Source organism: Caretta caretta, chromosome 10, assembly GCF_965140235.1.
Source record: "Caretta caretta isolate rCarCar2 chromosome 10, rCarCar1.hap1, whole genome shotgun sequence".
In the NCBI taxonomy this organism is placed as follows: domain Eukaryota; kingdom Metazoa; phylum Chordata; order Testudines; family Cheloniidae; genus Caretta; species Caretta caretta.
Window position 1 is genome coordinate 47,237,782 of NC_134215.1, and position 114,001 is coordinate 47,351,782.

Here is a 114,001-nt window from a genome sequence, read left to right on the forward strand (position 1 = left end):
ATGCAGCCTTGGTGGCAGAATACCAGAGCAAAGATCAGGTTTCAGAGTAGCAGCGGTGTTAGTCTGTATCCGCAAAAAGAAAAGGAGGACTTGTGGCACCTTAGAGACTGCAATTCTCAACTTAACTTCAGGTGGCACTGCTATCCCATTTCCTTCTGAGGAAGAGCTGATTTCTAAGCACCCATTAGCTATCCAGAGGTCTTTATCAATCATGTAATAACCAGCTAGAGATGCTGCAGAGACACCCTGGAAAGTCCAGCCTTTAGCTGGTCAGGTGATGACTGGTGCATGTGGGTGAATGTGTTCTTAAGTCTAAAATGATCCAGATGGTTCTTTTCATTGTACATTGTTGACAGAGCTGGAGGTAAAGGAACTGATTTCTGATTGCTTGTCCAAACCCAGTGCCCAGAACAACGGACATCCTGCAAGTATTTTTACTGAGCCTGCAAAAAATGTTTCCAGGCCTCATGAGCTGCAACATATTTGTGTTTGCAGCATGGTTCTTGCCCAGTTCCTTTTCAGGATTCCTGCTTCTTTTTAAATCTATAACTGCCATTGTGGAATTCCCCCCCTCCCCCCAAGTGCAGGGCATTTCTCAAGTCAGCATATAGACAATCTAAGGGTTCTATGCTGTTCTCTGGTGTAGGGGCATGATGAGGTTCTGCCCAAGAGAAGGAAGGAGGGTGGATCTTGCTAGGGCAGGGTGTAGGCATGCAGGGCTCAAAATTTCAGCCATCCTGGGCAGGTGAAATAATCCATAAAGGGTCAGTCAAAGTTAGTGTAAATTAGAGCAGCCACTGGGCATCTCGACACCTTGTAATCTCATTTGCAAACACACATTCAGCTATTATATCCATGCTGACAACTCCCAGATCTACTTCTTTACTCCAGACCTGCCTTCTTTGGTCCCAACAAAAACCTCAACCTGTCTGTCTGACTTCTCATGGAGGTTGAGCCATCAGCTTAGCTCAAACACAACCAAAACAGAACTCCGAATCTTTCCCCCCAACTTCTCCCCTCTTCCTTCTTTCTCAATCACTAATGCAGACAACATCACCACCCTGCCTGCCACTTACCTCCATAAGCTGGGTGTCATCCTCAACTTGGCCCTTTCTCTCAATCCTCACAACCAGGAGGTGCCTGCATCTTGTCGATTTTTTCTGCATAGCATCTCTAAGATACGACCTTGTGGTCTTCCCATCAGTACAGCTAAAACTCCCATCCAGGTGCTTATCATCGCATGTCTCAGTTCCTGCAACATCCTGTTCTCTGGCCTTGACAAAAGCAGTCAGCATGCTGCTGCAAGGATCATTTCCCTAGCTTGCCACTTTGTGTGTGTCTCCCCTCTCTTGGCATCCCTCCCCCAGCCCCTCCATCTCTATCACTTTCTCTCCTGCTGCCCGTCATGCATTGTCTTCCTCCAAATCCCTCCTTTGCCATAACGCCAGTGCCTACAAGAAACTTGACAGTGGTTAAGCTGCTGATGTGCTGAGACTACTGCCTATCATACTGTCTCATTGTTTCCTTGTACTCCCCCATCTGTCTGCCTGTCTCCATCTGTTGCTTGTCTTATAGTTAGGTTGTAAGTTCTTTGGGGCAGGGACTGTCTGTTTGTTCTGTATACTGCCTGGCACAATGGGGTACTGGTCCGTGACTGGGGCTCTGAGGTTCTACCACAATACAAATAATAAATCGTAATGATAATAATAATTGACAGCTCAGAATCTGGACCATGAAACTTCAATCATGCCACAGAATGCAACATCAGTTACAGATTCTCACCCCCACTTTCTCAGTTTATCTTCCCTGGGCCATTGTGGTTCCATTTGAAAGTGATCAGCAACAAAACTTGGAATGCAAATGGCCTTTCCTGTCTCATCTGGTGTCTAGAATGGCACTGTTCCCAGTTGCCCCGCTAGGATTGATCAAGCACAAGCTGCAAAGGAGCCAGAGCATCCAGGCCGGCCATCACATTCCCTGCAAATGTGGCAGGCCCTATGGGGAGTCACATCTAGCCCATGTTCCCACCCTATTGGCCTCTATAACGCCTGGGGGCCATAATGTCTATTTGCACCTGTCCATGTTTTGGGCTTGTTCCATCACCGGTTTTGAATGGATCCACCCTGCATGAGGAGGCATGAAGGCTGCAGGAGGGTGGGGATCACGCTGTGCTATGCCCTCACCCTCATGTTGAAAATGTTGTGATGTGGGGGTGACTGTCCTGTTCTGCAGCCACTGCCAGGTCAACTCTGGGCTGGTAGTCTGTGACATATGCTAGCTCAGGGAGGGAAGACGCTGGTGTGCTTTTGACTGCGCTGCTTTTGACGACTGAATATCTTGTTGCCTGGTTGTTTCCTTTGTGCTTTTCACCTAACAGGTTTCTTCTCTTGCTCTCTTTTTGTTCCTGAGATGGAACCGGGACTGGCCTGGTTCCTTAAGGGAAGCTGCGGGGCGGGGAGAAGATCCAGCTGGACCCTTGTCAGTTCCACCACATTGTTCCTGTCCCAGTTCATAGTGTGTACAGATCAAGGGGGAGGGGAGAAGCACTGGGTCCTGGAGAGGCCCAGGGAGGAAAGGAGAAAGCTGAAGATCCTCGTCAGTAGTGTCTCCTGTTTTGCTTTCTCTTTCAAATCTCAGGAGTCTGGTAGGTGGAAGGTTGGCAGCAGGGACCCTTTGCCCTGGGAAGAATCAAGAGTCTCCTCCCCACCCAGTGAGGCAGGTGTGGTAGTGGCCAGGTGAGAGGGGATGGAGTAGGAAAGACCCAGTACTTACTCTAGCAATTGGGCTCTCTCTGCTTAGACGATTGGACCTGCTGCGCTCCTCAGCTCCTGCCACAGAGTCCTCTGATGGGGGGGCTGTTGGTGGGGCCCCCAGCAGTTAATATGGGAGGTAACAGCCTACTGAGATGCACAGGACAGCTCACCCTTCTAAGAGCTATTGTTTGAGGCTGTCTGAATACTCAGGTGTTTTTGGGCTTTTCTTCAAAACCATGATGGCTAGACACGTCCTCTTATTTGGAATGAAAGCTAAAATTCTGACTATCACATGATTCCAGGAGCTGGTGCCCTAGATACCAGGTTATAGAGCTTATGTCTTTATACAGCCCTGCCTTGGACCAAGACTGCTGTTGAGCTATGGTCCAGGATTTAATACAACAATCCCTAAACCTCGGATCAGTGCCATTTTCAATCCCTGTAATGCTTAACTGCACCTGCTGTTCTACAGTGCCTGTCCTGTGTAAGACTTTGTCCCCGCTGGAGATGTGGAAGTCCCATTGTCTTGTCTATTAAATGATCTTGGTGCACTTTTGCTTTGTGATCTGCCTCCAAATCACATTGTCACAACCCACACAATGCAGGGGTCATTCAAATGGAGAATGGGGCCTTTGGGGGAGTGTCAGGGAGTGGACAATTTATACACATTTTGTTCAGTGACAGCGGAGACAGCATTTTTGGCTGTTTCCTTCTGTGAAGGGCGTGAACACCTGCCACAGAGGAAGCCAATGGTTACACAGTGAAAACCAGAAGCTTGTAGTTTTCATTTCCGCTGGAGTTATTTCAGCTTCCCTTTGCTCTAGCACTGACGAAAGCCTGACTAACTGATCACCCAATCACCAAATCACAATTCCGCCCATGTATGCGCATGCATGTGTAAGCATATATATAGACTCATGTACTGGTTTTACTTCTTCTTTTGGCTGCTGTGTGCTGTTGCCAGTTGCAGGAAGAGCAGCAGTTGCTGATATTTCTATTGCCCTTCGCCACTCCCTGATAATACATCTTGGGAGACAGAGTCAACTGACTGGTGCCTCAATGTGTCCTAATTATGCCACATCCAGGAAGTCTGGAATGTGTTTGCCTATTTAATCAGGGCCTGATCTGACTCCCACTGTCTTTAATGGGAGCCGGCGCAGGCCTTGGATTGGATTGTTAGTGACTCATCAATATCCCTTGTTCGCTTATTTAAAAGAATCAAACCAATGAAGCTTCTAGTTAAACGCTTAGTTCCAGCTTATGGAGTCTGTACTCACACTGGCGAGCACTTACTTATGTGAGTAATCATCTGACTTCAGTGGGCTTGCTTGAGTGAGCAACTGCTCAGCAGGATGAATCAGGGCTTTACAATTTGTCCCTTAGCTTATAGCATATGCAACCAACAATGGTTCCATTTTGTTACCTTTGTTGTCATCCCTTGCATTCTACACCACCCTGTTGTACCTTGTCTCTATACTGACCACTCTTTGCAGCAGGGATTGTATGATTGTATGTTGGTAGGGCACCTAGCACAGTGATTTGATCCTAATTGGGGTCTCCAGGAGCTACTGTAATGCACACTAGAGATATAATAATAATAATTAATAATAATTAATAATAAATACTATAATAATAATAGCTAGAAACTAACTGCTATAGGATGAGGGTCTCCACCTCCTGTCTGGAGCCATCAGAACCTCTCACTGTCAAACAGCCCCACAAAACAAGTCATCATCACCTCCATCCTCCTATATGTGATGGGTCAGATAGAACTTCCTCAGAGTCCATTAATGGAACGTCTTCATTGGCCAGGGGAGGTCACTATTGAGTGGCAGGAGGTGTTCCCTTCCCCAGCCCTTGGACTTTGCAGCACCTCTCCCTCCTCTCCTGCTTGCCCAAGGAGCAAGAAGCCCCAATGACGCCAGCGTGGATTAGCTGAAATGCTAGTTCTGTTGAGTGGGTCTGAGTTGATGCGGGGAAGTCCAGAAACAATTTGTTTCCAGACAGTTGTATAGCTCAGAGACTCTGAGGCCAGAAGGGACCATTACAATCATCTAGCCTGAACTGCATAACGCAGGCCAGGGAACCTCACCCAGTAATTTCTGCGTCAGGCAGAAAGGAGAAGCCGTCAAATTGTTTCATAGTGTCGCCCTGAACCGAACACCTCCCTTCCCATTCACTAGCACACAGATCACACACCTGCTCATCCCCAATTGGACGAACCCCCATCCCCCCACCCCCTTCCCAGTTGCACAGACCACTTCCTTTCCTACTCACGGTTACATAATGGTGGCCACTACAGTGATGAACATGTAACATTAAGAAGGTAGTTAATGTACAAGTCCTCCTGGTAATGCAACACAGCAGCTGGAAACAAAGAGGTGAAGCCAGCATCAAGTGATTAGCCAGCTGTTCGTGGACCTTCCAGCAAGTGGTCTATGGTGAGACCCCAAACAGTGAGTTCTTGTACTGCTTTGAGGGGCTGCAGCCCCAATCCTGTCTTCTGATATACCCAAGACAAACCTGTGTCACTCCCTTGGAAGACCGTGTGTTCATATCCGAGCCCAGGACTGGGCTAGTTGGGCCAGATTCTCACTGAACTGTAATGTACTTCCACTTTAGATTCTTTATTCTGCCAGTATTATTATTATTATTGTGGTAGCACGTAGGAGCCCCAGTCTTGGTCCAGGACTCCACAGTGCTTGCACTGTACAAACATAAATCAAAAGCAGAGTGTAAAGGGTCCTCAGTGTAAATCGTAGAATTGTAGGACTGGAAGGGACCTCGAGAGGTCATCTAGACCAGTCCCTGGCACTCATGGCAGGACTAAGTATTATCTAGAGTAGACCATTGGTTCTCAAGCAGGGATCCGAGGCCCCAAGGGGGTCTGTGAGGAGGTTTCAGGGGTCCACAAAAATAAACCAGAGAGCAGGGCTGGTGTTAGAGTTGCTGGGGTTCAGGGCAGAAAGCCCAAGCCCAACCCCTGCCACATGGGGCTGAAGCCAAAGCCTGAGCATCTTCGTTTCGTGGGGGCCGGGGATTCCTGTGGCCTTGTGCTTGGGCAGTTGCCCTGCTTGCTACCCACTAACGCCAGCCCTGGCTTTTAATCTACTGACTATGCAGAACAATTGTTGTGGCACAGGTGGGCCGTGGAGTTTTTATAGCACGTTGGGGGAAGGGGGCTCAGAACCCCTGATCTAGACCATCCCCAACAGGTGTTTGTCTAACCTGCTCTTAAAATCTGGTCACAATTTCCCTAGGCAATTTATTCCAGTGCTCGGTTCATCATTTTTAACCTGACCTTATGACAAATCTAGGTTATTTTCTTTAACCATTTCATCTAAACTCCCAGGCTGCAGCCACACCATGTTTATTTCTGATCACATCAGCACAACAATTCTGTACATAATAATCATTTGATACATATACAATGCCTTTAACCCAGCATGTGTCCAAAGCAATTTAAAAACCAATCTGCAAACAATGCACATGTTATTTCATGTTCCATAGCACACAGCAACAGTATGTTGCAATTTAGGACAAGAAGCGACAGATCCCTTTACTTTCCTGCATTGAATCTGTAGATGATTTAGGGTGTCACAATGTACTTATCTGAGGCGCAGCTTGGCCAGGACAAATGGGATAACAGGTCTAATTTTTGAAAGGGCTGTGTGGGACCTTACTGATTACATGGGGTCCAAAGCGCAGCTTTACATCTCATCAGAACATGAAGCCTCTCATAGCACAATGCCCGTTAGCACCAGGCTGGGGCTTTGGTTCAGTACTGAATCAAAGGGATGGGTTCCCCATGACTGAATTGCCAGCACCGCTGTGTGCAGCACCTTGGCTTTTTATTGGGAGTTTCACATCCCAAATGCTGAGCTGGCCTGATCCGATGTTGCTCATGAGAACATGCAGCACAAGATGGGACAGCTTCAGGCTTTGCTCTTTTCAGAATCAACTGACTCTCTGGGAAATTGGATTAAATGTGTATGTATCTCTTTGGATTTTGTGGCTTCTTATGGAGGGTCTCTGGGGTTGAGAGCCAAGGTTGTCTGTTGGACTGTCCTGATGTTGAGGGGATTCTCCTGATTTTGAGGTGGCCGTCCCATGACCTTGAAGTTGGGCTTAGAAACCTTTTAAAGTGCCCTGAAATGTATTGTAGGCTGGTGCAATGCATTGAGACACTTTATCACGACATGATGTGGCAACCCCAGGGATCATGCATGAGTCCATGCTAGTACAGTGCTTTGAAGGTGAAAGGTGCTATGGAAATGCCAATAGGCTCCTCTGCCAACCATACACGGATGACATCCATCCCTGTAGCATGTGCATCAGCTGCAGACAGTGATGTTTCTCAGACATCACAGTGCCTGAGTGAGGGAAGTTTGTGGGTGAGAAGTGGAGCTGGCTCAGGCTCAGTGCAGGGAAAACAGAAATGATACTGGTAGGAAGGGAGAAGTTCTTTGAGGAAATAGAAGCAGCTATGACATCTGATGTGGAGGTAGGTATTTACTCTCTGACTGACCTGATTGCCAAGGTGGTGCACAATAATATCCTATTATTATTTATTTGTATTTACAGTAGCACTTAGAATCCCCAGTCAAGAACATTGGCCCCATTGTGGTACAAACACTGATAGCTAAGGTACTCATAGATTACTAGTACCCTCCCCTTCCCTCCCTGGTCTGTTTATTAAGCTCTTTGGAGCTGGGACTCTGTTTTGCTATTTTTGGAGAGAGCTTAGCACAATGCGGCTCCCATTCCGGCGGCTACAGTAATAATAAATAATAATAAAATTATAATAATAATAAAGAATCCTTGACGCTCAAATAGCAGGTGTAGCCAGAAATGCCTGTTTCCACCTTCGGTTAGCTAAAAGGCTGCATTTCTTCCTCCCAGTCTCAGACCTAGCCACTCTGATCCATGTCTTTGTCACCATCCAGGCTGGGCAGAAGCAACCGTGGTCGGCTTTGCAGGACCACACTAGATTGAGGAAAGCACATCACACCAGCGCTCCGAACTCCGTATTGGCTCCCTTGCCAGTTCCCGGTATTGGCCTCTAGGACGTAGTATTATTCTTCAAAGCCCTAAAAAAGTTATGGGGAGCCTGTCTCTTGCTGCTCCCATGTGACAGCTGTGGTCAGCAGAGGTGCTGCAGTTGAAGGAGTCCAGAATGAAGGCCTTGGAGTTGGACTGTGGCATTCCCAACCACCAAAGATCAGTGTGAGCCACCATTAGGACACGCCCTCTGGGCAAGACGCCTGTCGCTGACAAGGGCTGTAGAATAGCTGATCTCCCACGTGGAGACAAAAGGAGAACACCACACTTCAAGAAGCAGCATCACCCACGAAGAATACAGTCCTTTCAGATGGACCCAATGTGGTTTAAAACGTGTGTATAAGGTGCCTACATACCACAGCGACGGGCACATTCAGACGCTCCGAGATGGATTTGGATGTACCTGGGGAAATATTAAACGGGTCCAGAGTCAATGTGGGGTCGTGTAAGCCCGGTGCAAACGTGACTTAGCATCATGTCATCATACCCCGCACAAGCATCAGGCCACTGAGCAAGTTTTTCGCAGCCTGCAGGACAAAACATGACCACTCCATCCACCACCAGTTAGGAGTCTCAAACCTGTTGCCCACCCCTATTTGCTAACTCAGTTATCTCCCGCCTCTCCCTCCCGCCCGGTCCCAGTCCCGATCCCCTTCCCCCCCCCCCACACCACCCCGAATCAATGCGCCGGGATGCCCAGCAGGCGGCGCACCGTCCTTGCCCACGCCTCGCCGAGGAGCGGGGCGAGCCCCGGCGGCGCAGGCGCGGTGCTCGAGGCGGACGGATCCGGGACCGGGCTCCGTTTCCTTTCACCAGGCCCTGCGAGCTCCCGTCCAACTGAGTCCGAGAGGGAGCGGGGTGGGGGAGAGAGCGAGCCCCGCACCGACCGCTCCGCCTCCCTCCCCCGGGATCGCGCAGGGCCTCCCCGCTCCCTCCAGGCCGGTAGTGGGCTGAACCGCCTCCTTCCCGTGCCCCTCTGCGCTGCTCCCGGCGCTCTCCGAATCCCCAGAGCTGCGGCGTTCCGGGATCGAACGCTCGACGCGTTCCAAGGAAGCCGGCAGCGTTCGAAATTGGAATCCTCCTGTCGGCCGCTGCTACATTGTTTCCTCTTCCCCACCCCCTCTCCCCGATCCCTCTTTCCCCCGGCCCCACTGCGATCCGAACACCCACCCTGACCCCACCCCTTTGTACCTCTCCCGCTTCCCCTCACCTCCGTCCCCGGCCCAGCAGCGCCCGGGGAGCCCCCCCGCCGCATGGAATATCCGGCAGCTGGCTGAGCCCCACGCTGAGAAGCCGGCTTCCCGACGGGGAAGCGGAGCCGGAGGCAGCTCGGAGCCTGCAGAGAGGTGAGTACCCGAGACCCCCACCACTCTCACACTTTGGGGAGGGATGGGAGTGGTTACTACAGGGACCGAGGCTGCACCCTCCCCCTCTCTGTTCCACAGCCCCCCAGGCTGCACCTAGGTGGATGTACCCCAGGATCATAGTTTCCCCCAGCTTCCATTCCTCTGGTGGGTCTGAATAATCCTGGGAACTCTTGTCACTCAGGGTGCACCCCATGCTCAGATGTGATTGTAGTCCTGTCGTCTGACTCCAGCCCAGCCATATAGTGAGCCATCAGGGACTTTGCAGGAGGCCTGTAACCCCTGTGCAGGCACAGATGGACGATTTCCTTGCCATGCCTCCTGGAGTGATCTGCCTGGGGCAGTATCCACTGTGGCACCTAGACCCAGTTTGTCACCGGTTGCGGAATGGGGAGGTAGGGAGAGAAATGACTTTTCAGATTGAATGTGGATCTTTGGAGGGCTTCAGTCACTCTCCCATTTGGACTAGGCCTGTGATCTCTTCCCCTCCTTCCCAAAATAAAATCTCCTTTCTTCCCATAATCAGACCAAGGTGTGTTTGCATAGGTGATTTCTGCATGAATAAGATGTATCCATTTGTTACCCCAGTACATTGGGTTTGGAAATCTGTTGTGGCTGGCAGCTTGTGGCTGAAGTGGATTTGAATGGTTGGATTATCAGTTTACTCCTCCCTCCCAAACAAATGGAGGGTCAAACTGCAAGTTTCCTCTGCAGCCCTAGGAGGCTTCTAACTGCACGGGTGGGAAGGGAGAGATTCGCTGGATAAAACCTTGACCCTTCCACGGCGGCCCATCCCTGTCTGTAGCTGCTCAGGGCGACAATCCTGCGCTCGGTTCTCACAGCCATTCTGGCAGTGCCCGAGATGACAGCAGCTGAGACAATGGGGACTCTCTCCTCCCCACACTGACCGTTTCTTCTTTCCTATGGTGAGCCTGGGAGCCCAGAGAATGGGGTTGCATATGCAGAGCTCATTCTAACCCAAGATTCATGTGCACAGGGCTGTGGTTGGGGATCCGGGGCCCCTAGGCTGGTTTGATTCCATTCACTGAGGTTTCTCTAAGCCCAAGGATCAAGGGCCCTAGAACTCCTGGCTCTGTTGAAATACATGTTGACTCAGTATGAATGGTAGGCTGCTGCTGTCACCTAATGTCCGTTTCCTTGTAGACAGCACTGCTACAGTGCTCACCAGTCTTAGCCTTTCGGAGCCACATGGTGGAAACCAACAAAGGTATTGAATGCGGAGAGTTTGGGGTTTTTCTCGCCCCCCTCTCTGCCCCCAGAACAATAAGCGAGTCATATTGTTGCAAACTGAGCGGTCTGTCTGTAGGACAAGCAGCGGGTCTGTGTTATTGCTCTCTCCCATTGCAGAGCAATCCCCTAACAGCCATTATTGTATGTCACCCTGATGGGCGAGCACAGCAGTGCTGCCTTTGCTGATGCTCTGAGCATAGGTTTCATGGGACTCGAGGTATGATGAGATTTCTTCAAATATCTAGTGTTATTTAACTTGCATTGGTGGTGAGTGGAAGGCAGACTTGATTGAGGTATTTAAGGTTATGAAGGGGCCGGTGAAAACTTTAATATCACATTACAAAATGGGTACAAGGGGCGCTGAGAGCGATGGCCGAGTGAATTGAGAATACATAAAAGGAACTGTTTCCTCGCACAGTGGAGTCGGCCAATGGAATTTGAGGCTGTCAGTGGGAGATCAAAAAGCCAAATGGCGTGGTTGGGATTCAAACCAGTCTGGATAGTTGTCTGGCCATTTATCATTGGGAGTTCTGCCTGGTAATAGAACAGGAATCAAATCTCATGCTCCAGGGCATAAACTGGTTACTTCAGGGGTCAGGAAGGAATTTTTCCTTGCTCCACACATATACACAGTTGCACTTGTAGCTGTGTTCCTCAAGAGGGGCTCCCCAGAAGCATGTTGTATGCTGCAGGCAGGATACCAGACTCAGTGGAACCGGTGTTTAGATTCAGCATGTTCCTCTTGTCACATTTTTCCATCATTAACTCTGTTTGTGGAAGGCTTATCTCTTGGCTCATTCAAATTATATTGGGATGGAGCTTTGGTATATGGATTTTTGACCCCAGTGCAGGGTTACTTGTTTTGATTCAATAGTCTCTTTGTTGTCTCTTAGGCATCTTGCGATGGTCCCAGGCCTGCAGTTGGATCCACGTGAGTGGATCCTTCCACCTGTGCAGACCCCACTCAGGACAGGAATCAGGGACCCTACAGAAGTCAGCAGGACCCCACTCAGATGCATGTGTGTGTCCATGCAGCTCCGACTGCAGGATCACAACCACAGGCCTCCTGTGGTTGTATAGTACATCTGTGGCCCACCTGTTCAGAGCCTTTGAGTGCTATAGAACCTTTCTGCAAGTGTTCATTGCTCTCAAGTGTGTAACGGGATAGGATGCTGAAGGAACTAATTGAATATAATTAAGATCGGTTTTGCCATTGGCTGTTCTTTTCCCTGAATTTAAAAAAGAAGACACTTGATCTGTAAAATTGTTGAGCAGCTGAAAGAGAGAGAAAGGACTAGATGGCGTGAGTCCAATTCCGAGGGGCAGGTGCAAAATCGCTCACTGCTGCCCCCATTGTTGGGTTAAACACCGAGCAGCTGTACTTGAACGGCGGGGGGAGGGTGTTGCTTCTCTTTCCTGGATGTTGATTGGCCAGTCTTGGGATAGAAAGGACAAAGGACACTGTCCCATGCGATTGTGGGATAGTGTTGGCGGGTTCTCAGGACCTGAGTCTGGGGTGCGGGGGCTGGGCTTGAGCTGCGTTCACACTGCAAAACGATGGAGTATGAACCCAAGCTGCCCCAGGACTCAAGCTCAAACCCTCCACCCCTTCAAGGTGCTGAGACCCAGGCCTGAATCAGACAGAAATGCCTGTAGACAGAAGGGGGGTTTGAGCTTGAGCCTGAATGTGAGCAGGGGCTTATATTGCAGAGTAGATGGACCCTAAACAGTGAAAGATCAAATGGGCCACAGAGCCGGATCACGCCCCTAAAGAAGCAGCGGGAAGGCATGTTGGTGGGGTTGCACAGGGGAAGCTTGCATTGCTGCCTATTCTGCAGATGAATAGAGGCCTTTGGTGGCTGCTAATTCAGTGTCTGACTTGGACAGAGCGGCACCCGCTTACCCCAGGGCTGAATTGGAGTCTGCGTATGAATCCTATTCATTTCATGGGGCGTGCTTCCCTGTGCAATCACTGCACAAGAATGCTTTGTGTATGGTCGGAGGCAGTGTCTATTCTGGCCTTTCCCTCAGAAGTTTCCCACTGGTTCAGCTCCCCCAACCTATAGCAGTGCTGGGAGCACTAGCAGAGACCTGGCTGCAACTGGCCACCATTGTCTAATTACAGGAGCATTTTGCCTGGAACTAGTCATAGCAGGTGTAGGTGGGTAAAACTCCAGCGGATGCCTTGTCTATGCTAGCGCTTCTACAGTTACTGACTCTTGGGCAGTTCTGCTGATGGTAGGAAGCTTCGCTGGAAAAATGTAGTTTAAACAGTGGGAGATGGTGGATGCTTTTCTAACCTGTGTCAACTGTCAGGCATACTGTGCTCCCGCTTTGAGAGGTTGACTTGCTGGCCTAGCACACAAGAGTCCTGGTTACTGTTAAGCTGGAAATAAAGGAAAATTAAACAAAAAACCTGTTCGGAACTTGATGGGTTACCTAACTGTATAAAACAGAGCCACTCCTGCTGCGATCTGCCTCTGTTGTATTGCGGATCGGGATAGTGTTTGGCAGAGCTAGAGATCATGTATGAGCTGCAATTCCCAGGGTGAGTTAAAGGTGCAGTTTCAGTTCTGTGTCCTGGCTTTTGTAGCTTTGTGTTTGTTTGTTTTTTTTAAGTTCTAAACCTCAAGGTTGGTCTGTGTCCTACCGTTTGCGCTTTCACTTAACTAAATAATGAATTTATGCTAAACCATTGACACTTCAGCTTTTAAACTGATTTAAGAGTGCGCACACTAAGGGTTAATCCAAGTTGTTAAACTAGCACGCAAACTGTGTGTAAACCAGTCCTAAAGAACTGGGGACATGACGACCACCTACAAATATCCGAGGTGGAGGAATTGGAGTGGTACATGGAGGGAAGCGTAGGGCATTATGCCCTGGGTTTGTGTGGTTAAACTGGTGCTAAGCCCTAATGTAGAGACAGAGTGAAAAATGTGGCTGTGCAGGTGCAATTTATTCCAGTGTGCTTCTAGATTAAGGTGGAGGGGCATCCACACTGGTCATGTTACTCTGGTGCAAACATCCGAACAGTACAAGGAGGACCTAAAACCAAATTTCAGATGTTTCAGGTCCTCCACCTGTCCCTGAGTGCAGATTTTTGTGGTTTTACAATAACATTTTTAAAAATGTTTCTTCTCACACTAGTTGGTTTGTGAAAGGCCCTCCCAAGCTGATTAAATAGGAGAGAAGCATTGAAACTGGCTATATACCCAAAGTGCTGTTAAGTGCACACAGCCAATCCATTGACGAGATCAAGGGAAAACATATTTTTCACTCTGATCTTTCAGTTATGGTAATTGTAGGCGGTTTCTGTAACAGAGGTAGATAAAATCTTTCAGAGCGGATGTGATTCCTTGGTTGGTTTTTATTTTTATTAAGAGTTAAGTCTCTCTTTAAGAAAGGGGAAATTTAGGTTGACTGTTAGGAAGAGTTTCTGATGCTGAAGTCTGTTGATTCCAGGGTGGACAAACTCAATGGATGGACAAACTCAGGGTGGACAAACTCAAACTTATGTAGGATGCATTATCTAGATGTGGGGGGAGAGGGGGCTAGCCATCACTTCCTACGGCAATTTAAATGTTCATTGAAAGAAAAAAGTTTTTCTCTTAGGAAGGATCTTCCAAATGTGAGACAATACGATGTTGTCTGTCTGTAGACTCAGGAAGACAGCTCTCCTGCATCTGCTGCTGCTACTAGCTTTGCCCAGTGGCAGTCTGAAATGGACAAGACTCTGGTCAGTTTTACCCCTTGCTATTCAGGGCCTTGTGAGAGGTGGTGAAAGCAAGAGTCGACAGGTCAATTTCACATTGCTGATTCATGGGGAAGGCCTGTGTGCAGCAGCAGAGGCAGGCGCGGAAGCGATTTATGACGGGGGAGGACTCAGAATTGGGTACTGGAAGATGAGCAGAGGAGCGAACCACTCCCCTCGCAGCAGCCAAGGGATAGAGCAGCAGATAACCCTCCATTCAAAGTGCCAGGAGGCTGTAGCCTAAGGGGGAGAGAGAGCTCCTTAATTCCAGGAGCCCTGGGCAGGGGGAACATCAAATGTATCCGACTCCCATTAGCCAGAGGCTGATACAATAGATGGGTTCCTGTGTAATGGGTTAAGTAAATGGGAGAGAGCATAGCTCCGCCTCCTCTGTTCAAAGCATCCGCTGTTCTCTCCCCCTGGCTTGGGTAAGCGTCACTCCCTTCTCCTTGGCGCCCTCTCCTGTTTTATCCACTGCTGAACAGGGTCCATGGACCGCACCTGAGTAAGAATCCCAGCACTTTCCCTCTTCCGAGCAGTTGGGAGTGACTGATGGTGCTGGAGGACTGGATTTATCACCCTAGGACTTCTTGGCAGTGCTGCCCTTCATGTTCTTCACTGGCCTGTGGGTTTTTTGGCTAACAGATCTCTACTGGCTGTTCCAAGGCATGTATCTGGCTGTGGAATAGTCTCCCAGTGGAGCTGGGAGGAAGCTCCTGTTAAATGGGACACTTAGAAGTAGACTCTCTTTTAAGGTAGCACAGATTGCTGGACAAAAGATTGTAGGGTATAACCTTGTTTCAGCCAAAGGGGGTAGATTGTAGATAATTCCCCAGGATTCATCTAGCTGTAATTTCAGTGATTGGACAGAGTTCTGCGAGAAGCAATGCCACCTTTCCCCATCCATCCTGACATGGAAGAAGCTGGCACTTTGTCCTCCGCTGGAATCAGGGGATCAGCTTGAATGGAGGTCTCTACAAACGGGGAGCCGTGAATTCGGTAAAGGCTGCACCGTTTGTGGTTGGAGCAAATTCCCTTCTGTGTGCAGCGAAGTTGCTAATTGGGTTTGAAATCTGAATGCGCCGTTCTCCTCCCCCCCCCCTTTCCCCTCCGTGCTCACTGCCCTTGCGGTGGGGCTTGGAATTGATAGCCTCCGACTGCCAAGCGCACAAGCTGATGTACTGAGGAGAACGCGATTGCTGTCTCCTCTGCTGCAGCCTTGGCTGCTGTTGCAGGATTTCCCCTGTGCTCCTCTTCACCTTTTGGGTCACCTCCCCCATCTGGCTGGAAGAACCGCATGAGATGAGATGAGAGGATAAGCGAGAAGGGGCTGGGCGGGGGTGTCTGTTAGCAAAGCCCCAGCCACCGTTTCACTGATTCTTTGCTCCTCTTTTGTTATGTAAGGAAAGATCCTTCTCTGCTTCTGCTCTGGTCTTGTGGGTCCCCTCCCCCACCCCGACTCTCTCTCTCTCCCTCCCTTTCTCACCTTTAAAATTCATAAATAATTGACGCTTGCTGAGCTGCTGGCTGGGCCCCATGCTGCAGAGACTCAGCACTGAATGGAGACCAAACGCTCCTGGCCTTATAGCCTCAGCTCTATCCCTTCACCTGGCAACAGGGCGATGCGTTAAGGAGCCGCTGATGGTGTTTCACCAGGGCAGCCCACTTGCTCGGGAGGCCCCATAAATTCTACCAGCCACACCGTTCTCAAGGTGTAAGCCTGGCGAGGCTGCGATTGTAATGCCTACCTAGCAGACTGCCACCCGAGGGAGATCCCTTGGTGCTGGGGCAAGTAGCTCAGAACTGGGGAGGTGGGGAAGAGGCTGCGTATGCTGGAGAAAGGGCAGCACTAGGCTTGAGGGATGGGGTGGATTGAGGATCCACTCTTGGAATGTCCTGCCAGCTTGGCGCTCTGGCTCAGTCTGTTGCACTCTGACGCATGGCATGTGGAGAGAGGAGATCTCACAGGTGCCAAATTGTTCGGAGGTTTATAGCTTAGTGCCACTGCCTTGAGTTCCACATGGATGTCCGGTGGCAGGCAGTGCGGCTCCCGGAGCACTGCGGTAACGTGGTCCTGACATGCAGCGTCTCTCGAGAGGGCTGCAGTGGCATCGTGCGCTTGCCACAGAGTTAGGGTGGCCTCAGCATGCAGGCCCATGTAGCGTACCTAGCGGCAATCGAATCTTGAGGTGGCATAGACGTAGGTCATGGTGGCAAGGTCCCTGCATTGGAGAGAAGAGGTTGCACCTTGATGCAAGTGGGAAATGTGCTCTTGGCCGCAGCTGCTACCTGGGCACCTAGGAATAGCCAAGGATCTAGAAATACCTGTGTTGCAAATGACTGTCTCGGGCTGTGATCTAAATTCAGTTAACTCTTCCCTCTGCTTCTCCCAACCCCCCAATGTGATCTCCAAGTTGTCCAGATGTGTGTATGGCGGGGCTGATTTGGGGCCATGCCCCAACCTTGGCATGCTGCTACAGTGGCATATGAGGGCATGCCAGGGCAGAATTCCCTTAGCATTGGAGCAGCGTAGACCTGATGTAAGCAGCTCTCTGCTGCCCCAGCATAGGGGATGTCCCACTGCACTAAGTGCTCTGGGGACTCTGGGCTGAAATGCAATCCATAGGCAACTATGGGGAGGCTGGGGCTAGCTGCGCCCGCACAGCAGCCCAGAATCGAGATGGCAGAAAGGTGGCTTAAAGCCACCTTTACCGCTCCAAAGGAGGCTTGTGTTGTCTGCATGAATGTCACATAATTATAAATAGTGACTGTGCAGTGAGAACTCTGAAAAGTCTGGAAATGTAAACAAAGCTGCTGCTAATGTTTGAGATAAAATTGAAGGTGGAGATGTGCAGATCCCAGTCGTGGGTGTGCTATAAGAACCTTGATAAGGTGTAGGGGAGGGCAAAGGATGGCCTGGGATGTGCACAATAAATTCCTGATGCAGCTGGTGTGACTGGTCTATGGAGCGTCCTGGTGTCAGCGGTGTGCTGGTCTTACACCATGGGCCTCGTCCTCCTCTGTTACACCCCTGCAATTGACTGACCTCAGTGGTGCCTTTTCTGCTTTATACCGGTGTAAGTGGGAAGAGAATCAGGACCCAAGACGTTACAGAGCACTGTCTGCTGAGTTTAGGCTTTAGAACGGTTTGGTTTAAAGTGGGGGAGAGGAGAGTAGTAAAATCTACCCTGGCAGGAAGTCTTCATGCCTCTCCAAATATTAATAAAAATAATAGAAATAACCATATTTCCTGTGTTATTGAAGGCTCTTGAGACTATTAAAACGGCAAACACTTTTAGAACTCAGTGAGTGTTGCACTCTGTGCAGTTTGTTTGCATTTCCCAACGGTTGGACAACACATAATAATGCCTTGCTCTGATACAGCACTTTTAATCAGCCACTTTCAAAGCACTTTGCAAAGGAGGTCAGTATCATTATTTTACAGGTGGGGAAACTGAGGAATGGAAAGGGACAGTGGGCAACCTTGAGAAAGCCAATCAGTGCCATCAGTTTCACCCTTGTTTATAGTCAGGTTCTCAGCTCGGCACTGTTTGCGGTGCAAACTCTGCAGAGGACAAAGATCAAAGCTTTAGGCCAGATTTGAGTAGACGGTGTTGAGCCAATGCGTGAGAACCCGGCAGTGAAATAGGCACGGCCCTACTCTGTCTCCAAGCCACCGCAAGCAGTAAACCAATAACGCCAAAGGTGAAAAGTTAAAGCTGAAATATTCCCAGAGTGGATAAAAATCAATGATTTTAAAAAATTGATTTTTTTTATTTAAATTGGATTTTTTTGATTAAAATGCTTTTTGAGGAAAAAACCTATCTAAAGATAGATACATTATCGCTCAAAGATATCTCATTATGGAATAGGGATTATAAATTCTAATTCTGTAGTATGAGACCATATATTCATGTAACGTTTAAGAAAAGTTTTGTAAATTAGGTCCAATAGTTCATGGATTAGGGACCCAATCTTACGGGGTTCCAGGGGCTTCTGTATAGATTATTTAGGTTACTCTTTCTATCTACCCAATGGGACGCAGTGCTCAGCCTAGAAGATACCATCAGAGATGCTTAGTTTTGCAGTTCTCAAACTGTGGATTTGTGTCTCCAGAGATAACATGCTGGTTAACAGCAAAAATGCTGTTAAATAAATAAATAAATACATAATATAGAGAGGTGAGAAATAACAGACCTCAACCCTATTGTCCCTCTGAAAATTCGTGTACACAAAGTCAATCCCTTACCTCTCTCTAAAAGTGCAAAGTTTCAAAAAGTTCAATGGCTAGAAGATTGTTGGGGGTGGAATAGATCTGGACAAGGAGAAGAAGTCTGGAGATGAGTGTGAGAAGGGAGTGACAGGTCGTAGAAACAAAAGTGAAACTGTTTGAGCAGCATATTTCAGAAGTCTTGAGGTCTTTCTGAGTGTAGCCTTCATTCATTTGAGATCTACCATACCATTTTCTCACTAGAAGGGAAAATCTATAATGGCAGCAGGCCATAAAAGAGACCCAGTTTGGGAATAAGAACCATTCACAAAATATATGTTTGCTGATGATGTTTTAAAGAAAGTCACACCAGTGAACTGGTGGAAGTCACTTAAGCACTTGGATTCAGAGACTGTTGAAGTGACAATCTCACTTTTAACAGCAGTAGCTTCTTCTGCCGGTGTAGAAAGAATATTTTCTTCCTTTGGACTAATTCATTCCAAATTGAGAAATCGTTTGGGACCTGAAAAAGCAGGAAAGCTTGTTTTTCTTTTCCAGATTATGAACAAACAGGAAAACGAAGGTGAAGACGACAGAATTAGCTGCAGAAGCCAATATTTTAAGTTTCTCATGTTGACCTGGCTGACGTAGTCAATTTAATTTTTGTTTTTAAAAAAATATTTTTTTACCTATTTTAGTTAAAAACAATTTTAACAAAAACAAACCTGATTTTAAAAAACTTAAATGTTTAACTAAATTCAAAAATTCATATGCTTGTTTTGTTAAAATATTCTATGTTTGCTGTTGAAGAAAAAAAATCCAGAATAGAGAACATTGTTGTTTTAGTTAAATAAAACAATTTAAATGTCTGTCTGGTAATGTTCTCCTCCTAATACAGCATGGCAAAAAAATCCTCCAAATATTAATGATTAATCTGTTGAATTGGAGATAGTTTACCTCCCAATGACTTCATAAATATCTGCTTCAATTACCTTTGGTAAATGAAATAACCAAACAATCATTCCTTTTCTGATATAGCTGTAAAACTAATCTGAAAAGTTTTCAAAATAAATCACTTTAAAAATGTATAGTGTGTACCTTCTAAAAATGAAACCTACATCAATCTCTGAGTTGTGAAGAATATGTATAAAGGTTAAAACAACCGACAAGAATGCACTTTTATGTAGAAATCCATGATTAAATCGAGTCTTCCTGACTACTGTTTTAAATCAAATCCTCCCTGAATATTCCATTTTAATAATCTTGGGTTGTGGTGCAGAATTAAAAGGGAGGGTTAGTTTTTTAAATGGTTTATTATATTCATACTACAGTAGTGGTTGGGCCTCTGTTGTGCCAGTTGCTGTACAGATGCACAGTGAGAAACAGTCCCTTTCCCAGTGATTGTGCAACCTATGTAGACAAAACAAAGGACGGGTGAGGAAACAGACACAGAGAAGGGAAGTGACTTGCCCAGTGTCCAAACAGCAAATCAGTTGCAGAGCCAGGCATAAGAGCTAGGTGTCCTGAGTTCCAGTCCAGTGCTCTGTCCATTAGCTCATGCTGCCTGCTGCCTTTTTTTCATTTTGACAGTGTCGGTTGGTTTTGTTCTTTGGATTGTTTTTTTTTTTTTTCCCCTTCTCCTTTGGTCTGACAGATCCCCTTTCCTAATGGGGGCATAGAGACTCCAAAATAATTGCTGGTGGTTGTATTTTTGAAGGGTGTTTTCCCTCCAGCTACCAGTTCTATCACCAGTAGCTGTTTTTGCTCATCCTCTCTTCCCCCATCCTCAACTTCCCTGTGTGTGTGTCTCTCTCTCCTTTATGTCCAAATGACTGTACTGTGCGATTGGGTCTGTACTCTTCTGCCTTCCTGCTCTTCTAGGGGAGCTGCTGGGGTGGGGGGAGAAGGGGAGTGAGGGTGTGAAACTGACAAGGGTTCCTTGAGTCCTGTCTGTTTCAAATTACTGCCAGGAAAAATGCCCCAGTCTGCTACCTGGTGATCCTATTGGGTTCTCCCACATAGGTGAGCGGGCCCTAAAGAGGGGAAGGTGCTGGGGTGCAGTGCTGAGGGATTTAGCTCCCAAAGCAAGTTGGGTTGAATTTGGGTGCCCCTGGGGGATGCTTCAAGTCTGGAAGAGCAGCTAGTTCTGTTCAGTTCAACCGTGTTGATGGGAGTCCCACGTTTTCTTCTGCTCTCAGAGGGCCTTATCCAAAGCCCATTGAAATCACTGGGGGGCTTTCTGTTAACTGGGCCTTGGATTGGGCCCATCGTGCAGTACAGAGAATACCGTTTGGCAGTCCTGCCAGCATTGATTACCAGCTGGCAGTTCCAATCCGCTAGAGAGGCTGTGGGGATACTTGGTTAGTTGAAGTCCAGTTCCTGTTGGCTCCACGACTGCTTAGGCTCCATCTGGTGAGAGCAGACAGCAAAGGAGCTAGGGACAATCACAGGTGCTAACCACTGTCCTTCAGCCTCTAAATAGAATCCCCTTTGTCATGGAGATGGATCATCTCTCCATGTTAAGGATGGCGCTAGCTTCCCACTCTAAACCTGATTGCCACCCATGTGCAAGAGATGTGTCTTGTCTCTCTATCAAAGCCAGCTATGGTGTCCAGGTCACAACTGGCCTCCTGCCTAGCTGTCTCATACAGGCCAAGAACTTGAATGGGCTATGGAGACTGAGCTCCCCTCTACAGGTCAGGACTGTGAGGGATACAGGCAGGGAATGGTTTCGGGGGGATGCTTGCTCTGTCAGTCTCCATGCTGCACCTGTTCTTGGGACTTGCCCTCCAGGGCTATCAACCTTTCGCTAGCAGGGAATCCACTTCCAATGAGTTTTAAGGAACCTTTTTAGGCTGCTGAGCTGCCTGGCAGATAATTCATTTGCTTTGCTATAGAGTGAATTGCTCCCCAATGCCAGGATGCAACAGATTTATGACAGGACTGTTCCCTCTGGGATCGAAATACTTGTTATGTTCTCCCAGGGTGGGTGAGAGAAGGCAACTGGCACTGAACCTTGGCACAGCAAGATAAAAGGTCGATAACTTCCTCTTCATGCCCTGGCTATATTTTTGCTTCCTTCTGCAGCAGTCCATTGTAGGTTGAGTTCCCCTCCTCTGAATCCAGCAGAGCTGTGTTTCAGTGGAGAGGAGTTTCCAACATGAGCACAGGCGGAATCCACGGCTCTGGACTCTCCCACTGAGGCAGGCCCAAGAATAGTAGGGGCCAGATATGTGGGGGAAATTTTATCCAAAGCTGATACAACTGCACTAGACAGGAGCGGTTGAGCCAGTCATGGCTTTTTTACTGCAATTTCTACGTTTGGGGAAGTGGCTCTCACAGCTTCAGTGCGGAATGGGTTACGTCTAATTTTACTGGGGGGTTTTACCGGCAGGACCTCATGGGGATTCGGTGCGGAGAGTGAGTGACATGGTGCTTGCAAATGGCACTGCTGCATTAGCAGCAGGGGAATTCAGAACCTTGGTTGCAGGTCTGTCTGGCACATATACCTTGTAGAGCAGTGGTGGAACTGAACTGGATTCTCTTTCCCTCTCTGATCCTTTATCCTGTGAATTCTGTCTGTGCTCCAGTGTCTTGGGGAGGCTTCAGCTTTCTTAGAGGGTGCTGATGGTTGGCTGATCTTTCAATTTAACCCCTCCCAGAGCTGCAACCTTTTCTGATCTTAGGGAACCAGCAATTTAACCCTCTTTTGCCCTCCTGAAATTCTGAGCCGCAGGGTTGAAAATGAAATTGCTAAGTAATGATAAGAGCCAAACTGCATCCTGAAAATAAATGCAGGGAGGAAAGAAGAACAGTTATAAAAATTGGAAGAGAAAAGAAATGAGAACCGCTGGAGACGCAGTGGAAGGTGCATCTGCCTGCAGCCAAGTTGTGATCACATCAGTGCTTTTAAGCTAAATGGGATCATTTATGGGGGCTGCTTGCAGGGGAGACATTGGTGGAAAACAGAGCTGCTGCAGGCAGTCAGTCGGGTGGCTCTCTTTTCTTTGTCCGTATAGAAGCAGTTCCCTAGCATTTTTGTCAGGGGGTGATGTGCAGCTAGAGGCACCATCTTGGAGATGAGCCAGAAAAGCCGCGTTCTGCCCATCAAGGCTGTCTCCACTGCAGAAAAACCTCCCAAAATCCCCAGTGCAGCAAGTCTTGCTCAGAGCCTAGGTCTCCAGGCTTGGGTCCCTGCCCCAGGGCTAAAAATAGCAGAGTAGATGTTCCCGCTTGGGCTCTGAATCCCAGGAAGTGGGGGCGGGTCTCAGAGGTCGAGCTCCCGTTTGAGCTGAAACGTCTACATTGCTGCAATGAGCCCCTGAGCCTGAGTCTGTAGACCTGGATTCTGAATCTCACTGCCCTGGGGTTAGAACAGAAGAATGGCCATACTGGGTCAGACCAAAGGTCCATCTAGCCCAGTAGCCTGTCTTCCGACAGTGGCCAATGCCAGGTGCTTCAGAGGGAATGAACACAACAGGCAATCATCTAATGATCCATCCCCTGTCGTCTCACACCCAGCTTCTGGCCAGCAGAGGCTAGGGACACTCAGAGCATGGGGGTTTATTTGTTTTTGCAATGTAGACATACCCTCAGAATTCCTATGGCACTTCTGTAAGAAAATGGGTAATTAAACTCTGCCTGCTAAAATTCCCCATTTTGTTGGACACTGTATTCCCCCCTTCTCTTGAACTGTTCACTCGGTGCTAGTGTGTCCTTATAAACAGCATCCGTAATTCCTTCTGAGGTGGCTGCATTTCACTATGGATGAGGTGATCCCAAGTGTAAAGCACTTTGGGAGCCGGCACTGTGAGGGGCACATGTGAGGAGAGTTATGATGTGTTAAAATAGCTTGATTTGAGCAAATAATTCATAATGAGGAGCTTATTCAGTTTTGCCACCTATTCCGTTCACAGAATATCAATGAGCAGGTCATGATTTTTCTCACCGGTATTAGAAAAGATTCCAAATGTGTAATGAATTTCGTTGATTCTCTGGCTTGCTATTCGAGCTGTATAGTTCTTGATCACTCTCTGGCCGCGTAATTCTTATAATCAGGCTTCTGATGTAAATGCTGGACAGAATGTGATTTTTACAGTTGCCTCTGAGCAGGTGAGCTTAAAATTCACTTTCTTCAAGGATTTGTGCTTGTAAAACTCAGTCCCAGCCATGATAATGGAAAGCAAATGCAAAGGGGAATGCAAGCACAACTGATGTAAATTAGTAGTTTAAAAAAAAAAAAGCTGCTGAACCCTTTTTGTAACACCTCTACAAACACCTCAGCCTTTAGGGGGGAGCAAGCTAGCGACACTCATAGCCCAAGCAAAGGAGTAACTTGTGGTATGAATAAGAAGCCAGGTTTAGAGTTCTTGCGGCAACGGTGAAAGAGACTTGATCATGCACCAGTATATTAGCTGGTATTTACCTAGCTCTAAAAGTGACAGTCCCCACTCTGCGGTAAGGTGGTGCTGCTGTTGATCAGGGTGGGTACAAATAATTGATAATATTTAAATTTTTTTAAAGTGATTTCTTGAAAAAATGTGATTTGATTTTTTTTAAATCAGATTTTTTGAAATGTATATCTTGCTAAGTCTTTGCTTTCTTCCCATTTTATAGTCTTAAATGGCTGCAGGGGATGTTTTGTATTTGATTCTTTAATTAGTTTCCTAACCACGAGTGGGGATTTTTGATTTTACATAGGTTTTTCTTTCTACTGTGAAGTTTCACACTTTACATGCTCAACTGTGCTGAAAAAGACAAGCCCAGAGCCTCATTAGCCACCTTAGTGTGAGAACTACATAAATGCAAGCACAAAATGGAGAAGCAAATAGCCCGTGCTATATTTGTAACCAAGATCATCTTCTGAGACACTGAATTTCCCCAAGCCGCGAAAGGTGAAATGCTCTGATTGCACTGTGCTCCTCCAGTAGGGTTTGCGGTCTGAAGTCAATGGGCCTCTTGTTCCTACACGCTACATAAGGTGGCATTTTCATAAGCACATAGGTAATCTAAATATGAGCATAACATCCTAACTTCAGGCTCTTGGTTTTGAAATTTCAGCCTGTGTGTATAAAAAAGTTCCCAGGAACTGTGCCAACGGAAAGTCTAAATAGCTCAATTTTGTTTTGAAAATGACAAAGATTTTATGTTGCTGTGAGAGGCTGTTAATACAAATACAGTTTTAGCCCCTAATGCTTCCAGTGTTTATACACATGCTTTATTTTAAGTACCCACATATTCCCTTTGAAATCAGTGGGATGATTCACATGACTAAAGGCTGAAGTGTTCACAGGATCAGGGCCTTTACTGTCAAGATTTTGTTGGGAAGACCTAGGTTCTATTCCCTGCTACCCCACAAACTGAGTGACTCAGATTCATAGAGATTAAGGCCAGAGGGACCATTAGATCTACTCTGACCTCTATATAACACACAGGCCAGAGAATTCACCCCGATACCCCTGAACTGAGCCCAGTAACTTGTGTTTGGCTAAACTGTCTCTTCCAGTAAAGCATCCAGTCTGGATTTGGAGACCTCTAGAGCTGGAGAATTCACCTTCCCTGAGTAGTCTGTTGCAGTGGTTAATCATCCTCCCTTGTTAAGAAATTGGGCCTGAATCCCTTAGGATATGTCTACACTGCAAGTGAAGGTATGCTTGTAGCACAAGTGAGCATGCTCAGAGCACAAACCCACTGGGGACAAGGGGTATGTGCTATGATTTGTAGCCCAGGCTGCCACATTGTCACTGCTGTTGTCACCGGTGCTAGCTAGATGAAAGCTAGCACAGATGTGCCTACCTGTGCTGCAGTCCACACCTTCACTTGCAATATAGACATACCCTCAATCTGCCTGTGCCTCAGTTTCCCACATCTGTATAATGGGGGGCAATAGCACTGGCCTACTGACCCGGGGTGTGTGAGGATAAATACGTTAGGTTGAGAGGTGTTCACTTACTATGGTCGTGGGGGTCATGTCAGTAACATAATTATATTGCTTTTCATGGGCGGCGGGTATCATAGGCTGGCGGAGGCAATGTCTCCCCAGACAGCCAGGTGTGGCCCCGCCCACACTCCACCCCCAGGTTCCCCTCCCCCCTGCTTGGCCGTTCCAGTGAGTCCAGTCTCCCTGGGGGTGGCCCTGGTTCAAACCGCACTGTCTGCCCTCCTGGCGCTCAGGGGCTGGGGGTGCTCCAGGGCTGGGGCACTAGCCTGGGGCGGGAGCTAGTGGCTGCGGTTGGGAGAGCTCTGGGCTCCGGGGCGGGGCGGGGGGGTGCAGAAGGGGGCAGGACTTCGGACGGAAGGGAAGGGGCTGATGGCTAGGCTCCCCCAGCCGGCGGTCCACATGCCACCTAAGCTGCTTTTGTAAAATTCAGTTAAGATACCCTAACAGTAGTGGTGGTAAAAAAAATATAAAAATAAAGCATTTATCAGTGAGTTCATTATAAATTTGCAGTAAAATAATTGCGGTGACACAGATTTTCAAACTGGTTTTACAAGGCCTCGACCTGACTCAGATCAATGATTTAAAAATAAATAAATCAAGTGAGTTAAATTTTTTCCACCCTGTTGTTTATCTGCAGTAGGGTAATGCCTGAAAGCTCCAGCTGAGGTCAGGGCCTCATTGTACAAGGTGCTGTCCAGACCTGCAGCACGTCCTTGCCCCAGTGAGCTTACGGTCTGAATAGACAAGACAGACAAAGGGTGGGAGAAAGGGAGTGGTGCAGAGAGAAAGTAAGGGTATGTCTACACTACAAAATTAGGTCGAATTTATAGAAGTCAGTTTTTTAGAAATCGTTTTTATTTAGTCGATTGTGTGTGTCCCCACACAAAATGCTCTAAGTGCATTAAGTGCATTAACTCGGCAGAGTGCTTCCACAGTACCGAGACTAGCATCGACTTCCGGAGCGTTGCACTGTGGGTAGCTCTCCCACAGTTCCCGCAGTCTCCGCTGCCCATTGGAATTCTGGGTTGAGATCCCAATGCCTAATGGGGCAAAAACGTTGTCATGGGTGGTTCTAGGTACATGTCGTCAGGCCCTCCCTCTCTCCCTCCATAAAAGCAATGGCAGACAATCGTTTCGTGCCTTTTTTCCTGAGTTTCCTGTGCAGATGCCATACCACGGCAAGCATGGAGCCCGCTCAGCTCACTGTCACCGTACGTCTCCTGGGTGCTGGCAGACGCTGTACTGCATTGATACACAGCAGCAGCAACCCATTGCCTTGTGGCAGCAGACGGTGCTATAGGCCTGATAGCCATCGTCATCGTGTCCGAGGTACTCCTGGCCGCCTCGGTAAGGTCGTTCAGGAGCGCCTGGGCAGACATGGGCGCAGGGACTAAAATAGGAGTGACTCGACCAGGTCGTTCTCTTTAGCCCTGCCGGCAGTCCTATTGCACCGTCTTCTGGCGAGCAGGCAGGAGATGAGGATGGCTAGCAGTCCTATTGCACCGTCTGCTGCCAGCCAAAGATGTAAAAGATAGATGGAGTGGATCAAAACAAGAAATACACCAGATTTGTTTTGTATTCATTTACTCCCTCCCTCCCTCTGTGAAATCAATGGCCGACAGTCGTTTCGGTGAGGTCTGTCAGGGGCACCTTTAAAAGTTTAATGGCAATTCAGTCCTGCCTGAAATACCAGGGGGAGGGATAGCTCAGTGAGTTGAGCATTGGCCTGCTAAACCCAGGCTTTTGAGTTCAATCCTTGAGGGGGCCATTCTGTGTGACAGTTGTTTTTGTTTCTCCTTGATGTAAAGCCACCCCCTTTGTTGATTTTAATTCCCTGTAAGCCATGTCGTCAGTCGCTCCTCCCTCCGTCAGAGCAACGGTGGACAATCGTTCCGCGCCTTTTTTCTGTGCAGACGCCATACCACGGCAAGCATGAAGCCCGCTCAGATCACTTTGGCAATTAGGAGCACATTAAACACCGTGCGCATTATCCAGCAGTATATGCATCACCAGAACCTGGCAAAGCAAAATGGGGCGAGTAGGCGACATCAGCACGGTGACGAGAGTGATGAGGACATGGAAACAGATTTCTCTCAAAGCACGGGACCTGGCAACGTGGGCATCATGGTGCTAATGGGGCAGGTTCATGAGGTGGAACGCCGATTCTGGGCCAAGGAAACGAGCACAGACTGGTGGGATCGCATAGTGTTGCAGGTTTGGGACAATTCCCAGTGGCTGCGAAACTTTCGCATGCGTAAGGGCACTTTCATGGAACTTTGTGACTTGCTTTCCCCTGCCCTGAGGCACAAGAATACCAAGATGAGAGCAGCCCTCACAGTTGAGAAGCGAGTAGCAATAGCCCTGTGGAAGCTTACAACGCCAGACAGCTACCAGTCAGTCGGGAATCAATTCGGAGCAAATCCACTGTGGGGCGTGCTGTGATGCAAGTAGCCAACGCAGTCAAAGATCTGCTGATATCAAGGGTAGTGACCCTGGGAAATGTGCAGGTCATAGTGGATGGCTTTGCTGCAATGGGTTTCCCTAACTGTGGTGGGGCCATAGACGGAACCCATATCCCTATCTTGGCACTGGAGCACCAACCCGGCGAGTACATAAACTGCAAGGGGTACTTTTCAATAGTGCTGCAAGCACTGGTGGATCACAAGGGACATTTCACCATCATCAACGTGGGATGGCCGGGAAAGGTACACGATGCTCGCATCTTCAGGAACTCTGGTCTGTTTCAAAAGCTGCAGGAAGGGACTTTATTCCCAGACCAGAAAATAACTGTTGGGGATGTTGAAATGCTTATAGTTATCCTTGTGGACGCAGCCTACCCCTTAATGCCATGGCTCATGAAGCCATACACAGGCAGCCTGGACAGTGGTCAGGAGCTGTTCAACTACAGGCTGAGCAAGTGCAGAATGGTGGTAGAATGTGCATTTGGATGTTTAAAAGCGCGCTGACGCAGTTTACTGACTCGGTTAGACCTCAGCGAAACCAGTATTCCCACTGTTATTACTGCTTGCTGTGCGCTCCACAATATCTGTGAGAGTAAGGGGGAGACGTTTATGGCAGGGTGGGAGGTTGAGGCAAATTGCCTGGCTGCTGGTTACGTGCAGCCAGACACCAGGGTGATTAGAAGAGCACAGGAGGGTGCGGTGCACATCAGAGAAGCTTTGAAAACCAGATTCATGACTGGCTAGGCTACGGTGTGAAAGTTCTGTTTGTTTCTCCTTGATTGAACCTCCCCCCCTTGGTTCACTCTACTTTCCTGTAAGCTAACCACCTTCCCCTCCTCCCTTCGATCACCGCTTGCAGAGGCAATAAAGTCATTGTTGCTTCACATTCATGCATTCTTTATTAGTTCATCACACAAATAAGGGGATAACTGCCAAGGTAGCCCAGGAGGGGTGGTGGAGGGAAGCACCGGGACGGGTGGTGGAGGAGGGAAGGACAAGGCCACACAGCACTTTAAAAGTTTAAAACTTATTGAATGCCAGCCTTCTGTTGCTTGGGCAATCCTCTGGGGTGGAGTGGCTGGATGGCCGGAGGCTATGGAACTTGGGGAGGAGGGTGGTTGGTTACACAGGGGTTGTAGCGGCGGTCTGTGCTCCTGCTGCCTTTCCTGCAGCTCAGCCATACACTAGAGCATATTAATTTGATCCTCCAACAGCCACAGCATTGAATCCTGTCTCCTCTCATCATGCTGCCGCCACCTTTCAGCTTCAGTCCTCTCTTCAGCCCACCACCTCTCCTCCCGGTCATTTTGTGCTTTCCTGCACTCTGACATTGTCTGCCTCCACGCATTCATTTGTGCTCTGTCAGTGTGGGAGGACAGCATGAGCTCAGAGAACATTTCATCGCGAGTGCGTTTTTTTCGCTTTCTAATCTTCGCTAGCCTCTGGGAAGGAGAAGATCCTGTGATCCTTGAAACACATATAGCTGGTGGAGAAAAAAAAGGGGACAGTGGTATTTAAAAAGACACATTTTATAGAACAATGGGTACATTCTTTCACGGTAAACCTTGCTGTTAACATTACATACATAGCACATGTGCTTTCGTTACAAGGTTGCATTCTGCCTCCCGCCACCCCGTGGCTAGACCCTTCCCCCTCCCCGTGGCTAACAGCAGGGAACATTTCTGTTCAGCCACAGGCAAACAGCCCAGCAGGAATATCCCCTTAAGAAAAGCACCCTATTTCAACCAGGTGACCATGAATGATATCACTCTCCTGAGGATAACACAGAGAGATAAAGAACGGATGTTGTTTGAATGCCAGCAAACATACACAGCAATGCTTTGTTCTGCAATGATTCTCGACTACGTGCTACTGGTCTGGCGTGGTAAAGTGTCCTACCATGGTGGACGGAATAAGGCTGCCCTCCCCAGAAACCTTTTGCAAAGGCTTTGGGAGTACATCCAGGAGAGCTTTATGGAGAGGTCCCTGGAGGATTTCCACTCCATCCCCAGACACATTAACAGACTTTTCCAGTAGCTGTACTGGCCGCGAATGCCAGGGCAAATTAATCATTAAACACGTGTATTCTATTTAAAAAGGTACACTCACCAGAGGTCCCTTCCCTGCCTGGCGGGTCTGGGAGGCAGTCTTGGGTAGGTTCCGGGGGTACTGGCTCTAGGTCCAGGGTGAGAAACAGTTACTGGCTGTCGGGAAAACTGGTTTCTCCGCTTGCTTGCTGTGAGCTATCTACAACCTCATCATCATCTTCTTCATCCCCAAAACCTGCTTCCATGTTGCCTCAATCTCCATTGAAGGAGTCAAACAACATGGTTGGGTTAGTGGTGGCTGAACCCCCTAAAATGGCATGCAGCTCATCATAGAAGCGGCATGTTTTGGGCTCTGACCCGAAGCGGCCGTTTGCCTCTCTGGTTTTCTGGTAGGCTTGCCTCAGCTCCTTAAGTTTCACGCGGCACTGCTTCAGGTCCCTGTTATGGCCTCAGTCCTTCCTGCCCTGGGAGATTTTGACAAATGTTTTGGCATTTTGAAAACTGGAACGGAGTTCTGATAGCACGGATTCCTCTCCCCATACAGCGATCAGATCCCGTACCTCCCGTTCGGTTCACGCTGGAGCTCTTTTGCGATTCTGGGACTCCATCATGGTCACCTCTGCTGATGAGCTCTGCACTCACCTGCAGCTTGACACGCTGGCCAAACAGGAAATGAAATTCAAAAGTTAGCGGGCCTTTTCCTGTCTACCTGGCCAGTGCATCTGAGTTGAGAGTGCTGTCCAGAGCGGTCATAATAGAACACTCTGGGATAGCTCCCGGAGGCCAATACCATCTAATTGCGTCCACAGTACCCCAGATTTGACCTGGGAAGGCCGATTTCAGCGCTAATCCCCTTGTTGGGGGTGGAGTAAGGAAATCGATTTTAGGAGCCCTTTAAGTCGAAAAAAAGGGCTTTGTCGTGTGGATGGGTGCAGGGTTAAATCGATTTAACACTGCTAAATTCGACCTCAACTCCTAGTGTAGACCAGGGCTAAGTGACTTGCCTAGGGATGTGACAGAGCAGGAAACAAAGCCAGATCTCCCAACACCTAGTCCAGTGCCTTAGTCACAAGATGATGTTGGTTAAGGCCACTTGCCTTGAATTTGTGCAGGTGTTTTAACTGCATTCTTTGTCCTGCCCGCACCAAATCCCTCTGTTATCTTTTAGGGTCCCGTTATTAAGAAAGCACAGATCAAGTTAATGCCCCCTGTTCACCCAAATTAGCTGAGCCCTGATCCGCTGGCAGCAGCTTCTTCCAGGGTTTCTCTTCTCCACCCCCCCCCCTACGCACAACAGAAGATGGCTATTGGATCATTCTGAGCCTGCTCCATCTGTAGCCCGCCCCCCAAACCTGCGTTGAGACTAGAGCAGAGAGACCTGATGGTAATCAGGATGGGCTGGGAGGAGGTCTCACTCGCTGTCAGTAATAACTTTAATTCCAGAGGATCGATCTGAAGACCCTGTACGACATCACCTGCCACTGTCATGCAGCTGTCGTTTTGCACCAACAAAAGCATGCAGCACTGGGGGTTTCTGTTGAAAACATTTTTACTTCCTCCTCCTCTTCCTCAGTAATGGGAATTTTAAGCAGGTAAAATGGATGAACTCTTCTACAAAGCGCTCTGGGATCTTAACAGTCAAAAGGAAGTGCAGATTTAAGTCTTCAGAAGATATTACCTCCGACAGCACAGCACCCCCCTAGTGTTCTGGCTTCTGTGCTTATTCAGAAAGCAGGGCCCTATCTACAAATCATCAATAGCACTTCCAGCAGCATTTTGGTCTCTGATCCTGCTTAGGTCACAGCTTGGGCAGAAGGGCTGCAGGGTTGCTAGTCTCAATTTTAATCAAGCTGGTAATCCAACTACTCTGCCCTCTGTGTCCATTTCCCCTCCCCCCCCCCCCCCCCCCCAAATCCTGCATAGGTTATCCTTTTCCTAGCAGTAGCTATAAACAGCTGCTGCTTTGTGGATCACAGTGAGTGGGATGAGAAGAGAGTCTGCTTTGGGGGGAAGGGATGTCAGAAAATAGCGGAGTAAATTAGATTAGATCCAAAAGTTGAAAGCACTCAGAATCTCGGGGGATCTGGGCAGATTGTGTTACTTCCAGCTATTCTGGCTGTTTTCAGTGCACTCATCTGCTACAGCCTTCAAAGCGGCAGGAGTGGGGCAAGGAAGGGAAATACAGTCCCTTGGCATATCCTACAAAGGGTCTGTCTACACTGCAATTAAACCTGTGACTGGCGTGTGACGACTGACTCAGGCTACTGGGACTTGGGCTAAGGGCTGTTTAATTGCAGTGCAGAAGTTCAGGCTTGGATGGGAAGGTCCCAGAACTTGGGCTGCAGACTGAGCTGAAATGGCTACACTGCAATTAAACAGCCCCTTAGCCCGAGCCCGTTAGCCAGAGTCAGCTGGCCCGGGCCAGCCGTGGGTGTCTAATTGCAGTGTAGACATACCCTAAGACAGTGGTTCTCAAAGTTTGGGTCGCAACCCGGTACTGGGTCGCGGAATGGAAGGCACTGGGTTGCCTTGCTCAGCACCCAGGGATCCTGGCAGCTGGCCAGTAAAAACTAGTAGTAAAACTAGTAATCCCTACCTGGAAGCAGCCAACGGCAGGTCCAGCTCATAGGCGCTGCCTGCACCCTGAGCACCAGCTCCACACTCCCATTGGCCGGTTGCCAGCCAATGGGAGCTGGGGTGGGGGTGGTGCCTGCGGGCAAGAGCTGTGCGGAGCCACTTGCGCGCCTCCGCCTAGGAGCCGCACCTGCTGGCTGCTTCCGGGGCACAGCGTGGTCCGTGGTGCCAGGACAGGTGGGAAGCCTGCCTTAGCACCCCCGCTGTGCTGCTGACCGGGAGCCGCCAGAGGTAAGCCCACGCCCCAACGCCATGCCCTTATCCCATCCCCCAGCCCTGAGCTCCCCCAAACCCGGAGCCCCTTCCTGCACCCCAACCCCCTCATCCCTGGCCCCGCCGCAGAGCCCGCACCCCCAGCCCAGAGCCCTGACCCCCCTCCCACAGCCCAGTCCTCAGCCCCCCCAAACCCAGAGCCTGCTCCTGCACCCCAAACCCCTCATCCCCTGCCCAGAGCCCTGACCCCCTCCCACACCCCTGACCTAGCCCAGAGCCCCCTCCCACACCCTGAACCACTCATTCCTGGCCCCACCTTGCAGCCCTCACCCCTGCACCCCAACTCTCTTCCCCAGCCCTGAGCCCCCTCCCTTACCCTGAACCCCTCATCCCCAGCTCCGTTGGGTCATGGGCATCAACAATTTTCTTCAGCTGGGTCACCAGAAAAAAGTTTAAAAACCACTGCCCTAAAAGGCTAGTGATGTTTGCATGCCTAGGTCTAAACCTGAATGTGGAGTGGGTATAGCAAAGTTTTGGCAATAGTTAAGCTTTTAGATTTGTATTCTGCTTCCCTGTTTTTGATGTGAGTCACAGTGAGGGTTTGTGCGCCTTTCTAAGGAGCAGAGTGCTTTGAAAGCTGCAGCGATGGGTGAGACACAATCCCACAGCATCGGGTTCCTGCAGTTATCACAGGGTTTTTTCTGCTTGTCCTTTCAGTTGCAACAAAATACAAGGAAATTAAATGCCCAAAGCATAGTCTGTGATGAATTATGCTTCCACGCTTGAGCACCTGCACAAAAGTGAACGTTCTTGTAGCCATGTGTGCTGGGTCCAGCACACACACGTGTGCTCTGTGAATGTTAGATTACTAGATTCGCAGAGGTGCTCGAGCCTGCCCAGACTGTGCTCCCGTTGAAGTCTGTGGTAAACCCCCCGTTAACCCACAGCGCCAAGCGCTTTTGAAACTCTCATCTTAAGGGTATTGCTTTAATGGGTGCAGAGGTCGAGATTGTCCCCACTGTGACCAGTGATTTTGAGAGCCTGATTTTCATAAATTTATAATTTCATAGATTACTAGGCCAGAAGGGACCATTAGATCACCTCATCTGGCCTAAAACATGATATCGAATTTCACCCCCTATTGAGCCCAATACCTTGTGTTTGGCTGAAGTCTATCTGGTGGAAAGGCATTCAGTCTTAATCTGAAGGCATCAAGAGAGAAAGAATCCATCACTTTCCTTGGGAGTCAGTTCCGCTGGTTAATCACTCTCCCTTTCCAAACTCTGTGCCTGGTTTCTAATTTGAACTTCAGACCACAGCTGCTCAGTGCTTCCTGAAAATCGGGCCTCTTCAAGGTGTCTGAAGCGGCACACCCAAAAATTGCTGGTTGCTTTTGAAAAGCCCAAGCCAGGATTTTCACTCTGATGTTAAAACAGGGGTACCTCCCCGCCCCCAGCCAAAAACATAAGAGAAGGTTTTTGTCAAATACCCAACATCGCCGATTTTTTTGCTGTGTGGACAAATTGTTGTTTTTTGGTTTTGTTTTTTTTTTGTGGTGGGGCTGGTGGCTTGGTGGTTTGGCTAGCCTTTTATTTTGTGTTTGAGGAGACTCCGACACACTCGTGACCTGATTCTATTCTGTGTAAGTTCTTGAGCTTGGGCTCTGATCCCGGGATGGGGGTGAGCCCAGTGCCTAGCTGACAGCTGGGAGGGATAGCTGTGAGCCCAGCCCCAGCTCCATTTCCCCATCAGGTGGTGAAATTAACATTCCTGTTAGTGAAATTCTACCAGTAGTGAAATTAACATTCCTGTCAGTTTCACAGCTCCAGCTGTGAGCCCCACCTGCTGCTCTGAGCCAGAGACAGCTGTGAAACTGACAAGAATGACAGCCAACAACCATGTAAGTAACACAGACTCTACACAACCACTGCATCGCCCTTACTACACCGACATAAGTGCAGGCGGAGTTGTTATGTCAGCGTAGCAGGCCATTTACTTTGGCAGAAGCAGCATTCTGGTGTAGACACTGACATAATTATCCGATGAAGTGAGCTGTAGCTCAGGAAAGCTCATGCTCAAATAAATTGGTTAGTCTCTAAGGTGCCACAAGTCCTCCTTTTCTTTTGACATAATTAAGTCAATGTAAGATGCCTTACATCAGCCTAACCCCATAGTGTAGACCAAGCCATAGTAATGCTCCTGTAATCACCTTCACCAGGAGATCATCTGGGGGAATTCATGTCTTCAGAGGGGTCTGAGTGACAGATTTGGAATCTTTTAAAGAAACCAACTTTTAAAAAAATTAACAGCTTTTTTTAACTCATAAAAATGAGCCATAATTAGCCTAAAATCCGGGGGAAACCCTTGCAAACAGGACACCCTGAATATATTTAGTACTTGCAGCGTGGGTGAGGTTAGTGCTGTTATGGGAGACTTAACTTTTCATTTCCTGATGCCTGTGTGGTCAGATTTGTAAACTCAACGTAGATGTTTGCATTCAAAGAGCCGTTCTGCTCTGTGCAAAAGGCACCATGGGCTTCCGCAGTGATCGTGCCTATGTGATTTTAGATTAAGCTTGCTCAGTTTGAGGTCTCAGGTTGAGTTTGCAGGGCTTGCAGTTAGACAAACTTTTTTTTTAACTTGCAAATTCAAGTTGTGATCTTTATAGCTTGTGCACTGTCTCTAGTTAGAAAGATGCTGCAGACAGAAGCTTGTCGACAGTCCAGCTTGCTGTTAAAAATTACTCTGGGCACAGCAGTAACTGGATGTAACCTTGAATACGGACAAGGAGCAGACCTGTTCAGTAAAGATGCTGGTTTTACACCATCACCTTGCTGTCCATGAGCACAGTTTAAAAGTCATGGGACTGGCCCGTTTAATAGTGACAGTTCTTGGCCTGCTCCACGCCATGATCTCAGATACTGCAGATGCAAGGGCTTATGGGAGCTGATTGAGAGCAGTAGAGAAGATGCTATGCAATCAAACACTGCGCAGCTATTCTGAAAACCTGCCGAGGAGCCTGGTGGTTGGAATGTCCTGGATAAGGGGAAGGGAGAAATTCCAAATGTTTTGCGTTTTTTTTTTTTTTTTCCTGCTTCTGACAGAATGAATCTTTCTGTAAATGCCACCCAAACATTTGTGGATCTGTTAGCCGAGGAGCTGGTCTCCCCTAAAGGTGGCTGTTGTAACCGTTGCTTGGTGAGATGGCCGTGTAGAAGACTGTCTCCAAACATGAGCAGCAAAAGACGTGCATGCTCTGTGTTCTTCTTTCCTCACTCACTGCCGGGCCTTATCCTGCAAGGTGCTGAGTGCCCAACCCCTGCAGGAGTCGAGGGCATACAGCTCCTACTACGGGTGTTAATGCCCACACCTGATGGGGGAGCATTTAAATGGCAACGTTATTTAAGCACTGGTAATGGAAAGAACAAAACCTCAGCGATTGTAAACTCTTTGGCGTAGGGACTTTTTGTTCTGTATTTGGACAGTGCCTAGCGCCATGCGATCCCGATCCATGGCTGGGGCTGGTAGGTGCTGCTGCAGTGCAAATAATAAGAGGGAAGTTGAACTGTGTGACCCTCTTGCTGCGGGCAGGCCCCAGGGGTAGTTCTAGGGACCCTGTGGGGTAATTCCTATTTTCAAGTGCTCCTGATGTCTGCAGTGATTAAAACTGGAGAATCTCCCCCCCTTCCCCCTCCGGGGGCCAGAATGGCAGTGACGGGGGGATTTTTCCCTTTTTCTGCAGCATGTGCATGCTAGTCACTTGCCAGAATTATCTGAGTGTCTCTCACATAATCATTGCCATTGCGGGGACTGATGTACCCGGATCCCTCCTACTCTCTGCCTGTGGTACATAATAGTCTAGTCCAGGGGTCAGCAACCTTTCAGAAGTGGTGTGCCGAATCTTCATTTATTCACTTTAATTCAAGGTTTCGCATGCCAGTAATACATTTTAACGTTTTTTAGAAGGTCTCTCGCTATAAGTCTTTATATTATATAACTAAACTATTGTCGTATGTAAAGTAAACAAGGTTTTCAAAATGTTTAAGAAGCTTAATTTAAATTAAAATGCTGATCTTACGCCGCCAGCCCGCTGCCAGCCTAGGGTTCCGTTCACCTAGGCCGGCAGCAGGCTGAGCGGGGCCAGCAGCCGGGACCCCAGACCTGCAGTGCGCTGAGCATCTCAGCCCGCTGCCACTCAGCCCGCTGCCGGTCTGGGGTTCCATCCGCTGGCTCCTGCCAGCCAGGGTCCTGGCTGCCGGCCCCACTTAGCCCGCTGCTGGTCTGGGATCCTGGCCTTGCCCACGCAGAGTGGGTACCTACCTTCTCCCTGGTTCTAGCCCATTCTCTTCCTCTCTCTCTCTCTGCACTGAGCTGAGGGTGGGAGTGCACTGAGCACAGGGCTGGGGGTGAAGGAGCAGGCTGGGGGTTGGGGTGTAGGGTCTGGCCAGGAACTAGAATGAGGGAGGGGGGCTCAGGGTTCGGGCAGGAGGTTTGGGTGTGGAGTGCTTACCTGGGCAGCTCCCATTTGGCGCGAGGGGTGCAGGTGGGAATGTGGGGTGTGTGTGCAGGAGCTCCTGTTTGGTGCTCAGGGTGGGGGTGGGAATGTGGGGGGTCACGCAGGAGTCAGGGCATTGGGTGTGGGGGGCTGGGTATGTGTGGGGAGTGCAGGAGTCAGGGCAGAGGGCTGGGGGCATGGGATGTGTGGGGGGAGCTGGAGTCAGGGCTGGGGTTGTGGGGGGTGCAGGGGTCAGGGCACAGGGCTGGGGTTGTGGGGGGTGCAGGGGTCAGGGCACAGGGCTGAGGGTGTGTGAAGGGGGGTGCAGGGGTCAGGGCAGAGGGCTGGGAATGTGTGTGGAGGGTGCAGGGGTCAGGGCTAGGGGGTGTAGGGGTCAGGGCAGAGGACTGGGGGTGTGGGCTAGGGTCATGGGGTGCTCCCAGCCCCCTGCCCAGAGTGGCTCACGGCAGGGGGCTGGAGGGAATATGCCCTGATTCCACCCCTCTTTTCTGCCTCCACCCTGGAGCAGCGAGTGTGCTGCGGCTCAGGCGGCGGGGAGGGAGAGGAGGAGGGGCAGGAACCCAGCATGCTGGGGGAAGAGGCGGGGGAGGGGGAGCTTGCCTGCCCTGCAGCAGCAGCCGGCAGGACCAAGCTTCTTCACACTGCCCCCACAGTGAGGGGGACGGAGAAGAGTGGGTCGGGGAGGGCAGGATTTTTAATGGCACGCTGCTGCCTGCCGGGGTCCCAGCCGCCGGTCCCGCTCAGCCGACTGCCAGCCTGGGTTCGGCAGCGGGCTGAGCGGGGCCGGTGGCTGGGACCCGGCAGGCGGCAGCGTGCCATTAAAAATCGGCTCGCGTGCCATCGGTTGCTGACCCCTGGTCTAGTCTCCTGTTGGTCTAGTTTCCGTTGTTGGGTTTTGTGTGCAGGTGCTGGGTCTGGCATTGGTGGCCTGTGATAGACAGGTCAGATAGAATCGTCTGCTGTTCCCTTCTGTCCTCAGACTCTGACTGTAAGGCCTTGTCTACACTTGAGTTCTGCACGTATAACTATACGGGGCAAACCTTCCCAGTGTAGACGCAGGCCAGCTCTGCCCTGCAGCCTGTACCAGTATGGCCCTCTGGGGTAGACGCAGCATATGCCACGGGAGTTTCTAACCCCACCTCTCCAAATGACATTAACTATGCCACAAACGCTCTTCTGTTGGCGTAGCTGCGTCTGCACTGGGGGTTTTGCCAGCATAGCTTTGTTGACTCAGGGGTGTGGTGGTGGTGTTGTTTTTATAAACTGGTGCTAAGTTTTAAACATTGCAGTTGTACCAGCATATTGGTGCTTTTGCTAGTGTAGCTTTTACCAGTTCGGTGAGTGACGTAAACTAGATCAGCAAAAGTGCTTTGATCCCAGTATAACTGTCTCTACAGTCGGGCTTTTACTGGCATTGCTCTGTTGGCAAAACCCCACACCCTTTATTGACATTGCTGTTGGCGTGAAACATTTTAAGTTGAGGGCTTGTCTGTAATACAGCAGCACAGCTCCTCCATCGGCGGAAGGGTTTCTCCATCAATGCAGTTAATCCAGCTATCGAAGAAGTGATAGCTCGGTCAACGGAAGAATTCCTCCATCAACCTAGCTGTGTCTACAGACATGGGGGTTAGGTCGACGTAACTAGGTTGCACAGGGCTTTAAACTTTTCACAGCCCTGAGCGATGTAGCTAGATCAACCTAAGTTTTAGGTGTAGACCAGACCATAGACAAGCCCTTAGTGTTTGCACTGGTGATAATTTGGTGGTTTTTGCATTCATGCTGCTGCTTGGGTGGGGACGCTAGACTGGTCAATTTTCCTTCCTGCATCTCATCGTGTTGTAATGTTTGGGTTGCTATAGCTGCAGGGATACACTTAAATAGAGAAACTCCAGTGACTTATATTTAGATTTTCTGTGGGTTATTTTTTTTTAACTCCTTAAATAGCATTTTTTGGAGAACAGCTGGTTGCAATCTGCATATTTCCAAAGCAGTGTGTAGATCTGAGTCGACTGCAGTTTTGGGGCAGTTAATTTCCTTTACACCCGTGTTTTGAAGTATAGAGGCAAGTAAGACCCTGCCTATAATTGCACCAGTTTAATTAAAGGCAAGGTTTTAAATCAGTTAATTTTAAACCAGTGCAAGACCTTTGGGGACACTCTGATTTAAACCTGGCATATATCGATTTAGGTTAAATGGATTTCTTATTGATTTAACTCGGCACAAGTCCAGTTAAAGTGAAGTGTTTACAATAGAGTTTGGGGGCTGGTTTAACTAAAATCTGGTTTTAAACTAACTGAAAGTTAAACAGGTGGAAGAAGTAGACGAAACTTCAGGAAAATGATTGACGTTAGGAGTACGAGATGAGTTCAGCTATCGTTAATGTAATCGGCACCAGTGAGCCGGAAGGGCAGAAATTCACTTCTGTCTGATTCCACAGATTTCCACACCCTGTTGCTCTCTCCCAGAATAGTAGGTCTGTGTGGCTCGAAAGCTTGTCACGTCCACCCACAGAAGTTGGCCCAATAAAAGATACTGCCTCCCCCACTTTGTTTCTCTAGTATCTTGGGACTGATATGGCTGCGTACAAAGATAGTAACTGGCAATCATTTATATTACTAACTGGCTGGTAGTACCCTAATGGCAGGATGCTCTGAGTGTCACATTCACTGCTCTTCTGTCACTGCTTGCTTTCAATACATAGGAAAAGGTAGACCATTTGTGCTCCCTGTTTATCTACAGCTGTCACTCAGTTAGCACCCTGTTAAGTTACCAAGCCTGCAGTGACTTCCTCAAACCACTGCACTCTGCAGCCTTCAACCTACTCCAGAGCACAGTGCTGAAAAGAGGCCGTCTGCATTTCTCAAGGTACAGGTGCATCTCCATGATCACACACACAGGTGTCAGGGAGAGGGGTTTTCAGCTGCCCCTAGAGGGGCACAGCCCTTCAGATCACTGCCACAGCCCTTCCAAGCTGCTCCAGCTGATTCCTCCGTCACGCAGTCTAGCTACACCTAACGCAGCCATTGCAGCTGCAGTGCATGCAAATAATTCCCAGTTCACTGCCAGCTCCAGTGGGGCAGAGGTAAGGTTGTGTGGGCGTGTAGCGTAACTCTTCATTTCCTTGTTTTCTGAAGTTTGAGCTGGATGCTGTGGTAGGGCAACTTTACCCCTTTGTTAACAAAGGGCTTTTAGTCCGTGAATTCGAGCTGAAAAATCCTGTCCACAGGCTGCAAAGAAAAGCAATATTTCCCATTTATATGGTGCCAGTGGCCAGAGGTGATGCATGGGGAGGGGGGCATGCAGGGTCACGTGTTCTCCCCCACACACACACCAATTTGCTGCTTGGCTTGGACTGAGCATGGTCACACAGATTGAGCTTCCATGCTGAAGCCGGCTGCCCTCCCTCTGCCCCCCACCACCCCATTGGCAGGCACAGATTGTCTCTGACAGTGGCTGTCTTTTTTTTATTTTTATTTTTTGTGGGAGGGGAGAGAGATTTAAATACACACTAAAAACAACCTCTTCTGAGTCTCTGTCTTCTCCCACTTGCTGAAGTGCAGAGGGAATTTCCTCTAGACTCATTAAGTGACAGAGATTCCTGCCAAACTTGCAGCCTCCGGGTTCTTCAAGTCTTAGGGCTTGTCTGCATTAGGAAAAATGGTGGATTTTTTAACATGTGTTCGCTAGCAGTGTAGACAGGACGATCTGTATTTTAGCACTTGTTAGCAGTTAGCGGCCAGTGCTAGAGGGGAGTCAAGGTTTTCCTTGACTAGCTAATGTGTTAAAACTACAACTTGCCCATCTATGGTGAGGTTTTAACGCAGGTTAACTAATGCACCTTTTTGTGTAAACATGGCCTCGGGGTTTATACATTATATCGACAAGCGTAGGCCATGCACCTGTGCACAGATCCCCGAGGTGAGCCTCTGCAGAGCCCCTTTGTCACTGAATTCACTGGAGCTCTGCCCAGGTGCGAGGCCTGGACCTGACTGTAGGATGGGGGGCCTTAGCTTGCAAATTGTTTGAAGCAAGGGTATTTCTTCCTGTATGTCTGTACAGCACCGAGCGCAATGGGTCTCCTGATCTGGCTGAGGTATGGCCCCTCCCAGGCGGTGTCTGGTTTCCCAGGCACTCGTTGCTCAATGAAGTATTTTTATGTTCTCTTTCTATCTAGTATGACATCTTCCTTTCTCCCCATCCTGTCCCCAACCACGCAGATCAGTCTAGAAAGGGACCGAGACCTGCTCCGTCATCCTTGGGCGTTTCCCACTGTCCCATCCTTTGCCTGGCTGTAGCGTAACTGCCCAGCCACCAGCCAGCGGGAGGGGCAAATGGCTCCTTTGTCTATCTGCTGCTGCACCTAGCAGCTGGTGGCTCCAGCGAGTCCCCAGAGCTGCTTGCTTGCCTTCCAGATGCAGCAGATCCCTCGCAATGACCCGAGCCTCAGGAGGAGGTTAGCGATGGGTTAATGGTCCCGTTGGTCTCTCTGTGCTGATATTGGCCCATACCAAGAGACTGGACAGGAAGGAGGGTAGAAGCAAAGTCTTCCGAGCAATACTTGGGAAATCTCCCAGAGGATTAGCAGCAGCTGTACTGTGCCCGCATGGGGAAAGGGGGCTGAAATCCTCATGACTTCCCTATAGAGAAGAGGCATCAGATCAGCCAGACCATGTCTCTGAGCCAGTGTGGGATTGTCCCCTTCTGGGTATGTTCTGGGCTTGAAGTCCCAAGCAACGGGGCTTCCACATCACAGCAGCTAGCAAGTCGTCCCCGCCCCAAGAGTCAACAAATTCCATCCCATTGCACCTAAGTAACACACCAACGTAGCCCACTAAATGATTCCCCCACACACACACTCACACACTTAGCTGCAGCATGCAGCTAAGACGTTCAGCTCTTTTAATCTTCTCTGATAAATCCCCCCCAGTCCCCATCGCGTCCCTTGCCATTCTCCCTCCAGGAAGCAGTCGGGTTCCCTGCTGTGCTCTTTCCTTGCTTTGGGGCACGTGTTCCATGGGCCTTTTGGCTCAGGAGCCCTTTGGCCCCTCGTGGCTCATGTCACGGGCTCTCCAGATCCACGAGACTCCAGCTGGAGGTGCCTGTGAACTGCGCATCCTCTGCCTGCCTCTCCCTGGCTAGTCAAGCGCAATCTCTCCTCCTCTTCGGGTCAGGTCATGATCCCTCCCAGCTGTGACTAATGGTTCCCCCACATTCCCCCAGTCAGGCTGTCACATCATGCTTGACTCTGCCATTTTGTCTGACAAGCTTCATTGGGCCTCAGCATTAGACCTTCCCATCCCACCCAGTAACTGTGACCTTCCTTCCTCCAGCTGATCTCTTTCCTCTTCGCATCTTCTGCTGCTTCTGTTCCTGGATTTCTTTTGGACACCCACCACTAAGAGGCCTTTGCCGCCTTCCCTGTGCTCTGTATCCCTTCAGAAACCTGCTTGCTCTCCCCCAGACTCTGAGCTCCCTGCTTCCTCCATCGCGGCAGGGAAAGCTTGCCTCAGGTAGCATCAGTTGCTGTGGGTCGGTAGCATGTAGCTTTGAGCCTGCTCCTCGCTGCTGGGGAGAGGAGAAATGCATAGAGGGCTTGGGGTGGAGGGAAATCACCTCACCTGTGCGAAGGGCTGTGAGCGGTGACCCCTCCACATGCCAAGACCAGGGTTGTGCCCCCACATTGACGCCCCCCTGCCCTCCCTCTCCAGACTCCCAAACCTGCTGTCTCTTGGGGGTTCCAGGCCTCGGGGGGGGAGAGATCCGCTGGGAACTGGTGTCTGAGAAGAGCCTGCCCTGCTCTGGGGAGGTGAGGAGCTTGAGAACTTCACTGTTCAGCTGTAGAAATTCCAGCCTCTCCCATTTCCTCTCCCCCCTTTCTAAATTCCCCCCGCCCCCAGAAAAAATCCAACCTTGGGGCTAAACGAGCCCAGGTTAGCACGCCAGGCTGCCCAGGATAGCCATAGAGTGGGGGAGGGGGAGAGTTGCTGGCTGACGCATTAAACCGTGGCAGAGACGTGTGGCTGGGATGAGAGCTTGGCTGGGGGAGTGGGTGTGAAGCTGCTGCCTGGCTCCTTGCCCCGGCTCTGAACGCAGACTCTGTGAGCAGCTAAGGGCTGGCGGGCGCGATTTGTATCTCCAGAGGAGAGCGCTGGGCGAAAATGGTCCCGTCAGCACAAAATGCGCCCAGAGTCTGGCGGCTGCAGCTGGGCTGGAGCCTTCCAGCTTGTGGGGTGTGGGCGGACCACGCTGCCTGCGTTCGGCACTTGGAGACCAAGGCAGGAGGCACATTGGAAATGGCCAAAATGGCTGTTCACCAGAAGGGCAGTGTTGAACAATGGTGAGAGAACAGCATTGGGTGCGAGGATCCTGGGGCCTTGAGGAGGTTTCGCTTCTCCCTCTGTGTGCTGGTTTCCATGCCTGTAGAGTGGGGATAATTACACTCCCCCCCCCCCCCACATAGGGGCACTGCAAAGTTGGGGAAAGGCTGGTTAATTTAAGTGCTTTGATGCTGCACCAGCTCTTGAGTGTTATGGCAGTAAATTGCAGGCTCCAAACTGGTACTGGGAGGGCAGGAGCATTTTCTGGGGATCGACCCACCATTGAGAATCTGGTCCCCCTTGGGAAGCCTTGTGGCACCTGGTTCTCAGTCCGGAGTTGTGTACACAGCCCTTCCCCCAGGCCGGCTCCGAGACATGCCCACAGCCTTAGAACAGCCACTGGAATGGGGAGGGGTTGTTTCACCTGACCAGCGTCTGATGGGCCGGGCCAGCCTGGGCCGCCTGCCGCAGAGGAGGCACTGGGAAGGGAGGGAGAGCGTGCCCCCCGCCACACTTCTCACTGCTCCGTCTCTTGCTGCTCCATCTCTCCCTGCTGGAGCCTGGCCACCACCTCCAGGCCTCTCCCTCCCATGCTGCTCCTGCGCCGGGCTGGCGTCTCCGCGCTGCACTTGCTCCTATGTTCCTAGCAGGCGGTGCGGCCAGATCGGAAGACTGCAGTCCTGGGGAGCGCGCTGAGCTGCCGCACAGACGATGCTGCCGGCTCCGAGTGATGCGGTTGCCGGGGTGACGGAGCCACCTCTTGGCATTGCGAGTTCCTGGGTGCCGTGCTGTGATGCAGCGTGGGAGGTGGTGTGCGGGATGGGGTTGCATCTCGGTGCGGCGGGGTGCCAGAGCAGGAAGAAGCCGTGTCTGGGTGCTGCTGGCTCCGGGGTGCCTTGCCATGAGGGGGCCCCGTCTTGGCCCTGCGGGGTGCTTGCATGGGAGCAGGGCGAGCAATGAAGCAGTGTCTCTGCTGGGCACCGGGCTCTTATGTAACACGCCTGCATCTTGGCTCCAGGCTCTTCCTCCCTGCGGTGCAGCCCCCCCCCCCACCCCCAACACACAACTCTTGTCTCAGTTCCCCTTTCCCTAGTATTTTTAGTCCTCAAGAGCAGCTGTTGTCGGGGCCATGAGGAGGAGCTGCTGCATGGAGGCTTCAAACTGCCCTAAATCTGCCCTATAAATTAATAAAGACTTTTCTATTTTTGTGCAGCCGCTGCCCTTTGTTCCCCACCTCGCTGGCTGCCAGAGCAATCGGGGGGGCGGGGGCGGGGAGTGTCCCGCAGCAGGCGGCATGAAGGGAACGGCGATGTCTGCATTTCTGGGGCATTGGGGTTGTCGTGTCCTGTCCCCTCTGTAGCCTGGGGTTATCCTGCCATTCCATGGAAAGATGTGTGGACTGAGCTTTGCCCCACTGCGGTCACCAGAATCCGGGAAGAGGGCATTAGCTTGTATTTAACCCCGGGGTAATTCCACACCCCATTCCCTACGCTGCCCAAGAGCCTGACACCTCTCTGCTCTCCATGTCGGTCTGGTGTGGGCACCTTGAGCCACGTGAGCATGTGACACCCAGGCAGGGCTGTCTGAATCCATGTTTCCCCATCCGTCTCCACTTTAGTTCCCAATAAAAACCATCTTTAAATTCTCAGCTCTTTTATTCAAAAAACTCCATTTAATTCAAGCCAAACGACGGAGAAGGGGGTGTTGTCCGGCTAATGCAGAGACACAGGAGCCAGGACTCCTGGATTCTATTTGCAGCTTTGATACCCACTCGCTGTGTGACCATGGGCAAATCTCTTAGCACCCTTCATTTTACAAACAGGGAAACTGAGGCTATCTACCCACGTCCCCAGGCTGCTATGAGAACTAGGGCTTGTCTATAGAGGGAAACTGACTGATTTACATGTACTAGAATAACTATCCATGGATTAAGGCCAGAAGAGACCATTATGATCCTCTAGTCTGGCATGTGAAAGGTCAGTGTCATTAACTTTCATGCTATAGAGAACTAACTTCCTGGGTAGACACACTATTCTGGAATAATTTCTCTGCTCACAGACAGTTCTTCTCCTAGAGCCAGTCGATATTCCCAAGCGCAAAAGCCCGTAGTGAGTATCTGTGACAGTGTTTGGAAAGCTGCTGATGAAGGGGGGCAGGAGGGCAAAGTGCTGTTAAAGCACCTGTCTCAATCCTGCCCCTTGGGCATGTGTGTTCCAGGATCACAACCTGCGAGGTATGCTGTGTGCATGTAACGTACTAGGGAAAGGAGCCAGGCTTTTGAGTGGTCTTGGGACTGCACAATTTTGTTCTAGCCTGTAACAAGACACCTGTTGGGATGATTGATGCAATGGGGGTCCCGTAAAGCTGAGGGGTCCAGTTCAGAATATAGCTCTGCATGGCACCCGAGTAGCACTCTTCACCCTAGATCTCAAAGCAGCTTGCAGAGTCGTCTCTGTTTTATAGATGGGGGAAACTGACTCACCGAAGGGAAGTGACGCCTGGGGCTACAGTGAGTGCCCCTCTGCCTTATTTGTCTGGAGGCTTCCTCTTCCCCTCTGATAGTAGTGCTCAGTAGCTGGCTTCCATCTGGCTGCTCCCTGGGTGCTGCTGGTTCTCTTTCTCTGGGCCCAGGTGGGTCCTTCTCCTCACCACCTTTCTCTGGATAGTGACATCTCCTTTATGGTGATGGGTTTGTTGCCCCCTGGAGGCGAACCGTGGCTAGTGGCCATCCAGAGGTGCTTTGCTGGATGGGGGCACTGAAGCTGATGACCACAGACTCTGACTCATAGGAATGTATAGCTGGGAGGGACCTCCAGAGGTCATCTAGTCCAGCCCCCTGCACTGAGGCAGGACTGAGTGGACCTAGACCAGCTCTGACAGGTGTTTGTCTAAAGACCAGGCTTTGTCTAGGCTTTCAGAGCTGTATTTAGTGCAGGCAAGGCCCACGGGGATACACACACTCTCTTGCTGGGTTTGTAGGTTGCCCCTCTCACTAGGGTATCTAAGTGTGGCAGAGTTCAAAACCCAGAAAGGCCAGTGGTCTAATATTCCTCCAGCCCCGCTGCCACCGAGGGGTTTTCGATATTCGTCTCTCTCTTTCCCCCTGTTCCTTTCTCCTGCCACAACCCCGTTGTTAGGTGTATTCCAGGAGCCCCATCTGAGGTCAGGGCCCCATCATGTTAGGCAATGCATATAATGGAGAGAATCCCCGGTCCAAAGAGTTTACAATCTAGACAAGGCCGAGGGCTAGTCTACACTAGGAATTTACCTCAGCATAGCTACACATCTCGGGGGTGTGAAAAATCTGCACCCCGAGCTATAGAGACCTAATTACCGCCTCTCAGGGAGCTGGATTACCTATGATGATGGGAGAACCCCTTCCTTTGGCATAGGTAGTGTCTATGCTGAAATGCTACAGCAATGCAGCTGCAGCGTATTGTGTGTCGGTGTCCCCAGACAAAGGGTGAGGGGGCAAGAGACGCACAGAAAGGAGTAAAAAGAACAGGAGGACTTGTGGCACCGTAGAGACTAACCAATTTATTTGAGCATAAGCTTTCGTGAACTACAGCTCACTTCATCGGATGCATTCAGAAAGGAGTGACTCACCAGCAAGCCAGAGCCTGGTTTAGAACCCACCACCCCTGACGCACGGTCCAGTGCCCTAACCACTGGTCCACACTGTCTCTCCGCCTTCTCCTCTGCCTTCAGTCCTGGTTGTTGCTGTTCCTAGCCGTGGCTGTGAGAATGCCCCAGAGAGTTTTGCACCTGGTTCTAAAGGCTGATCCCTGGTCTTCTCTCCAGGAAGATAGGAGCACAAGCAAATGTTGAGGGTTTTGGGTTTTTTTTTGCTTAAAACTCCTCTGTTTGCACTTGCAAATTAGGCCCAGCCCTCAAGCCAGGCAGGCCGCCTGCCTGCTGCCCCTCTTTGTGGCAAAGTTCCTGGCATGCTGTGGCCAGCTGTGGGAGTTGGCGTGAATCCTGGAGCCAAGCATTTCAAAGGCACTGCCTCTAAGTGCTTCAAAAATATGAAATGGCAAGAGGGGTGTGTGCGTATGTCATTAATTAGCAGGATTCATATTAAAGTAGATCCTTAAAACTCTTAATTTCTGTGCCCTTTGTAGCCTGGGAATGAGATTTCAGAGAGGGTCTGTCTTCCGTTCCTCCCTGCTCCAGGGCCCTTGGCTGTGTTAAATCAATAGTCTGCTGCTCGGCACCCACGCTTCGCCCGCCCTGAGCATACGGGCCTGGGCGAGAAAGGCTCATTTGATGCTTTGGCCAATGACATCATGCATCTCCAGGGGGTCAAGACGGCAAGAACAAAGCGAGGATTGTTACGAATCCCACGCAGCAAGGGACTTATCCCAATGCGGGGCCTCTCTCAGCCCGATGCCGCCATGCAGAGTCAGGATCCCCTGAAGGGCTGCCTGCTCTCTCTGGCTTAGGGAGAAATCCCACATGGTGAGGAGTCCCTGTCTGGTGATGCTGGGTAGCATAGACTGTTTAATCTCCCTCTTCCTTAGCTGTGCATTGGCTCCGTGCAGTCGAATACAGCAAGCCAGTGTCCAGCCCAGGAGCTGATTTAGCCTAAGGTGGTGCCCCATCTGTTGCTGTCCATGGCATTGCGAACCGCAGTCACCTCGTCTCCCAGGCACGAAGCCGCATTTCCATGTGCATACCGTTTCACCCGGGAAGCTCGGTGGCTCCACGCGCTCGAGATGCCAGTTGCTCTGCTGTTTGATTGTCAGTAGCACCCGGCGTCCAGCCCCTGGGCCGATGCACCTGCTGCCGTGGGGAGCTCTCCTCCCAGCTGTCTGGGGGATGAAGCAGATGCCTGCTAGCACCATGCTTATTTATAGCAGGTTCTAGCTCCACTATGCCAGGGACCTCCCCTCGATGAGCGGCACACGTGCGGCAGAGACACTAAGTATAGCCACTGGGGGCAGAAGGACAGGTGTCGTGGGTGGGATGGGAAGAAGCAGCTGGCAAGTCTGTTGTGCCTTCTGGTCAGGTGGCTTTCAGCCAGCGGCAGGGTAAGCTTGATCTACCTTCCGGGTTCAGAGATGCAGAAGGAGGGCAGGTGCCATGGGATATGCCCAAGCAGAGGAGGGAAGGGGAAGTTGCCCCAGCAGCCAGTGTGGGAGTTCAAGGTGAGCCAGCGTACTGGCTCCCTGCGGTTCAGCTCCCCATCTGTATGATGGGGGGGACTAGAAGTGCCCTGCCTCCCAGGGCTGTGTGAGGGGAAACGCGTCAAAGATCTGAGGCGCTCAGATGCGGCAGTGATGGGGGGCCAGCAGCTGACACCTGAGACGTAGCTCTCCCTGTCCCCATCTCAGGAGATCCCCCAGTGATCTAGGGGATTTCAAACTACTGGTGGCTCTGTGCTTGCCTCCGGGGTCCCCCAGGACCAGGAGAGGAGGGCCACCAGGACTAGATAGTCTGAGGTTAAAAATGAAGCAGCGGAGCTGGGGGGACCCCCCTGAGGCTGCCTCTAGGCATCATAAAGGAGACTGGCCCGTGGTATTGCTTTGCATTTGGGAGCTAGTAGTTGGGGCACCTGGATTCTATTTCCACTTGTGCGATTGGTCATGCAGAGGATGTCAGTCTGACAAGGCGTGACTCAGTTTCCCTGTCTGGAAGATGTGGGTGGGAGTAATGGCATTGATCTGTGATAGCTCACCCTCTTCCTGGGGTGTTGTGAGCTTTGGTTATTGAATCTATGGGGCATCTCTTTGGTGCAGTGGTGGCAGTCAGTGTGGTGGGGGGCTGAGGAGACTGGAAAATTCTTGCCTAAGGGAGTTATGCTTTATGGATTCACCCTCCTCTCCCCAGTAGGCTTTGGGGGGAGGGGTTATAGGGAGTGGCCTCCTCCCTTGATGGATCAGCCCACCCCCCTCCCGCCCCCCTCCAGTTCCTGCAGCTGTTTCTTCTATTAGGAGGAGCGGATTTTTCTCCAGCTGTATTTGGCAGGCGCTGTCCTCAGGCTTGCCAGAGCATAGCTGACGTCACCGTCCCCTTGGCCTCCCCCAGCCAGGCTGCAGGGTGCGTTTCTAGGTGAGGTTGGGTCCGAGGGCCGTTTACCGTGGAGCTCTAAGGGTGTGAGGCCTGTAGCATCTCTCATGTGCAAGGATCTCTGGGGGTGGGAGAAGGGATCCCGAGCCGGCTGGCCCCCCAACTTGTTTGGTTTCAACCCCTGCACAGTTGACACCCAGCAAACTGGAGTCTCGGGATTCTGCTGTGTGCTGGGCTTTGCCGTGGAAGGGCCCGTATAGGGGTGTCTGGGAGGCTGAGGGGGCAGGTGGGCTTCCCAGGGCATGGAGTCAGAGTGTAAGGGGCTGGGAGAAGGATCCTTACGGGAACCAATCGGTTTGCGTGGCCGTTCCCGCACCTGCTGAGTCTCCCAGAGTTCTGTGTGAAGGAATCTCTCTGAGAGATCCCCATTCTTCCCCCACCCACGTACACACCCCGGTATAATCTCAGCCCATTGCTGTGGTTTCTGATGGTCACCTGGCCAGCGCACTCGCCCCAGGCCAAGTTGCTGGGCCATCCTTGCTCTTGGGGCTTGCGAGGGAAAACCCTTTCTGCTCTGGTCTGTCCTTTCTTCTCTTCTGTAGCGATGAAGTGGGCTGTAGCTCACGAAAGCTCATGCTCAAATAAATTGGTTAGTCTCTAAGGTGCCACAAATACTCCTTTACTTTTTGTGAATACAGACTAACATGGCTGCTACTCTGAAACCTGCTGCTTCTCCGTGCACACACGCCCGTACACCAATGAGAGGCAGTGGGTGGAGGACGATACCATTGGACAAAGTGATCGCAGAGCTCAAAGAATTCCAGGTGCCAGCAGGGCGCGATCTCTCTAGCATGGCTCAGGGCTAGATAGGCTAGGGTTAATAGCTGGGAGCGGGGGGAACCACCGAAGCTGCCCTGATCGGTGGCAGGTTCTGTTTCCAGGTTTAGTTCTTGAGTTGCCTTGGTTCAGGCAGGATAGTGGAAGGAGGTGCCAACTGTGCCCACATATCTATTCAGGGGACACCATCATAGGGCTTAATCACATCAGCCACACTATCAGAGGCTCGTTCACCTGCACATCTACCAATGTGATATATGCCATCATGTGCCAGCAATGCCCCTCTGCTACGTACATTGGCCAAACTGGACAGTCTCTATGTAAAAGAGTAAATGGACACAAATCAGACGTCAAGAATTAGAACATTCAAAAACCAGTCGGAGAACACTTCAATCTCTCTGGTCACTCGATTAGAGACCTAAAAGTGGCAATTCTTCAACAAAAAAACTTCAAAAACAGACTCCAAGGAGAGACTGCTGAATTGGAATTAATTTGCAAACTGGATACAATTAACTTAGGCTTGAATAGAAACTGGGAGTGGATGGGTCATTACACAAAGTAAAACTATTTCCCCATGTTTATTCCTCCCCCCCCCACCCCTGAACTGTTCCTCAGACTTCTTGTCAACTGCTGGAAATGGCCCACCTTGATTATCACTACAAAAGGTTTTCTCTCTCTTCCCCCCCCCCCCCCCCCGCGGTATTAGCTCATCTTAAGTGGTCACTCTGGTTACAGTGTGTATGGTAACACCCATTGTTTCATGTTCTCTGTGTATATAAATCTCCCCACTGTATTTTCCACTGAATGCATCTGATGAAATGAGCTGTAGCTCACGAAAGCTTATGCGCAAATAAATTGGTTAGTCTCTAAGGTGCCACAAGTCCTCCTGTTCTTTTTGGAAGGAGGTGGCTGTTTCTCCCCATTGTGCTGAGTGGACAATGGTGGAATCAAGGTGTAAGATGGAGGCTGTAGTTCTGGCTGCTACCAGCAGGGGGTAGTCTCTCATTTTCCCCATGCAGTAGCTGATGGCTCCCTCCAGCCGGGCAGCGTGAGCTCTGGTCTGCTGGGGGTGAGTGTCTGCCCTGACTTGTGAGGGGACCTGCCAGGCCTGTGTGGGTTTGGGACTGGACTGAGCTGATTGTGAGGGAGGGTTCTCCCATGCTGCAGGCAGTGGGGTGTGCTACATAGTGATGGGAGGGTAACATTAATGTGGCTGGACTGGGGGCATGAGTTTCCAATCCCCTGTCCAGCCCCACCCCACCCCACGCCCAGCTTTCCTGTTTACAAGTGGCTTGCTGCAGCCCCAGGGCAAAGGGAGATCCTAGCTCTAGTCCCCAGTGGCCATGGAAAGGGGTCCAGATCCTGCCTCAGCCCCTCTCCATGCGGGTGGTGCGTTACCTCTCCCCTCACTGAGCCCTTCCCCAGGGAGTGGCGTGGTTGCCTCCCTTTGTTCTAAGGGCCCATATGCTGCTGTCATTAACATCTCTCCCCTGCACTTCAGCACTAACTGCCGTGCCCTGGGGAGCCCTTTCCAATTACACTGAAATCCTGCACCGGCCTCTCACAACAGTGGAGCCCCGCTCGCTCCAGGATAAGGAGGTTTGAAGAGGGAGGAGGGTGCTGGTTAGCTGAGACACAGCAAGATTCATAGTCACGGATTCCAAGGCCAGAAGGAACTATCTACTCTGACCTGTACAGCACAGGCCAGAGACCTGCCCCACAATAATCCCGAGAGCAGGGTTTTAGCAGAACAGCCGGTCTTGATTTAAAAATGGTCAGTGATGGAAAATCCACCGTGACCCTTGGCAAGTTGTTCCAATGGTTAATGACTCTCACTGTTAAAAACATACACCTTATTTCTAGTCTGAATTTGTCTAGCTTCAGCTTCCAGCCATGGGGTCGTGTTAGACCTTTCTCTGCTAGATGGAAGAACCCTTTGTTTAAATATTAGTTCCCCATGTAGATACTTAAACTGTAACGAAGTCACCCCTTAACCTCTTTGTTAAGCTAAACCGATTGAGCTCCTTGAGTCTATCACTGTGAGGCAGGTTTTCTAATCCTTTCATCGTTCCCATGGCTCTTCTCTGACCCCCTCTCCAATTTATCACTTCTTGAATTGTGGGCACCAGACCCGGACAGGGTATCCCAGCAGCGGTCACACCACAGTTTACAAGTTTACAAGAGGTAAAATAGCCTCCCTATTGCTTCCCGAGATTCTCTGTTTACACATCCCAGGATTGCAGTTGCCCTTTTGGTCATAGTGTCGCACTGGGAGCTCATTTCAGCCGATTATCCACCACGACCCCCAAATCGTAGTCGCTGCTTCCCAGGATAGAGCCCCCCCACTGTGATGGAGCTCTCCTGCCATGAGGGCATCCACTGCAGATCCAAGGAGTGGAGAGTCAGGGCCACAAAGCCTTGAGCCTCGTCGGTTACAGCAGTCGCTCCCTGAGCATGTGCGTAGGGCTGGATAGACAGAGCTGTCATCGTTTATTAGAATTTATTATTTGTGTTCCTGCAGCACCCAGGAGCCCCAGACATGGACCCAGACCCCTGTTGTGCTAGGCGCTGTACATCATAGAACAAAAAGACAGTCTCTGCCCTATAAAGCTGATGATCATTTCTTTATTGTGGGAAAACTAGTGTCTCCCACCATCCCCCGCCCAGCTCATCTAGATCCATAGATGCCAACTTCCTTCACCGCAAGCCCTGCCCCCACTCCCCCCTTCATCCAATCCCCCACCCCTGCCCCGCCTCTTCTCACCCCCTCCCCCCCTCCCTGCCTCTTCCCTCCCCTGAGCGCACCCCGTCCCTGCTCTTTCCTCTCCCTCCCAGCACCTGCTGCACACCGCTGACAGCTGTTCTGTGGTGTGCAGGAGGCGCTGGGAGGGAGGGGGAGGAGTTGATCAGCAGGGCCGCAGGCGGGAGGTGTTGTGGGCAAGGCGGGAGCTGTCTGCAGATGATGCTAAGCACCCGCTAATTTTTTTCTGGACGACTCTTGGAGTTGTCACCTATGCCTAGATCTCACAAAAAGCCAGATAGGTTTTGACTCAAATTTCCCAAGACCATTCCCCCTCAGTCAGAGACCGGGCCTGGAAAATTTCAGCCCAAAAGATTAGAATTTGGGTTAGTTAAGAGTGACTGAGAAAGGGGGGTTATAATGGAAACTCTCAGGCAACCTTCGTGCTCCAGCTGAAGCTGCGAGGGAGGGAAATACCAATAACGTGCCACTCTTGGGGAGGGAAGGGAAATGCGCCAACAGATAGCGTGCCGGGGGTTCCCCCAGCTGGAACAGAGCACCCCTTGCACGTGAGGGTGGAATAAGACTATGTGGGTAGAACTCGGAAGAGACTTCTTCTTGGGCTTTGTTGGCCTATTTCACTTTCCACCTGACTGGCTCTGTCAGTCGAGCATGAGACTCACTCTCAGGCTGTTGGGTTCGAGCCCTCCGTTGAGTGAGCAGTACAGGCAGTGTGGCCTGGTGAGGAGAGAGCTGTACTGGGACTCAGGAGACCTGGGTTCTGTTTCTGGCTCTGCCACTGGCCTGCTGGGTGACCTCAGGCAAGTCGCTTCAGCGCCCCAAGCCCCCATGTGCCAAATGATGCTGACCTCGTCTGTGAGGTGCTCTGCGATCTACGGAGGCACAAGTGCTCCGCAAGAGCGGGCGGCCGCGGCGTTCTTCTCTGCCTTGTTGCTGCCTTCTTTGCAACAAATGGAGGAGGAGGAGAAACGGATCCAACCCCCTGAGCTTGTTGAAACACTGGCCTCCCACATGCTGCTTGAACTGCCTGTGTCCGCCGCAGTGATGCTGGCGTGGGAGCACACAGGCTTGTGTGTGCGCTTTTCCACCCCCACCAAGTGATGGGAAAACACGCCCCTGCTCTTTGCCAAGAGACCTTTCTGCAGGCCCCAGCTCCCATGGCCAGAAGAGATCCATGTCCCCACGCTGTCGGAGGCCCCCTGCCAGCTTTCACTTCAGCAGGCTGTAGCATGAACCCTTGAACTGTGTGTATTTGGGTTGCCTTCCCCTGTGATCTTTACAAACCCCGCTGCCCTGCTTCCATGCCATCTGTGAGTCTGCTTCCCCTTTGACACCTCTGTTAAACACGCTTGCCTGCAGAGACTGAAGCCCACTGCCTCACTCCACCACCTCCACCACCTGTCTGTCTCTGCTCTACTGCCAGCAGAGGCTGCTTCCTCTGGGCTCTGGGTCCTGCTCCCCGTAGAAGCCACTTCCCACCCTGCTGGTCCATGGCCAGATGGAAGCAGTCACGCCAAGAGCATGGGCAGATGGGGCTCTGTCAGTCCTTCCGCCCCAGTTCAGCATCCTCCAGCGGCTGCCCCCAACTGGAAATGGCTTAGCCCCCAGAGTGTTAAACACCACGGGCTGTATTCTCAGCATGTGTACATCACCGTAGCTCCCCATTTGCAGCAGCTGTGGATCTGGCCCCTCAGCATTAGCCTGCGTCATTAAAGGGTAAAGCAGAGCCGTTGGCGGCATCTGAACGGAAAGTAAAAGGCTCAGAAATGTTCGTAAAGTGTCGCTGCCAGGTGTAAAATCGTATTTAAAAACCCTAATGTGCTCTGGCCCTGGCAACACCGGAGATGGTTTAAACGGAAGGATTTAAAACATTTACTGAGCAGTTAATCACTTAGCTCCTTTAGTCTTTGCCCTTGAGTCGTTCCAAGTACCGACATCCAGCTGGTCGGTTTCACTCTTCCCAGTTCTGTGGATTAGCTGTGTGCTGCAGGGTTTGGGTTGATGATGATGACTTATTAGCACTGTAGCACCTCAAGGCTGGAATGAGATCGGTGCCCTACCTAGGCTGTACAGGTGTACAGGTGTACAGACACCTAGTAAGAGACAGTCCTTGCCTTGATGAGCTTGCAATCTAAATAGACAAGACAAAGGATGGGGGGAAGGAGGGATGATCTCCATCTTTGCAGACATTGTAGGAACTGAGTAAACTCCTGTTTTTATTTTGGTTTGGTTTGTGTCGTGTTAATAATGAAAAGATTTCTACTGATCAGTTCTAGCCGGGATCACGGTGGTGGGGCTCGGAGTTCTGGGACTCGTTATGAAAAGTCCTGGACTGGTTTCAAATAGCACTGCTACTTCTGAGGGACCAGTGACAGTTCAAGCTCTGATACCTTGTGAATCCTCCCACCCTCCCGTGCTGGAAACAAATGCCGTACAGCATTGAAGATCTGGGATTCGTATCTTTTCAGTGGTACAGCCCTTGTAATACTGTAAGACATGAGATCTTAAATGGTCTCTGGGGCCTGGTCTACGCTGCGGGGGGCGGGAATTGATCTAAGTTACGCAACTTCAGCTGCGTGAATAATGTAGCTGAAGTTGACGTACTTAGATCTACTCACCGCGGCGTCTTCAGCTGACACTCCCCCGTCGACTCCGCCTGCGCCTCCCACTCCCGTGGAGTACCAGAGTCCACGGGAGAGCGCTCGGCGGTCGATTTATCGCGTCTAGACTATACACGATAAATCGAGCCCTGCTGGCTCGATCACTGCCCCTCGATCCTGCGGGTAATGTAGACAAACCCTGGGTTATCTTCTTGTCTGTTATCTCTCCACCAGTTTAATTCCAGCTTGAATTTGGGAACTGTTATCTAGGGAACAGGTAGCACTAGAAACTGATGTTTTATGTCATCTAAAAGCAGCTGGGATTCATAGCTTTCAAATGGTATTAAATTCCAATCTCCAGCTCAGGTGGTCACAAGATACTAGCTGCCAAAATGATGCCAGCCTTGAAGTGTGAGTTGGTGAAGCAAGATGGCAGCCAGAAGGACGTGATTTTAACAGTAGAATTGTCTCCCTTTATTTGTCACTCTCCAGATCTGCTTTCTGGGTGAACTCAGAATCACCCTCTGCTGACTTGAGTGACGAATGATGTTGGTGCCAAGCATAGAGCGGACACAGCAGTGGGAGAGGGAGCTGGGTTCTATGCTGGCTCCAGAATTCTCTTCTGTTGCAGAATTCTGGATTCTGTTGCATCGGCTGCAACATTGTTCACTAAATGCCAGTTGTAGAATCTGGATCCTTGGCGACGCGTGAGCGTGGAAGATGCCAGCCTGACCCAAGTTAACTGTGTGGGGCTGGCACTTAGAAGGAACCGAGCTGTGCGGTTAGAGAGAAAACAACCCTTGAATCACAAAAGGGCATTATCACAGTCACTCGTCAGCATGTAATAAAGCTTTAATAAATTAAGATAATGCCCAGGTTTTCAGCCCTCAGAATCATCCTCTCTCTGTGCTTCAGAGCCCCATCTGGAAAACGAGGATAGTGCTTTTCTCCGGCCGTGTGTCTGTGATGTCTGTTTGCACTGTGAGCTCTTTGGGCAGGGACTGTCTCTTGTGATATGTTTGTACAGTGCCTCGCACCATCGCATCTAGATCTGTTAATCAAGCTGCTAGCAACGTACAGATAGATACATTTAACAATGGTGACCTGTTAGGACTAAAAATAGTGTTGGAATCAGTACATGTGGTTTGAGGACAGTGAACTTTTCCAGTGGCTGGTCATGAGTTAAAAAGAAATGTGATCTCTGGGGTTTTAGAAAAGCTTTAATAAATGAAATATTCATTAGCCAGACTTTGCTTAGGTGAAGATCCCTGGTTAAGGTATGAGAAGTGCCCTTGATTGATTGATATCTTGCTTAGATATCAGACAAACTGTGGTGATTGTGAAGGCCTGGACTAGTGAAACTGAATTCAACCAGACTTGTGCTTCCTCTTGGGATGAAGAACTGGTCTGAGTGACTGGAGCCCAAGGCATTGAATTGAAAGCCCTGCTACGCTCTTTGTTTTAATGCTTATCTGAGCCCATCCTGATCTTTAACGTGTTTGTTTTCGCAACATCCCTGTGGGCCATTGAGCAGATGGGGAACTGACGGATAGAGACGAAGCGATTTTCCCAAGGTCACACAAGAAGTCTGTGGCAGAGCACTGACTTGAGCCTAGGTCTCCTAGGCTAGTGTTCTAACCACTGGACCATCATTCCCCTCTCTTTTCCACTTGGTGTTGGAATGAATGAGCATCTGACCAGAACAATAGGGTGTTTCAAGTCTTCTCTTCTTTCCTTTTCCCATCCTTTGCTGGCTGGTAGTGGACTCCAGCTGCACCTCTGTAGAGATGTTGCTCTGCAAAGCTTGTGGGATTGCACTTCTCACCAAGGGTGCAGCAACTTACAGTATTCCTCTCTCTGGCTTTCACCGGGATTACTGATGCTTTTGCCGAGCCTCAGTGCTCCCCAAAGGGGCTGATCTGTAAACAGGAACACCATTCGGGGCATCATAAAACAAAGTGTATGTCGGGGGAGCGTCCAGAAGCAGGCACTGCATTTCCAAAGCAAATGTCTCCTTTATTTTTTTTAATCCAAATGGCAACCCCACCCAGGCTGGCTGACAGCATCCGTCAATTGGGCAGGACGGGGGAGTTTGGGACATACAGGACAGAGATATTAGTATAGATGTACATCCCTGGTAGGCAGGCATGGTGAAAAAGGGAGCCCAGGAAACCTACCTGATATTTCGTGAAGGCAGCATGGTCCTGGGTTCTGTTCCTGGCTTCATGAGGGAAGTGGGATCGAGTGGTTAGAGCATCAGTGGGGTGGGAGATGGAATTTGGGAGTTAGGACTCCTGGGTTCTATCTTGCACTGATCCCGTGGATGAGGCACTGGTCTGTTGCTCGGGAGACCAGGCCTCTGCCACTGACAGGTGTGTGCAGGCCACTTCCCCTTTCTATGTGTCTCTTCCTGTGTGTCCATATGGTGCCTGGCACCGTGGGGCGCTGATCTCAATCGGGGAGTCCCTAGGTACTGCTGCAGTATGAACAATTGGCAATGGAACGGAAGGGGGTCGCCTAACAGGTGCCATCTGTGGCTCTGTGAATTGGTGAACTGGGGGAGTGATTGCTTAGAACAGCACATCCTCTGCAAATGCTGATGAAAAACAGAACAGGCTGGCAACAAAGCCCCCATGAACCGAAGGTGGCTCTCAGCCCCCCAAGGCTGCCTGTGCCCTCAGTTTCCTTCATTCTAATGGAAGCCCTCCCTGTCCCAGTCTGATGATTCTCAACCAACCTCCTGCCGCTCTGGAGCAGGGCCTGCCGAGAAATGTTCTCCTGTCTGGTCTCCAGTTACACACCTTTCAGTAGCTGCCTATGCCTCTTGCCCGCACAGGTACCTGTGTCAGCTGAGCCTTTAGCTAGTGGATAGCGTTAGTGTGTGTGGTACGTGTGCGTGCGAGCAGTTTCCTGGTTGGCGCTGCTGACAGTGCGTGAGGGGCTGTGCTTGGAGTCCAGCTCCGTTGATTGGCGTGTGATGTGGGCCAGGGGGTGTTGTGACCTAGTGGATTGGGTAAGGAACTGGGAGCTTCCGAGTTCTGATCCCGACTCTGCCACTGACTCGAGCAGGGCTCCCGCTCTGTGCCTCAGTTTCCCCTTGTGAACAGTGGGGCTGATACCTCCTTGACTTGCAGGATGATTTGATGCCTGGATGATGCTTTAATGCTACATAACTGGTCATCACTCAGCCACCCACACACCCAAGAAGTAATGGAATTGGCAAACAGCGGGAAGACTTGTACTGGGGCTTAGATACTGCACCAAAAACCCCAACTCCTTGGACATAACTGAGGTGGGGATTGGGGAGAAAGGTCCCCAGAACTGCCCTTCCCTGCTGTAATAACTTTCCCCGAGCCAGGAACAGGGAGAAGGGGACACACACAGCCAGCTTTATCCCTCCTCCCTGGGAAGGGAGAGCCAGCCTTTAGCTTCTGAAGGATCCAAGCCCACATGGTGGCTGGTTGTTGCTAATCAGCAGCATCATTTGTAGCACAGAGGATTGGCTACACTTGGTAATTGTAGGGGGGGGGTGTATCCTCTGGGGCAGTGGTTCTCAATCTGTTTACCACTGTGGGCTGCATAACAATGCTACCTGTATGGCCCTGAGGATGTCACGTGGGCCGCAGCTGTGTGCTGATTGGGCCGCAAGCGGGCCACGGGTTGAGAACCACTACTCTGGGGGAATCCAGGGATCCGTTGCTGCCAGGAAGCAGGAGATGGGGCTGTGTGTGCTGTGCTGCACTCGAAACAGGAGAACGAACCGCTGTTTACACCCAGCTACCTGCAAAAATAGCTCCCAAGGTGCACCACTGCGGGCAACGTCACTAAAAAGTTCCCCCAGCGTGGTTTTCCCATAGGAGTGACCTTGTTACTTTAAGGGATTGTCTACACTGCATTGTAAACCAAGGCTGAGGGCTTGTCTGCACTTACATTTTGTAGCGCTCTAACTTGCTGGCTCAGGGGTGTGATTGCTGGCTCGTGGAGGTGGAGGTGGAGTACCAGGAGCGCTGGGAGAGCTCTCTCCCAGCGCTCGCGGGCGACCACACTCGCACTTCAAAGCGCTGCCACGGGAGCATTCCCGCAACGGCGCTTTGAAGTTTCCAGCGTGGCCACGCCCCGAGACTCCGGTTTGAGCCCAAACCCCCTTCCCACTGTCCACACACACATCTTTCTGACTCGGGTCTGCAAGCACTCAGCACGTGGGTCCTAGGACCCGCGGGTGGGGGCCAAGCTCAAGTCCTGCCCAAGCCCTGTCATTTTGCCGTGTGGAGGCAGGTCAAGCTGCAGATGCGAGTCAGAAGGTCAGTGTAGTGCAATACGGACGCATTAGCACGGCTGTGAGACCTGGGTCCAGCAACTGTAAATGCAGAGTGGGATGGTCAAGCAGGGGCTTGAGTGCCGTGGGTACAATGCAGCGTGGACGTCCCCTCCATGCACAAACTGGAAATGCTGATCCCCGCCATCCATAGAGGGGAGGGCTGTGAATTGGGTTGTTGGCTCCTCCAGAAGTGCTGAAGTTTTGGGCTTGGTGCAGAAATTGCTAGGCGAGGTTCTCTGGCCTGTGCCATGCAGAAAAGTGAGGATCTCAGTAATCCCTTTAGCCTTCCTATCTATGGTTCAGTGACTAGGAACCTGTCAGCTGGAGGTGGCAGTTCATAGACTGTTTGGATGCTTTGGAATTTAATTGATGTATCTGGCTTGGTTAAAAATGTGTTTTGCTACTTTCTGATCTCTTATGAGTGTGTAAGTGGTGTCCCCTTGTGGGGGGGGGGGTGTCCTTCCCCTTCCTGACCTACCTTAAAGTGTGCTCTGTAGCCCGCTCCTAGTGCGGGAGCTGGGTACACTTGGATCAGTTAGTTTTGCCCAGCTTTGAGGGAGGAATCTCTCTGGGGGGTAGGGAGGGGAAATCTTTCAGCCCTTAGTCCGAGTTCATGGGCTTCCAGTCTAACCAGTGAAGTGGATCCGTAGCCAGCGAAACTCAGATACAATACCTACCCTCAAATTAAACTGTTTTCTCCCATCTCCTTCCTTTACACCCCCCACCCCCATGGAAAGTTGGAGAACACTATCCTATTTTATAGGTCAGCTCCTGCCATCTTGGGCTCTGCCCTGCCAACATACCTGGCATCCATTGCCACTCTTAACGTGCCCATCATTGCTGTATCGAGGCTGTGGCACAGTGACCTACTGGAGCACTATTGTGGGGAGCAGGTGGAGGCCGTATTCCTTCCTCCCCGCCAGATGGGGACAGTTGTTCATCTCATTGGCCCAAGAGCTGAATGGGAAGTGGGTTAAGCTGAGTTGAGACCCTCTACTGCCTATGCTGGTCTTGGCCCTACCCCCCAATGGATAGCCAGGGAGGTCAGGGACTGAAACCACGTCCCTTTTCCCCCAGACCTGCAGCAGCTGAAAGTGGATGAAACCAAAATCCTCACTCAGGTATGGATCCTCCCCCCACCAGACGGAGTTGCTGCAGCAGAGCTGGGCTGAGACAGGCCATGCCATGCCCCTTCCCAGAGCTCCATCAGGCCAGCAATGGTCTGAAAGGCTGAGCCAGGGGACAGGGTAATTCCCACAGACACGCGCCCCTACCCTCCCTGGCCTGGCTGAGACCTAGATCCGGGGGAGGGGCAGTGAAACATGCATGATCCCCACCCTGTCTGTCCCCCCGCAGCATCCCAAAGAGTGGGGAGAAACCTCCACCAGGCAGCTTGTGCGCCAAAGAACCCGGTTTGTTTCACAGCTAGCACACAAGGGAGGCTTCTTCCCAGCAGTCGCAGCTTGCTTGGGTGCAGATTGGGCCTCTGCATTTCTGAATGGCGCTCAGCAGCCTCATCCGCCTACCCCAACCGCTTCCTGTTTGTTCTGTCAAATTACACTGGTGCCCTGGGGTACTCACAGCATCGCATCTCCTGCCACCGACAGCACGGAGACTGGGTGAGGGGAGGGCTCGATGCTAGCGGCTGGCTTCCGAGACTTCAGCCGCCTGCATGAAGCTACGGCTTCTGCCCTTGCTTCCCCCCCAGTGTCACCGCAGTGGGAGAAGCTGTTTGGGAAATCCGTTCACCTGCTCCCTGGCGGTGAGCAAGGTGCTTTCCTGGCATGTGTGGAAAAGAGGGGGGCAGGGCTAAGCCACCATTCCTAACGAACTTAACCAGCCCTTCTTGATCTTTGCCAGGGTCAGAATCTGTCCTGATGCAGCCCTGCCCTTCCAGCAAGAGGCAGAAGTAATTGACATGCCTGGTCAGTTTCAGGATTGCTGTCCCATCCCTTGGGGAAGCCTGGAAGAATTGTGTCAGTTTCACTCTGGTGCAGCTCCTAGGTGCAGAGACAGGCCCTAGAGCTGTCTCTAGGGGAAGGACTCATGAAACAAGGGCAGAATAGCTATCCCCACAGAGCATGCAGGAGGCAGTGTTAGGGTAGGACAGCAGAAAGCTTCTGTGCATACAGCAGTCAGGGCTATGGGTGTGAGATGGCTGGGGGAAGGGAGAGAGTACAAGATCCTTCCTTCTAATAACCCAGGAGCCGGAGGGTCAGGCCTTTGAATTCATCAGGCATCCACTAGGCAGAGACTGATCCAAACAAGGAGCTCCCCATGCAGGGAGTGTAGACACCACCTTCCCCACAGCCGGAGGGTGGGGACTGGCCTTCTCCGCCAGGGTGTTGCTCTGCAACCTCCCTGGGGATGCCGCTCCCGCCTTGCCTCAGGGTAGTAGGTGTCTGGCAACATTTTTCAAGCCCTGCTTTGTGTGTTGAAGAATAAGATGGATAATTCTGGGGTGGGCGGAGGCCTCTGGAGCTGCCCATGGGGCTGGGTGTGTGACATAGCTCGTTTTCAGCACATCCTCTCTCATTCACTTCTCTAGATCTCATGCCAAGTGACGTGTCCCTCCTGTGAGATTTGATCCCCAGACCCGCCTGAGACGATGTCAGGAATGCAGGTAACAGCCAGAGCCACCAGTGCTTTGGTGGGGGTTGGGGACAGAGAAAGGCCAGAGTTGCTTGAGGCCTGTGTGGGGTGGGAGGAGAGACAGGCAAAGGCTGGAGCCCTGTTTTGGCTGGCGGGGCCCATGTCTGGGGGTCAGGTGCAGGCCGCTCCTTTCTGCAGCGCTCACTGGTTTCTGGAACCCAGTGTAAATCGCTTGGCACCAGTATGCCTGCACACCCCCAAGGGCACTAGCATGGTGTGTTCTGTCCTCCCAGCCTCAGGAGCTGAAGGGTTAAATCAGGACTTTTCCCCCTTCCTTTTGTGCCCTCCATGGGGCAGAAGCCCTGAGCTCCACATGAGGCTCTAGAGACCAGAGGTCGCTCAGCCATGGCACCTCCCCTGGCCCTGAAAGGCTTTGCTAATGAAACCTCCTGGCCAGTAGCCGAGGGCCCTTGGGAGTTCTCAAGCCAAATGATGGGGCCAGGGTCAGCCCACAGCTAAGGATGGCTGTATGTATTAACCAGCACGTATACCCAGCCCATAACCCCCAACCCTCCGCTAGCATTTCTTGCACACTCACTGGGCACATGGGATCCCACATGTGTGACTTTCCACCCCCCGGGGGTGGAATCTGAGGTTTGGCTCCTTCTGGTGGTGGGAGCCGAGTACAGTCAGCATCTGAGGCCCTGTTTTTCTGTCCCTCTTGCAGGCCGTTTGGCCGTCCGGTACGGAATGTATCGCCAAGTATAACTTCCAAGGCACCGCCGAGCAGGACCTTCCGTTCAGTAAAGGGGACGTGCTCACCATTGTCGCCGTCACCAAGGTAACTCGCCACGCCCTTTGCTTCAGGGGTGCTGGCAATTCCCTGCCCCTTCCCTGGGGCAACCCCTAAGGCAGCTGGAGGGATTGCGTCTCTGCATCCCATTTTGGAGTGCCCTCACAGCGCTGGTTCTCGGCTTGCGGTCCAGGAAGGAGGAGTGGAATAGCCACCCCGCCATCAGACACCCAGAGGAGGGGTGTGGGCTGCTGGACAGAAAGTTTTGGGAACCCAAATAGTAGGAGGTGGGGGAAGGAGGGTGATTTAATTTGATCAGAAAGTGATCCACAGATTGAAAAACAGGGAGACCCCCTTGCTGGCTTTGGGGTCAGAGGGGGGCCCACTGCAGAGAGATGCGATGCCGCCAGTACTCACTGGGGTACGCTCATTATGCAGGAGCCCTGCCTGGATTCTCTCCCCAGGGGAGCAGAAGAGACAGGAAACCCGGCTGCCTTTTTAATTAATGTGATCGTTATTTAAACCTCTCCAAAATGTAAGTTGCTCAGGCGGGTCCCAGGGAGGCCGTCACGTGGGTTTAAAGTGAGACTCTGCCAGGAGTGACTCTGTGTGCACGGACAATGCTGCGACCCATCAGATGCCCAAGAGATGGCCGGGGTGTCTCATTTAGACCTACCATGGGCAGGGTCTGAGCAGTGACACCTGGAGACCAGGGGGTTGATCTGCAGTTAATGGCAGTCAGGTGATAAATCTGATGGGGCCTTTTTCACGAGGGAAGGTGGGGCTGACCAGTGTCTGCTGCCCCCGAGCTGGGCCTCTATAGTCATACGGTGGAGCTATGGCATGGCCAGCATGGCCCTTGCAGGCAGACGTCTGGTCTACGCTAAAAAGTTAGGTCGACCCAGCAACGTCACTCTGAAAAATCCGTGCCCCAAACGACGTAGTGAAGCCGACCTAACCCCCAGTGCAGACAGCGCTATGTCGAGGGACGAACTCTTCCACTGGCCTAGCTGCTGCCTCTCAGGGAGGTGGCTTACGTACGTCCCCCTCCCGTTGGTGTAGGCTGTGTGTATGCTGAAGTGCAGCCGTGCTGCTGTCCCGTTTCAAGTGTTCCCAAGCTCAGGCTGGCGGGATGGCAGTCTGTCCATGAGCTAGACCACGTAGTGAGCAGGCAGCGCTGGTTGGTTTGTTGTGTAGGCCCAGGCCTTCTCTGGTCTTGTCTCATCGGCTAAACAGGGTTGGGCTGGGTGAGTGCTTGGGTGGGGGACCTCCAGGAAAACCAGAGGTGCTGCAGGCAGTGACGCAGGCATTCAGTCAGAGTGGAGGCACGTGTCTTCCTGCATCAGTGGGAAGCCAGGGCCTTGGAGTGCAAAGAGGTGCTGGGCTATTAGCAGTGCCTTGCTACAGATGGGGTGAAAAGCTGACGCACCAAACACTGCAGCTCATTTGAGGTGCCAAAGCATTTTTTTTCTTTCTGTTTTGCAAAAGGACAGGCTTGTTAACCCTGTTGCCTTGATCGGATTCCAGCCCCGGGGATTACGTTCTGCAAATGTAAATGGACTCTTGTCGTCTTCAGGGCCCGAGCTAAACTGTTGCGTAGTGTTACTGTGAGCTGTTAAACAACTGCCATGTGACACCTCAGAGGTGGCTGCATGCATAATGTCTTTAGGATTCCACCAGATAAAAGGCACTGTGTAGATGTAAGTTTCTCTATGGCAGTACATTGCTCAGTGGGAGAGAAGGGGATAGTATTGTGGGTGGCATAGACACACGGGGGGCTCTGCTCACTTCTGCTTTCCCTTCCCAGGATCCCAACTGGTACAAAGCCAAAAACAAGGTGGGCCGTGAGGGGATCATCCCTGCCAACTACGTTCAGAAGAGGGAAGGAGTGAAAGCCGGAACCAAACTCAGTCTGATGCCGTGAGTATCCAGAGGAAGGGGCAGAACTAGGAACAAGACCTATCTTACCAATTGCCACCCAGATCCTGTGCTGCGTTTTGGTGGCCATGGGCAGCAGGACAGTGGATCTGGAGCAAGGCTGGACTGATGATTTGAGTGCTGCCTAACACAGGGCTTGAAAAACTTACTGGAGACCTGCAAACCAGAGGGCTAAAGCTGCTGTACCAGAGAGAGAGCCAGCAAAAAGATGCAACAGCATCAGTACCTGGGTTTGTGGCTTTCCCAGCAGCAGAGGGAAATTGACCTGGTTTCTGTCAGTTTCAAGGCTAAGGCTCTGAGTAACAGCAGAGAAACTGACCAGAATCTTGTTAACTTTGTTCTGTGGCTGCTTCCCAGAGCTATGAGCATCTACAGAGGCACTGGAGCTATCTGTCTGCAGACTAAGGAAGACAAATGCAGCATCGGGTCACATTTGGAAGGTTTTTTTGCAGCTATAAAGGCTTCCCACCAGCCAGAAGAGAGAAGGCACATGGGATTTTTGAGCCCTTATCCCCCTAATGTTCCAAGTGTGTGGGGGAAAATGCCCCTGTGATGCTGCCCCTCATGCCTGCTACCTCCCATTTCATGGGTCACCAGTCCAGTGGCCTCATCCTAGGCTTGCTTAACCCATAGCTGCCAAATACAAGTCCACTCTCGTATGGGACTTGCACCTAGCTGTGTTCCTTTGGGTATATGGGGGCAGTGTGCAGGTGGATTATACTCTCATTCACCAGTAGAGGGCGCTCAGGCCAGTTAGCCAGAGCAATTAATGAGGGCTTAAATCCAGAGGAGCTGATGTAGTGGTGATTAGTGTCTGCATCCAGTGGCTGTCGCAGACCAGCTCACGCTGGGCTCAGTGGGCAGTGTGTGGAGCGCGGGGCAGAGGAAGTCCTAGGAGGCGAAGTGAGGGGCACTGTCTTGTGTAAGGGGAGGGTCAGTAGTGAAAGCTGAAGCCGGGAGAGCTGCACGTGCTCTGGTGACTCCGTTTCTGCACTTCCTGGTGCTCACACCTGTTGGGGCTGGGTCGGTCCCAGTAGCGTGTGTGTGTGTTCCCTGGGGCTCTGGGCACAAGAGTGCGTGTGTGTGGCCTGGCTGATTGTTACAAGAGGCTCTGGTTGTAAGGGCTGCAGGCGCTGGGGGTGGCCAATCGGGAGCACCTCGCGCTGAGGGAAATGCACGTGGGGTTGGGACGTCTGTTCGGGGTGCCTGGGTCTCCTTCTCCCAGTGTCCTGCAGACACATCTCCCAGCCAGGAACGCTGACCTCTCCTCCCATCGGAGCACTGTGAAGTTAGATCCATGTCCCACAGCTGGGGTCACTTTTCAGCAGCTGGTCCCGCCATTCAAGGCAGTTACAAGTCTCTGGAGATGGAGGAAGCACCCACAGGCCTGGGACGTGCGGGGCTTTACACAGCACTAGATGAGTGCGGATCAGCAGCACCCCGAGCCCGTGTGGTTTACAATTCTCTGCTGGTGTTTTTCCCCCTGGATCTGTACTCATCTCATGCAGTCTGGGTGCCAGCAGTCTCTCTGCCTCTGGGTGCTCCTCCACGCTGTGCTAGCATCCTAAAGCCTTTGTTGGGCTCCATGCATCTGCTCGCTTCCTTGCCTGGGAGCATGTGCATGCTCTGGCCCCCGGCAATGCCCTGCACCCCGGCAGGAAACTTGCACTGCCGGCTAGCTAGGTCCCTTTCCTACTGTCTCTCAGGATTTCCTGTGTACGCGCCTTTCTTATCTCTTGTCTTGTGCCTGGCTTGCACATTGTGCCTACCTCAGCACCTTGCTGTCCTGCAGCCGAGGCTCAGTGTCAGTGGCTGAACTGGTCTGAGTTTACACGGGCAGCACCGAGGGTGGGACATGGCCAAAGCAGATGGGGAAGGGGCCATTTCCCTGCGTGCCCAGGAAGCTGTTTCTGTTCTTAACAGCTGTTCTGTCACCCTCCTGCATTTTCCTTACAGACCCTCCCCTTTCAGCCCCAGCTCTTCCCCATGGCTTGAGTGACGCCCACACTGGCAATGTCCGCTGAACAATTCCCCCTTGGACAATGGCTTCTGATTGGGACTGGGACATCAGGGGGGTTGCAGGTTGGGATTGAGGGGCACTGGCAGAGCTGTGGAGGCACCGGGCTGGGATCGCAGAGGGGCTGGCAGAGCTGTGGGGGCGCCAGGCTGGGATAGCATGGGGGCTGCAGGTCTGGATTGATGGGCACTGGCTGTGCGTAAGAACTGTGCGTAAGAACCCTTGTCCTCGCTGTGTCCCTCACACACTGGGGCAGTGAATTTACCCCTTTGCTCTCTCTCCCCCTGCCCCAGCTGGTTCCATGGGAAGATCACGCGGGAGCAGGCGGAGCGGCTGCTGTACCCCCCAGAGACAGGCCTCTTCCTGGTGCGGGAGAGCACCAACTACCCAGGGGACTACACCCTGTGTGTGAGCTGCGAGGGGAAGGTGGAGCATTACCGCATCATCTACTCCTCCAGCAAGCTCAGCATCGACGAGGAGGTCTACTTCGAGAACCTCATGCAGCTGGTGGAGGTGAGCTGTGGAGGAGGGGCTCCTCAAAAGCTCGGCCTGGCCAGGTCTCCCAGCCCTCCATGAAAATGGCCCATGGCCTTGGACTCCCAGCACCCGCTCCCTGCAGTCACCGCCCCAAGCTGCCTGCCTAGCAGCACTGAGTTTGCATAAAGATTTGCTTTCCAAATCCCTTGTTCTCCATGTGTCGCTCTCCAGGCACCCCGCTCTGTCCCCGCGGCACATGGTGATCTCTGTCTCACGCACACCCACCACCCCATGCTGGCAGGACTCTGCAGAGGGGATCACAGAGACTCAACTCCTGTCTTTCAGCCCTAGAGAGGGCATCTGCCACTCAGGGTGGCGGTGTGTCAGGAGGGCAGTGGGTCATGGGAAGGTTCCCGCTGCACCGGCCCTAGAGGCAAATGCAGGCCACCAGTCTCTCCAGCACTGGGCTAGATACCTCCCATCTGCACTCAAGTAGCTGCGCCCTCCCCTCCCCCTGCTGAGGAGCCCAGCTTCTCTCTCTCTCTCTCCCCCCCCCGCCTCCCAAGCGCTCGGTGCAGGCTGCGGTTAGCCAGGCTCAGCCTGGCTCTGCCCTGATAATGATTCAGACAAACCTGCTGAGCACTTCCTGCCTCTCAGGGGCCTGCCCCGCCCCCAGCCTGGGCAGGAAGAGGCTCCTCGCTGTGTGATGGAATCCGAAAGTCTCGTGCCTCTCCTGGGAGCCGAGTGCGCTGGGGCAGGGGGCTGGCTCCAAGAGGGTGGGGATCCTGCCAGAGGGTGGAGTAGCCCAGGGAGATTTGCACTGGTTTCTCTTGAGATTTGCATTGGTTTCTCACCCTGATCTTTACTCCGTGCCCTCCAGGTTAGGGTGGACATGGCAGATCTGAGGTCACCAGGGCACCATTAGGCTCACAAGGGGGTGAAGGGACATGAGCTGGTAGGGTCCCATCCGTCTGTGTTCCCCTGTCCAGCTGGTTAGCTCTGGGGTGGGGGCTGGGCTCTGCTGGTGTTTGTTCTGAGTGCCCATTGGAACTCCCTGGGGCAGAGATGGCCCTGGGGGGTGGAGGGGAGAGGATGTGGCCGTCTCGTGGCTGGAGCAGACCCTCCAGATCAGCCTAGCCCAGAATCCTTGCTGTAGCCAACACCTGGTGCTGTAAAGGAAGGCAGGCAGCTCAGGGCTGGGTGCACGTGGGGAGCAGGGGGTCGTCTGCCCAGTGTGTGTATGTGTTCCCCAGTTCACCCTTGTTTCCGAGGCTCAGACAGGAGCCTGCAGGACAAGCTCCTCTGCAGGCCCTTGCACTAAGGCCAGCTGGTCAGTTCTTGTCCTCGTGCTACCCCCTGGTGGGCAGACTGTGCCACTGCACCGTTTGAGCAACACTGGAACCCACATTTTTTCCTCTGGTATCTCTGCCAATTCTTTCCCCGCCCTGGCCACGGAAATTGGCACAGACCGGCAAGGCTCAAAAAGCCAGGGGAAACACAGGTCCAAAATGAGGAGCCATTAGCACGAATGTTGGGGGAAGTGGTGGAATATCTATACTGGGGGGCTGCAGGGTGAGACTGGGGGATGTGGGCAGGGGAGGGGCAGCGGATCAGGACGGGAGGGCTTTGGCAGGGCAGGGGAGGGGCAGCGGATCAGGACTAGGGGGGGCTTTGGCAGGGCAGGGGAGGGGCAGCGGATCAGGACTGGGGGGCGTTGGCAGGGCAGGGGAGGGGCAGCGGATCAGGACTAGGGGGGCGTTGGCAGGGCAGGGGAGGGGCTGTGGATCGGGACGGGCGGGCGTTGGCAGGGCAGGGGAGGGGCAGCGGATCAGGACTAGGGGGGGCTTTGGCAGGGCAGGGGAGGAGCAGCGGATCAGGACTGGGGGGCGTTGGCAGGGCAGGGGAAGGGCTGCGGATCGGGACGGGGGGAGTTGGCAGGGCAGGGGAGGGGCTGCGGATCGGGACGGGGGGGAGTTGGCAGGGCAGGGGAGGGGCTGCGGATCGGGACGGGGGGGAGTTGGCAGGGCAGGGGAGGGGCTGCGGATCGGGACGGGGGGGAGTTGGCAGGGCAGGGGAGGGGCTGCGGATCGGGACGGGGGGGAGTTGGCAGGGCAGGGGAGGGGCTGCGGATCGGGACGGGGGGGAGTTGGCAGGGCAGGGGAGGGGCTGCGGATCGGGACGGGGGGGCATTGGCAGGGCAGGGGAGGGGCTGCGGATCGGGACGGGGGGGCGTTGGCAGAGCTGGGGGTTGGGACCAGACCCAGGCGAGGGCTGTCAGTCTGGATTTTAGAGCTAGGAGACGGATCAGGCATTTGCCCCATGTTGCTCTCTGCCAGACCCCCCACTATCGCTCCTTTGCCTTTGTGAGCACTAAAAATCACTGGGGAGGAACATCAGACAAGCCCTGTGGTGGCAGAGCTGGGTTAAATGGGGGGCCTCCCTCAGTGAGCCCCTGCAGCCCAGCGCTGCTGCCCTGGCTGGGGGGGGAAGGAACCCAGGTTGTTTCCCTTGGAGAATCAGTCTGCCTGGCCCATCCCATCCCTTACATAGGAAGGGGAATTGGAGATCTCTCTGGTTCATTTGGCCTCCCCCCACCTTCCCCATTTTGGACTCTCCCCTGGAGCCACAGGCGTGCCCTGGGGTATCCTCTCCCCTCAGCCCTGCGTTGGGATGGCAGGAGCTGGGCCTTACATCAGGCCTCAAACCGTGCATCAGGTGGAGCAAAGGTGTCTGGGATCACACAGCCAGTCAGTGGCAGAGCCGGAATCAGACCCCGGGTCTCCTAAGTCAGGGCCCCGCCTGCCCCCGCAGAGGTCTGGCTGGGTGGGGATCTCACCTCCTGCCTTCTCCTCCCGCCAGCATTATACCACAGATGCCGACGGGCTCTGCACGCGCCTCATCAAACCCAAACTCATGGAGGGGACAATTGCGGCTCAGGACGAGTTCTCCAGAAGTGAGTGCATCCTCGAGCGGGGCGCGGCACGGTCAGCAACTCGCCTCCCCAACCCCATCCATCCCAGCTGGTCTGTTTGCCTGCTCACCTCTCCCTTCCCCTTCCAGGTGGCTGGGCCCTCAACATGAAGGACCTGAAGCTTCTGCAGACCATCGGCAAAGGGGAGTTCGGAGGTCAGTTGGGCTCGGCTCTTGTGCTCTGCCGTTGGGGGTAGGGAGGGGAATTGGGGGCTGAGCCCCTCCCCTAGAGGAGGGATCCAGTCTCAGGCCATTCTAGCTCTGGGCTCCCTCTGGCTCCTTCCCCACTGGCTTCCCCACCCTGAGGGGGTGATGCTCTTGGGGGGCAGCAGGAATCCAGTGGGTGTCCGGCTGCTCCCTGGCTTTGGCTGTAGTGACCCTTTGCCCATGCCCGGCACCTCCAGCTGAGGCTCCCGAAGCTCTTCGGGGCCGTGAGAGCCCAGTGTCTTGACCCACCGGTGCAGCAGGCTGGCTTAGCTCTTGGACCCGCACCGCCCCAAGATCGTAGGTTGGTCTTGTCCCCACGTTACGGGGTGGGGGAGACTGAGGTGCAGAGAGGGGATGTGGCTGAGGTCACGTAGTTGGGATTAGAACTCAGGACTCCTCAATCTGCGCCGGAATCCCAAACTGATTCCCCGCCCCAGCGAGTAAACCCGCAGGGGCCCGGGGGGCGGGTCTCCCTGGGCAGGGGTTGCGGCATTGTGAGGCGCCCTCTGCCCGTGTCTCCTCCTTTCAGATGTGATGCTGGGCGGTTACCGCGGCAACAAGGTCGCCGTGAAGTGCATCAAACACGACGCCACGGCGCAGGCCTTTCTGGCGGAGGCCTCCGTGATGACGTGAGTGTCGGGGCGGGGGGGCAGGGGACACGGAGACGGAAGGGGAGGCTGGGAGCTCCGCGCACTGCCGGGGTGGGGAGGGGCGTGAGGAGAGCAGGCCTAGGGCAGTGGGGTGGGGTGGATCTGGAGGAAGGAGCACCCACTGGTGTGACTGGGCTTGGGGTGGATGGTGCGTGGGAACGGCGAGCCGCCCGGCACCAGCTCTGTGTCTGCACCCGTGTCCCTGTTCCCTGGGGCCAGCGCAGATCTGCCCGCTGCTGCCTGGCTCTGAGCTAGTGCCCCGTGGCTTTGCAGGCAGCTCCGACACAGCAACCTGGTGCAGCTGCTGGGGGTGATCGTGGAGGAGAAGAGCGGCCTCTACATCGTCACCGAATACATGGCAAAGGTGAGGCTCTGCGGCCGGGGGGGAGCCAGCCGGTCCCTGGGGGCCCTGTGTGAGGCCTGGCAGCAGGGATCAAACAGGCTCCATGCTAAATCCAACAGCCCTCTTCCCTGGCATCGAGAGTAGAACTGGCCTGTTGAGTGCCGGCCGCCCCGGCTCCTGCCCCCAGAAGTTTGCCAGTGCATGCAGGAAGCAGTGCAGCCAATAGAAAACTGCTCAGGCTTGGAATCCCCCTTCTCTTTAGCTGCCCCTTCCCCAGGTCTGTGTCACTCGATCCTGGCCCATGCCTGCGTCTACAGCACCCCACCAAGCCGCTTCCCATGCGTCCTACGCCGAGCGCGTCCGTGAGTCGCTGGACACCCCAGGGGGCACTGGACACCCCTACCCGGCACTGGGAAAGATGCTTCGGGGAATCCTGGCAGATCGCGGGCACCTCCTGGTGCATTATGGGTCCTGTGAACAGAGCCGGCAGCCTCCCTGCAGTGGGAGGGTGGGACCCCCTGGAGCGCTGGCTGCAATTGTCTCTCCACAGGCGCTTGAGAGGTGGGGCCTGGTGTTTCTAGTGCTTGGGCACAAACAGGAGGCCCCAGCACGGGCACCCACTGGGGGCAGGTTCGGGGTTGGTCCCCACAGCTGCTTAGACCAGGTGCGATACAGGATGCCTTCATCCCAGGGGGAGCTCAGCTGGGAGGCCCCGGCTTGTGACAGGCACCGTGGGCAATTGCCCGTTTGGCACGGCCCCTGCAGTAACTCAGCACCCCCAGTGCCTTGTGTGGGTGGGTCCATTACTGACCTGGAGAAGAGAGCCATCTGCTCCCCCCAGCACCACCGAAGAGTCTCCCATCCTCCTCCGGATCCAACCAGGCTCTGCTTTGCTTAGCAGGGCGCCAGGGTGGCTGGGGGCTGTCGAGGCAGCGTCGGGGGTTAGCAGGTGGGCTCTGATGGTCCTGTCTCGCTCTCTCGCCAGGGAAGCCTAGTCGATTACCTGCGATCCCGAGGGAGGTCTGTGTTGGGGGGCGACTGCCTGCTGAAGTTCTGCTTGTAAGTACGCAGCTGGGCCTCCATGACCCGGGTCCCAGAGCGCATGGTGGGGTAGCCAGGGGTTCTTACCAACGATCCGCTCACCACATGCCTCTGAGCCTCTCGGCATCAGAGCCTCTGGTGATGATAAAACTGTGCTTCTCCTCACACCTCCCGTGCGAGGATCTCAAAGCGCTCTACAGGTGTTATGAGCTTAGCCTCCCAGCCCGCCTCCTGTGGGGGGTGATGGGGCAGCTCAGGCAAACAGGAATTAGGTGACCCACAGCCACGTGAAGAATCCAGTAGCAGCACCGGGAATCCCAACCAGCCCTCCTGATTCTGCCCTGTGAGGATCTCGCTCTCGTGCATGAATGGCTCTTTCTTGCACAGCAGATCTGCCCCCTGGGCATGCCTGGAGTCTGATCTCTGTCCTGCAGGATCCTCCTCCTGGCCCCGCAGAGTCAGTACAGCCCCATTCTGTCCCATCTCCTCCATCAGCAGGATAGCTCGTGACGTTGCAGTCACGTTCCAGGTCTGCCTTTCCGCCGCTAGCCCAGTCCTGCCCAGGGCTTGCTGCTCCTTGGTAGCTTTTCCCCCTCACACCCGCCGGCTGGGTATTTCACAAGCAGCCTGGTGGGTTTCCGGTGACGTAGAGTGACTCGGACCCAGGGATGGGGGGGGGGCTAACAGCGAACAGGGGGCCCGTACCACCTGGGGACCATTGATGGGATTCTGGTGTACATTCTCCCTTAGGTCACAGGTTCAAATCCAGCCAGTGACTTAGTTGTTATGACTGGATGTCTGGTCAGTGACTTCTGTGAAATGAGTGAGGTGGGTCTCAGGCCAGTTCCTAGAAGGCACCAAACCGCCACGGTCATTGGCATGAACTTGTTTCCTTGGGGGCTGTGGATTGAATGATCACTAGGGACAAACCTCCTCAAAAGGGGTCCCTCCAGCCTCACCAGCAGGGGTGGGACACCCTCACTCTGTAACTGCTGTGGATAAACAGCCAGCCAGCAATCAGCCCCGAACCCCGCTGGGTTCCTAAGCCTGCCGCGCTCTCCCCCACCCACCAGAGATGTCTGTGAAGCCATGGAGTACCTGGAAGCCAACAACTTCGTCCACCGGGACCTGGCGGCGAGGAACGTGCTGGTCTCAGAGGACAACATCGCCAAGGTCAGCGACTTTGGGCTGACGAAGGAGGCGTCGTCCACTCAGGACACAGGGAAGCTGCCGGTGAAATGGACGGCTCCGGAAGCACTTAGAGAAAAGGTGAGCGGAGGGCAGGGCAGGGCAGGCTCCCCAACGCCCCCTATTACCTCCCCCAAGCGCTGCCCCAGTGATCAAGTGCCCACAGTCCTGTGCTCTGTATATAAGTGGCTAGATTCTGCCTTCCATAGTGACTAGGAGAGCTGGTCACCTGCCTTGCCCATGGGCTTACTCCTTCTTGGGTGTGCCTGCCTGGGGAGATGTGTCCTCCCCTTGCAGGGCCAGACAGGCTTGTGCAAAGCAGAACAGTCCTGCCCCTATGCAGCTCAGAGGACATGGGGCAGGGGTCCATGGAAGAGCTGCCCCCAGGGCTATGGGAGGAAATATTCCTCCCTTGTTATGGACACTGCTGCCCAGGGAGGGAGATGGGGGCTCAGTCTCTTAATTCCCCTCCTCTGTGGATTTTGGGGAAGCAGCTCGAGCGTTTGCAGGAGGCCACAGGCTGCTTGGAGAGCTACAATGGTGAGATAAAAGCACCGCTGCTGGCTGCAATTAAGGCGGTTAGCTGAAAGCCAGGGTGGAGCTGGATTCTCCTCTCCTCCCAGCACAGGGCACTCTTGCCAGCGTGTGCGGGCAGGCAACGCAGCGCTGAATTAAATGGGAGGGTTTGACTTTTTGGTTGTGGGTCCTCCCCTGCTGGCTAGCCGCTCCACCCCCTGTGCCATCCCCCTGACCCCTTTGCTGCCGGCTCTCTCCCCTGCAGAAATTCTCCACCAAGTCGGACGTGTGGAGCTTCGGGATCCTCCTCTGGGAAATCTACTCCTTCGGGCGAGTGCCTTATCCGAGAATCGTAAGTGAGGGCAAAGCCCCAGGGGGCAGCTTCCCGCTCCCTCCCTCACTCCTTCCCCCGGCCCCTCTGCTTGAGCCACCTTGGGCCTGATTTTGGGGGGGGCGGGCGGAGGGGAGGCTCTGGGGTTTTCACAATCTGCCTAGCGTCTGTCCCTCTGGAAGTGCAGGTGTCACTCGCTGGACACGCTGCGCAGAAAGCAGCCAGGCACAGGGTCTGAAGGGGGGTGAGCCCTCAGCCCCCCACTGTCCGGGGGCTGTGCAGCGTTTGCGGGGGTGGAGACAGCCCCCCACACAGAGGGGGCTAACGGGAGCCCTGGCAAGTGGAGAAAGCCACTTCTTGGGGTGGGAGTGGAGACCTGCTTGAGTGGGAGAGCTACCTGTCACTCAGGTCTCTGGCTCCTCCCTTTTTCTTGCCCCGCCCATCCAGGCAGCCCCAGGCCCTGCCCATTGTTTCATCTTCGTTCTCCCTGTTGGAACCCCTCCTCAGTGACTGCGATTCCTCCCCCCGCCCCCAACTGTGCTGCTGAGATCGCCCTCCTGGCCCAGTGCCCCCTCCAGATCCAGGCTGCCCCTCCCTGCTGCTTTGCTCTTGTCCCTGACTGCCACCAGCAGCACCAGCTGCCTCCATTCACTGGGCCGCTGCTGCCCCAGCCCATCCACCCTCCTCCTGCTCTGCCTCGTACCCGTGGAGTGGAGCGCCATCCACAGAACCACTTCTTCAGATCCCTCCCCTCAGGCGCCGACAAGACGTCGGCCAAGTAGCGGTGTGGAGACCAAGGGTTCGGTGCTCCCAGCTTTCCTGGGGGGCGGGCGTCTGGGGAGACACGCAGCCTTCTCCCAGCTACCTGCTCTCCTTTTGGTTGGTACAGCGGCTGGCCATGTCTTGCTTGAAATGAGATTGTGGTAGGAGCTCCTAGAGGCCCTGATCAGAGTCCCGTTATGCTAGGTGCCGTGCAAGCGTAGAGTGAGGAGACTAGCCCTGTTTCTCCTGCCCCCTTTCAGCCTTATCTGTTGCTTGCAAGTTCTTCGCTCTCCCTGGGTGTCCGCACAGCACCCAGCACAGTGAGACCCCGATCTCTGCCTGGGGATCTCTGGGTGCTACTAGAACGCAAATATTAGGGGCTGGGGAGAGAGAGAGAGGCCAAGGTATCTATCCCACAAGAACGTTTTCCTATAGACTAGCTTGACTAGGTGTAGTTCCCCAGCCCCCGGGCTGTTACTGGATGGCCGTGGTGTGTCTGAAAGAGGAGAAAGGGGTTGGCTTGACACGTAGCTTCAGGGAGTTGATTTCCTAGGCGAGGCCAGCTGGGCTCGGCTCTGAGGTCCATCTAGCGCGCGTCCCATCTCTGCCACTGCTGCAGAGGAAGGCCTCAGACCCCCCAGGAGGAGATGGGCCAGAACCGGCCCCCCACAGAGATCCATCCGGAGCTCTAGTTGAGATTGCCCTTAGGGCTGAAGCCGGGAGGGTTAAGCTCCCTAGGAGCCGAGGGAGAAGCAGACTGATGGGCTGGAAGTGTTAGCCGGGCAAAGGCAGAGGAGGACGACTGGCTAAGAGAGTAGATCTGGGGGCTAAGCCAGGAGGGGCCTCAGCCCTCTGTCTGTGCTGGTGAGAGGGGAGTCAGTGGAGAGACTCGAAGGCGGGAGGGGGTGAAAGCGTGTGAGCTCCCAGGGCAGGGAACGTGGGCTGTGTTCAGCGGTAGCGCTTGGGGGCCTGATCCTGGTAGGTGGGGGCCCCTGGGGACTACTGCAGTATGACTGAGGGACCAGGGGCTTAAGGAGCCGTCTTCCCAGCCTCCCTCTCCCTCGCAGCCTCTGAAGGACGTCGTTCCCCGTGTGGAGAAGGGGTACAAGATGGACGCCCCTGACGGCTGCCCCCAGGTCGTCTACGAGGTGATGAAAAACTGCTGGACCCTGGACCCCGTCATCCGGCCATCCTTCCACCAACTACGGGAACAGCTAGAGCATATCAAAGGCAACGAGCTCTACCTGTGAGACGGGGGGGCGGGACTTCCTGAAGACACCCCCCTTCTCCCTTCGGTCCCGCCCCACCCCCCTGCGCAGGTAGCGGGGTGGGGGAGGGGCCAGATGGGGGAGGGGAGAAGGACTGAGCGAGCTGCTGGACCTGCTCCACTCATGGAACTATCCTAGAGAGACATATTGGACTTGTGCATATCCCCGCCCTGGGTCTGCCTCCCCCTCCCCGGGTCCCTTAGGCTGGGCCGGCTGGAGATGCGGGAATGAGATGGATTGATCGAGGCTGCCCCCACCACCTGGTCCCTGTAGAAATCAAACTGGGAAATTTTAGCGGCATGTTGTTACCCCCACACTCCCTCCCTGTTCCCCACCACTGATCCTTCCCCACAGAGTTTCTCCTCCTCGATTTCTCCCTGCGATCACATCTCCATTTCTCCAGCTCACAGGATCGCAACAGCAGGGCACAGGGCGGGGACAACTGATGCAGCACGAGGAGGGAAGCCGGGGTGAGGGAGGGGAGAGAGGATAAATGGGGGGTGTCCTATTGCTGGGGGTATTTCCCGCTCCTCACACGATTCCTGCAATTGCTTAAAAACTTCCGATTCAGTTGTTTTCTCTGGGTTTTGTTGGGTTATTTTTTATTATTTCAAATGGAAACGGGCCAGCCGAGCGCTGGGGTTTTACTAAAGTACGAATCTCTTATTTTTTAATGTAATTGAAAAAAAAATTAAAAAAAAGGTTTAAAAAAGAAAGAAACAAATCGACCCACCTGAAAGGAAGGAAAATCCCAAGTCTGCTAACTGACCGGGTGAAATAACTGAGAAACCAAGGGCGATTGTTGAATTGTTTCGCTTTAACTTGTTGCAGTGTTTTGCATGCCGTCTCCAGAGGCCTTTTCCAGTCCTGTCCAGTGCTTTATTCTCATGTAATGCTGCCAACTGTGAGATTAAACTGTAATAAAACCATTCCATAAGGACACACAACTCCAGGCGTGTCTTTCTCTGCCTCCCCACTATGGGGCGCAGCTCAGCCAGAGGCCAGCCTGAGGGAGAAGGGCTCTGCACTGCCAGACGTTGACGGTGAGTCATGATGGGGATGAGTCCCACATCTGGTATTTTGCCACCCTAGGGACCCAACCGCCATCTGCATGGCTTGCCGAATCTTTCCCTGTCACGAACCTCCAGGCATATAAAAACCTACCTCTTATATAGCCCCTTTCAGCGGCAAAACTCTGTGCTTTGCAAGTGGGGGGGGGGGGGGGTTACAGATGGGGAATGGAGGCACAGCAAGATTGACTTGCCCTGGTTGCTCAGGGAGTCTGAGACAGATCTGGCCCTTGAACTCAGTGCTCTAGAGTGCCGATCCGGTACTTTGACCACAAGGCCTTTGTGAAGCAAAATCCTGCGTGAACAGCTGGGTGTTGCACTGTCCCTGGGAGGTCATCAGACTCCGGTCCGAACGATCCTGCAAGGGGAAGCAAAATGGCTCCTGAAAGGTCAGACCTGATGACTTGTAATGTAATCTCCAGTGGAGTCCGGCGGGTGTCTGGGAGGGGGGAGATGACATCGTAGGTGGGGGGGCCAGGCTGCTTGGGGTGGGTTAGCTCTTCAGCAGTGCCGTGGATTGCAGAGTGCACCGCAATGTAACATACTCCACACGTTAAGAAGAGGAAGCGGGCAGGGTATACAGAACCGGCATCTTGCTGCAGCCCTGAAGCTAACCCCAGTGAATGAGCATTGAAGGAATCTGGCGCAGAGGTGGCAAAGGACTCCATTTGGACCGGGAAATGATCAAGCTGGCTAGTCAAGATGATAACTGACTGCAATGGGTGGATCAGGCCATTACTTGCGCCATCTAGGAGCAGAGTGGGCAAGCTGTAGGGGTTTGTGTTAGGAGCAGGTCCACCTGTTTGGGCTCTAGCTCTCAAGAAAACTATACATCGCAGAAGTATTGGCCGTCTGGACGGTGTTTCTCTCCCTGTCTCCCAGGTAGGTAACACTGACACCTCAACTACAGTCAGATAAAAGGCTGTGTCTTGAGCTCTGGTGACAAGGCCAGACCAGTTTCCCTTCTGAGTTATATATGGTTAGAAGTTTGTGCAAATCTACCCTTGTCTGGCACATCTGGTGACGGTGATTGTCCATGGAATAGCCATATTGCAGGTATATTGAGGGTAGGATTAAGAAGGGGTGTGTGGGGAAGTGTTGCTTGCTTTTATTTTTACCCCTGGTTAGTTGCTTTTCTGCTACACTCACCCCTTTCTGTGACCCTGGGGCCTGATTCTCGTCTCTCTCCCGCCAGGATAAGTGCTGACTTCATTGGCGTTAATCCTGGCATAGGCCAGTGCAAGTGCGACGGGAATGAATATTAATACTTTGCTCTCTTCAGCCCTAGATCTGAAAGTATTTTCCCAAGGAGTTGTCATTAATCCTATTTCACAGCTGAACAAAGTGAGCCAGAGACGCGCCTGTGTTCTTTGCATTAAAAGTGGGGTTTTCACAAGCGATAACAACTCCATATCCTTGCACAAGGACCACAGCTGTTCCACGGGGTGCCCAAGGTCCTAGGCAGAGTTGGGACTAGAACTCTTGTGTCTTTGAGGCAGTAGTCCAGTGCACTAGCCACTGAGCCACGCTTGTTCTTAGTTAAAACTGCAAGCCTTGTCTGTGGTATAAAGTTACCTGTCGTTTACAATACATGAGCAATAGGTGCAATTGCATCAAGGCTGAACGTGGTTTAGCTGCATGTGTGGGCAATGGGATAGCTGCGGGGAGCAGCGAAAATGTGTCCGTCCCCAGCTCAGCTGCACCCATTGCTCACACCAGGTAAATGGACCGACCAAAACAGCTTTGCCATTTTATGACCAGCTTGTTCCACCACCTGTCCATGGCTGCAGTGAGATTGAGCCAGATTCTTGTGGGAGTTTGAACCCCCCTATTTCTGGTCTGGCTTTGTACCCATAGTCCCATGTGCAAGACAGGGTGGCTGTTTAAAGACCGGTTAAGCTCTCCAGTTTTGCTCATTCCTGTCTGCAGGAATTTACCCATGTACATCTCCCCGGCCACGTCTCAGCTTGTGGTTTCCCAGCTTCCTTGTGGCAGTGGTACAGTGACTAACAGCAGCTACAGCAGGGTGCGGAAAGCTTTTCTCGTCCCACCAGTTTTCAAGATTCTGAAATTTGTTCTCATTCTGACTCAGGTGGCGTGGGGATGGGGGGAAATCCAGCACAAAAAGTGTTGTAAATTGATAAACCGGGGGGAGGGAATTCAGATCAGATCAACCAAAATGTTTCCTTTCAGTTTTCACCTTTTAACACTTTTTTAACCTTTTTAGTATAAATGGTGAACGAAAGTTTTGAAACCAAAAAAAAACCAAACGTAGCAGTTTGAAGATGTCAAAATGGGGCAGCCAATTTTGAAACCAGTTTTTTTTCCTCCAAAAAGTGTTTGAAGAGGGAGATTTGGCACCATCACGCCTTTCTCCCGAGCGGGTTCTGTTTTGTATAAATTGGCATTTTCTGCTGAAAATTGTTTAGCTGGGAAATTCCTGACCTGATGCCTCTGCAGCTTTCTGGCTGCTGGCAGCTTGAGGCAGTGGACTGCTAGCTCGAGGGGTTGGAGAAAGCTAACCATCTAGCCTGTATTTTTGCAGCTGCCTTACGTTAGGCTCTCCTGCATCTGGGTCGTGTTTTAGCTTGTCTCCTTGCAGCTTTTCACTTGAATGATGTTTTAAATACAAAGTACATTAGGGATCATAAAATCCCACAGCTAACCCGCCTGGAAACTGGCATCCTTTATACATAAGGCAAACGCTGCCCAGGCAGGGATAACATAACAAACTAAGACATAGGTGAGGAGGTTTTTCCCAGGAGTGGGTGGGTGAGATTCTGTGGCCTGCGTTGTGCAGGAGGTCGGACTAGATGATCATAATGGTCCCTTCTGACCTTAGTATCTATGAATCGATAAACACCTTCCCAGTGTTTCCTCAGCTATGTTGCAAACTCAGCCTGGAGGAACCCAGTGTGATACTCTGGTTTGTGATGTCATGGTGCCCTCTAGTGGCTGATCAACAAAGAAGCTACAAGTGCTAGCTAGGGAAGGTCTTTAGCTCAAGAGGGAGAGGCCTGATCCAAGCAGGTGAATAGCACCATATCCCCTTGCTGAAACCCTGAGCCAATCCCATCCCTCCCTCCTATGCACTCTCCCAGTAGCCTCTACTCTATGATCTTCCCCCTCCCCTCTCATTTTCCTGATGCTTCAGGCTGAACTTATAAGCAGGGGAAATGCAAAGCTAGGCCAAGCCAGGTCTCTACCTGCAGCTGGGTTCTGAGAGAACACTGCAAGGTCAGGGGATCGTCCCGTGTAGATGCACTGACGGGCTGGGAAATCTGGGCTAAGGCACTTGTTTTTTGCGGCCGTGTTGGCTTCAGTTAGAAGCTGCAGGAGAGATTGAGGGGAGCGTCGGGAGCTGCTGGAGTCCGGGGCTCGTGAAAAGATGTGGGTCAGCTGTGCTGCTGGGAGGCTCTCTGGGCTGAGAGGAAGCAGCGCTGGTGTGGAGGCAGGATTGAGGGCTCAGGGCTGCAGAATCCATGCGCCTTATGGACTGGCACAGACGCCCCTGGGGCCCATGTTGGTGAGGGATGGTGGGAGACACTACCAGGTTTCTAAGGGCATGAGGCTTTGTGGGTGCCTGGAATCAGCTCAGTCCCCTGGTTGAGCAGACATACGCTACTAGCCCAGTGGTAGCACCTGGCACTGTACCGTGGGGCCTCCAGCAGCCGCTTGCTTACGGGTATTAGCTTGGAGTTCAAGCAGGGAACCCTGTTCCCCCCCTGGACCCATGGGGCGGGTCCTCTCCGAGCTGAGGTGGATCCCTCCTTGGGTGGGATAATAGCAGGGTAATGGTACAGATCTGTTTGGGCCAGAGGAATACAGGGCAGGAACAGTTCTCGCCTGAGTGTTCTCAGGATGCTGGGTCACAGCTTTGCCTACTGTGACAAAACTTTTTTTTTTTTAGACATTTTCTGCCTTAAAAAGCTACAGTCTGGGTCACCCCGTCCGCCCTGCAGCAGCTCTCACGCTCGGTGAATTTCTGTTTTTGAATGTGCTGGTATCGTGCTTTATTTGTATTGTGGGAGCACCTCCGCATCCCCCTCACGACAGAACAAACACAGAACAGGTCCCTGCCCCAAAGAGCGACCGCTCCAGTAGGAGACAAGGCAGCGGGTGGAGACCGAAGATGGCAGATCCCCATGAAACACTGTTGGTCAGCATGAGCAGTCATATGGTCTCAGCATGCCAGCAGCTGTCGCGTTTTAGGATCGGTGGGTGCTGAGCTGACACAGGCATCTTCATCTGGTTACAACAGGGGGTTCAGAAGCCCTGGGGCTCTCCTCACAGCTCATGCTTCAGGGCATTAGGGGCTGCTGGAGAAGGCCAGCCTGGTTGCTCCGGTGCTGGCCGAGTTGCCAGCAAGCGTGTTCCTACCACAGTCAACACTGCTGCTTCCTCCTGAGGTCTGTCCCTCGTGAATGTAACCAAACCCAGCCATTCCCCTGCACCGCCTTGGGGAAGCTGGAACCTCCTGCAGTCGTTTCAAAATCCAGCCCTCCGCTTGAGAGAGGGGCAAGGTTCTAGCAGGGGGGCCAGAACAGAAGATACATCCCTGTAGAAAGGGCTGGGCTGAGAGAATGGAGGAGGAACCTCCAAGGGATGCTGTGCCGGGAGCTGGGCCTCTTCACTTTTGGAAGGACATGCAGGGCAGCGAGGAGTAAGGGAGGAATACGAGTGTGACCACTGGGTGTCTCTGTGGCTGCATGCTGGGGGAAGGGCCGCCTTCTGCTGCTTATGAGACCAAAGTAATCCCCTTTCGCTTAGGCGTCCGTAGGATCCTTGCAGCAAGTGAGCCATGCAGAAGGCCCGTGGGCCTTTCTTGTCCACATGCGCCTCGCTCCCGCCCCCGGCCTCGCAGCTGTTTGTTTTAGATCCCAATTCTGAATCGCTCGTGGAAGGAGATGAGCTGATTCTCCCGGCTGCAGCAAGAACAGACAGGGCCAGGGCCGTTTCCTCCCCAGACAGAGCTTGAACTCCATCAGCCGGCAAGCCGACCCTGCCCCTGGCCCTAAAAGGATGCTGAGGGCTTTCCTGCCCTAAGGGATGATGGGGCACTTTCCCATCCTCTCAGAGCTGGCTGCAGGTAGGGAGCCTGTCTCTGTGCACCTGTAATGTGTCCGGCCCTGCTGCACCCCTACCTCTTCCAGGAGCACAGACTGCTCTGAGCCCTCGTGCTGGCAAACACCCCGCTGTTGTTTATTTACAGGGTTTTACGCCCTCCACCAATCCAGAGCAGCGTCTCCATGCCTTTACACCCTGTATCTCCAAAGGGGGGCAGGGTGTCTACTCCGAGGACCCTTTTGGCCAGGTTTTCCTAGACTTCTAGTTCAGTCCGTCTCTTCCCCCCCATGCATGCCATCTTGTGACCTCTTCTCCAGCTTCCCTGTGAATGGGCTCATTGGCTCAGTGACTCACTGGCTCCAGTCTCTGACTAATTTGGCCTTCTCTAATTAACACTAATAGTGACCTGCCTGTGGGCTCAGCCTCAGCACACTGGCCCAGCACCCCAGCATCACATCAAACGATGGGGGTCGTTTGAAAGCTGCTTTTCGAGGGAGGGGAGGTCCTGTTCCCACTGCCCCATGCAAACCCCCACATGCTCACCAAATACACCCCCACCGCACACACACCCCAGCTCTCCATACCCACTGCTCCACCGGGCTCTGTTGCCCATCCCCCCAGCTGCAGTGCATTCTTGTGTGCATGCACCCCATCCCTACCCCCACCGGGCCTGGCCTTTGGGGAGACTGCAGCATCTTTCTACCTGCACAACACTGGGGGCACCCAGAAGCGGAACTGCTGCAAGTCCAGCCTCCGAGCTACTCCAGCTTGTTCCAGCAATCGCAGCCCCCTAGAGATTATTCCACAGGCTCTGGCTATGCCCAGACGCCCCCTTAGCCCAGAGCTGGGGCTGGGAATCCTGCCCCAGGGCACTCCCCCGCTGGCTGGTCAAACCGGCTCTCCATCCCTTTTGTCTGGTGGGAGAAGGGCTGTGTCTGGTTCATTCGCTCTCCCACAGTGTACCGTGGCACACACACTGTGCCTTCCCGCTCACGCCTATCCAGCCCGAGCTCCGCACATCACGTCCCGGAAGGCCTGCAGCACTGAGCGGGGCGTGAGTAGCTCCTGAGTTCTGGCTCACTGGATGGCCTTGGCCAAGTCATTTAACCCCAGATCCTCATAGGGATTTAGACTCCTAACATAGAATCATAGAATATCAGGGTTGGAAGGGACCTCAGGAGGTCATCTAGTCTAACCCCCTGCTCAAAGCAGGACCAACCCCCAATTTTTGCCCCAGATCCCTAAATGGCCCCGTCAAGGATTGAGCTAACAACCCTGGGTTTAGCAGGCCAATGCTCAAACCCCTGAGCTATCCCTCCCCCTTTCAATGGAAGTTAGGAGCCTGAAGCCCTTTGAGGACTGGGGCTTTCACCTCTCCATGCCTCAGTTTCCCCCTCTAAGGGGGGGCTGAGACTGCTCCCCCAACTCCCATCCCAGGGTGCTGTGAGGGTTAGTCCATCAGTGTCTGCACAGCTCTTTGGAGATGGGAGGCGCTAAGCATGATTGGAGGCAGAACAGGTGCTGGCCTAAGGGCCTGGCCTGCAAGCGAAACAGAGCTACAAAGTATGCAGTGCCTGTTAGTGAGCGTGGGCTGCTGGGGGTGCTGCTGTAGCTTTCTAGTGCAGCAGAAATGCCGAGGCAACATATGCGCGTCCCCACGCTTCTTCTGTGTCCGCCACACACAGGCCCTGTCTTGCTCACGAGGCAAACAGCCCTGAATTCGCAAGGTTATTCCCCTTGTTAAACTAGTTTAGTAAATTCCAGGGAGGGGATTCCTGCCTCTTTATCCATCTCCCTTACTGACAATTGCCTAGTCAAAGTCCAGGCTCTGTCTTACTCAGCACCTACCTTCTGGCTGAGCTGGGCTTGTCAGAGAGCCGAGCTCTGCGGGGAGCTAAGGTCTGTGGGTGAAGCCCTCCCTGAAGATCCTGCACATGGCAGCAAAGTAGCAGAGCCATGCACGTCCCCGGCACCAGGTGAACGAGAAGCCTTAGGGAATTTCTGCTGTGCAACATAAGAGCAGTGTCCGCCGGCCAGAGGCCAGCAAAGATGTAGGGCAGCAAAAGGAGAGCTGGTGGGGCTGAGAGGAGAGACCGGTGCAGTGATGTAGCTGCCAGTAGAGAAATCAGGTAGAAAGCCAAAACTAATCAAAGCACGAAATCAGGGACCAGGTGTCAAAAAGAAGAGACAGTGTTGTCACGTGGCAAAGGAATTCACAGCCCTGCCCTACTAGAAACAGCGATCAGTGCTGGCTGGATTGCACTAGGGGGACATGAGGCACAGGGTGAGAGCTGATGGATGGGGCTGAAAAAACGGCCATTCTTTCACCCCACCCCTTTTTTCCCCCTCTGTGACTCGCTATTGGGACGTATTTGGCAGGGTGCGCTAGAGACTCATCTGATCTCTTTTGCAGGGGTAAATCCCATTAATAGCATTGTGTAATATTATTTAGGTGTGCAGCATGGTGCTTTATGATCCAGCAGGCATGAAATTCAAATCAATACACATCACGTTATTAGTGTTGTCTCTCTGCCACGTGATAGCAAATGCTGGGATCTTGCAGCTTGGTTTTCCCGTGGTGGAGACATCACTAAGGCCGAGTTTAGGTATTGCCTGTGTGTGACTTGCTTTATTTACACCAGTCCCTGAACAGAAGTGGACACAAACAGTGCACAGCCAGCCCCCTCGTTAAACAAGCTCAGCTCAAAGATCAGTGTCTGGTTCCTAGGCAGCAACTGTACCCCAAGACAACTCTAGTTAGAGAGACTGAGGCAGAGAACAATCTCCCCCATGTTTGCAACTGCTCCCCTGGAAAGAAAGTACATTGTAAAACAGTACCGCAGTATTTCCAAAGGATAGTCAATGAAAATTAGTTTAGCAGCTGCACTTTGTATGTATTGAGTGGGGGGAGTTGTGTGCATCTGGGAAGTCAAAGAGGAAGCTGGTGCAGTATCCAAGGCAGGATATACACAGATGTGTACACATAGACAGAGCAAACCTTGCCCTTCCCCCCAGGCTTGGAAGACACAATTCTGCTGCACACGGTGGTCATACTGTTATCGCCCACCTCTCGGGCCTTCCTTGAGTGGGTCCTGCGGGAGAGTACTCCCCACCTGCCCCTCACTCCTGTCCCTCTGGACATTGTCATTGGGCCCCTGCTCCACCCCCTCCCACCCGAAAAACCCAAGCTGGCTGTGTGACCTGCAGCTAGTCCATTTCTGAACTGCGCCCAGGAAACAGCTTACATGCTCATGCTCCACGCCATTCATCCAACACCAAGTGGCAGGACCTCTTACCACCTGTGGAGGATGAGAAGTCCTAGTGGGCTAGTCTGTATTCCACCCTGGTCCCACAGCTCACTGGGGATATTAGCTGGCGGCTCCTTCGCAGAACCGTGAGCACGGGCCCATCCCCCGATTCCCAATAGGTGTGGGGAACAGGATACTGGGAGCCTACGTAGGGTATCAGCATGGTGTTGTGAGCGTTGCTGGTGGGGGGAAGGGTGAGCCTCTTGCATTAATATTTCCTAAAGTGACAGCATTTAAGATTCCAGCTGGTGGAAAATTCTCCGGTGGAAAGGTTTTCCCATCAGAAAAGCCAATTTCGTCAGACTTGAAACGGACTGTGGGAACACGTTGATTTCAAAGATGTTGCTGGAAACCTGCCTGGTTTCCTGCAAGCCTGCCTGGCTCCTTGGCCGCCCGCCTGGCGGGCTGGGAAGTCTGGGAGTATATTTCATTTTGGAAATGCCAAAACCTACCTGCAGCAAAATATTGCAGAGTTAAAATTCCACCCACGCTCCCCCGCCAAATCCAAGTTTTTGGATTTTCATCCCCATTTGGGACTTTTTTTCAAAATTTGTCACAGAACTGGAGATCCATATCGCAGCCAGTTCTACTTACGCTCTCTGTCTGGTTGGAACAGCTTCCCCAGGGCAGCATTGGGAGCTCTGTCACTTGGGGCAGGACAAAGGACTCCAGACTGTATTGCAGGGATCAATCCTGCATTGACCCTAAGCAGTCTCGTCCATCGCTAACTTCCAGGCCTCCAGTCTGGTTTCGATCTCAGATTGCTAAAATAATGAGCCAGCACCTCAGCTGACATAAACCGGAATGGCTCCCATTCACAGCAGCTGAGGAGCTGGTCCTCTATATGGTCATTTTTATTTTAGCTATCCTAGCATGAAAGCAACTGCTGTTCTCCCTAGCTGAGGAGCCCAGTTGTGAAGCCCCTACTCAATTTCTACCCACTCCTGTGGATTTCAATTGCAACTGCTGCTACTATCCATCAGAGTGGCAGGACTTGGACTTGGGCCCCGAATGAGACCATCTTTAATTTCAGAACATTTCCACTGCTGGCACAGGGCCCCTTTGCACATGGGATGATTAGACTGTCTCCTCCAATTGCCTCCTCGCCCCCAGTGCTTCCCATAGAGGGTAAAGCCACTCATTGAAGCCCAGGTAATGTAACAGTCATAACAATGCTGCCATGATGTGTTACTTGGCGACAATCTGGTTGTCATGTGGATAAACTGCTCTGCCTGTGGCCTGGATATTTATCCACTCTGGAGCCAGCTTATTCTGCCAGGTTGTTATCACTTAATTCTAATCTGGTGGCGAGAGGAAATGACACTTCAAAGTATGTGCTTAATTCTGCAATAAATTTTAATGCAATGGAACAGCTGCTGCTTAGCAAATGAGGTGTCTACTTCATATGCCTCTGCTTTTAGGTCCGGTCCCAAAGCCACGCTTCTCTAGAGCAGTCATTCTCATCCTGGTGGCTGAGACCCGAAAGCAAGTTGGCAGCAGATTTTCGTGTGGTTATGAGACAGTCATGTTCCTGCACTGTAATTTGTTTGCTCGCATGGGTACAGCTGTAGGTGACAGCGCTACGCTGAAAAGAAAGGGTGTTTTCACGCAGAAGATAGGAAAGTAAGACTTCACTGGTGTTGATGCTCAGTTTCTAAAAAGAACTGCATCACAGTCTACAGTAAGCATTTCTTCAAGATCTAACTCCCATACATTTTGATGATCAGAATGTATAATACTCTGTGTGACAGCGTCACCGGGTGACTTCCAGTAATGTGAGAGCAACTGTGTTTCAGCCCCTGCCTCCATGTCCCACTGATTCTAGGCAGATCAGGAATGGAGACCTCCGCTCTTGAGAAGCACTGAGAAATGCAAACTTCTCTCCCAACCCATGAGGCAAAGAGAGAAACCCCATTGGAATTGCCCAGGTCTCATCAGAAGCCAAGAGAGAGAAGGATGGAGAGACAATACTACCTACCTATGCCTGACAGGCCCCCTAAGAGACTCCATCCATAAGAGCACCAGGACTGGGACTCAAGTGATCTGGGTTCTAATCCTGTCTCTAACATAGCTTTCTGTGTGACCTTGGGCAATTCTTGTAATCTCTCCATGCCTCAGTTTCCCATCTGTAAAATAGACATAACAATTCTTCCTGCCCTCCCAGGGAAGAGCAAGGATAAATACATTACTGGTTGTGAGGTGTGCCAATACTACAGTGATGGGGCTATGGAAGAACCCAGGGAGCAATGCAAAGGTGGCTGCTGTGCACTGGCTTTCCAATTCTATCTCACCTTTTATTACCAGCAAGAAGTGCCCCTTGCTGCTGTGAACGAACTGGGAGCTGCTGAGCTTTTACACAGCACTTTCCATCAGTAGATCTCCAAGTGCTTTACAAAGGAAGTCAGTGTCATTATCCGTGTTTTACTGCTGGGGAAACTGAGGCACCCAGCAGGACCATGGCAGAGATGGGAATAGAACCGACATCTCCTGAGTTCCAGTGCTCTATCCACTAGCAAACAAGATTCCCCACTGAAAACCACATTTTAAGGGGGAGGGGGGAACAAATCTTTTTCCGTCAGTCGAACTTTCTTGCCTTCAGAGGTGCCTACTCTGATTTTGCTCCTGTTTATAATGGGTAGATAAGAAGCAAGGACTGAGCACGTTGTACACCTACTCCTGTCTTGCAGTGTTAACCAGGTGACTGAGCTGGCAGTATTTAGAGCCCACAGGAGCTTGTGCCATTCTCAGCTAGCTGGGCTTGCTGCTGTGGAATGGGTTGGAACCCTTGGGAACAGGGTAGCTGGAGAATATGGACCTTTCACAGCTGTCCGCCTAAGCGATCTCCATGTGCCCTTTCTTTCCTGCCCACACAAAGAAGAGATTGGTTTTTACAGTGGCAAGTGCTGCTATGAACAGAAAGCTCTCCATGCGCTCCCTCTGCTCTCCAGGGAGAAGAACCTGAGAAGGCTCCGGTGCCTTTTGCTGGTGTTACAAGTCCCAGGTGTCTCCTATTGGGATCCCATTACCAGAGCTCTGCACCAGGTCACACGGCCTGTGTCTCTTCTAAAGGGCGGGTCTTGGAGCTGCTGCCATTACCTTCTCAGGAGGCAACTGCCCTGGAAGGACGGTTGAGCCAGCTGAGAAGAGCCTCAGGCTGACTCCTCTGGGAACTGGAGACTCTCTGGGAGTAAAGGATAAAACCCCTCAGCTGCTTGGAGTCCGCATAAAGCTTGAGCACCTCCACTAAAGCCGGTGGCGTTACCCAAGTGTGATGCTATCGTCTGGCTCAGAAGAGGCCCGTCTTCATGGTCTCGGATCAGAGTTTGAGCCCAGGTCCATTCCAGCTCCTAGCCTCTTCCAAGGTAAGGACACCATCTCAGAGCTGTGAACCCTTTAGAACTGAGCTCCTGCCACTGAGAGGGGAGAATCCAGCCTGCTGAGACCAGATAGCATCCACCCCCATAAAGCTCCATAATCCAGCCCTGCAGGTTTATCTCTGTAGAGGGTTCTTAGCTCAGAATGGTTGACATGGAAGAGGGTTTGACACAGAGGTTTTAGCAGCTCTGCCTGTCTCCTTAAGGGAATCGGCTTGAGGGCGCCATGCATTCTGGAGCCTGTTCTCACTCGGAGCTCGGCAGGTTTAAAATAGTTCCGTTCCGCCAGGGAGAATTATTCAGTGTTAAACAAATATTCTGTGGCCTAAAGCTCTTATTTCTATCCTGCCTGCTTCGCCAGCAACTCAGAGCAGAGTTCAGCCTTGGAACTGTCAGGGCGAGAGAAATCAGGCCGGATTTTAAGTATGTTTAACTTGTGCAAGTGCAGAGCAGTGTTAGGAGAGTCGGGCTGGGTTCTGCGCAGGGGAGCTTTAGGGATAGGGAGAAAGGTGGAGGAGAGTCCAACCCTCACAGAGACAACAGAGTCGCTGCAAGGCTGCTACGGCTGCAGAAACCCCCTCTTGGCTCTAACGCCCTGGGGGCAGTGCATGGCTCTGCATCCTAGCCATCCCTGATTCTGCACTTGCTCCCAGGCCCTGCTGGGCTGGAATCCGGAAGGACCTTGACTCTGCATTGTGTAGCAGGTGCAGTGGCTCCCATAATCCTGCCTCGCCCAGCTTTGGGTCTGCAGGCAGTGACCCCCAGATGGTGGCAGGGTTTGAACCTTAGCAGCTAGGACTCCAGTCCTGATGGGTCAGGGCTCTTTCCCTGCTGTTAAGCAATGGGACACTTTCCTAGCAGAACTCATGCCACTGCTCCTCACAGCTTATCAAACTGGGACGGCGCAAGGGCACTGCTTGTAGAGACGACGGTTTCTCTTGTGCTGTGCAGCAGCAAATCCCAGTGGGAATGACGAGGTACTAATGAAACCATTTCCAGCCAGGCCTGGGGTGTGTCCTGGGCACGCTCCCCAGAGGGAGCAGGCCCAACCACTGTCCCCCCAGGAGCTTGTTGCTGGGCTTGGTGCTTTGATTTGCCCATGTGCTGCAGGAGGAAGCTCCTGGAATCCTGGCTGCAGAGTGAGCTGGGGAGCAGTTCACCAAAGGGCTTGGCTCTCGCTAATGAGGAGAGACAGCAGCTGGCATCCTGGAAAGAGGCAGTCAGCAAGATGGGCAGCCCAGCGACCGGTTCCTCACGTGGATCGGGGGCAGGCGGTAGAATGTGTCGCCTTATCTCAGAGAGACACAAGCAGAGTGGACACCACTCTGAGTGGAGGCTCAGTCAGGGGCATTGGGAGAGGGGTGGGGGGCGGGTTAGGGAAATCCACCCCCAATTGGACAGACTCACTGTGTGGCCACAATACCCTCCAGCCACAGTATGGGGCACCAAGGCGGACCCCGAGGAGGCTCCTGATCACCTTGGCTGACCCAGGGCTCCTCAGAAAAGAATAAGCGTGGGGTTCCATCCATCTCCCAGCCCCTGGTGGTGTGATGGGTAGGTCAGGTGTGTGGGGGCAGGACCCTGGGGGGAGGGGGGCTGGATGGCTGTCCAGACCTAAGGCTGCCAGCACTGCTCCTGGGAGTGTTCCTTGGCTAACAAAGAGATTTCCCACTACTATACCCACTCCCTTAGGAGGCCAGTGGAACATTTCCCTCCTCCCGCAGCTCCCATGAGCCTCTGAAATCAAGCACCTTCCTAGGAGAAACCAGAATCCTTTCTAGTGTCCAGAAAGAAATCTGCTAAGGTGCTACCCAGGTTACAACAACTGATTCCGTGGGCCCCGCTCCCTTTCCCTCCCAGCACTTCCTGAGACCTAAAGGAGTCTAGGCCAGGGGGTTTGGTGGTCTGATTTGCTCATGGCATTACTTCCAGCCCCCCATAGGTCCCCTCCATCCCACAAATTCATTCTTCGCTCCAGCAGCCCGCAGGTCGGTAAGCTGCTTACTTTTAGGGCTTATGAAGATTAAAATAATTTAAAGTCAAAGCCACAGGAGTGATGCTTTAAACATTTAAAATGCAAAATATTCCATGGCAGCTTCACCCTGTGGATAAAAATAAGATATTTTCCCTTTCTCCTTTGTGTGTGAGTCTGTCTCTCTCTCAAAATATTTTTACATCTGCCTTTATCCTCGTTAATCATCTCATTTAGCGCAGGTAACAGGAAGATATGTCAGCTGGGAGAGAACAAGTCACAGATTTAAGGACAAATATAAATCCTCTACATTTGCTAGCTCCAGTCTCCCTCCCCCGCTGCCCTGTCTTGAACAGTAGGTGCATATGGAGTCGCATGCCTCCCCCAAATACAGATCAGGCCTTCTAGCACCTGATTCCAAATTACCCTTGTGCCTAGCCGTGTCTATGGCCTTGGTCTGCTCTGACCTACCTCTGGGCCCAAGTCTTCCACTGCTCTCCTTCAGCTCAATCCCTCCCCACAATCTCACCTCTGTCAGCGCAAGAGCCAGCTCCAGTGCAGCCCATGTGGTCTGCCTCTATCTGCTCCATCAGCCAGCACCTCTTGTGTATGAAAAGCTCTGGGTATGTCTACACTTACATTTTATAGTGCTCTATCTAGGTGCGCTCCCAGCACTCGGCACTAATCCCCTCGTGGAGGTGGACTACCCGGAGCGCTGGGAGAGCTCGCTCGTGCGCGACCACACTTACGTTTCAAAGCGCCGCCGCGGGAGCGTTCCCACAGCAGTGCTTTAAAGTTTCCAGTGTAGACATACCCTCGGTCTCTCTCTTCCTTACACCTTTTTGTGTGTCTCTTTCCCTTGGCTGCTCTGTAACTATTTATTAGGATGATGCTGTCTGTGCAACACCCTGCTCTGATGGGGCCGCCTGTGCCTTTTTGATGGTTACAGCCATTCTCCACTTCCCAGTGAAACCCAGCTGGGGCCTCAGAACGAGAAATAGATGGGGGGAAGGGGCCATCTCTCCTCTCAGGCTGTGAGAAGGAAGTAACTTAACAATAGCCATGGGCTTTGTCCAACGCCCACTGACTGCAATTACAGACCCATGGCCCAGATGCAGCTGGCCCAAGTCAGCTGATTCAGGCTCAAGTTTCAGGGTTAAAAATTGCGATGTAGACCATCAGGTTCAGGCTGGAGCCCAGGTTCTGAAATCCTAGGGAGCTGGTCTCAGAACCCAGTCTCCAGCCCAAGCCTGAATGTCTACACTGCTACATTTAACCCCAAAGCCCAAGTCAATTGCCCCGGGCTCTGAGACTTGGCACCATGGGGTTTTTATTGCAGTGTAGGTGTGCCCCAGTCAAGGGTCAGGACCCCACACATACAGTCCCTGGGCCAAAGGGCTTACAAGTCTAAGGTCACACCTACATTTAAGTTTTTGCTGGCGTAGCTGTCGGTCACACCTCCTATCTGATACAGGTGGACTGGCAACAGCCCTAGTATAGCTGCATCTCATTTCATTCTGGGAGCTGCTAAAAGCTATACCGGTTTAGCTAGAACTCTTCTGCTGGTATACACTGCATCCTCACTTAGAGGGTTGCCAATTTATCTCCATCAGAATGGCTCTACCAGCAAACCCTTTCTAGTGTAGCCAGGGCCTAAGTCCATGCCTTTCCTTTTTCTCTCTGTGACAGGTTCCCCAGGGTGCAACCTGGAACTGGGATACCACTGGGCCCTCTGGCTTACCAACCTGGGCTCCCTCTCACATTGTGATGTTGTGACAAGCCGTAAACCTCCCCAGCTCAGTCTTTGTCCTCCAGATGTGTTTCCAGGAGCTGACTTGTGGGGGGGGGTGAGGCCAACTGATGATGTCACTTCCCCCTCCTTTATAGCTTCTTCCAGCTTGCTGGAAAAAGCCTTTGCTATGAGGTGGGTCAAGCAGTCTTCATTGTTTATATGCTATCTCTGAGAAGTCTCCATTGTATGTGGTTCCTGGGATAGTGGGTGCGAGTGTGAACTCCCTTTAATGGACCACCAGCATAAGAACGGCCATACTCGGTCAGATTCAAAGGTCCATCTAGCCCAGTATCCTGTCTTCCTACAGTGGCCAATGACAGGTGCCCCAGAGGGAATGAACAGAACAGGTAATCACCAAATGATCATCCCCTGTCACCCATTCCCAGCTTCTGGCAAACAGTGGCTAGAGCCACCATCCCTGCCCATCCTGGCTACTAGCCATTGATGGACCTACCTTCCATGAACTTATCTAGTTCTTATTTTAACCCTGTTATAGTCTTGGCCTTCACAACATCCTCTGGCTGCTCCATTGTTGCACCTGAAAGGCTGGTTGTGGGTGTTCCCAATCTTACAGTATATTTCAGTAACACATACATAGCAAAACTTCATAACTTCCCATACAATGATAGTACATACTATCCAACAGCATATTTATGTATAACAGATCAAGACCTTTAGAATGATACCTCACAAGGCACATCAGAATTATATGGGGGGGGCCAGGGTGCTGCTTGGAGCACAGAGTGCCACACTCTCCTTATGGCACTGACTTGTTAAGGTGCTCTGCTCAACAGCCAGAGGTCTCTGCTGCACAAACTGTCGAGCCATGAGCAGAATCACAATCACAGCTGGTCAAAAAAATTTTACCAAAACTTCTTTTGGTGACACTGAATTATTTTGCAAATTCACATCAATTCTGCCTCATTCATCAGTTTAAAAACAACAATAATCTGAAGGTAATATAATGTTTTGGGGGAGGTTGGTTCAAAGTGACTTTGTGGGTCAATTTCCTTTTAATTTTATTTTAAACATTCAAAAATGTTTCCAAATGATCAAACTCGAAATCAAATGTTGACCTGAAGCTTTTCTTTTTTCCTAAAATTTTTGTTCAAAACCAAAATATCTTTTAATTTTTTTTTTAAATTGACAACAGACTTCAAAATCAGTTATTTGCCCAGCTCTAGTCACATCGGACCTGCACGTCCACTACCAGACACGTACAGGCCACAGAATAGAAGCTGCAGTGCTAAGCTTGTGAAGTGCCATGTTCTGGATGTGCCTGACGAAAGGTAGACTGAGAACTTGTAGAGCCCTGGGAGCCACGTTGTTGCTCTCAGTGACATCATGCAAGTCCACTGAGACCAGTTCTGCCTTGGCTCACACCCTGTGCTTCCCCCACTGACACTAGTAGTGTTACACTGGGGTAACAGCAGAATTGGCTCATTGATGTCAATTCGGTTCTACAGCCCTAAACAAAAGCAGGATTTGGCCAAGGGATCGCAAATCCATCAGATTCTCAATGGACACTGGAGCAGAAGGGAGCGTTTAGGGAAAAGGACCTACAACTCTTTGGGCATCTACTGCTTGACCCTGACTCATTTAAACACATCTGTGTTGGCTTATTCGGCAGCTAATTTGCCAGGCAATGTATTGTGTGTGTTGCACTTGGTGTGGCCCTCTGTCTCCCCCTAGTGGTGGCAGGACCACAGTAAGCGGTTGAGGAGCCTGCTATGGCCTCAGCTAACAGGTAGCAGAGCTCAGGCAGTTAGCTGCAGAGGTCCTATGTTCAATCTCTCCTGCCAACAACCCACCTAGGAGCATGGCCTTATAAGTGCCCTGTCGTGATGCAGCACTGCCCAAGCCACTGTAAACGGCTTGGCCCTGGCTCTTAGAAGGTGGAACGAGAGCACAAGGGACTCTGGATCCCAACCCCGTCCTGCTTGCTGGAACTCCAGAGCCCACTCCAAACTGTGCAAGCTGTAGCCAATATACTGGGTATGTCACCAATATGCCAGTCACATAAGAAGACCTGCTACCCTGCCCTGATTCCCCACACCTTGCTGCCATCTCTCTCCAGCCATTCCTCCTCACTTGTGACTGTCCTGGGTGCTTGGCTGTTCCTCCCAGCTCTAGCTCCGCCTTCTGCTATGCTCCACGGGGTGGCACCTGTCAAGCGGTGGCAACCACCAACCGTCAGGCTGCCGCTCGCTAGGTGTTTGTACAGCGTGGAGCATGATGGAGCCCCAGGCTCGGCTGAGGCATCTAGGTGTTACCGTGAGGCTCACAGGAGCACTAAGACTCTGAGCTGGACGGTGAGGGCAGGAGCGGAGCAGCTGAGGCACCAGGCAGTAGGCTAAGCTACGAGCACAGGGGCCATGGAGGACATGCCACGGGTTTAGTGCAGTAGAGGTCTCCCCCGTCTGCTTCACCTGTCTGGGTTAAAGCCAAGAGGCCATTTACCAGCGAGGCTGAGGATGCATTCTTAACACCCTGGGCCTGTGGGGTGTGTGTGGGAGATGGATTGGGGGGCATGTTGTGTAACTCATCCCCCTCCTCGACTGGGAATGGGTCATAAAACCCTCAGATCTGCTCTGAGGCGCCAGGTCCATGCTGATGTGGGTCCCCCGCACCCAGGGTAACTGAAACCTCCACCCTCATTCCACTGACAGGCTCCAGCTTTTGTTCCTGCGGCTGTGGAAAGGTCCCAAGGAGGTTCGGAGCAGGGGGTGTCACTGTGGGCAATGTTCACTGGCAGGAAGGCTCAAGGGGCCTCCCCGGAGCTATAGGAAATATTTCCTCACAGCAATATCCGCCCCAAGTATTCCCAGACTCCGCTGCACGTGGACACGCCTCTAGATCCGTACTCCTCAACCGACCTGCTTGCATAGATGTGTGTGCGCCCGAAGTTCAGTGCGCATATGGGCTTTAGATTCGCTCTTTTTTTTTTTTTTGTGCTCTGCTCAGTTATGCAGGCATAGATTTTGAGCTTAACTAATTTGTTCATTGTGCCCAAATAGTCCACAGTGGTTCCTACAAACCTAAATTTGCTCTCAGACTGTTGCCCACAACTGCAGCTTGAGCATTTGCTCTTTGCAAGGTGCCAATTGGTCACACAGTCTCGTTTCTGCTCCCTGAGTGGGTGATTCCCAGATCCACAGATGGCTGGGTGATGCCTTCTGGCTTGAATCTTTATGCAGCTACGTATTCACCAAGGAACTGTGACTCTTTTCTCCTTCTGTGAAGGTTCTTGTCAACAAAAGTTCATACGTATAAATGGTCCCAGAAAGCAAATAAATAGAGAACCATCAAAGCACGGCCACTTTTGTTTGCTTGAATGGCCGCGAATGCTGGATTCCCTTAGCTCCAGATGACACCATGGCACAGAGGCAGTAACACACATCTGCAAACACAAATGTAATGCCCAGTATTGGTCAGGTACACGGTCCACAGGGCAGGGTCTAGCGCAGGGGTGGGCAAACTTTTTGGCCCTAGGGCCACATCAGGGTTGCAAAACTGCATGGAGGGCTGGGTAGGGAAGGTTGTGCCTCCCCAAACAGCCTGGCCCCCACATCCTATCCACCCCCTCCCACTTCTCGCCCCCAACTGCCCCCCTGAGAATCTCTGACCCATCCAACCTTCCCACCCTGCTTCTTGTCCCCTGGCTGCCCTGACCCCTATCCACACACATCCTGCCCCCTGACAGGCCCCCCAGGACTCCCACACCTATCCAACCCCCCCCCCCCACCAGAACCTCTGCCCCATCCAACCACCCCCTGTCCCCTGACTGCCCTCCAGGACCTCCTGCCCCTTATCTGACCCCCTGCTCCCCACCCCCGACCAGGCGGCTCTGAACGGCAGGACAGGCTTATTGGAAAGCCTGGGAGGTGGGCGGGTGCAAACTGTGCTGCCCATGCAGCAGCATGCCTGCGGGGGAGGGAGGACGGGGGGAAAGGGCTGGGGGCTATCCTCCCCAGCCGGGCGCTCAGGGGCCGGGCAGGACGATCCCGCGGGCCGGATGTGGCTCGCGGGCTGTAGTTTGCCCACCTCTGGTCTAGGGCTTTGTTGCATGTTTGTACAGCTCCTAGAACAGTGAGACCCTGACAGGAGCTGCCAAAAACCAAAAATGACACCTCCATGTAATTTTGCCGCATGCTTACTGTGCACATGTACGTAGCTCTCTGGTCTATGTACACACTCACATGCAGTTCCAAGCCACGTCCACACAATGGGTGCTACAGTGATATAACCTCAGTGCTGTAGCTATGCCACTGTAACCCCGCCATGTAGATGCAGGCTACAATGTTGGAAGGGGTTTTTTCCCCATCTTTGTAGAAGCACCACTTCCCTGAGCAGTGCGCTACTGAGCGCCATAGCTATCTCCTCCGAAGCGTTACATGTAGACCAGCCTCTCGCAGGGCTCTCTGCCTGTGTGAATTCCGCGTGCGCACACATGCGCAGGAATGCGTATCAGACGGCCCACTGGAGACCCCACCCAACAGCGTTCTGCCTCCAGCGTGTCTGAGCACACACAGGTTCTTGCATGTCCCCAGCATCCTGTGATTACCCTTTTTTTGACCCAGGTGATTAGCTAAAATTTGAGCTCCTGCGGACTGTTTCAGTTAGGAGGAGAAATTGATGATGGCGTCAGGGATCTCTGATGCAATCCTGTTTCCATACAAAGACTATAGGATGTTCTGGTTCCCTGAACACAGCAGGAGACTAATTCTTTGCTCACCATTCCAAGCCTCTTTCCATCCAGCACTTAGCCCAAAAGCTCTTTCTCCGGTCTTTTCTCAGGGGCACATTCCCAGTGCTTGTTCTGCCTGTGTCCTTGGCTTTCTGCTGCTTTCCTCTCAGCTGCTCTGCTGTTTCTCCAGCTTCTCTCTCTCTCTCTGTCTCTCACCCCCTGAACCAAACAATACCCACCAAACCCCTCATGTGCCTTGCTTGGCCTCTGTTCTGGATGGTGGTCTGTGCCTATGTTTTCGGTAGAGGCTGCTGTTAGTTCAACTATGTGGTTCATTAAAAGAGCTTTTTGTTTCTTTTTTCTTTCTTTCTTATATTTGTCAATAATGAAGAGGGGCTGTTGCACCCCCAATTTCAATGAGGTTTAACCAGCCCATAACACTGTTTACCCACTCACCTTTCCATCCACATGCAATAGCACGCTTCCTTAAGCAAGTACCAGCAGAGAGAAGTACGCTGGCAAATCTCCAGCCCATTTGGATCCATTTAGTTTTCCTCTATTTTGTTTATTCGCTACGAGCTAATGTCATCTGCCTGCAGCCAACAGGTATGGGCTGAATTTGGTGCTGCTCATATGAAATGTACTGGACTTTATTTGCTTGGGGTATGTCTTCACTAACAACACTGCAGCGGGAAGCTTCGCTGCAACCACGGGAAGGATTCTCCTCCCATCCTTGTAGCTAATCCACCGCCCTGAGAAGCAGTAGCTAGGTTGATGGAAGAATTTTACCGTAGATCGAGCACTGTCTAAACCAGGAGTTAAGTTGGCTTAACTACGTCATTCAGCAGGATGGATTTTTCACATCCCTTTGTGAAGACCTAACGTTTTAGTGTAGTTTTTCCAGTGCTCTCTGACCATGCCCCTGTTCTCTCTGAGTGAATTAGTTTGTGAGTTTCCAGGGAAGGGTTCCACCATTTGGCCATCAGCTGTGACGTCCATTGAGTCAGTTAAAAAGCCATGTAGTTGCCCACTAAGTTTTTGATTAACTCATGATCCAGTGACCTTGGGGGGATAAAAAGCAACTGTACCAGGGGAGTGCATCTTTCTTAATAGAAAATATTTAAAGTAAGTGTTGAAATGGCCACAGAAACAGTGAGATGCAGTGACCATAGTATGGTTAAATAAAGAGGCTGCAACTTTATTACCCAGCAAGGGTAACCACCCCAAACTATATGGCAGGTTGCATTGTTTCATAGATCACCTCGTCTGACCTGTATATCACAGGCTCTAATTTCCCCCTGTATACTCTCATATTAAACTTATTGCCTAATATATGCTGGCTAGCATATAAATATATATCCTAGTAATAATATGCATTATCCACACCATCTATGTTAGTAAGCATTAAGCACCAATAACATTAAGCACGAATATTGTAACAGTCATATAGCGTAAACTGGCTTATACCATCTTCCTGGTCACATAAGCTAAGTATCCCATAATTCCTTGCATTTGCTGAAGTAAGCATTTGGCATAAGCAGATAGGACACCTGTCAAACTCGAGATACTTTCGTTCTATGTCTTAGTACAAGCTAGGGAAGTACCTCCATGAACCAGTACCTTGAATACTGGTATCCAAACCAAAGATGAGGAAAGAACAGTTAGAGAACTGGGGCAAACTGATGGGCTGGATTTAGTGACCAGTAAATAGATGTGTAACTTGTAAAATTGTACAAATGATACCAGCTGAAATGTGTAACGTGGCGAGCCCACCTTCCGCGTAAGGTGAATGTAACATTACTGCACTGGATGGCTCCTGGGAGACTGGTGTTTTACAGAACCTTTTCCTGTACCATAGTAATAAAGCTGACTGACACTGGTTATTTGTATGTAGTGTAGTCGTAGGTCTCTTGAATACATTTCATAAAGAACCAGTGTTGTCAAACAATTGACTATAAGATCTAAGCAGATACTGTGGCTAAAGAGGTGCAGCCCAGGGATAGGCAGAGGCAGCTGGTCCAAACCCCTTGCCAGTGATGAGTGGCCAGTAGAGACTGCAGTCTGCTCCAGAGAAAAGGGGCTAGATGATGACTGGCAGTAGCCACTGAGGCAAGGTGGGTATAGAGGATGAGGGGTTCCCCTGGGAGGGGAGACCCAGAGTGTGGGGGCACTGCTGGGGGCAGAACCCCGAGTTGAAGGGCACCGGGGTTCAGGAGGGACACGAGGGCCTGAGGCAGGTGAGACACCAGCCAGCAGAGGGCGCTCTGAGAGCTGGAATTGAGCTAATCCCCAAGGCAACCAGCAGGAGGTGCCCACACTGGTGAGTCCACAGTCTGCTACACTATCCTAAATCTCCCTTGCTGCACATTAAGCCCTTTACTTCTTGTCCTACTTTTAGTGGCCATGCAGAACAATTAAAACGTCCCCTTTTAACAGCCCATGATCTATTTGAGGACTGTTCTCAGGTCCCCCCTCACTCAAGGCTAAACATGCCCGGGTTTTTTAACCTTTTCTCACAGGTTGGGCTTTCTAAACCTTTTATCCTTTTTGCTGCTCTTCTCTTGACTCTCTCCGGTTTGTCCAGTTGTCCTGATTTATAGAGACCAAGTAGGGTCCAGTGAGTGTGCTGCAATTGCTGTTGGCTCCTGGCTTGCAGCTCCCAGCAGAAGAAAGGCTCTCAAGGCAGTGATGGTAAATTAATCCCCAACTATGCACTTTGGCACCAGGCAGAGAGTTTGTCTCTCTGAGATGCTGTCGTTTGATTTGGAGCGTTTTCATTTCCCTGCTGTGCGCAGCTCCAAGGCTCAGCCTATGGTTTTGACCCAACCCTTTAATAGGAAGACAGCCTTTATCCCGGCTCATCTATCTACCCATCACTGCAGGGTCGAGCTGCCACAGAAAAATTTAAGGGACACGGTCATGTGTGTCTGAAGATGGAACCAGGCTCTCCTCCCTTTTTGAAGCTGGGTTCTCAAGTGGGATTCATCTCAGAGGTGGGTTTTCCATAAGAAATGTTTTCATAGGTTCAGTAATGATAAGGCCAGTCGGGACCACTGTGACCTCCTGCATCACACAAACCAGAGAAACTCACCCAATCATTTCTGGGCCTGCTACTCCATCACTGGGGAAAGCCCCTGTTTAAAGGATGAGTCTTAAAAATAGCAAACTCCAGTTCATTCAGCTGTCTGGCTGCTTTTAAATGCACAGCCAAGGGCATGCACTTTTATCCTCCTCACATAGTCAGTGGTCCAGGATCTGGAGATGATAACACCATGGCTTGTGATGACGCAGCATCAGTTATCACTCAGAGATAGGTGTGAAGTTGAACGGGCTGACTGTGTGTTTCACGTGCACTCACTCGGTGCTTTCCTACGTTTCAGTGTGTTACTTTAAGGGCTAACGGGATCCATGGGAAAGGAACTGTACTTTAGCAGCTACATGCATGGTGAGGCTGGAGGGGAGTAATGTGGCTTCCAGGGGGCTGGAAGGGAGGGGAGTGTAGTAGTCAATGCAGAAGATGAGGGACCAATGTGCTGGCTACGTTTTGAATCTCCCTCATCCCGTCCTTTTCAGCATTTCTAAAGTGCCCATCGCCATTGAACCTAGGGTCTGAGAATCATGACGAGTCTGTTTGAAGTAGGACCAGACACCTCTTCCCTTCCCTTCTTCTCAGTATAAGCGGCCCTCTGTAGCAATGGGCTTCTGGGCTTCTCTTCAGCTCTGTCATTTGGGGAGCCCTACATGTCATGATGAGTTTTGCATCAGCTCTCTGAACAAAAATGGGCCTGATTCTCACTGCACCATGGCCCCTTTACACCCCTCTGTTGGGAGGAAATTACAGTGACACTCACTTGACTGTCCCTTCACACTGCCAAAGAGGTGTAAGGGGAGGCCATAAAGATGAGGGGCTGATCCTTCTGTCTGGCAGGCAGGTCTCTGGTGTGTGAAAGACCTGCCACTAGGTTGGCCTTGGGCATAGCTACCACAGCACAACATGGAGAGAGAGGATGATACCTTACACAGCATGGGCCTAGCCCATTAAGGACTCCATAGGTGAGGACCATCTGGGTGGGAAGCCAGGGGAGGCGGTGGATATCTAGTGTTAGACTATCCTTCTCAGGAGATGGGCCACCACATGGTGGATTAGCTTCCCCTCCCTGTGACCTTTGCCTTCAGTCCCAGGTAGCGAGGGACAGTGTAGGTGAAAGGCTTGACCAAAAAGTCATGGCGATTCCAAACAGAAATAATTTCAAATCTGTACTGAAATCGCTAGACACCAATGATCTTGGTTATTTTTATATTAGATCCTCTAAAATTACTTGCATGTGCCACTCCAGCACCTCGGATCCTGCACCAATATTGCACCTTGAGACAGGCGCAGATGACAGCATAAAATCAGGAATGAATTAAATGCATGTGATAAACACCCCCTCAGCCTCCCACCATCTGCCTGGACCTGCATCTCCACTTGTTTCTCTACCATCTCCTGTTGGATGTCTTGCCCTTACTCATCTTCCCACCCAAGCTCTCACTTCCCTGTTCTCCATCACTGTCAGCATCATTATCAGCCTTCCAGGCCCCCTGGCTTGAGCCTGGGACTCATCTTCCATCCTGGCTTTTGCCAGAAGTTCATCTCTTTTTCTGTCTCTTCTTCACCCCCATTGCTAAGACTCTAGTTCTTACTCTACTAATTTCCTGCCTCAACTATTCCGTCGTCCTTCTCTCCAGCCTGCCCATCTCCTATCCTTCCCCATTCCACCCAGAATGCCAGTTCTTTCTTCCCTGCTGCTCACTTCTTTTATCTCGGTACTGGCTTCCACTGTAAAATTCTCCTCTTCTCTTTCCCTTCCAAGCTCTCCTGGACCCAACTTCTGACACCATCTCTACCTTTTTCTCCTCCTACCCCTTATCTCCCTAATCCAGCTGATCTCCTACCTGCCCCCTTTGTCGTCTTTATTCACTCCTGAATTCCTGCTTTTTTTCGTGCTGCCCCCGTATGCTTGGAACAGCCTGCTGAGTGATGTATGCCGAGCTCCCTCCCTTTCCCTCTTCGAAAAAATGTCTGAAACCCCATCTGTTCCGTGAGAAATTCCAGCTGTAAGGACTGTGCGCAGCTTTCTGTTTCTTCTGTCCTGCTTGTCTCCCCCCTGCTCCTGCATTTTTTAGACTTGCAAACCCATTGAGGGCATGCAGCCCATTTGCTCCTCTCTTATAAAGTGCTGCGTCCACTTAAGGTGCTATCCCAGTCATCTATTGGAAATGCCTGTGATGTGGATCGGGGTTAAGTATGTCACAGTTGCCAGAGAAAAGAATTTTGTAAATTTCACAGGGCTCCCTCGCAATCTGCCTGCCTAATTATTTTTATTCACCGTTCAGCAGATACTGCTGGCTCTAATTAGGTCCAATCGAAGAGTCAGACTCATTCTGTCACGTCCTCTGTGCCCATGCTGCAAAACCCTCTCAGATCGAGTGTGCGTCTGTGCACTCCCATACCTCCACATGTCCCCACAGCATGTGTGTATATTTTTACCGTGATGTACAGAGACATCCATATCCCCGGTAGGTCACATTCTTTGAGTCTTAGGAGAGAGAGAGGTGAAACTAGAACTATGGAAAGCTCCCCTATGGGGAAACCTCTGGGGTGTGTGTGTGTGTGTGTTCATGTTCCTCTGAGGTCAGGAGCTGCTAGCTGCCACTGGGTATTTAGGGAGCACATGTTCCCCCATGTGCCTGTTTACATGGCTCGATCCACTGCTGTATGTGTCTGTCCATGCATGTTTGTGTCACTTGCTGTGCATGCGTATGCCTCGTGTGTGTCGTGTCCATGAGTTCATTCCTGCCCGCTTGGAGCTCAGCCTTTGACAGCATGCCCAGTACCCTGCAAAGAGCCCCCGGGGGTGCTGTTTGCAAAGGGTGCAGGTCAGGCAGCCTCATGAAAGCCGAAAAGGCAACTTGGCTGTTTGCAGTGAGGATTACTGTGCATGCTTGTCCTTGCTCAGACAGCTGTTGTAATTCAAATGAATTTCTTCACATTGAAAGGGGTAAAACTTTGTCAGCACGGGTCAGCGACGATGCCTGTAGCGACAGTTAGCTTTATCTTGGCATCTCCTTTTGTAGCAGGGCTCAGCTTTGGGCCTTCCTGTGGCCAAGGGTACGTGTGTGGCGGTGACAGGAAAGCCCCAAGAAGGTGGTGCGTCCTGTTTCTTTCTGGTGTCTACGTGACATGGCATCACCGGAGAAGGCTTGGAGCTTCCGGAGAATCCTTGCTCCTTTGTTTGCTGTGGCTCAGTAGCTTTGCTCAGGGGAGCCTCGCTGGGGTCCTGTGTGGTGACTTAGAATAAATGCCGGAGTGATCATCCTTCTGGAGGGGCTTCTGCAGCCTGGGCTACATTTCACTTTGAGAAGTCCCAGCCACGTTGAAGATGTCACACTCGCTTTGTGGTCCACCCTGTCCCCTTCACCCTCCACCCCAGTCTGTCCATGCTCCAAGGATTGGGGGAAAGGGGCCAATGTGGGGTTTGTATGGATTGCATGGCACACGTGGCCAGCATGGGTGGGACAGTACAGGCATGGTATTACCAAGCAGACCAACCTGTCTGCAAGCCTGTGAGTTGTCCAGGTCAGGCCGCTCCGCTCTGCGGCCAACTTAGCAGTGTCGGCGAGTGAGATCTGGGCATCCCGGGCACCCACCTGGGTAGGAGGCTCACTCCTGTCCTCAATCCTCACTGCTCACTAATGTACTGGCCCCAGGGGCCAGGTGTTTGCTGTCACTGAAAGGAACATGGGCATTGTGGAACCTTTACTCACTCCATCAGAGAGGGAAAACATCAGTGGAAAGTGACTCACCCCTTGCTGACTTTCCCCAGCTCTCCCTCTTCCTTTCCCTTTTATTTTAAGCTCTCCAATCAATATTTATATTGTGCCTACATGCAACATGCTCCTTTCCTTGGATCCATTTGTTAATGTCCCTGCAGCGCACAGAGATTGGTAAGTGCCATACAAAGGCTCAGTCTGATTATTCCTGTTTTGCTTTCAGTATAAAAACAGCTTGTCCTTTTCCACCACTGAGCTCCTCTGTATCTTCTCCCCATATGTTGTCTGGGTGAAGGAGGAGACTGTTCTCACTGCAAGCTGCCACTTGATCTTATGTCTGTGTAGGGCACGAATTTTGAACTCTTACCCAGATTCTATCCTATGTTCAGGCTGCTTTGCATTGCACCAAAGCTGGCATGGCTGCCTGGAGGAAGCTCACCCCTTCTGGGTGGCACCAGCGTGCCAGTTCCTGCCATCAGTCTAGGGGGCACAGCTGGCTGAAGAGAGCATGGCTAATGCTTTCATGAACACTGGTGGTGCCTGGTTGTCGGGATGACTGCTTGGGCTCTTGGCAGCTGGCACCAATTAGGGTAGCTTTTGGGCTGCTCTAAGTATGCTGGGGCTAGCCCAATGCACAGCCAGCCCAGGAGCAAGGGAGAACAAAGGTGGCTTGACAGCACTGCGTATTGCTGAGCAACCCTTTGGGTGCGTCTACACTGCAATGTAAGACCAGTAGTAGAACTCAAGTTAGCAGACCTTGAGTTTGTTAACATGTGGCTTGAGCATCTACTCTCACTTGTAACCCCAGGTTAGGAAGTGTTGAACCAAAGGGCTCCAGTGTCTACGCTGCATTATGTGGGCCTGAGGCCAGCCACTCACATCCCAGACATCCTGGTGCCCTCCCAACATGTGGCTCCACTAGGCCTGTCTTTGTGGTGCAGTGTGGGGAAACTTGCCAGTCCAATAAATTTGACCATCCAGAGGACAAAGAAAGTCAGCTCGTGGAGTTGTGGGTTACTTTTGGTGGCCGCCCAGCGCATGAGTCCAGTGAGGCTGCGTCTACACTGCAAAGCAATAGGGCTTGAACCCTGGGTCCCAACTTGACCTCCATAGGGTGCTGGGGCCCCAGAAGCCCTGGATTAGCCTTATTTGAGAGTAGACGGAACGGGGGTTCAGCTAGCGCCTGACTTTAAACTCTGGGCTTACATTGCAATGTAGACCTACCCTTAGACACAGCTGAAGATCTGGGCTCCTATATCACAGTGACTGTCCTGATCATAAGAAAAGTGACTTCTCCAGGCAGAGAGCTCTTCTGTTTTTCTTTCTTTTTTTTTAAGAGTTGAATTCTCATTCCCTCCCCTCCTCGCCCACGTTGATGACTCCAACACACACCTTTCAAGGACTGAACTCTGCAACCCAGAGTCTTGGAAGCTCTAAAAATCTCCCCATGGATTTAAGAGTAAAATGTCCCAAGGAAACAGGGTGGGCATCATCTAAGGACTCCTCCTTTTTCCTCCTCTGGGCACAGGGCAAAGGCTTCTGAAGATCACATCAAAAGTCAAGGCCATGTACTTCCTCACCGGGCCTATTGCTATACACATGTTGGACAAACTTCTCCTCCCTGGTGCAACTTAATTGACTTCAGTGGAGTTCCGCTGGTGTAATTGAAAGGAGAATTTGTCCCACTGAGGAGACCATTAACCTGCTGAAAGGAGTTGGTGACTCTCCCAGGGACCTTACAGAGACTGATTTCTGCAGGGTGTGCAGTGTCTTGGGCTTCGGGTTCTAAATACGTATTCTAACGACCGCTTCTCATTAATCACATCCAGCATCTCAACTCCCAGCATTAACCTTCCTTCTGCTGGAAGACTGGAGGCAGAGAAGCTAAGGTGCACGAGCTTTGGAAATACAGATCTAGTGACTTATGTCTTGCATCACTGTAATGCCCAAACACCTCAGAATCAGGCATGAATGAACGACAAAGGTCCCTGTAGAGAGAGACCTCATCATAGCAGGCTTAAGTAATCCCCACAAAGATACCATATAACATTGAGGAACAACCCTTCCACATTAGAAGAGAAACGAGAGGTCTAGTCCTCTCCAAATCTCTCCTCAGTGCCAAGTGAACGTGAGCTCTCGCTGGGGCATGCTCTAATGCAGGGGATCCTGACTGCTCCTCATGGCCTGGTGGAGCTAGGTCTCCTCAGACCCACATATTGATGCAGCGCTTGTGGAATCCCCTGATGGGAGGTTTTAAAAACAGGGTGGACACGCACCTGTCAGGGATGCTCTGGGTTTATTCAGTCCTGCCTCAGTGCAGGGGGGTGGACTAGATGACCCTTTTAAGTCCTGTCCAACCCTACATTTCTAAGATTCTCTGTGTTGAAACAGTCCCTGAATGCCAGTGCTTTTAGCAGCAAATGCATGGGAGGCAAACGGCTCTGCTCCTAGCCCTGCCTCCTATTCAAATCAGATGTCAAAATGAGGAAAGGATGCTCTTAACTTCTGCCAACTTGTGTTAGGTTGGCTTCCACTGGGTGAGGTTTCTCTCCTTATAATCCATGAAGATATGTGATATAGCATAAGCTAATATAATGGGTCATGCAAGGATTTACATCTAATTACTACATGTTAGAGTCCTCGCGGAAGGATGATTCATACTTACCGGAATATATTTACTGGCTAAGGAACAGCTTGGCTACCCAGAGAAAAGAGAATGTTAAATTGCCCACCATGGAGCAGCCCAGGCCTCACTCCATGGGGGAATGTGAGTTCTCGCCCCAGTATCCAGATGGCCTTCCTTCAGAAGATGAGAGCCTAGATGTAAAGCTTATGGAAGAAGATGTGTCCACCCCTGGGGGATAGAGGTGCATTGAGCCGCTCCCATAGCCCTTACTGACTGATATGGTGAGAGGGGGACCCCTTTCTTGTCCTCAGATGAAGCTTGTTGCCATGACAGTATTCTAATTCAGGGAGGAGTGTGCTGGCACTCCCAGCCTGGAGACACCCTTAGCGCAGAGGGGACTGAAGTGGAGAACATTCAGCCTGTCAGAAAGATGAGAGGTTAAAGCCTCATATTCCTCTCTCTCTCTCTCTTCCACCTCTCACCTCGATCCTGACTGCTTCTTGGCCTACCTGGCAAATGGAGTGGAAGGGCAGGCAACCAATGTGGGGCATTTGGAAGATCTTGCTGTGGGGAAAGATACCCCCAAGCCCCATAAAAGTAAATGCCGGGGTGCTGTTGATTGATCTGTGTAACACCTACATCAGTCCAGGCACATTGTCCTAGGATAGGGAGATCTTTGCAGCTTTCTGCAACTAACCTAAGGCTCATTTTTGCAGCCTGTATTAGTCTTAATTCTGCTTTTTAACCTCTCACTGTTTCCTTTAGCATTTTCATCAAAAGCTTCATTGCTCACCAGTTGCACTTACTTCTTCTTATGGGTCTCAAGACCACCTCAGCCCAACTCGTCAAAGGTATTTAGGTGCCTTCATTTCAATGGGAGTTAGTCACCTAAATACATTTAAGGATCTGGGCCCTCCTGCTTTTTTCCCTTCTAAACTAAGCAGTGTGGATCAGTTATCACCGAGCTCGGCACTCAGTGATAATCCAGGGGGTGATGTTGTAGCTCCCCATTTCATGTTTCTCAAACACGTAAGTTACATAACCACAATTAAAACATGATGTGGCAAATGTACACCTTGATAAGCAGTAATATGATGCTTTCACTGATGTATCCCATTGCACCTGAGGCCATAGTGCTGGAACTAGGGGTGCTGGGGGGGCTGTCACACCCCCTGGCTTGAAGTAGTAATAACAAACACCAAGTACATGGTTTCCATCAGCAGCACCCCCACTATAAAAGATGTTCCAGCCCCCCTGCCTGAAGCTCCACAGGGCAGATTCCATGCCACACCTCAGAGGAGTGGGGAAGGTGACTTTAAATTGTCTTTGTGACTCCTGGATTCTGGGTGTCCCGTGAAACCACGGTGTAAAATACAGACACCCCAGGGGCTGCTTTAATTGGCAGCAGCCTTACCTGGGATGCCTCTGGGCTGGGCTGCAGCCTGGAGCAGCCAGAACTCCTATAGATCCTGCTCTTTTCCCATCTCTAGCCCCACTCAAGCTATATCACCTAGGGTGGTAGCTGAAGAAGGCTGGGAGGATGGACCAGAGCATAGTCTGGTGGCTAGAGCCCTTGCCTGGGCTAGCGGGCTCACTTCCTGCTCTATCACAAACATCCTGTGTGACCCCAGGCGAGCCACAAAGGCTGAGCCCAACATAGGTATTTAGGTGCCTCTCTCACATTGAGTTCAATGGGCATTAGGTACCTAAATATCTTTGAGGATCTGCGCCTTAGCCTCTCTTTGTCTCAGTTCCCTATCTGTAAAATAGGAACAGCAGTGCCACTTTGCTTTGTGGTGGTGTCATGATCATGAATTACATTCAAGATTGGGAGGAGCTCAGATACTGTAGTGATGGGGGGTCAGGTAAGAATCGAAGATAGCTAGCAGCATACAGCAGCCCTACACAAGGAAAATTCTCCCCTTGCCTTTAACAGTATTTATATGTATCCAGGTTTCAGAGTAGCAGCCGTTTTAGTCTGTATCCGCAAAAAGAAAAGGAGGACTTGTGGCACCTTAGTGACTAACAAATTTATTTGCGCATAAGCTTTCATGAGCTACAGCCGGGGGGGGGGGCAGGATCAGCCCCCAAATGTTATTTTCTAATGAAGCCTCATCAGAGCCCTGTGAATGAGTTGTATTGTCTGAGTGGTGTGAGCTGTTTGGCTTGGACCACAGAAGTATTTGGAATTAACCTGTGTCTGACCCACATCTCTAGCCAGCTGCGGTTCACTCCAGTGTTGTTTGTGTCTGCAAATTGCCCATGGAGGTTTCCTGTCACCTGGTGTTTCTCCTGCATTCCTGATTGGGTCGGCCAAGCAGTACAGCTCTTCAGAAGCCACTTTCACTTAGTTTCTCAGACAAGGAGGCTACACTTTAGTTGACGCTTCTGATCCAGCTGGGAAAAAAAACAGTCCTGCTTTCAAGTCTCTTGCTCTAACTGCTAGACAATGCTCCCTCTCGGCTGGAATTGAAGGACTCATCTGATGCATCAAAGCAGAGCTGGGCACTTTATGTGCCCTAGATTTCTGGTTAGCGTGCTGTGGTCAAGAGCAGTGGCTCTCAACCAGAGGTCCAGGGCCCATGAGCAGGTTTCAGGGGGTCCGCCAAAATAAACCAGAGAGCAGGGGCAGTGTTCAACTCACTGGGGCCTGGGGCTGAAGCTGAAGCCCAAGCCCCACTGCCCTGGGCTGCAGCCAAAGCTCGAGCAACTTAGTTTTGTGCCGTCCCCCTTCTTTTCCCCCTCCCCCCCGTGATGTGGGGCCCCAGGCAATTGCCCTGCTTGCTACCCTGTAATGCCAGCCCTGGCTTTTAATCTACTAGATATGCAGAAAAACATTGTCGTGGAACAGGCGGGCCGGGGAGTTTTCATAGCAAGTTGGGGGCGGGGGGCCTCAGAAAGAGAAACGTTGAGAACCCCTGGTGTAGAGCAGGTATGGAGACCCTGACTCAGTGATGGAGTCCGACTTGAATTAACAATGATAGAGAGAGGCCAGAACGAAAGTCCTATATTCAAATACCTCTGTACTTTGGGGGCAAGTCATCTCTGGGTCCAGACTTCGCAGCTGGTCTCAGATCTGTGCAAAACAAGAAATGGCAATGGGACCATATGTGTCCCATTAAACCCACCTGAAGGTAGACTCAGGCTGCTGCTCTGTTTTGCTACCGCAGAATGAAAAGTTCAGCAGGGTTTATAAACCTTTCCTAGATATCCTGAATAAGCAAAAGTCCTTCTGTCAGGGGTTGATAAAAACCAAGGGCCAGCTCCTCAAACCAGTTAAGTCTGGAGGCTGCTTGAAGTTGAGCCAGGGTTCAAAGAAGCCCAGGATTGGGGGACGGGATGATATAGGTAAAGTATCATCATCTTTGCCTCTCCCCACCCCCTCTGATCAAGCACAACTCAGCTGGACCTGAGGTAGCAATCCCAAAACTGTTAACTGTTGCTTACTCTGTTATTTGCATTGGTTGCTAGTGCATCATTAAGTAATCAAGAGGGCCCAAGAAGTGTAGGAATGTTTCTGGACCATAACAATGCACTCCACGTAGGCATAGCGAACTGAGAGCTGAGTGACTCTTAGACCTGTAACACTGGCTTCTGTGCTATGTAATTTGCACATAAGGAAAACAGTCAGACCTGGGCATTACAGCGATGGGTATGACATCACCAGCAGCCAGCCAGAAAGCTCCAAGGGTCTCCATTGTTCTAAAGCCATTTCACTACCACGAGGAATGCCGGATCACTGGGGAAATTAAAAATAAAATTAAGAGCTGTTTCTGTAAATGTGGTAATGTAGATTAGATTGTAAGACCTTCAGATCAGGGGCCATGACTGAGCCCTCTAGGGACTACTGCAAGAGAAAAATACCCCCAAAGCCAGTGAAAAAGGTTTGCTTAGCGTCTCTGGACAGCTGAGAAGGGCGCCTCCTACTGTAAGAAAAGGGGCCTGATTTTTTCCAGAGTAACTAATGATTTGGGGTGCCCAACTTGAGGTGCGTTAAAGGGATGATTTTCAGATAGTGCTGAGCAGTCTTCGTCTAAACGCAGCCTCCTTTAAGACATCTCAACCATGGCAAACTGAGGCATACAAAATTACTAGTCACAAAATATGCAGATCGGGACTCATAATAACACTGATGACTGATTAGCGCAAACCCCTCTGTCCTTAAATGTACCATTGCCTGATAGTTAATGAATGACCTTCAAATCCCAGATTATTATTCAAGCAAAAAAAAAATCTTGATTTTTAACAGAGAAAGTTTTGCCTGTAGCTATACTAGGGGCATAGTCATTTCCCCTCCCCCTTCACCATGTTCTGCGGAGTCACAGCTGTTCAGTCATTTTAATCTCCAGAGATTGTCTTTATATTCAGGAATCCAAATGATTTGCCACAAACAGGGATTGCATTACTGAAAATAAAACAATTCTTACACAGTTTTGGGAGAGAAAGAGAGAGCAAAGAATGTATATTAATCACAACGATGCCAGCTGGCAGTTAGGTGCATTTTTGGGGGATCATCATTAGCTGCACCCCGCCACCCCCACCCCAAGTCTGTGATCTTGCAGTAGGTAAAAGATTCAATAGAGGGGTCAGAATAAGCTTATTATTCATGAACTCGAAAGGGGAGGAAAGAATTATAGAGTGAAACCAAAGATCTTCCCCCTTATGCCTCCTGATTTAAGCGAGCACTTTAATGAAGCCTTATGCGATTTCCAGTACTTTTTTTACATTTAAGTTAAAGCATTGCTCTCTTATATAGGCCTGATCCAAAACTCACTGAAGTCAGTGGAAAGACTCCTGTTGACTGCAGCTGAGTTTTTTCCTCCCTGTACCCTTGGAATGATGTTTGAAGGAAGAGGAGGACTTGTGGCACCTTAGAGACTAACAAATTTATTAGAGCATAAGCTTTCGTGAGCTACAGCCCACTTCAGCAGATGCATGCAGTGGAAAATACAGTGAGGACACGGCTGTTACTCTAAAACCTGTTTTAAGGAAGGTTTCTTTAACTGTAGCTCTGAGCTCTCTCTCTATTCTCTGAATGCATTTGAAAGGGCTTTCCTTGTTTCTCACTGCAGCGAGAAGGCAGATGGGGGCCATCAAGGAATGATTTTTTTTTTAAGGGGAAAGTCTAAATCAGGAAAAACCCACCGTCGGGGAGAAAAAAACATATTTATTCCTGCAAATAACTTGGGCTGTGTCCATCAGTGAACTGACCGAAGCATATGTTATTCTGAACTTGATAGATTTGGGGCAAGGCTCCACTGTCTATGTCAGTTACATTTTTTCCCCATTTGATGTTGGGACTGTAGCTAAAGTAAAGGACCCGTTGTACCACGTTTGTGTGTTGTGGTCCATGGGCTAACGTGTGGTTTGGGTGATTGAATGTATTATGGTGCTGAAGCTGCTGTCTGGAAACCACATTGTTTTGGCAGTCACTGATTCGTTGTGAAAGTTGCCCTGTCTCCATCGAAGCAGCAGTGACTGCAAGAGCTGGCTGGCTTGTTGAGATGGCTCGATCTTTGCAAGGTTTTTTTTTTTTCTTTCCCCCCCTTCTTGCCAAACAACAAATCGAAGAGGCGGGTTGACCTCTGGCGTTATCTTGCACGCGGACACAGCAGTTCCCTCTGTAAATGGCTTCCTCTCACTTTCTAGCAAGCATCCCCAAGGCAGGCTGAGCTGGAAGCCATCACTGATGACCCACGAGTCTCCCAAGCATCAGTAATCGCCACCACAGCAAAACCCCTGCTCAGGCTCAGTAGAGCTGTTTTATTTATTTGGTTTTAATCTAGCAGATTAAACCAGCAGTTCTCAAACTGTGGGTCAGGACCCCAAAGTGGGTTGCTAGTCGTGACCTATTTTAACGGGGGTCACCTGCGCTGGCGTTAGACTTGTTGGGCCCTGGGGCCAAAGCCGAAGCCCCACTGTCCAGCCGTCCCCTGCCTGGGGTGGTGGCGCTCAGGTGGGCTCAGGCTTCGGTCACCCCCTGCCCTCATGTAGTAATTTTTGTTGTCAGAAGGTGGTCACGGTGCAATGAAGTTTGAGAACCCCTCCATTAAAACACTGGGAACTTTCATGACTGCCATTGTTAGCACTATTCTGGTGAGGCAAGCTACTGCCCTCAGCGCCAACACTCACCCTTTAAAGGCGGGGAGGGGGC

The 114,001-nt window shown here is 51.8% G+C and overlaps 1 protein-coding gene and 1 long non-coding RNA gene across 2 annotated transcripts; one reads left to right on the forward strand and one right to left on the reverse strand.

Moving 5' to 3' along the window:
• Positions 1 to 6,107: 6,107 nt before the first annotated feature.
• Positions 6,108 to 8,656, reverse strand: LOC125643804 (uncharacterized). Its single transcript, XR_007358829.2, has 2 exons — positions 8,527 to 8,656; positions 6,108 to 8,217 (listed from the first exon to the last, which is right to left on the reverse strand). It is a non-coding gene; the product is annotated as an uncharacterized LOC125643804 (long non-coding RNA).
• Positions 8,620 to 78,085, forward strand: CSK (C-terminal Src kinase). The gene is made up of 13 exons (XM_048866977.2): positions 8,620 to 9,160; positions 62,594 to 62,668; positions 63,365 to 63,478; positions 65,238 to 65,350; positions 67,679 to 67,898; positions 70,722 to 70,815; positions 70,923 to 70,988; positions 71,569 to 71,668; positions 71,963 to 72,053; positions 73,018 to 73,091; positions 74,147 to 74,342; positions 75,043 to 75,129; positions 76,938 to 78,085. Exons 2-13 carry the CDS (start codon positions 62,654 to 62,656, stop codon positions 77,118 to 77,120), a joined length of 1,353 nt encoding a protein of 450 aa, XP_048722934.1. The 5' UTR covers positions 8,620 to 9,160; positions 62,594 to 62,653; the 3' UTR covers positions 77,121 to 78,085.
• Positions 78,086 to 114,001: the final 35,916 nt, after the last annotated feature.

Excerpts from the sequence above, each read along its gene's own strand:
- CSK (XM_048866977.2), top strand. Across the intron at positions 70,816-70,922 it reads TCAGGACGAGTTCTCCAGAA|GTGGCTGGGCCCTCAACATG; the intron begins GTGAGTGCATCC and ends TTCCCCTTCCAG. Across the intron at positions 73,092-74,146 it reads TGCCTGCTGAAGTTCTGCTT|AGATGTCTGTGAAGCCATGG; the intron begins GTAAGTACGCAG and ends CCCACCCACCAG.